The sequence below is a fragment of the Salvelinus alpinus genome, chromosome 32, assembly GCF_045679555.1.
Source record: "Salvelinus alpinus chromosome 32, SLU_Salpinus.1, whole genome shotgun sequence".
Classification (NCBI taxonomy): domain Eukaryota; kingdom Metazoa; phylum Chordata; class Actinopteri; order Salmoniformes; family Salmonidae; genus Salvelinus; species Salvelinus alpinus.
Genome location: NC_092117.1, coordinates 8249650 through 8384074, shown reverse-complemented (window position 1 = coordinate 8384074; position 134425 = coordinate 8249650). Strand labels below are relative to the sequence as shown.

General features: G+C 43.4%; 1 protein-coding gene and 1 long non-coding RNA gene across 3 annotated transcripts; both read left to right on the top strand.

Annotated features, from left to right (window-relative positions):
- Positions 1 to 36356: 36356 nt before the first annotated feature.
- On the top strand, positions 36357 to 43179 carry LOC139562096 (uncharacterized). Its single transcript, XR_011672299.1, has 3 exons — positions 36357 to 36674; positions 39570 to 39703; positions 40326 to 43179. It is a non-coding gene; the product is annotated as an uncharacterized lncRNA (long non-coding RNA).
- Positions 43180 to 55218: 12039 nt separating this feature from the next.
- On the top strand, positions 55219 to 123936 carry adgra1a (adhesion G protein-coupled receptor A1a). 2 transcript variants are annotated; one of them, XM_071379431.1, is made up of 8 exons: positions 55219 to 55771; positions 56241 to 56449; positions 84419 to 84546; positions 90417 to 90540; positions 94783 to 94928; positions 117536 to 117577; positions 117842 to 117937; positions 120017 to 123936. In XM_071379431.1, the coding sequence occupies exons 2-8, from the start codon at positions 56447 to 56449 to the stop codon at positions 121461 to 121463; spliced, it is 1986 nt and encodes a 661-aa protein (XP_071235532.1). In that variant the 5' UTR covers positions 55219 to 55771; positions 56241 to 56446; the 3' UTR covers positions 121464 to 123936. The 2 variants fall into 2 exon arrangements, with proteins under 2 accessions (XP_071235532.1, XP_071235531.1); XM_071379430.1 differs by lacking the exons at positions 55219 to 55771; positions 56241 to 56449 and adding an exon at positions 56588 to 57128.
- The last annotated feature ends 10489 nt before the right edge of the window (positions 123937 to 134425 follow it).

Here is a 134425-nt window from a genome sequence, read left to right as displayed (position 1 = left end):
AGAGGTATCGGCCAGTTAGGACAATATTTACCGGTCACTTCTCTCCCCCTTGCTCATTAAGCCCTAATTAATTAGAGAGGGCCTGTGGCTGAGCTAGTGGGATATGCTAACCTCTCTGTTTAGATAGCATTCCTGCTCCATAGAGCTTTAGTGCTTTTTAATTATGCTGCTGTTAGCTGTTAGCCGCTAAACAGTCACCATGCAGGTTAGAGCTGCTGCTACCTCATCTGGGGAACTGTTAGCGCTGGGAATACACAACCACAGGCAGGAAGACACAACCACCAAATATCTCATGCGACAAGTGCTCAGAGACAAATTTAACTGACACAACCTACTTTTTGAACACAGATGCAGTACTTCCCTGATAGTGATTTACAATATAATAATGAAATCCATTTAATATGCGCTTTTATCCAAAGCGACTTGTGAGTGCATACATTTAAGCATGTGACCCAGTGGAAATTGAACTCACAACCCTGGTATTGTTAGTGGCACGCTCTTATCAACTGAGCCAAACAGGACCACACAGCTTCTATGAATTCCACGTGTCTAAATATACTCTTAATCATTCCATCATAATGTAGATACAGACTAGGAGTGCTGTTGAGAATTCTGTGCACAAAGCAATGGAGGAATTAAGCCATTTAAGTGGGTATCGACAGAGTGAAGGCTATTCATTAGCACGTTGACCTGTATTCTTTTAGACGAGGGGAAGCACAGAGAGGAAATCATGCAAATTCCCTCGCCCGATTCATACCCGAATTGCTCAAGGTTAATCGTATGTGTGCCGAATGCCATGTTTATGGCATTAACATTCGTCCATTATTTTCATTGGTTTCACATTGCAGATACTTAGTGTGTGTGTGTGTGTGTGTGTGTGTGTGTGTGTGTGTGTGTGTGTGTGTGTGTGTGTGTGTGTGTGTGTGTGTGTGTGTGTGTGTGTGTGTGTGTGTGTGTGTGTGTGTGTGTGTGTGTGTGTGTGTGTGTGTGTGTGACCATACATATGAGGGCATTTGCATTTGTGCTCTGTTCTATAACTGCAAAAGCATACAACAACAACAATGTTCCCTCTAAGCATTGTATTTTTCCAGGAGTAGGTCTCCAAAAACAAATAGGCCTGTGATGCTGCAGTGAGATGTGCTGAATGCTAAACACTGTGGAAACCCTCTCTACTCCTCCTAATAAGAAGAGGGAGGGAGTGAGGTAGGGAGAAGGAGGAAGGGAAGGTGGGAGGGAAGGAGAAGAGTGAAGCAAAAAGAGAACTGGAATTTAGGAAGAATGAGAAAGAGGGAGAGACAGGGAAACGCGACAGATTAAGAGAAGGGATTGAAAATTCAGAAGCAGACAGGTAAAGAGACAGAGGGATATAGAAAGAGAGGGAGACAGAGGGATCTATTTTATTTTATAAATGTTTTATTTAACCTTTATTTAACTAGGCAAGTCATTTCAGAACAAATTCTTTTTTACAATGATGGCCTACCAAAAGGCAAAAGACCTCCTGCGGAGACGGTGGCCTGGGATAAAAATATAAACAATTTCATACAATATAAATATAGGACAAATCACAACGAGAGACACAACACTACATACTTCAACAGAACACAGCACTACTTCAATAGAGAAAGAGAGATTGAGAAAGATAAATAGTTCCATCGACGGATAGAGATAGCCAGTCACCGAGCATTTGGGGAGATCTGTCCATTTCCGCTGAACAGCCGAACAGGGGACAGAGGAAATTTGGTTCTCTTTGTGCCTTTGGAGCCTAGTCGCTCTAGCTGCCTGGGCTTTGTGCAGCAGAATGGCCCTGGCTGTCCTTTGTCACGCCTGCTTCCCTGAGAGGGTTGGATATGCACGCACACACACACACACACACACACACACACACACACACACACACACACACACACACACACACACACACACACACACACACACACAAACAAACACACCGTATACACACACAGACGCACACATCCTCCATTCCCATCCTGCTCTGCCGCAGTACAGCATTCACACTGTTTCATTAAGTGCCTCTGTTGCATTACCACGCTCATGTACTGGACTGCTGGCTGTACAATGCTGTATTGTGAAGCGAGCTCCTCCTAATCTGTTTGCTGCTGGCTGTCCTATGCTATGCAGACCGAGCGCTATGTTGCTGCATAATGATTTATATTAAACGTTGGACTCTGCTGCACTGCACTACACAATCGAGTTGTTGTTTGCCCCTGACAACTTTTCTTTGTGAATACAGTGCTTCAACATTTCTTACAGCACGGCATGCTTTTATTGTAGATTGAATTCCTTGAAATCCCCCCTCTGCTTATGGAGGGTGGGGTTGAGGTGAGGGCATTATCAGCGCGACACATCGTAGATATGTGACGTACAGCGATTGTTGATGCTCCCGGCTGGCACTCAGTCATAGATTGTTAACTTTGATGAAGAAACCTCAAACTTTTATTTCAGAGGCCGGGAAATGCAGCGTGCTCTCAGTTAGTTGTGTTATTAGGTCATATCGACTTAGTCACGAGTTGAGACTTTCCTCACTTGAAGCAACGGCGTGCCGTTCGTCATCATAAGTCCTCTTTGTGCTTATTTGACCTGTCACCTTGGTAATAGTCAAGCATACAGTCATTTAGCATTGGCGTTATTCCATTGCTATGACCAGTGGTAACCCTCAATATGTTATGATTCTGTCTCTCTCCCCCACTCTTTCACATTGTTTCTCTGTCTATCTTGTCTCTTTCCTGTAGCGCTAAAAGCACCAAGTAGGCCAATTGGCCGAGGGCTCCGTCCCCTGTTCTAGCTAATCTGTGCTGTCCGGCTTTATTTTTCACCTTTTGCTTCTGACCTACAAATCACAGCTCCAGTGACCCATATCGTCACCCCCAGTCCTTACAGCCTCCTTTAAACAGGGAGCAGCTGGGGAGCTGGTTTCAGTCTGTCTCTTTTGCTTTCTGTCTGTGTCTTTCTCCCTCCCTCCACTACCTCCCTCCCTCCATCCTTCCCTGCATGCTATTACAAGCTGCTTTCTCCCTTGTACATTCCTTTCCGGGCCATGTGGGGTAATTAAAGCTAAATTAACAAATAATTAAATATATGCTGTGAGGAACCGTCTGGATGAAGGTCACACAGAGTAGCACAAACACACACACACACACACGTGCGTGCAAGAGCATGCATACCCAGAGATGAGCACACAGTCAAACACACACACAGTCGAATGAATTAATACACAAATGCACATTCTGAATAGAGCAGTCATTTCTTTTGAAATTCCTCCCGAACTCTCATCAGGTCCATCAAAGTCTGATCTCAGAAGCATAGCTCCCGGCTTTGGAGTAGCAGCATTCCCTAAAGAACTAACCCTTATTGCTCTGCAGTGTGTTTGCGTGTGCACCATCTGTGAGCTTTTGCGGTTCCCTAAATGCAAATTCTTAGATTAATTAATTGGAATGTTCCTATCCTGGCTGTGTGCACAGCCTAGATTCTGGAGGCTGAGGTTCCACAGGCAGTATAATTACTGTAAAACCTTGTTGAGTTCTCGATGTGTGTGTGTGTGTGTGTGTGTGTGTGTCTGGGTCCATTACGAATTCCATACATCTCTACCCACTCTCTCCCTCTCTACCCAATCTCTCCCTCTCTACCCAATCTCTCCCTCTCTACCCACTATCTCCCTCTCCACCCACTCTCTCCCTCTCCGCCCACTCTCTCCCTCTCCGCCCACTCTCTCCCTCTCCGCCCACTCTCTCCCTCTCCACCTACTCTCTCCCTCTCCACCCACTCTCTCCCTCTCCACCCACTCTCTCCCTCTCCACCCACTCTCTCCCTCTCCGCCCACTCTCTCCCTCTCCGCCCACTCTCTCCCTCTCCGCCCACTCTCTCCCTCTCCGCCCACTCTCTCCCTCTCCGCCCACTCTCTCCCTCTCCACCTACTCTCTCCCTCTCCACCCACTCTCTCCCTCTCCACCCACTCTCTCCCTCTCCACCCACTCTCTCCCTCTCCGCCCACTCTCTCCCTCTCCACCCACTCTCTCTGTCCACCTTGTAGCAACTGATGATGTAATAAATTGACAATAATGTAATAAATATGCTGAACACATAACGCAATACAATTTTCTGCAACGTTATGAAGTGGGTAAAACAAACCATGAATAGTGTAATAACTTTAACCAATATTGTATTATTCACTCTTTTTTTTTCATGCATATCAGGTGTCATGCTTCAGTAATAGCTCACTACACAACAAACCACATTCCTAGCAGTAATATCAAGACAATTGACCCACCTCCCAATACATACCCACAACCCCAGTCAGTCAGTCAGTCTGTGTAAATGAGGGAGATAGAGAGTGTGTGTGTGTGTGTATGCTTGCTACATTTTTTGGGAAAACTAATACTAAAATCTCAACTGATATGCAAAGTTTTTTTATAGATATAACCCCGCAAACTAAAATTAGTTGTTAGGACATCCACAGAACGTCACGAAATGGTTGCCTGAAGTGGTAAGGACATTGTGTCATAGTCTCATGGAGGTGTCTAGTTCCCGGTTAGTTCCGGGGACATCCCCAAGGACATTTTTAGGATGTTCTTGGGACATTGTATCATGGTCCCCTGGAGGTTTTGTCTAGTTCCCGGTTTGTCCCGGGGCCGTTCCCTTAGAATGTTTTAGGACATTCATGGGACGTTGTTTCATGGTCCCCTGGAGGTTTTTGTCTAGTACCCGGTTTGTACCGGGGACGTCACCTGATGTTCGACACCCAATGGTCACAAAAGAACGTTGTCATTTCAGTGCAGATGGCACTTTGATAAGTGCAGAGATGTATTATACGTATGAATGTGTAGGTGACTTCTTAAATGCTACAGACTTTGTGGCACAGCAGAAAGATCAGCGTACCCCAAATCCAGATGTTGTGAGTTCAAATCCCAGTTTGGGTCGTATTGAAAAGTCAGTACTAAGTGATCATGTCATATGTAATCATATTGTCATTGATTTAAGATTTGACACTATTTTAGCTAAACGGCGTACCATGTACCTTAAAACCTATACCACTTAATTACATTACTTAAAATAGTTTGGCACACCTGGGACCATCAAGTGACAAAAACCTCCGGGGACCTTGACACAACGTCCCAAGAATGTCCTGAAAAGATCTTTGGGGATCTTCCCGGGACAAACCGGGAACTAGACAAAACCTCCAGGGAACCATGAGACAACTTCCCAGGAACTTCCTAAAAGTGTCCTCAGGGAGGTTCACAGGATAAACCGGGAACTAGACAAAACCTCCAGGGAACCATGAGACAACTTCCCAGGAACTTCCTAAAAGTGTCCTCAGGGAGGTTCCCAGGATAAACTGGGAACTAAACAAATCCTCCAGGGGACCATGACACAACGTCCTTACCACTTTAGGCGACCATTTTGTGACGTTCCGGTGACATCCTAACGACTAATTTCTGTTTGCAGGGATGTTCCCTTGGGACCATCGCCCATGTCCTAATGACTTACAAAGGCCCTGACATAGTCCTCAGTAACGTCCTGGTAACTTACAGGGAACTAGACAAAGGTCTCCCAAAGAACGTTCTCTTTGGACCATCACGCGACGTCTCCTTGACCATCATGAAACATCCCCTTGTGGTCATTGAATATCCCATGGATAACGTTCTATCAGAACCAAATATACACTTTTTCATAACGTTTCCTAATAGACATCAAAATACATTATTTTAACGTTATACTACGGCCAAACAGGGACCTGTAATGAACGTCTTCTTATGGTCCTGAGGTTAACGTCATGTTTTAATGTTCCTAGAATAGGATAACATCTCGACCTTATGGGAACCTCACATAATGTCATTAAGACGTCCCCTGTTTGCTGGGAACCCATTTGTAGACTGAACTGAACCATACCAGAGAGAGGGTAGAGAAGCAAGAGCCATATCTCTGCCCAAAATATGTCCACATCAAGCAGATCCTTAGTTATTAAGCAGGTGAGGTGTTTTTGTATGGACTCCGGAGATTCCAGAGGCTTTTTCGATGCCACCAAGGCGTTGTATGGACTCAGTTACCTCGGTCTAAACCCCTTTCGCTCCAAAGATGGTCAAAAGCTGCTGAAGAATGATAAATCAATTCAATGGGATTCCAGGTAGCAAAAGCAACCACTGTTACATGGCCTTTATAAATCCTGCCTTCTGACTCTGTGAACCGCCATGCTCTCTGGCTGATTCTGTCAAGAATCAGTTGCCAAAATACTGCTGCGTGACAACATGTCAGCTTTAGTACTCAGTAACAGTGGAGCTGAAACGGAATCCTTCAAGGTTGACACTGGAATTAAACAGGGCTGCACTATTGCACCCCCCCTGTTTTCTATTTTTCATCGCTGCAGTCCACCACCTCACAGGCCAAAATCTGCTGCAGGGATCCAGAATTCTGTACAGAACAGACGGCAAACTCTTCAACCTCACCAGATTCAAGGCCAAGGCTCCAGGGCCAAGGCTCCAGTATGCAGATGATAATTCCATCACTGCCCATTTAAGAAGAGGACATTAAGTGCATCCTGGAAGCTTTTGCAAAGGCATGCAAGCTTCTGGGTCTGGCCCTAAACCTAAAACATACCAAAATCCTCCACCAACCACACCCTGACAAAAATTCACCAGCCCCAGCTAAACATGTTGACAATACCACTCTTGAAAATGTGGACCACTTTCCCTACCTTGGCAGCCTTCTCTCCTCCAAAGCCAACATTGACACGGAAATGCACCACTGCCTAATCTGTGCCAGTGGAGCCTCCTTAAGATTGAGGAAAAGAGTCTACGAGGATTGTGACATCCAGGCCATGACTAAAATCTCCCCACCCTTCTGTATGGGTTAGAAACATGGACCACATACAGCAGGCACCTTAAAGCCTGGGAGTCGCACTATCAAAGATGCCTCTGCAACATGATGATCCTCAGCTGGGAAGACAGGTGCACCAACAACAGTGTCCTTGAGGAGGCAAACATCAGCAGCCTCCCCACCACCAACACCAGCTCTGATGGACTGGCCATGTTGTCAGGATGCCTAACTCTTGCCTCCCAAAACAGGTCCTGTGTTCACAACTAAATGCAGAACACCGGGCCCCTGGAAGACAAAAGAAGCCGTTAAAGGACAAGCTAAAGAATAACCTCAAAAAGTGCCACTTAAATATCTCCAGCTGGGAAGACACTGCAAAAGATAGGTCAACATAGAGGAAAACTGTCCATGAGAAAGTAACACGGTACGAAGAGGATCTCTGCCGTGCCACAGAGGACAAGCAGCAACTTCAAAAGGAGAGACTTTCCATCTAGAAGGCTTACCCACCACCACCACTCACCGCTGCCCACAGCGCACAAAAATATGTGGTTCGCGGAACGGTCTCTTCAGCCATCTGAAGATCCACAATTAGGACCCACCAAGAAGACAATCATACTTGACACCAAGTGATTGGCAATGATGATTCCACATGTAGCACCCTCTTCCCAAAACCAGCCATTACTCTTTCTAAGGAAGTGTTTGGTGAAAAGAGGAGAAGTACTGTATCTGTAATGAAATTATTCCTGCTCCTCCGTATAAGCTTGTTCTGAGAGCTCATCCATCTCTCACTGAAGTGTGCAACCTTTTCTTTGGCAGTAATCCAGTCTAGCTCCTATGTTTCTCTGAAGACAACCAACCGACCGACCGACCAGACCAGACCAGACCAGACCAGACAGACACCAACCGCCTGCCTGATCCAAATCCAAACCTGCATGGGGAGGTAATAATAGCACCTGGACATACATTATTACATGGCCAAAAGTACGTGTCGTCGAACATCTCATTCCAAAATCATGGGCATTAATATGGAGTTGGTGCTCCCTTTGCTGCTATTTGCTGCTACTCTTCTGGGAAGGCTTTCCACTAGATGTTGGAACATTGCTGCGGGGACTTGCTTCCATTCAGCCACAAGAGCACTAGTGAGGTTGAGCACTGATTTTGGGCGAATAGGCCTGGATCGCAGTCTGCTTTCCAATTCATCAAAAAGGTGTTCGATGGGGTTGAGGTCAGGACTCTGTACAGGCCAGTCAAGTTGTTCCACACTGATTTTGACAAATCATTTCTGTATGGACCTCACTTTGTGTACAGGGGCATTGTCATGCTGAAACAGGAAAGGGCTTTCCCCAAACTGTTGCCACAAAATTGAAAGCATAGAATCGTCTCTGGAATGTCATTGCATACTGTAGCGTTAAGATTTATCTTCCCTGGAACTAAAGGGCTGAGCCCGAACCATGAAACAGCACCAGACCATTATGCCTCATCCACCAAACTTTACAGTTTGCACTATGCGTTAAGGCAGTTAGCGTTTTCTTGGCATCCGACAAACCCAGATTTGTCATTCGGACTGCCAGATGGTGAAGTATGATTCATCAGTCCAGAGAACGCGTTTCCACTGCTCCAGAGTCCAATGGCGACGAGCTTTACACCACTCCAGCTGATGCTTGACATTGCGTGTGTTGATCTTAGGCTTGTGTATGGCTGCTCGGCCATTTAAATCCATTTCATGAAGCTCCTGACGAACAGTTATTGTGCTGACGTTGCTTCCAGAGGCAGTTTGGAACTCGGTAGTGAGTGTTGCAACCTAGGACAGACGATTTGCACGCACTACATGTTTCAGCTCTCGGCGGTCCCGTTCTGTGAGCTTGTGTGTTACCACTTTGCAGCTGAGCCGTTGTTGCTCCTAGACGTTTCCACTTCACAATAACATAATTCACAGTCGAGGCAGCTCTAGCATGGCAGACATTTGATGAGCTGACTTGTTGTAAAGATGGCATCCTATGACGGTGCCAGCTTGAATGTCACTGAGCTCTTCAGTACGGGCCTTTCTACTGCCAATGTTTGTCTATGGAGATTTTATACACCTGTCAGCAATGGGGGTGGCTGAAATAGACAAATCCACTCATTTGAAGGGGTGTCCACATACCTTTGGCAATGTAGTGTACTTCCAGCATCAGAAATCCTTAGACATGCAGTGCTATTTCTGCATTTTCAACACACCACTCTTAGGTATCACAAAACCTTTTCAGTTTTCCCAGTAGTAGAATTGAAAGAATGCGAAACAGTTGAATAATTTAAACACATACCATACCATTCCCTTACTTTTCATGTGTCGTTCTGTCAATATCAGATTTTCTAGCAGGTAATTGAAGTCAGAGAGCAGAGAAAGAATAGGAGAGAGAGAGATGCCGTTAAAGAAAGAAGCAAACAACAGAAAATAAGTTTAGAAAATGTGACAAAGCTAGCTCTGCCTTTGTCTGGTACAGTATTTCCTAAATCATATCACTTGCTGTGATATATAAGGCTTTCTTCCCACCAACTGACTGAGTGTCCCTGGCTCTGGCTCTGCTTCAGTGGTGATAGTGCCTGGGTGATCATTAAAGCTGTTTGCTCCTGGCGGCTGGAGTGGTCTCCGAACGGCTGTTTCCCGGCATTGAGCTGACAGCGCTGGTGGGTAAATCCCACAGGATTAGAGCCGGCGTGAGGCACAGTCCTTGTCTGATGATTGGTATATTGTTTCAAGGCAATTGGGCTCTGGCTGCCTGGCAGATTGAAGGAGAGGTAGGTAGTGAGAGAGGGAGAAACGGGTGAAAAGAGAGTGTGAAAGAGAGAGAGGGAGAGAGCAGGAGAGGGAGAGGACAGAGAAAGAGCGGAGAGAGAGAGAGATGAAAAGGCAGGTGAGTGCTTTGCTAAATAACACAGTGTTCTCTGTGATTGTACTTCCAGCAGTGTTAGAGGACACTTGACGTGATCTGGGTGATTATCCAAGGTGAGTTAGAGAGAGCTGCCATGATGGGGACAATGAATACTGAACAAAGATATAAACACAATAATGCAACAATTTCAAAGATTTACTGAGTTACAGTTCATATACTGAAATGAGTCAATGGAAATAAATAAATGAGGCCTTAATCTACCGATAGCAATGAATTACATATTTTCATTAAAATGTTATTTTGATAAGTAAATTCATAACATTTCATTCTTCCACCAGAAGATATAGTCCGGCCAAAAATCTGGTGGTTCGTTTTTGGTCATGTTGCTACAGAAGCGACCCGGTCGTTAAATATTTTGGCATAGTTGCTTCGCAAAAGAACTGGTCGTCCGTTCTAAACAAAATGGTTGCTATGCAGGCTGGATAACGTTCTTGTCACATGCTAGCTAGCTTCAGCTAACTCAGTAACGTCAAAGATTGCACTTGGAATGACAGTACATTAGTTGCATTTTTGTTTGTTTTAGATTTTTTTCTATTGACATTTACTTGGATATATCCATGATAATGACATTGATGTTTCATTTCGCCTGGCTCAGAATTTTTTTTGCCTGGCACAGTTCACTCTCTATGTACAGTATGGTACAGAGATCGAGACTGCTGTTTTTTAACGTTACGGCAAGGGTAATCACGCAAGACTTGGGTTGGCTACACTAGCTAGTTACTTCCCTCGCCGTACGGTTAACAGAACTGCGGGAAAGCAGTTCTCGGCTAGCGAGGATGGACTACACTATGTACTGGTGTTTCCTATCTAGCTATCAGCCTCCTTCTTCTTCGGTGGGTTTTTTCTCGCGGTTGGCATCCAATGTTGGTGCATTTCCGCCAACTACTGTGCTGGAGTGTGGTCCAGAGATGGCGCTAGCAGCCTCACACCCTGACTACACCACTCGTGTCGCGTCCGCGAGTGTTGCAAAATAAATTTAGAAATCTATATTATTCAATTATTGCACCCACACTGCTCGCGTGCGTCAACGAGCGTCTGCGTTTCCAAGGGCTAAAATAGAAGTCAGTTCTATTTGTGACGCAGGTCGCAGTACAAGTCCTGCCTCTCCCATCTCCTCATTGGTTTAATGAATCAGATACCCACGTGCCATCTCCTCATTGGTTATACCCACGTGGGTGATTGAAAGACGAACTGTGTTGTCGGTCGTCGTGGTAATACTATGAAAGTTTAGATGCCAATCACCATATAAGTTCAAAGAAGAAAAAGCCTGGAAGGAGGAGAGATGACTAGAATAGGATTCGGTTGACCGTTTTATGTGTGGATTAATTGTCAGAGTAGAGGACCTTGTGCATTTCAGGTAAAATAACAACTCAATGTTTATATCCCAGGACAAATTACCTAGCAACAGCAAGCTAGCTAAGTATGACAAATTAGCTAGCAAGTGCAAGCTAGCTAGCTAAATTGCCATAAATGTTTAATGCTTTCGACATGTCCCCACATTAATTTAATTGGTTCAGAGTTTGTTTTGATATTTTAACCTGTGTGTCGTGATCGCATTTGTTGTGGGTGGACAAAATAAATGTATGCATGATGGCGCACGCGCACAGCCGGTTTGGGTTCCATGTCAATGTCGTAACCGCAGTCTGCAGGAAGACATTATTGAATATAGCAAGGCGAGGAACCATGCTCGTCCAATCAGCATCAAAGATCCAAACAACCAGTTTTATAATTAGTAGAAATACCTGTAATGTGGCCCTTCATTATTATATCAAGAAAGATTTGACTGTATAAGTGCCCAATATGGCACACAATATATGGACATGTTCATATCCATTTGGTGACACTGATACCCTTATTCTTTCATTCCCTTGAAATATCCTGTCAAGTCACATTACATGCTGCAAGATTGTGAGCAGAATAGGGACTGACCGTCTCAAATGAATTTAGATGGAGTTATCCTGTCTGGGGCTCAACTTTAATATATTACATGTTAAGGTGATGGGGACTTCCCCTGTCATTCAGTTTTCATTCATACCTTCCACATCCCCCCTCTTTTTCTCTCTTACAAGCTTTCTCAATATTTAGTTTCAGACGGTTAAACCAGACTGAAAGCTATGCTCAAGTGAAAGACAGGTGAGCGGCTAAGTGCAGCATTCAGTCTGGTTTAACTAAGTGCAGCATTCAGTCTGGTTTAACTAAGTGCAGCATTCAGTCTGGTTTAACTAAGTGCAGCATTCAGTCTGGTTTAACTAAGTGCAGCATTCAGTCTGGTTTAACTAAGTGCAGCATTCAGTCTGGTTTAACTAAGTGCAGCATTCAGTCTGGTTTAACTACGTGTAGCATTCAGTCTGGTTTAACTACGTGTAGCATTCAGTCTGGTTTAACTAAGTGCAGCATTCAGTCTGGTTTAACTAAGTGCAGCATTCAGTCTGGTTTAACTAAGTGCAGCATTCAGTCTGGTTTAACTAAGTGCAGCATTCAGTCTGGTTTAACTAAGTGCAGCATTCAGTCTGGTTTAACTAAGTGCAGCATTCAGTCTGGTTTAACTAAGTGCAGCATTCAGTCTGGTTTAACCAGGCTTGTTTTGACTCCCTTGTTGTCCGTTTTCTCCAGGCTCAGATTTCATTCAAATACTCCTTTGATCAATGCCTGTTGTCTCTGTTGACATTAAAGAGTCTGTTAATGTAAATGTTAACGATACCAGAATTGCGGAGATTGAATAAGGTGTTTGGTCTGATTTGCCCTTGTCTTTTCTTCATTTTTTTTATCAAGCTGCACTGCAGAGCCCCGAAGCTACAGGGCAGTTAGCAGCTAGCGGTGGCGTGGAAATAAAAGGCTTAAATTGGGTTTGGCACTGGGCTTTAATGGTCCAATAAAAATGTGTTTCGGCCAATAGCAACTACTAGCCTGGCCACCAGCTAGTCCTCCACTCCACTAGTCTCTTTCCCTCCCATCCCACCGCACATCTGTGCGAGTGCACTTCAATCAGGCTCAATATGGTCTGCAGCTTTTTATAGCGCACGGCAGTCCGCACTCAAGATGGCTTTTCAATTAAGTAAATTGGCTCCCGATGATGTCTGTTTAGCTTGATTCAGCATTGATTGCCGGATCATCCTGTCCCTGAGGGGTTGACTACGATGCAAGCTAAATCTACTCAGGCTTTTCTAAAGTTAGCCAGCTTCAGTTAGCGTCACATTTCAGCTTGGGTTTCATCCGTGTTACGACGATGGATATTGCTCGTCCGCCTGCCGCTAAATCTAGCAGGTTTATAACTGCGCTTGTCGAGAGTGGCTAGTCGAACGCCAAACTCTTTATTGAGACAATGCTGAAGCATCAATCCATGGGCAAGTCAGTGCCACATTTTCATTTATGCAGAAATCAAAATGAAAGAAAGTTATCTTGGAAATTCAACAGGCTATGGTGTGAAATAGGCTTTTAGAAGTGCTTTTTTAAATTATATTACTTATCGTTAATGGCGTCTTTGGTGTGCTTATCAATGCACGAGCAGCTGTTTTCCCACTCCTATGGATAAAATAATTGTATTAAAGCTGCAATATGTAACTTTTTGGGCGACCTGACAAAATTCACATAGAAATGTCAGGTCTAGATCTGCCATTCTCATTGAAAGCAAGTATAAGAAGCGGTAGATATGTTCTATGTGCTCTATTTCTATGCTTCCCATTTTTCAGTTTTGTCTTTGGGATTTGTACAGCTGAAAATATAATATTTTTTGTTATGGAAAATATTGATAGATGATTCTCTACACTATACTTGCTTGTTTTGTCACATAAACTGAATTTAGGCAAACTATTTTAGTTTTAGAAACCAGAACATGGCGGAGCGATTTCTGAATAGTTTGCAAGTGTGTCCTTTGAGCATGTGTCGATACTAATAGGATCGAAAGAAAGGCAGCACTGATTTCTGATCAGCTTTCTCCATGAAAATAATAACATAATTATTCCACAATACTGATGACGGATCAGCTCCTAAAGAGATATTATCACCTAATGGCTGCAAATATTGCAGAGGTTTATTCAAATGCTTACCCTATAATAATGCACTCAATCACAGATTCATTTGGCACATCATTGCGCACAGCTTAGGCTACAAATATACTGAAACAAATCACAGACAGTAACCTACAAGTAGCAAAATAGAACTCAATTGATTTATTAACATGAACAATGATTAAAATAGGCCAATAGCCTACCCTACTGTTTCTATTTTAATACAGTCATCTGTTTTCATTTGAAGCATATTTTTATACGTTGCTTGTTTGTTTCAATTGGCAACTTTGAATTTGTAGTCAACTTTGTCAGAGAGATGGAGTAACCTTGTGATTCTATGTTTAGCAGAGATCTTCTGTGTAAAAAGTAACGTGGGAGGGCAAAAAAACTTCTAAACACGCACTTACAGTGCCTTCAGAAAGTAATCACACCCCTTGACTTTGTCCACATTTTGTTGTGTTGCAAAGTGTGTTTTAAATGGATTTAATTGTAATTTTTTGTCATTGATATCCACAAAATACGCTGTCAACGTGGAAGAAAAACATTTGTAAAAAATATATAAAACACTAATATATCTTGGGGCGGAAGGTTGTCTAGTGGTTAGAGCGTTGGGCCAGTAACCGAAAGTTTGCTAGATCGAATCCCCGAGCTGACAAGGTAAAAATCTGTTTTTCTGCACCTGAACAAGGCAGTTAACCCACTGTTCCTAGGCTATCATTGTAAATAAGAATTTGTTCTTAACTGACTTGCCTAGATAAATAAAGGTTAAATTAAAAAAAGAATTGTTAAGTATTCAACCCGCTGAGTCAATACATGTTAGAATCACCTTTCCACACCTGTATTGTGCAACATTTGCCCATTATTATTTTCTAAATTCTTCAAGCTCTGCCAGATTGGTTGTTGATCATTGCTAGACAAACATTTTCAGGACTTGCCATATATTTTCAAACAGATTTAAGGCAAAACTGTATCTCGGTTACTCAGGAACATTCTTGGTAAGAAACTCCAGTGTAGATTTGGCCTTGTGTTTTAGGTTATTGTCCTTGTCAGGGGGTGAGTGTAGCTGGTGCATAGAAGTCAGGCGCAGGAGAGCAGAGATGAGTGGACAAAGCACTTTACTAAGGCAATCATTTGCACAGAACGCAACCGCGTCACAAAACAAATGTCCAATGAACAAGTGAGGCAGCACAACGTACAAAAACACAAGTACAAAGTGCCACAAAGCACGAGTAATAAAACAAAACCCGGCGCAAACCAGCCGGAAGCGTGCCAACCTTGACAATAAACAATTTCACACACAGACATGGGGGGAACAGAGGGTTAAATACTCGACAAGTAATGAGGGAAATGTAAACCAGGTGTGTGGGAAAACAAGACAAAACAAATGGAAAATGAAAGGTGGATCGGCGATGGCTAGAAGACCGGTGACGTCGACCGCCGAACGCCGCCCGAACAAGGAGAGGAACCGACTTCGGCGGAAGTCGTGACAGTCCTGCTGAAAAGTGAATTCATCTCCCAGAGTCTGGTGGAAAGCAAACTGAACCAGGTTTTCCTCTAGGATTTTGCCTGAGCTTAGCTCCATTACGTTTCTTTTTTATCCTGAAAAACTCCCCAGTTCTTAACGATTACAAGGATAGCCATAACATGATGTAGCCACCACAATGCTTGAAAATATGGCGAGTTCAATACAAACATTTGGAAAATTTGGAAAAACAAAACAAAAACATAACCATTCCAAAAGATCTTTCAGCACCCCGATGGAGTTGACCTTAGACAAAAATGTGACAGAGGTCACGTTTTACGGAGTTGACAAGGTGCATATTTTTTTATTTTTAAGTGGTATACAAAATAGCAAAAAGTCATATTCTGTCTTAGTCTATAACGGAGATGGAGTTGACAGGTTATGGTTGTGGCCATGGTGATATCAATAATGTTTGTTTAAATCTATCAAAAGTAGAGGACCTTCAGGAACATGAATTGTCTTGTTGCACTCCATCGAATCAGGAGATCATTTCTGATACATTTTTGACAAATCTGACGGAGTTGACTAAAACTCAGGACACATTTTTTAGGAATTACAGTTTTGAGAGAAATATGACTTAAAGTCAGTTAATATTCATTTTATCCAGTTTTTAGAATTGTAAACACTTTTATGGAGAGTGTGAAATTGTAATCCTTTGCTCTAGACAAGGGCATTTCCTCACACACAGCAGACATGGAAATGAATAACATAACAACTATTTAGAAAATGTAAATAATATAGATATTTTTCATTAGTCATTTTTAAGCTCAAATAATGAAAGAACACATACAGTATTTGTTTTTATTATAAAGATTAAGTTTCCTTGCCAGACAAGGATTGCCCGATTTTCAAGAATTCCTGATAGTATACAGTAGTATTACTAAACTGGTCTGCCACTGCGAGGACGATCAGCTGTCCGTCTCGTCTCCCTGTAGCGCTGCCTTAGGCATTTCACAGTATGGACATAGCAATTTATTGCCCTGGCCACATCTGCAGTCCTCATGCCTCCTTGCAGCATGCCTAAGGCACATTCATGCAGATGAGCAGGGACCCTGGGCATCTTTCTTTTGGTGCTTTTCAGAGTCAGTAGAAAGGCCTCTTTAGTGTCCTAAGTTTTCATAACTATGACCTTAATTGCCTACCGTCTGTAAGCTGTTAGTGTCTTAACGACCGTTCCACGGGTGCATGTTCATTAATTGTTTATGGTTCATTGAACAAGCATGGGAAACCGTGTTGAAGTTATTTGGATCTTTAAGAATTATCTTTGAAAGACATGGTCCTGAAAAAGGGACGTTTCTTTGTTTGCATTTATATTTAGAGTTTATATTGATATACTATAGTATTCACTGTAGGGTTTTTACTTTTACGCAAGACACTATAGTGAATACTGTAGTATTTACTGCAGTGTTTTTGCGGACATGACTGTAGTATTTACTATAGTGTTTTTGCAGACATTACTCTAGCATACTGTAGTATTTACTGCAGTGTTTTTATTTTATTATCTTTTAAATTATATTTTTTAGATACTTATATTTTGTAGGCTTTCTCCTTGAGGAACCTGTAGGCAGGCAGGCTGGCAGGCCTGAATGGTTAGGTTCAGAGACTCTGCTCTTTTCTGTAACCTGTAGGGACCACAATATATGGTCTATACTTAGCATGCATGTTTTTCAGTCATGGGTGGCACAAATTGGGATATGGGGGAGGGGAATTGGTGGGTCATACACAAACTAAATATTATCATATCAATACAGTGTATAGTATAGTATTCTACAGTACTACACAATTCTATAGTAAGCGCTACACTGCCAAGGGATACTACAGTATGTAGTGTAGTATTCTACAGTATGCTACAACATTCTATAGTACTGTAAGTACTACACATGATCAAGGGATTCTACAGTTTACGACAATATACTATATAATTCTATAGTAAGTAGTACAATAGTATTCTATAGTAAACTGTAGTATTTTCTATGTGGGTAATGACCAAGTGAATGAATTACATGACTGTCCTACATAAAAAGTTGTTTAGAGAGCAAATAAAGTAGGACTCGTAAACCGTTATTTTTTTACTTATTTCAACCTCTTTACCTCCTGGAGATGGTTGGTCCCTCAGGTACCAATGAACACTTAATTTATTCATTAAATGCCATTATCAGATTATCTCAATTAATCAGAGTGTTCTGTTTCAGTAAATAGAGTCGGAAGATGACAGGGACTCACCTGAATGCGTTTCAACTCCTCACCCCTGCTGTCGAGAAGCAAGCTGCCAAATGGGGTTGTTGAATGAAGGGTTCTGATTAAGAATGGATGATGTTGGTACAAGGGGAAGCTAAACAAAACAAGCAGGTGCTGAAACAAGGGCCCAGGCTTATCTCAGAGCATGAATAATGTACAGGTGGAAAGCACTAACATTCTGTTAGCACCGTTAGCTGTAAACAGACAATTAACATAGTATGAGAACTGCCTAGTAGTGGCCTACCTGAGGTATTTCCTTGTCCTTAGGAGAAGAGGGAGGGGTCATGGATTAGGGCCACACACACACAAATGCACACACATGCACACATTGCCACACACACACGCCCTGGAATATAATCTTTATTTATTTATCCTTTATTTAAATAGGGAGTCACATTAAGATTAAAAATATATTTTACAAGAGAGCCCTGTACACACAACAATAAAAACAGAATATTAAAACAACATACACATACACTACCCATCAAAAGTTTTAGAACACCTATTCATTCAAGGGTTTTTCCTTATTTTTACTATTTTCTACATTGTAGAATACTAGTGAAGACATCAAAACTATGAAAGAACACATATGGAATCATGTAGTAACCAAAAAAGTGTTAAACAAATTAAAATATATTTGAGATTTGAGATTCTTCAAATAGCCACCCTTTGCATTGATTACAGCTTTGCACACTCTTGGTATTCTCTCAACCAGCTTCACCTGGAATACTTTCCAGTCTTGAAGGAGTTCCCACATATGCTGAGCACGGACTGTTTTTCCTTCACTCTTTTGTCCGACTCATCCCAAACCATCTCAATTGGGTTGAGGTCTGGGGATTGTGGAGGCCAGGTCATTTGATGCAGCACTCCATCCGCTCTCCTTCTTGGTAAAATAGCCCTTACACAGCTTGGAGGTGTGTTGAGTCATTGTCCTGTTGAAAAACAAATGATAGTCCCACTAAGCCCAAACCAGATGGCGTATCGCTGCAGAAGGCTGTGGTAGCCATGCTGGTTAAGTGTGCCTTGAATTCTAAATACATCCCAGACAGTGTCACCAGCAAAGCACCCCCACACAATAACACCTCCTCCTCCATGCTTTATGGTGGGAAATACACATGCAGAGATAAACCGTTCACCCACAATGCGTCTTACAAAAACACATTGCGGTTGGAACCAAGAATCTCCAATTTGGACTCCAGATCAAAGGACACATTTCCACCGGTCTAATGTCCATTGCTCGTGTTTCTTGGCCCCAGCAAGTCTCTTCTTCTTATTGGTGTCCTTTAGTAATGTTTTCTTTGCAGAAATTCGACCATGAAGGCCTGATTCACACAGTCTCCTCTGAACAGTTGATGTTCAAATGTGTCTGGTACTTGAACTGCAATTTCTGAAGCTGGTAACTCTAACAAACTTATCCTCTGCAGCAGAGATAACTCTGGGCCTTCCATTCATGTGGCGGTCCTCATGAGAGCTAGTTTCATCATAGCGCTTGATAGTTTTTGCGAGTGTACTTGAAGAATCTTTCAAATTTTCAAACTTTTAAATTTTCCGTATTGACTGACCACTGACTTCATGTCTTAAATGAATGATGGACTGTCGTTTCTCTTTGCTTATTTGAGGTATTTTTGCCATAATTTGTACTTGGTCTATTACCAAATAGGGCTATATTCTGTATACTCCTCTACCTTGTCACAACACAACTGATTGTCTCAAATGCATTAAGAAGCAAAGAAATTCCACAAATTAACTTTTAAGAAGAGACACCTGTTAATTGAAATACATTCAAATCAAATCAAATTTTATTTGTCACATACACATGGTTAGCAGATGTTAATGCGAGTGTAGCGAAATGCTTGTGCTTCTAGTTCCGACAATGCAGTAATAACCAACAAGTAATCTAACCTAACAATTCCACAACTACTACCTTATACACACAAGTGTAACGGGATAAAGAATATGTACATAAAGATATATGAATGATGGTACAGATGGTACAGAACGGCATAGGCAAGATGCAGTAGACGGTATAGTGTACAGTCTATACATATGAGATGAGTAATGTAGGGTATGTAAACATAAAGTGGCATAGTTTAAAGTGGCTAGTGATACATGTATTACATAAAGATGGCAAGATGCAGTAGATGATATAGAGTACAGTATATACATATACATATGAGATGAGTAATGTAGGATATGTAAACATTATATTAAGTGGCATTGTTTAAAGTGGCTAGTGATACATTTTTACATAATTTCCATCAATTCCCATTATTAAAGTGGCTGGAGTTGAGTCAGTATGTTGGCAGCGGCCACTAAATGTTAGTGGTGGCTGTTTAACAGTCCGATGGCCTTGAGATAGAAGCTGTTTTTCAGTCTCTCGGTCCCCCCTTTGATGCACCTGTACTGACCTCGCCTTCTGGATGATAGCGGGGTGAACAGGCAGTGGCTCGGGTGGTTGTTGTCCTTGATGATCTTTATTGCCTTCCTGTGACATCGGGTGGTGTAGGTGTCCTGGAGGGCAGGTAGTTTTCCCCCGGTGATGCGTTGTGCAGACCTCACTACCCTCTGGAGAGCCTTACGGTTGTGGGCGGAGCAGTTGCCGTACTAGGCGGTGATACAGCCCGACAGGATGCTCTCAATTGTGCATCTGTAGAAGTTTGTGAGTGCTTTTGGTGACAAGCCGAATTTCTTCAGCCTCCTGAGGTTGATGAGGCGCTGCTGCGCCTTCTTCACAACGCTGTCTGTGTGGGTGGACCAATTCAGTTTGTCCGTGATGTGTACACCGAGGAACTTAAAACTTTCCACCTTCTCCACTACTGTCCCGTCGATGTGGATAGGGGGGTGCTCCCTCTGCTGTTTCCTGAAGTCCACAATCATCTCCTTTGTTTTGTTGACGTTGAGTGTGAGGTTATTTTCCTGACACCACACTCCGAGGGCCCTCACCTCCTCCCTGTAGGCCGTCTCGTCGTTCTTGGTAATCAAGCCTACCACTGTAGTGTCGTCCGCAAACTTGATGATTGAGTTGGAGGAGTACAGGAGAGGGCTCAGAACGCACCCTTGTAGGGCCCCAGTGTTGAGGATCAGCGGGGTGGAGATGTTGTTACCTACCCTCACCACCTGGGGGCGGCCCGTCAGGAAGTCCAGGACCCAGTTGCACAGGGTGGGGTCGAGACCCAGGGTCTCGAGCTTGATGACGAGTTTGGAGGGTACTATGGTGTTAAATGCTGAGCTGTAGTCGATGAACAGCATTCTCACATAGGTATTCCTCTTGTCCAGATGGGTTAGGGCAGTGTGCAGTGTGGTTGCGATCGCGTCGTCTGTGGACCTATTGGGTCGGTAAGCAAATTGGAGTGGGTCTAGGGTGTCAGGTAGGGTGGAGGTGATATGGTCCTTGACTAGTCTCTCAAAGCACTTCATGATGACGGAAGTGAGTGCTACGGGGCGGTAGTCGTTTAGCTCAGTTACCTTAGCTTTCTTGGGAACAGGAACAATGGTGGCCCTCTTGAAGCATGTGGGAACAGCAGACTGGGATAAGGATTGATTGAATATGTCCGTAAACACATCAGCCAGCTGGTCTGCGCATGCTCTGAGGACGCGGCTGGGAATGCCGTCTGGGCCTGCAGCCTTGCGAGGGTTAACACGTTTAAATGTTTTACTCACCTCGGCTGCAGTGAAGGAGAGCCCGCAGGTTTTGGTAGTGGGCCGTGTCAGTCGCACTGTATTGTCCTCAAAGCGAGCAAAAAAGTTATTTAGTCTGTCTGGGAGCAAGACATCCTGGTCCGCGACGGGGCTGGTTTTCTTTTTGTAATCCGTGATTGACTGTAGACCCTGCCACATACCTCTTGTGTCTGAGCTGTTGAATTGCGACTCTACTTGTCTCTATACTGGGACTTAGCTTGTTTGATTGCCTTGCGGAGGGAATAGCTACACTGTTTGTATTCGGTCATGTTTCCGGTCACCTTGCCCTGGTTAAAAGCAGTGGTTCGCGCTTTCAGTTTCACGCGAATGCTGCCATCAATCCACGGTTTCTGGTTTGGGAATGTTTTAATCGTTGCTGTGGGTACGACATCGTCAATGCACTTTCTAATGAACTCGCTCACCGAATCAGCGTATTCGTCAATGTTGTTTTTGGACGCAATGCGGAACATATCCCAATCCATGTGATCGAAGCAGTCTTGAAGCGTGGAATCAGATTGGTCGGACCAGCGTTGAACAGACCTGAGCGCGGGAGCTTGCTGTTTTAGTTTCTGTTTGTAGGCTGGAAGCAACAAAATGGAGTCGTGGTCAGCTTTTCCGAAAGGAGGGCGGGGGAGGGCCTTATATGCGTCGCGGAAGTTAGTATAACAATGATCCAAGGTTTTACCAGCCCTGGTAGCACAATCGATATGCTGATAGAATTTAGGGAGTTTTGTTTTCAGATTAGCCTTGTTAAAATCCCTAGCTACGATGAATGCAGCCTCAGGGTGTGTGGTTTCCAGTTTCCAAAGAGTCAGATAAAGTTCATTCAGGGCCATCGATGTGTCTGCTTGGTGGGGGATATATACGGCTGTGATTATAATCGAAGAGAATTCCCTTGGTAGATAATGCGGTCGACATTTGATTGTGAGGAATTCTAGATCAGGTGAACAGAATGACTTGAGTTCCTGTATGTTGTTATGATCACACCACGTCTCGTTAATCATAAGGCATACACCCCCGCCCCTCTTCTTACCAGAAAGATGTTTGTTTCTGTTGGCGCGATGCGTAAAGAAACCAGCTGGCTGCACCGACTCCGTTAGCGTCTCTCGAGTAAGCCATGTTTCCGTGAAGCAAAGAACGTTGCAGTCTCTGATATCTCTCTGGAAAGCTACCCTTGCTCGGATTTCATCAACCTTATTGTCAAGAGACTGGACATTGGCGAGTAGTATGCTAGGGAGTGGAGCGCGATGTGCCCGTCTGCGAAGCCTGACCAGGAGACCGCTTCATTTGCCCCTTTTACGGCGTCGTTGTTTAGTGTCGCCGGCTGGGTTTAGATCCATTGTATTGGGTGGAAGGCAAAACACAGGACCCGCTTCGGGAGAGTCATATTCCTGGTTGTAACGATGGTGAGTTGACGTTGCTCTTATATTCAGTAGTTCCTCCCGACTGTATGTAATGAAACCTAAGATTACCTGGGGTACCAATGTAAGGAATAACACATAAAAAAACAAAATACTGCATATTTTCCTAGGAACGCGAAGCGAGGCGGCCATCTCGGTCGGCGCCGGAAGTGGACGTTCCAGGTGACTACCTCACAAAGCTGGTTGAGAGAATGCTAAGAGTGTGCAAAGCTGTCATCAAGGCAAAGGGTGGCTATTTGAAGAATCTCAAATATATTTTCATTTGTTTAACACTTTTTTTGTTACTACATGATTCCATATGTGTTATTTCATAGTTTTGACATCTTCACTATTATTCTACAATGTAGAAAATAGTAAAAATAAAGAAAAACCCTTGAATGAGTAGATGTTCTAAAACTTTTGACCGGTAGTATAAATTAATTAGACCCTACTCTATGGATTTCACATGAGTGGTCACAGATACCTTAATAAAAAGGTAGGGGCGTGGATCAGAAAACCAGTCAGTATCTGGTGTGACCACCATTTCCCTCATGCAGCGCGCGACACATCTCCTTCACATAGAGTTGATCTGTTGATTGTGGCCTGTGAAATGTTCCTCTTCATTGGCTGTGCGAAGTAGCTGAATATTGGTGGGAACTGGAACACGCTGCCATACACGTCGATCCAGTATGGGCGACATCTCTGGTGACATGTCTGCCGTTACTGTAATCTTTGCTGTATCTCCCATTTTATAAGCCCTAATGAATGTGACCTAGTACTTGTGGTAACTATATGGAAGTAATCTGGTGTTAGTGGCATTGTTACTAAGGGGTAGTTCATTAGAACGTTAACCCATTTCCAGGACTAGAACTGGGGCAGGTGCAGCATCTCCCAACAGTAGAAGGTCTGTTGGCTCTTGTTCACAGTGTGAAACCTCCTGTCCTCACTAGTGATTCTTCCGCTCATTCAGGGTCAAGCACATTGAAGATTAATGAGTCCTCTTGAAACAATATTAAACTGTTAAAAGCTTCAGAAGGTAATGGCCCCCTTTCATAATGCCAGCTGAGGTTGGTGTTGGTATGATACTTAAGATCACAACAGTGTGATGGTATCACGGTATATCTGCCTCCACTTCCCATCATGTCCTCCTCTTTGATCCTGTGTAGATCAGTTCGTAGAGCATGGCACTTGCAATACCAGGATTGTGTGTTTCGATTCCTGCTGGGGTCACCATTATGAAAATGTATTCACTCACTACTGTACGTAGCTAAACGTGTCTGCTTGATGGCATGTATTATATATTTACCCAGAACCAGTTCTTACCCCAGACTGACAACAGTAACAGTTATACTGCCTTGTCTCCTGTTTGCACTCCACAACAACTCCACTTTTTCCAGGAAGAAGGAGTCTTTGGTGAGAGAAAAGCAGAGCGTAAAGCTCCCACATTCAAACTAATATCTGGTTTTGTTCTCGAGTTCTTTTGCATCTATTTAACCCTCTTTGAATTTGATTCAATTCTAGTTCGATCTTGGATCTTGCTCGGTTAACTGATGGTGTGCTGCAGGCTTCGTATACAGCTGGTACAGTAATCTACATGTATCAATCAGTACAGAATAATGCATCCACCAGTCTCTTGAAGTTCAAAGAAGAGGGGTGGCTGGGAGTCCGTGTTCACTGGCAGAGCCCCAAGCCTCTATCTGCCGCTCTGTCAGGAAGGCCTTGTGAACATTGTCCTGTTAGCAACGACGACAGCAGCTTATTAGCATTGGCCTCACCTTTCCTGGGAAACACTTTGTGTGTGGCAACTCATAAATAGCACAACAGCCAAATGAAAAAAGAGCTTTCAAGTAGTTAAACAGTTACTAATGAGAGAAAGCGTCCGGGATAGTGACCATTCAAGTCCCACTCTGTGATTGGAGCAGTTTTTGATTATTTAAGTTATACACCCATTTATTTTTTGAAGAACATCAACCAGTCAATGGGAAGATAGAGATATGTTTACGGGCCTTTGGCGTTGAACTGGCTCCCTCCCTCCAGAGGACCTTGATTGACTGAATATGTTTACATGCTGTGATCTGTGGACTGTAGCACTTATCAGGGACTCAGGGCCCCAGGAGTGAGCTGGAAGCTTAGAGAGAGACTTGGTTGTGAAAGGAATGAGTTTGTGATATTTACAGACCTGAAATACTACATGAGGTAGAAGATGTTTGATTTTAGTCAGACGTTTTTTTCTAGCCTGGTCCTAGATCTGTATGTGTTGTAGCCAGACTGTGTGTGCTGTAAATGCATGTGCTAAACTAAAGCAAATAGCTATAGACCAGGCTACATTTCCACTGAAATATGCCTGTTCTTAGACCTTTTTTATCCAGGTTTATCTCATTGAGATACAATCTATTTTTCAACCAACAAACCAACACAGCAGCAGGGGGGAACAAAGTTTGAGACAAATATCATACTGTAACAACTGACTGAAATCAACACCCCATGAAAAAAAATTGACATAGAAACACATACATTTCAATTACAGAAACATACAAGCATCGTAGATAAAAAAAAAAAAAAAAAAAAAAAATCCATCATATGTAGCACACCCTTTGAAGGTCGGTCGTGGTGTACTGTGAGGCGAAGCATGCCACACTGGCTTATCCCAACCTCTCTCTCTCTGGTCCATGGGATTGAGGTATGGAGGTCTGCCAGTGGAAGGTCAGGGAGATAAGGTGGAATGGCGTTCAGCCAGGAAGATAGGGAGCTGCCGCAATTACCGCCACGTCGATGAAAAGGCCTTTAAATATCTGTCGTCCGCCCCCTGTGATGCAGGCGGGGACACCTCCCCCTCCCCGCGTTCTCTGTTCCCGAGTGAAGGCCAGTACCAACCCTGGCTGGAACACACACCATGTACTGTAGATGCAAACTCACATCATTATAGGCACTGAAACTATCTGCTCTCACTCTCACTCAGTCACACACACACACACACAACCCTGAGTGAAGGCCAGCTCCAACCCGGAACCCTCACATACTTGTAGACACACTAGTCTTTAGCTCTTTCTCTCTCCCCGTTCCCGAGTGAAGGCCAGTGCCAATCCTGGAACACAGTGTAGATGCATACTCAAATGTAAACACATTGATACCCTTATCACTGTCTGTCTGTCACACACACGCACCAGTCTCACACCTTAATCTGTGATCCAAGGGGAGGAGATGCCTCAAGCGGTTTACTGGGTGAAATTTACATTTATACTGACATGGGAAAGCAGGTCTACCCCTGGAGCGTAACTAAAGCTAGGTTGGCGCTAGCCTCTCTGAAATAGGCAATTTCATGCAGATAGCAAATCCTGGGAGGCTGCAGTTTTGCAGCCACACTTTTCTGTCTTTGAGCTTCTTGTTTGAGGAAGATGTGCCACTCCCATTGCCTCAGCGAGTGGTTTTCTCTCCCCTCTTTTCTGTTTTCTCTGTCTGTAAGTGGATGTGACTTGTTGTAGTACAAATGCTGCATTGGCTCTTTTGCTCTTGTCTTGGTGTCTGCTTTGAATCTGTCAGATGAGATCGCATTATGTGGCGTCCCAATTAGAATCTACATGTGCACGATGTTTTGATTCACCCTTGAATAAGGAGCTCTGTCCTCTGTCTCTAGCGCTGACTCACACACGTTTTCCCTGTTCTGTCACATTCTCTCTCCCTCTCTCCATTTCTCTCTATCTCTCTCTGTATCTCTCTCTCTCTCTTTCTGCGTGTTTCGCCGTCCCTTCGCTTTGAGCAAAAACTCTGATGAGAGAATGCCATTAAAACTTGCCCCCGTCAATATTTAATCCAAACTGCTTTTGAAGCATTTTTCCGTTGATGATAAATTCGGCATTCTAATGTAAATTGATGTAAAATGAGAAATATGCTCACTGGAGCATGGCCTAAGTCTTCCCTGTTTAGGATGAACACATTCCTCTGGCACCTCATTTGTTTTGCCAGCGCTCACATGCTTAGTGGGAGGCGTACATAGCATGAACTCTCCCTCTAATGATTTACTTATCTATTAAACATTCTCCGGGGAAATGTTATGTCTCAGACAGCTATAGGCGAGAGGGGGAGGGGTCTCCCCAACACCAACATCATATGCTAATAAAAACAGTTAGTAATTAGTTGTATACCCATTCTAAGGGGCTATGGGAAAATCCAGATGGCAGCTAAATGTAAAAAGATGGGCATATATCTGGAAATTCTCAAGGCATTTGGTTTAGTGTGGTGAGATGAGCATTTTGGTGCATGTGACATACATGTACTGTAGAAGCCATAAGGGGTCAGAATTGGGCACAAACAGCAATGTAATGCAGCCCGATGGGTATAAAAGGGCCTTAGCTAATGTAGTCAGATCAGCTGTTGAGTGGATGGTGCTTAGAGGTTCCAGCAGAGCAAGGTACCATCTTTCCAGCATAGAGACTCGAACACAGAGATGGCACTCAGCCCTGGAAGTGACCAATTACACCATACATCAGGTGGCTGATGCAACTCCCATCGCTGTGACATTAAAAAAAGGACATTAGTGGTGCATCACAGGCCCATTTCCTCTGGGAGAGAGAGAGAGAGAGATGGTCGGGGCTTGGATTAGACTGGCAGCAGGAGTTCAGAGCAACACTGGCAGAGGAGAGATAGTGTCAGTCTCCTGATGGAAAGGAATGTGTGTGTGTGTGTGTGTGTGTGTGTGTGTGTGTGTGTGTGTGTGTGTGTGTGTGTGTGTGTGTGTGTGTGTGTGTGTGTGTGTGTGTGTGTGTGTGTGTGTGTGTGTGTGTGTGTGTGTGTGTGTGTGTGTGTGTGTGTGTGTGGAGAATAGAGACGATAATATAAATCACTCCCCGAGGCTCGAAACACGTGATACTCATCTAGCCCCCTCTGAATCTAAACTAGCATTTAGCAGCCGTTAAACAGGATAAGAGTGGCAAGAGTCAAGGAGCTCTGGGCCTTAATGCTGCCATCCTTCTTGACTCAATCCCCATGGCATGCAGTGAGGATCATAGCGACTGAGTTGGGTCTTTTCAAACACTATGCTGATGCTCTAGTAGTACATCAGTGGTAGGTATTGAAATGGGTACAGCAATGGGATGTATTGTAATGGGTACAGCGATGGTTGGTATTGTAATGGGTACAGCAATGGGAGGTATTGTAATGGGTACAGCAATGGGAGGTATTGTAATGGGTACAGCAATGGGATGTATTGTAATGGGTACAGCAATGGGATGTATTGTAATGGGTACAGCGATGGTTGGTTTTGTAATGGGTACAGCAATGGGAGGTATTGTAATGGGTACAGCAATGGGATGTATTGTAATGGGTACAGCAATGGGAGGTATTGTAATGGGTACAGCAATGGGATGTATTGTAATGGGTACAGCGATGGTTGGTATTGTAATGGGTACAGCAATGGGAGGTATTGTAATGGGTACAGCAATGGGATGTATTGTAATGGGTACAGCGATGGTTGGTATTGTAATGGGTACAGCAATGGGAGGTATTGCAATGGAAGGTACAGCAATGGGTAAAGGTGATTATTTATGCAAGCGAACAGGACCTAAGCTATGTCAGAGAGCTAAATCTTTGATTGCTTGGGCCAACAGGAACAAGCAGGAAAATCAATCAACAACAGTCATTGGCACCAAACCCCTGATCTTTTCTATCTTCATAAAAAGTAGTTGTGATTCTTCCGATGTTTGCTAACAGTCGGTAAATGCACCAATTCAACAGAGGTCTGTGGGGTTTTCTCCATCTTTATCTGTCTGCTTTGAAGGACAATGAAAACAAATGATTAGTGAAAAGGCTTTCTCCCCCTCTGTGCATTCATGTACAGTAAATGGCCTTGTTAATACTTCACCAGTGGTTTACTAGGTTGGCCCCATGCCAACCTTTCTGAAAATGGGAGGACTCAAAGTGTGCCCTCTCCTCTGAGGCTAATCTAGGCCATGTGGAGGCTGTGCAGCAGCAGGGCAGAGATGAAATAGAGCCGTAGGTAACAGGGCTGGCTAAGGAGTGGAATGACAGCAGCTGGTTTAGGTTAGGGCTGTCAGATCATACACCTCTTAGAACCTCCAGTACCTGTCATCATCATCATCATCATCATCGCTATCCCTCTACCTGACCTTGAACTATGACATCAGCATAGACATGAACAGGTCTCTCTTGCAAAAGAGATGTTATCTCAATAGGAATAACCAATATAAGTCAAGGTTAAAAGGCTGCGACGTTTGCGACAGCGTCGCTTTTTCACAATGCTGCCACAGCGTCAAGGCTTGAATAGCATTTACATAGTTGTGATAAGGGACGTAGAATTGATTACTGCTTACAGCGTTTAACTGTCATTTTCAGGTGCTAAACAGATCAGGCATCCATATATTGAGTCCAGGACAGGTCCTTCGGGAATACCATTCTTCTTCCTCTTCGTGTTCTCCATTATCGGCGGCATCAATTTAGCTGTCATTCAAAGAGAAAATGGCACCTATTTTATGATCCTTTATATGAAGCACATACAGTGCTGCTGTTGGAGTGGGGTTGGCCACGGGACACATGTTGATCAGGAGGGGAGGGGGAAGGGCAGGAGGAGTGCGGATGAATGAGCAGGGGCCATTGTAATGCTTCACCAGATCGATTAAAGAGATGTGCATTTGCGCCATAGGAGCACACCAATAAATTCCCTATCCCAACTGGTCCCTATAGACCTTTTAATGGATTTTTGAGGAGGAGGCGGAAGTGAACCCTGGAACCCCAAATAACTTCTAGTGTGTTTGTAAACAACAGCTGTTCCATTGCAGCTGTAAACCGCTAGCTAGCTAAGCTAGCTAACTTAGTAGAGTTGTTTTAGTATTCACGGGTGGGATGGTCCTCACGACCGGAAACAAATCAGTTTTTTTTTTTTTAAGATGATAGATTTCCCAAAGAAGCATCGCAGCGTGCTGTATTGCTTGCATGGATAATAACGTTCGTTAGCAGCAGGAGGTGGTGGCGCCAGGATCATGTGTAACACACGGGTAAGTTGTTTATCAAGTTAACCATCTATTCTAGGTAACGTCAGCTGGCTAGCTAACTACAGTCGTGGCCAAAAGTTTTGAGAATGACACAAATATTAATTTCCACAAAGTTTGCTGCTTCAGTGTCTTCAGATATTTTTGTCAGATGTTACTATGGAATACTGAAGTATAATTACAAGAATTTCATAAGTGTCAAAGGCTTTTATTGACAATTACATGAAGTTGATGTCATGCCCTGACCTTGGAGAGCCTTTTTATTTCTCTATTTGGTTAGGTCAGGTTGTGATTTGGGTGGGCATTCTAGTTTTCTATCTCTTTGTTGGCCGGGTATACGGTTCCCAATCAGAGGCAGCTGTCTATAGTTGTCTCTGATTGGGAATCATACTTAGGCAGCCTGTTTTTCCACCCTAAGTTGTTTTTGCACAGTAGCTGAGAGCCCTGCAGAACTTTACGTTAGTATATATTGTTTTGTTGGTGTTTCATTATTAAATTATCATGAACACTTTCCACGCTGCGCTTTGGTCCACTCCTTTCGACGAGAGCCGTAACAGTTGATGAAAAGACTCAATATTTGCAGTGTTGACCATTCTTTTTCAAGACCTCTGCAATCCGCCCTGGCATACTGTCAATTAACTTCTGGGACACATCCTGACTGATGGCAGCCCATTCTTGCATAATCAATGGTTGGAGTTTGTCAGAATTTGTGGGTTTTTGTTTGTCCACCCGCCTCTTGAGGATTGACCACAAGTTCTCAATGGGATTAAGGTCTGGGGAGTTTCCTGGCCATGGACCCAAAATATTGATGTTTTGTTCCCCGAGCCACTTACTTATCACTTTTGCCTTATGGCAAGGTGCTCCATCATGCTGGAAAAGGCATTGTTTGTCACCAAACTGTTCCTGGATGGTTGGGAGAAGTTGCTCTCGGAGGATGTGTTGGTACCATTCTTTATTCATGGCTGTGTTCTTAGGCAAAATTGGCTGAGAAGCAACCCCACACATGAATAGTCTCAGGATGCTTTACTGTTGGCATGACACAGGACTGATGGTAGCGCTTCCCTTGTCTTCTCCGGATAAGCTTTTTTTCCAGATGCCCCAAACAATCGGAAAGGGGATTCATCAGAGAAAATGACTTTACCCCAGTCCTCAGCAGTCCAATCCCTGTACCTTTTTCAGAATATCAGTCTGTCCTTGATGTTTTTCCTGGAGAGAAGTGGCTTCTTTGCTGCCCTTCTTGACACCAGGCCATCCTCCAAAAGTCTTCGCCTCACTGTGCATGCAGATGCAGTCACACCTGCCTGCTGCCATTCCTGAGCAAGCTCTGTACTGGTGGTGCCCCGATCCCGCAGCTGAATCAACTTTAGGAGACGGTCCTGACGCTTGCTGGACTTTCTTGGGCGCCCTGAAGCTTTCTTCACAACAATTGAACCGCTCTTGATGATCAGATAAATGGTTGATTTAGGTGCAATCTTACTGGCAGCAATATCCTTGCCTGTGAAGCCCTTTTTGTGCAAAGCGATGATGACGGCACGTGTTTCCTTGCAGGTAACCATGTTTGACAGAGCAAGAACAATGATTCCAAGCACCACCCTCCTTTTGAAGCTTCCAGTCTGTTATTCGAACTCAATCAGCATGACAGAGTGATCTCCAGCCTTGTCTTCGTCAACACGCACACCTGTGTTAAGGAGAGAATCACTGACATGATGTCAGCTGGTCCTTTTGTGGGAGGGCTGAAATGCAGTGGAAATGTTTTTGGGGGATTCAGTTCATTTGCATGGCAAAGAGGGACTTTGCAATGAATTGCAATTCATCTGATCACTCTTCATAACATTCTGGAGTACATTTACATTTACATTTAAGTCATTTAGCAGACGCTCTTATCCAGAGCGACTTACAAATTGGTGCATTCACCTTATGATATCCAGTGGAACAACCACTTTACAATAGTACATCTAACTCTTTTAAGGGGGGGGGGGGGGTTAGAAGGATTACTTTATCCTATCCTAGGTATTCCTTAAAGAGGTGGGGTTTCAGGTGTCTCCGGAAGGTGGTGATTGACTCCGCTGACCTGGCGTTGTGAGGGAGTTTGTTCCACCATTGGGGTGCCAGAGCAGCGAACAGTTTTGACTGGGCTGAGCGGGAACTGTACTTCCTCAGAGGTAGGGAGGCGAGCAGGCCAGAGGTGGATGAACGCAGTGCCCTTGTTTGGGTGTAGGGCCTGATCAGAGCCTGAAGGTACGGAGGTGCCGTTCCCCTCACAGCTCCGTAGGCAAGCACCATGGTCTTGTAGCGGATGCGAGCTTCAACTGGAAGCCAGTGGAGAGAGCGGAGGAGCGGGGTGACGTGAGAGAACTTGGGAAAGTTGAACACCAGACGGGCTGCGGCGTTCTGGATGAGTTGTAGGGGTTTAATGGCACAGGCAGGGAGCCCAGCCAACAGCGAGTTGCAGTAATCCAGACGGGAGATGACAAGTGCCTGGATTAGGACCTGCGCCGCTTCCTGCGTGAGGCAGGGTCGTACTCTGTGAATGTTGTAGAGCATGAACCTACAGGAACGGGTCACCGCCTTGATGTTAGTTGAGAACGACAGGGTGTTGTCCAGGATCACGCCAAGGTTCTTAGCACTCTGGGAGGAGGACACAATGGAGTTGTCAACCGTGATGGCGAGATCATGGAACGGGCAGTCCTTCCCCGGGAGGAAGAGCAGCTCCGTCTTGCCGAGGTTCAGCTTGAGGTGGTGATCCGTCATCCACACTGATATGTCTGCCAGACATGCAGAGATGCGATTCACCACCTGGTTATCAGAGGGGGGAAAGGAGAAGATTAATTGTGTGTCGTCTGCATAGCAATGATAGGAGAGACCATGTGAGGATATGACAGAGCCAAGTGACTTGGTGTATAGCGAGAATAGGAGAGGGCCTAGAACAGAGCCCTGGGGGACACCAGTGGTGAGAGCACGTGGTGCGGAGACAGATTCTCGCCACGCCACCTGGTAGGAGCGACCTGTCAGGTAGGACGCAATCCAAGCGTGGGCCGCGCCGGAGATGCCCAGCTCGGAGAGGGTGGAGAGGAGGATCTGATGGTTCACAGTATCAAAGGCAGCCGATAGGTCTAGAAGGATGAGAGCAGAGGAGAGAGAGTTAGCTTTAGCAGTGCGGAGCGCCTCCGTGACACAGAGAAGAGCAGTCTCAGTTGAATGACTAGTCTTGAAACCTGACTGATTTGGATCAAGAAGGTCATTCTGAGAGAGATAGCAGGAGAGCTGGCCAAGGACGGCACGTTCAAGAGTTTTGGAGAGAAAAGAAAGAAGGGATACTGGTCTGTAGTTGTTGACATCGGAGGGATCGAGTGTAGGTTTTTTCAGAAGGGGTGCAACTCTCGCTCTCTTGAAGACGGAAGGGACGTAGCCAGCGGTCAAGGATGAGTTGATGAGCGAGGTGAGGTAAGGGAGAAGGTCTCCGGAAATGGTCTGGAGAAGAGAGGAGGGGATAGGGTCAAGCGGGCAGGTTGTTATATGCATATGAGTATATGCAAATTGCCATTATACAAACAAACTGAGGCAGCAGACTTTGTGAAAATTAATATTTGTGTCATTCTCAAAACTTTTGGCCACGACTGTACATATAAATAGGATAGACAGCCATCCAATAATTGTTATTTTAATGACACAAATATTAGCTTGATCTGCAAAAAACAACTATGTTGGCTATCTAGTTAGTAGCTAAGCTAGCTATCTAAAGAACAGATTTCCAGACCCAAAGAGAGAACTATGGCAATACAAAAATATAATTGCAATGAAATATCAAATGTCATAACACTTAAGAATAATGAAGCAAGTCCTGGTCTAATTTCTAATACAGAGACCTGTGAAAGCTGCTAAACCCTGTCTGCGAATGAAGGTCCCAAAGAAAGTCCTTGAGAGACTCAAGGATATATCTCTCCAATGGGTTATAGGTAGCCTGTATGCTATTGTTTAACTTTTAGAATTGGTTGTAGGACTACAAAAATACTGTTTAAAGTAACAATGCATACACCTAGAACATGCATGCTCAACTTTGCTCATAGAACTACTGGCTGTGCAGGTTTCTGTTCCAGCCCAGCCCTGACATTCTGCTTATTATTGGTATTAGACACTATTCATTTAACTATTCAATCATCTCCTGTATGACATGAAATAAAGTGTTGATTCTTTTAATTATGTATAGTGTCTTTTTTGGTCATTAAACATTACCTGTTTGTCTGTTTTATTTGGTTGTCACTCACTCTCATATCAAATCAAATTGTGTTGGCCACATACACATATTTAGCAGATGTTATTGCAGGTGTAGTGAAATGCTCCAACAGTGCAGTAATATTGTCTTATGATATTGCACAGATTTGCAGCTGAAGCTGATGTCCTTGATCATTGGTGTGGGTCTAACAATCTCTGTATGGCTGACGTAGAATGCAACCCCTGTCCACAACAGCACTTCATACCCACAAAGCAGCATCCATTATCCAACCAAAACTATTATCTTGGTTTGGCTAGGGTAACAGTACTTAGGTCTCAGGGCGGGTGACATCACCACAAGATGGCTACTAGGGCTTTGTCTCAATTTGTCTTTCCTGAATTGCTCGCATCCTATCTCCTCACTTGTATTGTATCACAACTGTATTGGAGGAGAAGATGCAAGGTCCCTCCCCTCTGACCTTCTCCAATGGGTTATGGGTTTTGAAAAGGAGGCGATGAGAGGAAGCGAGGAAGAATTCAGAGCACTCACCTGTCAACTAGCTCCAATGTGTTACACACTCACCCCTCTGCTACACTCACTGACCTCCTTCTCTGCAGACTGTGAACTCAGTCACTCTAGCACCCGCATAATTAATTTGGTGGGTGTTTAATTCTGCTACATTGACTCAAATCATACAGTCGTCAGCTGAGTTAAAGTCAGTGAGGTAGGAGGAGGAGAAAGGGGTGTGACAGTAGCAGAATTTGCTACAGGTGAGTTCTAGTACCCACCGTGATGTGATGTCATCCCCCTAAAACTTGAAGTAGTGTCTCCTCCTGTCTATCGTTAATATCTATATTTTAATACTGTAAGCATCTCCGGTGCGGGAGGATCTCCTCCTGCAGAGCCTTTACTGTGGGCACTCTCCAGGGTATTTTTCTTTTGCCTCCACTATCCATGCTCTACCCTTTTGGTTACAGTGGATGAGAGATTATTTATGGCATGCCTGCCTAATGTAGACATATGATGGGATTAGTATTGGCCTCATGGGCATGTCCAATGCACTTGTACATATGGTTTGTCATTTCTATACTGAAACAAGATTAGCAAATCATCACACATTGTTTGCATTTTGTTGAGATATTTTCTCCATTTGAAAGTATACTATTAGAAAAATAGGAAAAGCACTCACACATCTGAGATTACTTGTGTGTTGGAATCATTTGCTAATAACTTGAAATAAAAGAAAAGGCTGATACTGGCACTTTTCCTTTTTCATTATACAATTAATGAGGATAACCATGTTGAAGGATACCAGATTTAACTTCTACAGCTACTGTACATGCTGTCATGAAATGGATTAGTGCAAGCCCTACCCTTATACAGACCTTAAGGATGACATGCACAGAAGCAGGAGACAAAGGGCTGTGAGACATGGGTTTAATTCTGGACACATGAAAAGTGGGATGTATATGGAGGGTACTGGGCAACAGAAGACGAACAGCAGAGGGGGAAAGGGACGATAAATGGGGGTGATAGTTTGCAGGACTCTATCCGGAGGGGCAGATCCGGAGTGGACAGCCATATCCTCTGCCCAAGACGGTAGCGGGGAGCAGGGGTCCGGTGGCAGTCCGCCTGTCGTTGGTACCTGGAGGTGGTCTTGAGAAGAGTGGCCCGGGCTCTCTTCCAGGTACGGCGACAGCGATGGACGAACACCTGGGCAGAAGGCATATTCCACCCACACGAGTTGCTGGCTCCATGTGGTGGGATTAGTGGAGACGAGGCAGCAAAGAGTTGTCTCCAGGTCCTGATTGGCTCGCTCCGACTGTCCATTGGACTGGGGATGAAAACCAGAGGACAGGCTGGCCGACGACCCATTAAGGATGCAGAACGCCTTCCAGAACCGGGACGAGAACTGGGGACCGCGATCAGAGACCAGATCGAACGGCAGTCCATGGATCCGGAAGACGTGCTGCACCATGAGATGGGCCGTCTCTTTAGCTGAAGGCAACTTAGGAAGGGGAATAAAATGGACGGCTTTGGAAAACCGGTCTATCACCGTAAGGATGGTGGTGTTGCCATCATCCTAAATTCATCAGCTACATTTAGTTTAGTTATATTGTTGGCTGCCGTAAGGGAAATCGATCTATCTATCTGGCTAACAAGGTAAGCTGATCGTTCTCTACCTTCACATAATGCTAGCTCTGTGGTTATTTGCTGTGCTAAAATAGCCAAATGTAGCTAACACCAGCACCTGAGCAAACGGGAAATAAATGTTGTCTGATGATTTTGTTTAGTGGATCTAGTAGCAATAATTCAATTTGTGTATATAACTTGTTTGTTCAGTTTTTTGGTTGGATCAAGAAATATAAACTTGTAATTTTGTGCTAGCTAGACAACTAACTAGCTAGCTAGCTACCAACTTTGGCATGCTGCAGCGCCAGATCTGACTGCCTATGGAATCTGACTGACCGTCGTGCCGATCTGCATCACGGACAAACATTTTGGAAGTTGATTCGCTGCTTCTCTCCCATAACTCCACCCCATAGTTACTGTTGCTATGACGAATCCGTGCGCGAGAAGGTGTCGCGGGAGAAGGGTCAGATCGGGCAAGGTGCTGCAAGCTAGCTGATGGCTAGTACACCCAGCTAGGTTAGATAACTAGCTCGCTGGATATGGTGAGAGGCAACAGTGTGCTCTGCTAACTAGCCAGCAACCCGTTTTTTATTGTATAAATGAGCTTGATTTGGTTTGTATTTATTTTACTTTTCCATTTTGAATAAAGAAGACTCAGTGGCTACTGGCTCCTAGACTAGGTAACTACATTAACAACAAAGAAGACATCAACGAACACTCCTAGGTAAGTGTCTTTTGTGTCTTGTAATTTCACATTTGGGAGGTGCATTGAAACAATCAGCTAGTTAACTAGATACCATGGTTATATATATATATATATATATATATATATTTTATCACAGCAAGCTAGTAAGTTATGATGCACGAAAGTTAGGTACAATAATATGTTAATTGTGTATATAATCCTCTAAGAAATCCAGTGGTCCAAACCTCCGTCTCTGTTCAAAATGTATTGGACTTTTTACCCTTGTATGATGGTCAAAATTAAGGTGACTAAATCAATGGAGGCCAGAGAAAAATGTGGCCATAAATCAGGAAAATAGCATCATGTCTGCTAGGCTGGATGCTGTGTGCGAGAATTAAGGCTACCGGACAGGTTTACCGTTGAACTCGTCATCTTTCTTTTCAAATCCGTGTGACATAAAACAATATATAAGTAAAGGTGATATCGATTTTGAGACATGACATGTAGTATTTTCATATTTTAGTATATGCTGTTCATATTAATGGGGAGTTCCTGTTCTTAAAAAAAGAAAAAAAACTAGATAATATCGCGGAAATGTTTACGGAGCACTAAGTGTACTCCCAAATGTTTTCTTTTCAAAGCCTTTTACATTAATTCAGCTTGTGTCATGCTAATCTTGCTAGTTGCGACCCACAGAAACAACTTGGATGACACGACCACAAATGTAAAATCCTCAAAAGTTTTGGCGATAAAGCTGCTCTGTCAACAGAGCTCGGGGCTTAATTATCTGATGTACAGTATTCGGTTATGAAATACGACTTTTTGGATATAATGTTAATGATATGTTAGAGAAAGACCCCACTAAGATTCAGAAGAATCATATTTGTCTTGGTAAAATGTATTTTATGTCATCACTAAAGCATGTCATCACCAAAGCACGTTTTCATCTACTGTGGTCAGAGTGGGCTCACACCCTACTAGAGGGGATAACTATGGTAAGGGCATTGTTTGAAATGTCATCATGCTATATAATGTACATGTACAATAGAACATTTTGTTTTACATTTGTTTATTCCCCCCCCCCCAGCTCTCACAGTGAGTTAGTGTATGTGTGTGTCCTGTCTGTCCGTCTGCTTGCCTGTCTGTCTTTCTGTTTGTTTAGGAGTTTCAAACAACACTTGAGGGCATGTTCACTGAGCAATGAGCAGATGTAGGAGCTCATCCTCATGAAGTTAATCTACAGTATAACAGGTTTAGGTATCCCATATTAGCAGTGGTGTAAAGTACTTAGGTAAAATAATTTAAAATAATACTTAAGTAGTTTTTGTGGGTATCTTTACTATTTATATTTTTGACTACTTTTACTTTACTACATTCCTAAAGAAAATGATGTACTTTTTACTCCATACATTTTCCCTGACACCCAAAAGTACTTGTTACATTTTGAATGCTTAGCAGAACAGGAAAATGGGCCAATTCACAGATTTATCAAGATAATACGTGGTCATCCCTACTGACTCTGATCTAGCAGACTCACTAAACACACATGCATCTTTAGTAAATGATGTTGGAGTGTGCCCCTGGCCATTTGTACATTTTTTAAACAAAAAATGGTGCTGTCTGCTTTGCTTAATATAACACATTTGAAATGATATATACTTGTACTTTTGATACTTAAGTATATTTTAGCAATTACATTTACTTTTGATACTAAAGTATATTTAAAATCAAATACTTTTAGACTTTTACTCAAGTGGTATTTTACTGGATGACTTTCACTTTTACTTGAGCAACTTTCTATTCAGGTATCTATCTACACTTTTACTCAAATATGACAATTGGGTACTTGTTCCACCACTGCATATTAGGTACTACTGATTGGATGGATAGATAGGTGGAGGGATTGCAAGCATACAGGTAGATACTGTACTGTATCTAACTCTATGTTTCCAAGTCAATGCAAGTCATTACTTGGCACTAATTATGCAACCCAAAGACGCATCATGTGTCACACACTGTGAACAGACTGTGTTTGAAGTACCCTTTCTCCTCATAAGCAGTACTCAAATGAGTTGGACTTAAAAGTCATATTGCTGAGTTGCGTCCCGATTCTCTTCCTTCTGCCAAAGTGTATACTTGTATACTTTTTTGCATGGATTTACCATGGAAATGCCCTTCTTTCCATGCTTACACCAACCCTATGCTTTTAAATTCATGATGAGAAGTGCACACTTAGGGAGAAGGGTAGAGAATTGAGACATACTTCAGCCCTTGTGTGCTCTCTCAACCACCTCTACGCCCAGTACTATACTAAAGGCTACAGCAATATTACAAGATAAGGGCTGTCTACGGCATTAAATAAAATTGAATTATACTCATATCATAGTCCCATCGTCCCCCACTGAGGTTTTCTGTGACATTTTGTTTGTTGCAAGTCAAGCTTTTGTTGTCCCTCACGGTGAAATCGGAGAGGGGAATGTGGAACTGTCTCCGTCCGTTCATACGTTCGTCACACGCAATATCTCAGACAGCACTGTCCCGATTTAATGATGCGTCTTACCATAGCTATCCGGAATTTACAAAATGACACTAATTGACCCAAGGCGGGAGCTGTAGTAATTAACTGAAATTTGTTAGTCACACGCAAAATCTCAATTGGTGGAGGGGAGGCTGCATTATTTGTGGCGGATTGCATGCTTACTGTTGCCTTCTTTCCGTACCACTAAATATTGTCAATTGTCAACAGTTGGGACAGTACCAGACACTCTGAAAAGTGGCTGATCTATGATATGGACTGGAATTAGTTTGATTCAGTCTCATTTTCCTATTGCTATATTTGAAGGCTACAAAAGTTATTTTTGTATAGAAGTGAATTTGCTCCAGACCTGACAAGTGTGCCTTTCCAACTAATCTATGTTGTGTTCAAACCATCAGGAAACTCTGAGAAAGTAGTGGTTCCGTTGAACAATGGCATTGCTGTGTGTGGACAACCCCAATAGCTCCTCCAGCAGATGCTGCCCCCTCCTGTCTTCCAGATGCCGCTGACCAAGCTGCCCACCATCAAACAGGTGAGGATCCTCTCCCATAGGAAGCAAGGGCTGGGGTGGCAATAAAATGGCCATTCCTGACACCACCAGTCCATTCTTTTTAAGCCCATGAGGGTGATTGTATGAGTGCTTCCTTTGACTCGGTGGTAAAGGGTAGGCTTGTGTCCTGATTGTACACTCTTCTCCCAAAGTGTGCACTGTCATGGATTTGACAACAATGGAAACTCCCTCCATTGCCAATGACAACACCAATCCAATGTTTATAAATCTATGGTGGGGGAGAAGGGTGGTGAATCGGGATGCAGATAGTCTCATTCCCTCACTTCATTTGCCTTTGACCACCTTAGTGCATTAGACTGACTTCTTCTGGAATAGCTGTGACAATAGTGTTTCGTCTAGTTCACTGTTCCTCATTCTTTGTCTGATGGGCAATAGTGTGTTGTCATCCCTACCTGTGCTGTAACTACTCAATAAGATCATACTTGGGTAAATTTAGTGAATTAATGGTTGGAGCGTACAGTGAACAATAAAAAAGAGGTAGGGTATTTAAATTGTAGTGCAATTGCCTGAGTTGTACATTGGTAATCTGTTTTAGGTTTCCACACATGCTAACCATTGCATAATTTCTGCTCCTTTTTCACAGGTGGTTCCTGGCTGATGATCTGTCTCCATAGCTCAGAGAAACCGAGGAGGAATATCACTTTGTCTCCAATACTACAGTCGTAGCCAAAAGTGTTTAGAATGACACAAAAAGTTTGCTGCTTCAATGTCTTTAGATATTTTTGTCAGATGTTACTATGGAATACTGAAGTATAATTACAAGCATTTCATAAGTGTCAAACGGCTTTTATTGACAATTACATGAAGTTGATGCAAAGAGTCAATATTTGCAGTGTTGACCCTTCTTTTACAAGACCTCTGCAATCCGCCCTGGCATACTGTCCATTAACTTCTGGGACACATCCTAACTGATGGCAGCCCATTCTTGCATAATCAATGGTTGGAGTTTGTCAGAATTTGTGGGGTTTTGTTTGTCTACCCGCCTCTTGAGAATTGACCACAAGTTCTCAATGCGATTAAGGTCTGGGGAGTTTCCTGGCCATGGACCCAAAATATAGATATGTTGTTCCCCGAGCCACTTAGTTATCACTTTTGCATTATGTCAAGCGGCTCCATCATGCTGGAAAAGGCATTGTTCGTCACCAAACTGTTCCTGGATGGTTGGGAGAAGTTGCTCTTGGAGGATGTGTTGGTACCATTCTTTATTCATGGCTGTGTTCTTAGGCAAAATTGGCTGAGAAGCAACCCCACACATGAATGGTCTCAGGATGCTTTACTGTTGGCATGACACAGGACTGATGGTAGCGCTCACCTTGTCTTCTCCGGACAAGCTTTTTTCCAGATGCCCCAAACAATCGGAAAGGGGATTCATCAGAGAAAATGACTTTACCCCAGTCCTCAGCAGTCCAATCCCTGTACCTTTTGCAGAATATCAGTCTGTCCTTGATGTTTTTCTGGAGAGAAGTGGCTTCTTTGCTGCCCTTCTTGACACCAGGCCATCCTCCAAAAGTCTTCGCCTCACTGTGCATGCAGATGCACTCACACCTGCCTGCTGCCATTCCTGAGCAAGCTTTGTACTGGTGGTGCCCCGATCCCGCAGCTGAATCAACTTTAGGAGACGGTCCTGGCGCTTGCTGGACTTTCTTGGGCGCCCTGAAGCTTTCTTCACAACAATTAAACCGATCACCTTGAAGTTCTTGATGATAAATGGTTGGTTTAGGTGCAATCTTACTGGCAGCAATATCTTTCCCTGTGAAGCCCTTTTTGTGCAAAGCAATGATGACGGAACGTGTTTCCTTGCAGGTAACCAAGGTTGACAGAGGAAGAACAATGATTCCAAGCACCACCCTCCTTTTGAAGCTTCCTGTCTGTTTTTCGAACTCAATCAGCATGACAGAGTGATCTCCAGCCTTGTCCTCGTCAACACGCACACCTGTGTTAACGAGAGAATCACTGGCACGATGTCAGCTGGTCCTTTTGTGGCAGGGCTAAAATGCAGTGGAAATGTTTTTGGGGGATTCATTTGCTTGGCAAAGAGGGACTTTGCAATTAATTGCAATTCATCTGATCACTCTTCATAACATTCTGGAGTATATGCAAATTGCCATCATACAAACTGAGGCAGCAGACTTTGTGAAAATTTATATTTGTGTTATTCTCAAAAATGTTGGCCACGAATGTACTACTAATGTTTGTATGATGAGGAAGAAGAGGACGTATTTATCCATTGTTACTAAACTGTTCAGTCAAATTTATAGTGCCACTTTGTTACCAGAAAATGTTTTATTTATTTATTTAACCTTTATTTAACTAGGCAAGTCAGTTAAGAACAAATTCTTATTTACAATGACGGCCTACCAAAGGCCTCCTACGGGGGTTGGGATTAAAAATAAATGAAATAAAAATATAGAACACAACACACATCACGACAAGTGAGACAACACAACATAAAGAGAGACCTAAGACAACAACATAGCATGGCAGCAACACATGACAACACAGCATGGTAGCAACACAACATGAGAACAACATGGTAGCAACACAACATGGCAGCAGCACAAAATGGTAGCAACACATGACAACACAGCATGGTAGCAACACAACATGACAACAGCACAAAACAGGGTACAGACAACAGCACAAAGGGCAAGAAGGTAGAGACAGCAATACATCTACGATGTTCAATAAGGTATTCTGCAAATAGAATTACAATACTAAAAATGTCTTATTCAGTGAAGTTCTTCTGCACATCGTATGTTGGAAACCATTACAAGAAAACCTAGTTGTTTCTTGAACACTAGTGATTTTAAGGACAAGAATAACTGTTACCTGTAGGACCATGTATCTATCACAGGTCACTAATAACCTAATTTGTTAGTTGTGCAAACTAATTGGTATAACGTGGGCATGACAAATCAATCAACTAATTAAACAGTGTTATTGGCTATTATGTCAATCAATTTCCAGTCGACATTCTCAAGGAAAAAGTCAATATTCATTATAGCTATACTAGCAGCTTTGACAGTATTAAGTCAAGAAACAGCTTTACTGTTTCAGAAAATATGGTGCCGCAGAGCAGGCAGGTGGGCTTCCCATCTCCTGATAACCTGAGGATGCACACTGGCAGAGATGACAACCAGCAGTATTTGTAAAGACTCTCTCACCAATCACCAAAGACAAACTCAGAATGTGTTTGACCAGAATGATTGCAGTAGGTTATGTCCATCTACTTAAAACGGTGACAATTACACACAACTTGATACTTTCCATATATGCATAGCCATTGATGTATTTAAAAGGTTGTAAATGGCTTTGATGTATTTAAAAGGTTGTAAATGGCTTTGGTTATGTTGTATTGCAGCTATCTAGCTAAATTACTACACTATTTGCTAGCTAGCTTATTAGCCTGGTAGCTAACAGAGCAAGATACTGAAGCTATTAGTTCAGAGGATACAATCAACTACTATTTTATACAGTAACAAACAAGTTGATACTGTCGCTAGTAAGCTAGCTACATATATAGCCACGGAATTCGCTGCTAGCCTGTTGGCTAACGTTAATTTGCAGCACCTCTCCCAATCTGTCTTTCCCAATCTGTCTTTCCCTTTCCAGCAAACTGCTTGCACGCGTTGACTGGTCATAGCAACATTAACAACTTCCAAAATGTTTATGAGGCAAATCGGCGCGACGGTCAGTCAGATTCAGTAGGCAGTCAGATCTGTCACTGACACGGGATGTTTACTGGGTAACCTCTTTCCCGTGCATATAGAACGTGTTATTGTTTTGGCAGTTGAAAAGATCAATAGAGGTCTGGACTTATGAATGTGGCCAAGACACCGAGGGGTGCCTAACGGCATGCCAAACAGCTGCTCTGGATCTAGGGTGGCCTAAAAGTGAAAAAGAATGGGATGCGACTAAGTACAGATGAACCCAGTGCTTGACTTGGCAGGAGCTAAGAACCAGGATCTCAAATGTTCTACTGCTTGTTCCTCTTATATAATATTAGCTCAAAAGTATTGTGGAGGTCCCGCGCCTAAATATAAAACTGTACCCACACCTATTTCTGTCCAAGTCAGGCACTGGCTGAACCTATTCAGTGTTTGAGGATAAGAGCCTACATCATTTGAAGAATCACGCCCATTTCATTTAGCACACGTATTGGCAAATCCAAATCTAAAATTCTTGTAAAATATTATTTCTCAATTGACTTTTCTTTCCTACTGGTTGGAAATGTGTATCTTCCCTATCTCTTCCTCCCCATTCTGCTCTCACATAAAGAATCTGCATGTGGTTCAAGGCAGAGCATAATTCAGTGACGCACTCTCAGACTGTGGGCACGCATGATGAATGCCCCCCCTGGGCTGCTAAGGAAGTTAGTTTGTCATTGTTGCCAGTTAGTTCATCATCAGAGTGATGAACAGTTGTATTTGGTGCAGCCAAAGATTTAGAGGGAAATAATTAATATATGGTAACAGGAGGCTGTAACTATAAAGCACTTTTATCTCGCTCCAAGTCTCTTAATTCTCTAGATCTGTTCAATTCAACCTGGCAAACAGTCGTTAAGGAGCATAAGGTAAATACAAATTAAAGAGCACACCATTAGACACAACAGCTGTGTGAAGGTAATGTTTATGGTAGCTTCGCTTTCTATTGTTCTGCTACTCTGAAACAGTGATAGGGAGAGATACAGTACTACAGTTTTTTCTTGATATTCATTGGTTAATGTTGATATTCATTGGCTGCCTAACTCAAATGATTACCTTCATCTGGTTAACAAAATCAATATTCTATGATGGGATAGCCATTATGAGTTTACATTTGCATCCATTAACTTCACACTGTGGACACCACATACATATTTGACAGTGCTGTGTGTGTGCCTATGTGTATGTCAGTACTTGTGTGTGTTTGTCTGGGTCTCAATGCACGTGCGTGCCTGTGTGTGGACTCATTCCTCCTCTCTGCTGACGGGCTGACTGCTGCATGCCAGGGTTCAGCTGGAATCAGTCAGCTTGTAGGATCATCAAACACCGTGATGAAATCGCAGAACCCCCATTATGCCGTTTAGAAGTACGATGGGAGATGATTCATCTCGGAAGCTTTGTTCTGGGGCCTCATTATTATGTTCCTTAGCTATGTAGACAGCCGTATTCCTCTGCCTTTCTGACATATCATTTATTGACATGTTCTAGGTGTGTAGGTGGAAAGTGAGGGATGTATTTATCTTGGCCAGGTCGCAGTTGTAAATGAGAACTTGTTCTCAACTGGCCTACCTGGTTAAATAAAGGTGAAATAAAATGTATGACTTGCTGTGTCCCAAATGGCACCCTATTTATTTACATATGCTCTAGGTGTGTAGGTACAAAAGTAATACACTATATAGGGAATAGGGTCCCATTTGTGACTTAACCTTGGTCTGCTGCTCAAAGGCACAACATCGGAGAGCCCCATGTGGCGCCATTGCGTCGGTGGCATTATATGTGCATAATAACCACTTATTACAACCTTAAAAACGGTATACTCTGCGTTATAAACCTGTCTTCAAAACACATCCCGCTTTGACTTGCTTGTAATTCTAACCTGATATTATAATGATGATTGCTATAATCCTGTATATTTCAAATGATTACATCATTTGACTTCTACTGCAGATATAAAAGTTTCCTCCCACACTGGCCCTCGCAGAGTTCCACTGTCAACCAGTATGCTATTGAATTAGACTTTCATTTAGCTGATGAATGATCAAACCCCCCAATCTCCAACATGAATATTCATGTTTCTACACTTTGATGTAATGGTACATTGTCAGTTATGAGACGTTACCAGTTGCTCCCTTAACTCCCGCTCTGGTGCCCTGCAATGAAATTGTTAAGTCAGCCAGCTTCATAACCAGGTTACCATGGATACACTCGAAACGGTGTAGCTATACCTCCTCTTTGCTGCTGTGTCATAAATTGGGAAAGGCACTATGAGCCAACATCTCTCAATGGTTATTGCTATAAACGAATATGGCCCATACTTCATGGAAATGTGAGAAAGATGGATAATACTGATCTGTAAAGAGGTGTTTTTGTGTGAGTGTGTGTGCCTGTGCATGTCATCTTCGAAACTCCTGAGATGAATGTATTACCTTTAGAGAAGTGGAGTCACAATCTATGATATGTGCTGTGCTGATAATTACAACGATGTGTCAATTTCAGGCTGTTGTGAATTCAGTGTATGCAAATGGGTGGTACTTAAAACACTACACTCACTGAAATTACAGCCCTTTCAGTGGACTGACCACAATTGAGGGGATTGTCGTAAAGACGACACACAAAAAAATCAAAATGTGGTAGTAGCTGGAAAGGTAATTGAATGAGTAGATGTGTAGAGTACACCCCAGGTTACACACTCATTCCACCTCCGAGCCAAATCTTAAATTACAATCTGCACGGCCACAAAGTAGCGACTATTGTTTTAGTGTAAATCACATTGTTCTAGAGCAATACGCTATCTGATAGTGATACTATCGCAATATTATTGTTGATGATATTAGATTAGATTCTCTGACTCCCCCAAAAAATAAAAAATAAACGAACAAATTATCGGTTTTAAAATTCCATGTGAATTTACAATGCAGCCGCGCGCTGCTGCCAGCAACGGTTTGGGTCTCAAAGTGCGTCCCATTCAGATGGTTAATAATCATTGGACCTGTACTACCATTACTGTACTTCAATTCCACCTCGCAAAGTTTGTATTGCCATACAGAATTTTGCTTCTATCGCTCGCCTTGCCTTGCCATATTTCCAACTGTTGAAGACGATGACGTGGTGGTGGAGAGTCTACTCCAAAATAAGTGATTCCTCGACTCCCTGCATGTCTACTCCCGGTGTCGAGATTCGATTCCGCTTGGAACAGAGGCGACTGATTAGTTGCGGTACTTTCGAGAACACAAACACACATCTTTCATAGCGAGCTAACAAAGGAACAGATAGAGATGGGAGGGGCACAGTGTAGGCAGATCGGCCACCAGGCAGACAGTCAGAACCGTGCATTAGGCCTATCTATTGGCAATCAAAAGCTGTATCTCGCAATGTCTCACAACTTCAGTGAAGCACGGCCTATCATCATTGAATAGGATACGATATTGATATGAGCGAGATGCAGCGCTTCGCTCTCACACAGTCACACACAGTATATGCGCATGCGCGCGTGTTAGCTTCACACTGTTCACAGCGTGGTAGCCAGGGCACCAAAACAGCAGAGAAGTTGAGCTTCAACGCTCTTGGTTGCGGAAATTGACCCACTACTATGCTGTTTACTTTCTGCATCTACTTGAGATCACTGGGTCCACTTTTAAATTACACAACTTTCCCCAGGCCTTTATAGTCTATTGTCTAGTTAGGCTATAACACGGAAAATAATATGTTTTGTGATATCTGCACTGTGATTTAAATTGTGTGGTTATCTAAGGGATTTTTCTGAACGTTAAGGATCCCAATTTTGTTTAAACATTTTAATGTTGAAAAGTTCTCTCAGCCCTAGTGTCTGTTTGCAATACATATAGAATAGTGATACATATAGAATCGCAATGCATACCAAATCGGCACCTATATCGCATCGTGAGATTCCTGGCATTTCCGAGCCATGTTATCTAGGGAGATTGCTATTTAGTGTTAACTCTGACAGATGCTGCTAAAGATGCACAAGTTGGTAGTAGTGACAAATATTAAATGCCCTCTGTTTTACTATTTCTGGCAACATAGACCCTCTTTATGTCTGAAACAATACTGTCTCTTTTTCGATTGGCAGAAAAAGGAGGATCTGTACCTAAATCAGGGACCAGTAGCATGTGCTTTATTGTACCGTTATCTTGTTGTCTTTTTGCCCCACAGCCTCCTCGGTGAAAATTATGAAGGTTAAAACCAACCGTAGAGTAATGGAATGCAGAGATCGGGACTGAATGGAAGAAAAAAAAATTGGGAATAGTTTGGAATAAATCCACACGGCCATGTACAGTGGGGCAAAAAAGTATTTAGTCAGCCACCAATTGTGCAAGTTCTCCCACTTAAAAAGATGAGAGAGGCCTGTAATTTTCATCATAGGTACACTTCAACTATGACAGACAAAATTAGAAAGAAAAATCCAGAAAATCACATTGTAGGATTTTTTATGAATTTATTTGCAAATTATGGTGGAAAATAAGTATTTGGTCAATAACAAAAGTTTATCTCAATACTTTGTTATATACCCTTTGTTGGCAATGACAGAGGTCAAACGTTTTCTGTAAGTCTTCACAAGGTTTTCACACACTGTTGCTGGTATTTTGGCCCATTCCTCCATGCAGATCTCCTCTAGAGCAGTGATGTTTTGGGGCTGTTGCTGGGCAACACGGACTTTCAACTCCCTCCAAAGATTTTCTATGGGGTTGAGATCTGGAGACTGGCTAGGCCACTCCAGGACCTTGAAATGCTTCTTACGAAGCCACTCCTTCGTTGCCCAGGCGGTGTGTTTGGGATCATTGTCATGCTGAAAGACCCAGCCACGTTTCATCTTCAATGCCCTTGCTGATGGAAGGAGGTTTTCACTCAAAATCTCACGATACATGGCCCCATTCATTCTTTCCTTTACACGGATCAGTCGTCCTGGTCCCTTTGCAGAAAAACAGCCCCAAAGCATGATGTTTCCACCCCCATGCTTCACAGTAGGTATGGTGTTCTTTGGATGCAACTCAGCATTCTTTGTCCTCCAAACACGACGAGTTGAGTTTTTACCAAAAAGTTCTATATTGGTTTCATCTGACTATATGACATTCTCCCAATCTTCTTCTGGATCATCCAAATGCTCTCTAGCAAACTTCAGACGGGCCTGGACATGTACTGGCTTAAGCAGGGGGACACGTCTGGCACTGCAGGATTTGAGTCCCTGGCGGCATAGTGTGTTACTGATGGTAGGCTTTGTTACTTTGATCCCAGCTCTCTGCAGGTCATTCACTAGGTCCCCCCGTGTGGTTCTGGGATTTTTGCTCACCGTTCTTGTGATCATTTTGACCCCACGGGGTGAGATCTTGCGTGGAGCCCCAGATCGAGGGAGATTATCAGTGGTCTTGTATGTCTTCCATTTCCTAATAATTGCTCCCACAGTTGATTTATTCAAACCAAGCTGCTTACCTATTGCAGATTCAGTCTTCCCAGCCTGGTGCAGGTCTACAATTTTGTTTCTGGTGTCCTTTGACAGCTCTTTGGTCTTGGCCATAGTGGAGTTTGGAGTGTGACTGTTTGAGGTTGTGGAGAGGTGTCTTTTATACTGATAACAAGTTCAAACAGGTGCCATTAATACAGGTAACGAGTGGAGGACAGAGGAGCCTCTTAAAGAAGAAGTTACAGGTCTGTGAGAGCCAGAAATCTTGCTTGTTTGTAGGTGACCAAATACTTATTTTCCACCATAATTGGCAAATAAATTCATTAAAAATCCTACAATGTGATTTTCTGGATTTTCTTTTCTCATTTTGTCTGTCATAGTTGAAGTGTACCTATGATGAAAATTACAGGCCTCTCTCATCTTTTTAAGTGGGAGAACTTGCACAATTGGTGGCTGACTAAATACTTTTTTGCCCCACTGTATGTGGGCAAAATCATCATGTGAGCCACAAAAAAAAAGGCTTTTGGGCTGGATCCTAGCTTCATGGTAACCATTCATATAGAGTGTTTCCGAAAATGATGGATTGCAAGTCATTCAGTTTAATAAGGTGGACTGCCACTCAAGTCATTCAGCTCTATTGTGAGCGAATGCATCATGTACTGAATGAACAGGTATTGAGTGGTTTAGGGAATGAAATTAATGACTGAATGAATAACTTACATCTGAAATTTCACTATTAGATGACAGCCTTTGTCATCCTTTCAGGCACTCAATATGCCTTTCACTCCCTTTGATTTAAAATGAATATGGAGTGTTTTAATGCATCACAACATTTACAGGGCTAGTACAGCCTCTTCTTCCTTGCGACATTCAAGAAGCATGTCTTTGTTCTGCTAAGATCTATCTCAGTACTGCAGTGCAGTCTTTAAGAGAAATGCTCCCGGGGCAAACAGCTCTGTCACCCCAGCTGTTTAATTTACTAGGAAGAATTATATAAATACAGGCACAGCATATTCTATGTACCCACAGAAGCCTTCATTTCTAACAGTTTGTCTTCGGATGAACCAAACAAATCAAATGTTTATCGACTAGGAATGATTGTCAAACCAGCCACAGCATAGCTCTATGTACTTAGGCTCTTAATAATTTATAACAGTTTGTCTTAGCTCCTTTGTAACTAAGTTGGTAAAGCATGGCACTTGTAACGCCAGGTTAGTGGGTTCAATTCCCGGGACCACCCAGACGTAAAGTGTATGAACGCATGACTGTACGTCCCTTTGTATAAAAGTGTCTGCTAAATGGCATATTATTAATGCAACAATATGATATTTGCCTCATATTTCAATATGTGGAGAGATTGGTTCATAGTGTATTTCTCTCAAAAGTGAAAGAAAAATAGTGGAAGACAGTTCAGAATTGGGTAAGACTGTGTAAGAAGAGAAATCTGTTTCCAAGACATAGCAGTCACAGTGTTCTGTCTCCACAGAGCCTGTTGTGTTTCCTGCCTCACTCCAATCTGCTCTCAATCCAAACCTTGTCTGGGGGAAGCAGCTCGTTGGCATAGCAACCATGTAGTCTGTTTAAATTTCTCTCACTATGTGAGTGAGTAATGCTAACAACACACCACTGAACAGAACTATAATGCTCAAGAGAGATGGGCCATTTAAGCTTCAAACATGACAATCATTTTGAGAGAATTATGTCTTTTTGATGTGGAGTCGTCATATTAAATTGTGCTAGAGCCTAACAATTGCTCGAAAGAACTTCTAAAAAGGAATTCCCATGTTCTCATTATGCTTAGTGTGAGCAAATGATGTTACTTATCACTAGACAGTGCGTGACAGTAGTCTTTCAGAAACACATGCTTGCGCGCACACACAAACAAATAAACACGCGAACAAACACAAGGATTCATTTTCTCTGACTCGCATTTACCTAAGATTTGGCTCGAAAAAGTGTCCTGTTCATTTTTACAGCTGAGAGATATTAATTTTCATGGCACTTTAGCTTGACATTAATTTGAGTGATCTGATTACATGGCAACAGAGCTCATACGGACAGACTGACTCTCTCCTATTGCTCTTCCCTTGACATCAACACAACCGAGTTGTGTTTTGCTTGAAAAACATTTACGGGAGTAATTGTTTGTTGGACCTCTCGGTGTAAACATCTTCTGTCTGCCGGTTATCAGAGATGGCCCATAATCCATTGTGGACCTGAGGACGGAGCCAGTGTTAAGCGTGGGCACACTCTGAGCTTCCGATTCACTGTTTGCCCTGGGGCAGGTCTGTGGCTGAGTTTGCCCTGTAGGCCTAGCTGATGGCATGTATGGCCTTGCATCAAGGAGCAAGAAGGGGGAGTAGAGTCAGTGAGTTTGTGTGTGTGTGTGTGTGTGTGTGTGTGTGTGTGTGTGTGTGTGTGTGTGTGTGTGTGTGTGTGTGTGTGTGTGTGTGTGTGTGTGTGTGTGTGTGTGTGTGTGTGTGTGTGTGTGTGTGTGTGTGTGTGTGTGTATCACCTATATCCATGTAGGCAGCTCACCGCCGACAGCCAACCTTGAGGGAAATGAGAAGTGACTCCTGGCATTCGCCTGGATGACCTCTGTGTGAAATGTGAAAACAACAAGAACTAAAAGAAGCATGTGCTCTCTGAGGTATCGGCTATAGAGAGGCTACAGCATGCCACGTCTCAGGAAGGGGAGGGGATCAGGGAAGGTCACACGGTGGCGCCGCGCCCAGTGAAATAACTCTGAAGTGTGAAGTCCCCAGTGAGTTCCTCAGGCGAATGTAGCCTAACTACCTTCTTAGGTCGTTCCCGGAAGGACTTAGAGCGTTTGTTAAAGCAAAGCCTTGTGCATGCCATAGACAGCACATCCCCAGGGCTATAAATCCCTTTGAAATGTCTGGTAAAAAGGATGAAAAGATGCAGCGAGAAGATGGGCTTGTGAGATAAGATTTCCATGCAGTGTTGTGGTATTTGAAACGATCTGTGTTACGAGGTGAGGTCATCTGTCATTCCTTACCGTTTGAGATCTGTGCCCATCATCAAATGTCTCGGACTATGACTGCTGATCTAGGATCAATTTAGTCTTTTAGATCATAATGAATAAGATTATACATGGACAGGGAGGAACTGATCCTAGATCAGCACTCTTACTCTGAGACCCTTTGTGAATATGAATCCACATCCTTGAGCCACCCCTTCAACGATTCCACTATCCTTCACCTGTCCCTGACGACGTCACAGATCAAATCCACTTTGACGCAGCCTGGGGTGCCTTTTATCCCAGAGCTTTTTAGATATAGACTGCTTGCTTAAGCCTTTCTGGAGGAAACCCATATAACCTAAATGGTATCTCTCTATGCAGGATGAAAATCTAAAGATTCATCTATCTCTGCAGGGTTTGAATCAATAGCCTTTCAAGTGTGAGTAAATGCAGAAACTAATAACTAACAAACCCTTAAAACCTCTTGGGCTAGGGGGCAGTATTTTGACGTCTGGATGACAAGCTTGCCCGAAGTTTGGACACAAACTTTTGACTGGTACTGTATATACAGTGCATTCAAAAGGACTCAGACCCCTTGACTTTTTTCACATTTTATTACTTTGCAGCCTTATTCTAAAATTGATTAAATTGTTTTTTTCCCTCATCAATCTACACACAATACCTCATAATGACAAAGCAAAAACTGTTTTTAGAACTTTAGAAATATCACATTTACATAAGTATTCAGACCCTTTACTAAGTACTTTGTTGACACACCTTTGCTAGCGATTACAGCCTCGAGTCTTCTTGGGTATGACGCTGCAAGCTTGGCACACCAGTATTTGGGGATTTTCTCCCATTCTTCTCTGCAGATCCTCTCAAGCTCTGTCAGGTTGGATGGGGAGCGTTTCTGCACAGCTATTTTAAGGTCTCTAGAGTTCACAGCTATTTTAAGTTCGATCGGGTTCAAGTCCGGGCTCTGGCTGGGCCTCTCAAGGACATTCAGAGACTTGTCCCGAAGCCACTCCTGTGTTGTCTTGGCTATGTGCTTAGGGTCGTTGTCTTGTTGGAAGCTGAACCTTCGCCCCAGTCTGAGCTCCTGAGCTCTCTGGAGCAGGCTTTCGTCAAGGATTTTTCTGTACTTTGCTCCCTTCATCTTTCCCTCAATCCTGAGTAGTCTCCCAGTCCCAGCTGCTGTAAAACATCCCCACAGCATGATGCTGCCACCACCACGCTTCACCGTAGGGATGGTGTTGGCCAGGTGATGAGTGGTGCTGGTTTCCTCCAGACATGACGCTTTGCATTCAGGCCAGAGGATCTTGTTTCTCATGGTCTGAGAGTCTTTTAGGTGCCTTTTGGCAAACTCCAAGCAGGCTGTCATGTGCCTTTTACTGAGGATTGGCTTCCATCTGGCCACTCTACCATAAAGGCCTGATTGGTGGAGTGCTGCCGAGATGGTTGTCCTTCTGGAAGGTTCTCCCATCTCCACAGAGTAACTCTGGAGCTCTGTCAGAGTGACCATCGGGTTCTTGGTCACCTCCCTGACCAAGGCCCTTCCCCCTGATTGCTCAGTTTGGCCCGGGCGGCCAGCTCTAGGAAGAGTCTTGGTGGTTCCAAACTTATTCCATTTAATAATGATGGTGGCCACTGTGTTCTTGGGGACCTTCAATGCTGCAGAAATGTTTTGGTACCCTTCCCCAGATCTGTGCTTCGACACAATCCTGTCTCGGTGCTCTAAGGACAATTCCTTCGACCTCATGTCTTGGTTTTTGCTCTGACACGCACTGTCAACTGTGGGACCTTATATAGAAAGGGATGTGCCTTTCCAAATCATGTCCAATCAATTGAATTTACCACAGGTGGACTCCAATCAAGTTGCAGAAACATCTCAAGGTTGGTCAATGGAAACAGGATGCACCTGAGCTCAATTTCTAGTCTCATAGCAAAGGGTCTGAATACTTATGTAAATAAGGTACTTTTTAAAAATTAATTTTGTATACATTTACTAAAATATCAAAAAAACGTGGTTTCACTTGATAATTATGGTGTATTGTGTGTAGATTGATGAGGATTTATTTTTTATTTAATCCATTTTAGAATAAGGCTGTAACGTAACAAAATGTGGAATATGACAAGGGGTCTGAATACTTTCCAAATGCACTGTCTACATGTATTATTGTTATTTGTTTTTAGTTTGCTCCACTGCTCAGCTGGCCAAGCGGACACAAGGCTGAACACAGGACTGAAACGACCCATTAACCATAATATATGTGAGGGAAATAGCAATAATATATGCCATTTTTGCAGCCACTTCTATCCAAAGTGATTTACAGTCATGCCTGCATACACTTTTTATTTATGGGTGGTCCCGGGAATTGAGCACACTATCCTGGCATTGCAAAACCAACTGAGCTACAGAGGACTACTATAACAAGGGGGATGGGATGAGAATAGATAATAAGGAAGAAAATGTTCATCTCTCGCCATGTTTCAGCACAAGGGACAGTTCCAGTCCTTCTCTTTCCTCACCCAACTCTTTCCCCTTCCCTTGGTACTAGCTGGTGTCAGGCTTCTTTGACGTCACACACATCCACAACCACAACAGACCTCATGCACCTATAGAAGTTTTGAATGCTTTTTTTTATTATGTTGTTGAATCATGGTTTCACCCAACACTGTTTCTCTGTTGATCATTCTCCCTGAATATCCGCAATGGTAAATGGTAGGTGTCCAAATAAATGGATGGATAGAAACACATCACTAGGTAGGTATATCTTGCTGTGTTGGAGTGGAAAGATGCAATTATGTTGTCGTAATAATGTATAATATCTATTATTAAACATTTATCAGCTAAACATGAATCAGATCACATTAATTATGTGTAGGTTGCATTCTCATATGCCCCTAAGCTGATGACTGTAGCACTTTGGGATCCTTTTATATGATTAGACTTGAACTCAGATATGTTAGGAATGCTTACTCTGGGTAGGGTCCTCCTAAGCGCACTCAATCCATCCGGACCCAACGCACAATGTAATGCCTGCCGCTGCTCTTTTTGGAAACGCTGTATCCCTCCCAAAGCTCACAAAGGGCAATGTTAGGGGATTCCATGGTGTTTAAAGGCTGTGAGTGGAAGATCAATTGAGTCCGGTTGTCTCTTTAAATCAACGCTGCAGAGCTGAGACGGTAAAGTCTTGATCACACCTACAGTGATATTGCGCAAAAAATGGAACGCAGCATCATCTTGATATGCATGCAACAAAAAAAATCAGGATTCACCTTCTGCTACTATTTCTGTCAAGCTGTCTAAGCATATCATTTGATGCATATGTTCTATAAATCGAACGTATGCACCACACAGAAAGCACAGCAACTGCCTCTGCAATGTAATGTTGTAAGGAAAACGCAGCGTTCAATTGGAAATGAATGTACTTCTGGTGTACCAAAACGCAAATCACTGTCGGTGTGATCGAGGCGTAAGAACAATTTCCACCTCTGCGGCAGGGAGCCTGACCAAATAGGCGCACGAGAGCGCTTCAGACATAGCCTACTGAGTGAAACCCATTCCCATGGTTACTTGTGCTCTTTGATCGCTTCCAATCTTGGAGAGGGAGGCAAATTGTCAATCTTACTATACTGGAGTGATAAATTTCAGCGCGTCTCTAGCGAATGGTTTATTTAATTTAAATGTTGTCCTTTTTTATTCCATCCGCAGAACTCGGTGGCAGTCGCCTCAATCCATTTACCGCTGGCTGGTACGCCTAACCCCTCTGCGTTGCAATCTGTTGATAACTCGACTTGCAAGCTGCAGTTTATTGTCTTTCGAAATGGGAAACTCTTTCCTTGCACAGGGAATTCGTCAAATCTTGCAGATGATGGAAAACGTAGGAGCGTTTCGACACCAGTTGCTTTCACCAAATTAGGTAAGAGGAAACGCATGCATTTTATCATCATGGCTCTGATGTCAACGCTGTCTACAACTATGATCTGTCGACAAACACAGGAACACGCACATGCATACAAAACGGAAAAGAGTGCGCAGCTTGTAGAGATTTCATCCATATTACATGTATTTGTAAGTTAAACGCATAGCCTAATTCGCACCACATTTGATTTATTTGTATATGCGTGTTATTTCCGTTACCACCCTCTTGATGATTTCTGTGCCAGATGTTTAATAACTTTTCAACTTTTAACATAAACATATCAATGAAAGATGAATACAAATAATGAAAGAAGGCAGAATGAATCATAACTGATGGCTTGTCTGACAACTGTAACACCACTGCGTGCGTGTGTGTTTGTGTGTTCGTTTGTGCCCATGCGTCTTGGATGTTGCACTTAAAGACTTTCCACTTGGTTTCCCGAATTTAATGTTTTGCTTTCTTGCAGATAGGTGTACCCTCGGGAGCGCGGTGCACTCCGTTACCATCGCTCTCAGGCACTTCGCGCTGGGTGTAGACCCCACGGCAGCCTATTGGGATTTTGACCTGCTAGATGGGCACGGTGGCTGGCGGGCAGAGGGGTGCCACATAACAGACTCCCTGGGCAGCACGACCACCATCCATTGCACTCATCACAATAACTTTGCGGTGCTAATGGTGAGTACAGAAGTGACCTTATTACAATCCTCTCACAGGACACATTGTCCCCGGCTCTCGCGGGTTGTTGCTTAGAAGGAATCAAACACATGATTGTGCACGAATCAGTAGAGCCACGTGCTTTATCAAGCACGTCGTGATGTTAAGGGACCTTTCCAAATGTTGCTTTATTGTTTGTTGTAGCCTAATCCTGCGGAGGAAATGAGGAAAATGTAATGGGGAGATGCACAATGGAACCATGGCTGAGGATGGTATTACTCGTTATTTGGAAACACGAAGTTGGTTCTCTTGTCTGCTACCTCTGCTAAACGGAGTACGGCAGCTCAAATCGAAACCGTGCTCAATAGAACGAGCGCCTTGTCAGTATTCGCCTGCAAGCGCAAGTGGTGTAGCCTACTAATTATTTGCAACCTTCTTCCACCGAAATGTTCGATTGTAAAGCAAGCCACCTTTAAATCTCTCTCGCTCAAGTTGGTCATGGTGTTGTCGCTGTGTGTATTTCTGAATACCTTCTCCTGTCGACGTCTCCTATGAAAATAGATTTCATGAGGATAACACCGACAGCGCAATGTCATCGCATCGCTCAGTCGTTCCATAGTGCCTCTGCGCCTAGTCCGCGTTTGGACAGACAGGAATTCTCCGGATGTTTACCGAAGAGTGGGATTCGCTAGATTGGGAGGTTAGTCCTTATAGTGCACGAAAGTGGTGTTTTGTGGAATGTCGGTGTTGTCCAGAGTTGCTTTAATCTGCACATTTTATGAGGCTGTTCAATTTCGTTATTTTTCCTATGAAATAAACCGGGTTTGAAAAGCAGAAATTGAAGAGTTGGTGTGTGAGACAGGGGAGAAAAAGCGGCATAGTGAGAGCAAGGGATGGTGTGCATGGAATACCAAGCTGTTGTCAAGTAGAGAGCGCAGATGTCAGATTGTCATTGCGTGGGGCTGTGGCAATGTAGGCTATCAATTTAATATACAACCTGGGCTAGGGGAGATGCTTTTCACTGCATGCACTTGACGGCACGCCTTTATTGGGTATGTAGTGGCTGTCAGCGCACGAGCAAAGTGAGGTCGCGAGACAATTTAGTGAATAGACCTGACAGCAGATTAATGATTTGAACGTCAGGGCCCGTCAAATGGAAGTGTTGGCCGTGTTGGGTGGGTGTAGCTGTTGCAGTCTGGTCTCTCTAAGGAGAAGATATTATGTTTTTTTATTCGGGTGTTTGTGCCAGAGACCCTGCGCGCCTTACTATTGCAATCACCACACCCGCGGTAGTCTCTGCAGTGCCCGAGAAAAGGACCCATATTTACAGACTCGTGACATCACTCTCTTTTCGACGCTATCTCTGTTGCAGTAGGATTTTCTCGCTCCTGTTTGGCTCTGAACCTGTTGCATGATCTCCTCGTGTCAAGCTGGAACTGTTCTGGTAATGTGTTTGATATATCACCATATAATATATCGTTGCCTGTTTGTTAACTGGTGTTAGGGACTATGGTCATTGATGCAGGTTTGGACCACCCAAATAAACCTGACACAGCTGCCTTGATGCAGAATGACAACAACTGTGTTAATGCAAATCTAGTGACCTCAACAAGTTGTAAACTCTACCCAAACTTGTATTCTGGTCTCTAATTCTAATGCTGAATAGATGCACTGTTAATATCAGAACGAGCAAGCACTTATTTCACAAAATGTTCCTAGTGTATGTAGCTGTGGTGTTATCATCGCAGATGTTCAGCGTGGACAGTTCTGCAGCACAGTGTGATTGGATGATACAGTATTCACCTCTGAGGTGAACCACTGCCAGGACTGCAAAGAAGTAGAGCAAACATGACACTTCTGTTCTCAAATGTCCTCAAATGAGTGGGCCACAGTCACAGCTGGGTACAACACAAGAAACCATTAGAGGATACATCTACAACTTTTAACAGAATGACAGTGGGTCAAACAATGAAAGACAGCTCTGGGAGATAGCAAAGTGAGAAAACCATCATCTCGTCTGAAAGGCACACTAGCAATCTCCAGCTCTAATAATGTAGGCAGTTCTCATTCAGCACTTTGGGGCTTGTGTGGAGATGATTAGTCTACAAATAGCGTGACAGACCAATACAATTGTCCCTGGGGATTGGTATCCAGTTATGGTTTGTTATTTAAAAGCAATTTAATGAGATGCTTTTGACTTGGCTTAGGAAAATTAAATGCTCGTGTCTCGAGTACACCTGTGACCAGAATGCTAAATGAAAGGGAGAAGGAGAATTTTATTGCAGGTGCTCTTTGTCGTCCTTGTCTTTCGGATTAGCCCCTGGATATGAAGAGGATTAGCCCCTAGATATGAATATTAATATAGATGTGAAAACTTTGGGTCTTGGAATAGACAGCAGGTAAATTGTTAATAGCACCTGTTTCATTATAGTTTGTGAATACCAAATTCAATTATATGACAGAAGTTGGTATTGGGCTCATTAAAGAAGAGACGGGGAGCTCCCTTGCTGTGTTGACTGTTGAGTCATAAATTGGAAAATCAAAGAGATTGGAGAAATAGCATCATGCCATTCAGGTTTCAGCACCAGGGACAGTTTCAATCACATGCTATTGAATACACCTTCATGTTTGTATTTGAGTACTCCTGAGATATAGAAGACACATACAGTAGAATGCTGCTCTCCTGGTTTCAGCACCATGGACAGTCCCCCCCCCCCCCCCTAGCATCCTTATGAATCCCACAGTTCTATGTAAGATATGTTTGTTTTTGGACCTAAATGAAATTGTAAGTATATGTTGTGGCATGCTGGGCCCCATGTTTCAGCATCTTGGACAGTTCCAGTTATGCCGTTGTCTTTCTAAATATGAGTCTACTCCTCTACGTAATGTTCTATTCTATATCTTCTATGAGATGTTTGTTTTTTTAGTAACTGAAAGAGATGGTAGTGCGTGCAGCCCAGTACATCACTGGGGCCAAGCTTCCTGCCATCCAGAACCTCTATACCAGGCGGTGTCAGAGGAAGATCCTAAAAATTGTCAAAGACTCCAGCCGGCCTAGTCATAGACTGTTCTTTCTGATACCGCACGGCAAGCGGTACCGGAGCGCCAAGTGTAGGTCCAAGAGGCTCTTAAATAGCTTCTACCCCCAAGCCATAAGACTGCTGAAGATCTAATCAAATGGCAACCCAATTTATTTGCCCCCCCCCCCGGAATGCCGTTGCTTCTTTCTGTTATTATTTATGCATAGTCACTTTAATAACTCTACCTACATGTACATATTACCTCAATTACCTCCACACCGGTGCCCCCGCACATTGACTCTGTACCGGTACCCCCTGTATATAGCCCCGCTATTGTTATTTACTGTTGTTCTTTAATCAATTGTTATTCTTATCTCTTTTTTTTTTTTTTGGTATTTAAAAAAAAACTGCATTGTTGATTAAGGGCTTGTAAGTAAGCATTTCACTGTATGGTCTACACCTGTTGTATTTGGCGCATGTGACAAATACAATTTGATTTGATTTTGACTGCCCAGGTTTCAGAACCATGGACAGATACAGTGAGGGAAAAAAGTATTTGATCCCCTGCTGATTTTGTACGTTTGCCCACTGACAAAGAAATGATCAGTCTATAATTTTAATGGTAGGTTTATTTGAACAGTGAGAGACAGAATATCAACAAAAAAATCCAGAAAAACGCATGTCAAAAATGTTATGAATTGATTTGCATTTTAATGAGGGAAATAAGTATTTGACCCCTCTGCAAAACATGACTTAGTACTTGGTGGAAAAACCCTTGTTGGCAATCACAGAGGTCAGACGTTTCTTGTAGTTGGCCACCAGGTTTGCACACATCTCAGGAGGGATTTTGTCCCACTCCTCTTTGCAGATCTTCTTCAAGTCATTAATGTTTCGAGGCTGACGTTTGGCAACTCGAACCTTCAGCTCCCTCCACAGATTTTCTATGGGATTAAGGTCTGGAGACTGGCTAGGCCACTCCGGGACCTTAATGTGCTTCTTCTTGAGCCACTCCTTTGTTGCCTTGGCCGTGTGTTTTGGGTCATTGTCATGCTGGAGTAACCATCCACGACCCATTTTCAATACCCTGGCTGAGGGAAGGAGGTTTTCACCCAAGATTTGACGGTACATGGCCCCGTCCATCGTCCCTTTGATGCGGTGAAGTTGTCCTGTCCCCTAAGCAGAAAAACACCCCCAAAGCATAATGTTTCCACCTCCATGTTTGACGGTGGGGATGGTGTTCTTGGGGTCATAGGCAGCATTCCTCCTCCTCCAAACACGGCAAGTTGAGTTGATGCCAAAGAACTCCATTTTGGTCTCATCTGACCACAACACGTTCACCCAGTTGTCCTCTGAATCATTCAGATGTTCATTGGCAAACTTCAGACGGGCATGTATATGTGCTTTCTTGAGCAGGGGGACCTTGCGGACGCTGCAGGATTTCAGTCCTTCACGGCGTAGTGTGTTACCAATTGTTTTCTTGATGACTATGGTCCCAGCTGCCTTGAGATCATTGACAAGATCCTCCTGTGTAGTTCTGGGCTGATTCCTCACCGTTCTCATGATCATTGCAACTCCACGAGGTGAGATCTTGCATCGAGCCCCAGGCTGAGGGAGATTGACAGTTCTTTTGTGTTTCTTCCATTTGCGAATAATCGCAGAAACTGTTGTCACCTTCTCACCAAGCTGCTTGGCGATGGTCTTGTAGCCCATTCCAGCCTTGTGTAGGTCTACAATCTTGTCCCTGACATCCTTGGAGAGCTCTTTGGTCTTGGCCATGGTGGAGAGTTTGGAATCTGATTGATTGATTGCTTCTGTGGACAGGTATCTTTTATACAGGTAAGAAACTGAGATTAGGAGCACTCCCTTTAAGAGTGTGCTCCTAATCTCAGCTCGTTACCTGTATGAAAGACACCTGGGAGCCAGAAATCTTTCTGATTGAGAGGGGGTCAAATACTTATTTCCCTCATTAAAATGCAAATCAATTTATAACATTTTTGATATGCGTTTTTCTGGATATTTTTGTTGTTATTCTGTCTCTCACTGTTCAAATAAACCTACCATTAAAATTATAGACTGATCATTTCTTTGTCAGTGGGCAAACGTACAAAATCAGCAGGGGATCAAATACTTTTTTCCCTCACTGTAGATCCAGACACCCCTGCTCGCTGTAGCCTTCTTTGGGAATGCCAAATGATATAGTAAAATAAATGAACATTCTATTTGGATTGAAATTGCATGCGTGCTCTAGGTTTCAGCACCATGGCCAGCTCCAGCTGTAGCCCTTCCCTAGCCCAGTCCCTCCTCTCTGTGTGTGTTCTGTAGCCCACTAGGCCTGTGTCTGTAGGGCGGGCAAGGGCTCATTCATTAATTTACAGCATTGCAGCCTGATCGTTCATCTTCATCAGTGACAGTCTTTTTTCCTCTTAACCTGTGTGTATGTTTTTCACCGTCAAACATGCAGGCATTTTTAGATTGGTCTAAACATGAGGTGAAGACGGGGAGGCATGTTTTCTCCACGTGATTGCTCCAGTGCTCCAGCCTGTTTAATATGCAAGGACAGACCTTTACAGAGAGCAGAATGCAGGGAAAAGCTGGATTTGTCAGTATCCAATCATTACAAAGGCTCAAAAGTCGTAAGCCAATGGAAGAGGGTCTATTCAGAGATCTATTTCTATAGTCTGTAGGGCAGGCTGACTGTGTAATGCTGAGTGGACACACAGGGGAAAATAGACTTGGTTCAGCATTGCAATTAATACTAACTGGGCTCTGTGTGGGAATGAAGCAAAGCAGGTGAGCCGTCCACTTTTAATTCCTAGAATACACTTTTTACCATGTGGTGTATCTAATAACTAAAACATGGAAATGAATCAACTATGCATACTGTAAATAAAGGAAATATTTTGCGAGTGGATTGTAATCTGTATTGAGAGTATACTAATGGCAAGCAGGAGAGACAGTGTACACGTACTCCCTTTGTCTCATTCTTCTTATCGGTTGGCATCATTGTGGTGGAATTATGCATGCGCACGCACACACATGCACTGCACACAAACCCCCACCCCCCCTCCCCGCTGTGTGATAACGATGAGGGTTAGGGCAGAGCCGACGATTTGTGAGCCACTTACCCGTGCTTACCTCTGACCCCTAGCTCTCACCCACTCTTGTTTTAAAGATGGGTGCGTATGGAGAGGACATTTCCATGTATGCGTAGGCGATCGGAATCACTACGCCTTCTGGTTTCTGACTGAGAGTCTAGGCTCATTCAGTCTGCTGCGCGGGAACATAGAATCAATTCCCCTTTCATATTGTCTGAGAGGAGATTTCCAAAGAGTTTTTGAGCTACTTAAGGACACCTGGGGATAGATTATCCTTTTAATTTGAAAGTGCCACAGTTGCTCACTCAGTTGAACGCTATTATAACGTTTAGACTATTACGAAAATCGAATTAATACACAGGTTAATTGTTTTCCTTTTCCCACATATTCAGATGCCATTCTGTTGGTATGATAGGCAGTCATTTTTTTTTTCACACGAAGCTGTTGGGTGGATGAAGAATCAGGCCATCTGTGTTATCTGCGGTTGTATGACAGTACCATTGAAGTTTTGATGACTGAAGTGTGTTGAAAGGGTGTCATTCTTTGCTCTGTGATACACAAGGGCCAGGAGTGTTTCCTTACCATGCGACACGATCAAGAACATTTAGGGGACAGAGTTTTCCCTGGCCAGGTCAAATAGTCAGGAAAAATGTCTGGCCCCAAATGGATCCTGATAATCGATGAGGTCACTTTTCTGATCTGGGACCAGTTTTAATAGTCACTATACGTCTAGGGAGGTCTAGCAGAGTCAGTAATCATCACTTCCATAACAGATTCCAACTTGCCAATAATTTGGCATGTGATGCAGATTGATTTCACCATGAATAATGAGTTTCAACTGCACGGCATGCCATTCATTTGAACGTCAACAGTTTTGCTGGGGCTTTGCTGTAGTCAGCCAATACTCAGTGTTGGGGCTTATTTTTCACTGACACAACATATTGGATGGGAAAACCTCCCTCGTATTTGATCCTCCCCTTCTTTTGGTTACAAATGGCATTACTTTAACCTATTGTTATTCAAATGACTGTTGCTGTCCTCGGCTAAGTATATGAAAGATTATAATAGTTCTGCTCCTAGCAAGAAGGATGTTTCAAATTAATATGTCTGGGTACACAATCCTAGTTGGAGCGATCCAAAGGAAGTTAATAGGCTATTCAATGGTTTCACAGTTTTAATGTTGTTTCTAGAAAGCGACTGATTCATTGGCAGCTAAGCAGCGACAGGCTTTTATGGACAGCACCATTGCGTTACACTTCAATTGTAAAACTGTCCATGCTGATGAACGCTGTTTATAAATGATAATGGTGTTGTTGAAATTACATTTTTATTCTGATGTGATGTGTTACGCATAACTTTAACAGTGCTACATTTCAGTTGGCTAGGACATATGTTTTTACATGGGAAAGGGTTGAATAAGAGGAACCATTTAGTATAGATGTCTCATATGGAACCACACACACACACACACACACACACACACACACACACACACACACACACACACACACACACACACACACACACACACACACACACACACACACACACACACACACACACACACATGAAGAACATCTTTCTAATATTGAGTTGCACCCCCAACCCTTTTTGCCCTCAGAACAGCCTCAATTCGTTGGGGCATGGACTCTACAAGGTGTCGAAAGCGTTCCACAGGGATGCTGGCCCAATGCTTCCCACTGTTGTGTCCAGTTGGCTGGATGTTTTTTGGGTGGTGGACCATTCTTGATACACACGGGAAACTGTTGAGCATGAAAAACCCAGCAGTATTTCAGTTCTTGACATAAACCGATGCACTTGGCACCTAAATCTTTTGTCTTGCCAATTCACCCTCTGAATGGCAGACACAATCCATGTCTCAATAAAAAAATCCTTCTTTAACATGTCACTTTCCCTTCATCTACACTGATTGAAGGGATCATAGCTTTCACCTCGATTTGCCTGGTCAGTTTATGTCATGGAAAGACCAGGTGTTCTTAATGTTTTGTACACTCAGTGTATGTGTAAGTTATCATTTTGATTAAAGTTACTTGTAACCTTCAGACACAATTAATATAATCCCACAGTAGCAGTGAAGAGTATAAATAATACATCAAATAATCCCATATTAGCAGATTCCAGCCATGTTAAGAGGAGGAATAGGGACTCTCTCCCAACAACTGTTCCCCACCAGCAGCCCTCCTAGCCATGGCCACTTCACTGTTTTTCCACCCCAAGAACTGCCCCTGTCGAAATGAGGACAGGATATTTTTTTGTATCGCCAAGGGCGACAGCTCTTCCTGGTGTACCACACATAACGAAAAATGCATTACAGACCAAATATTTTACAATTGACATACATTTAAAAAACACTAACATGGACGTTACAAGTAGGTCAGATAGGGGAGAGGCGTTGTGTTGCGAGGTGTTGTTTTACTTGTTTTTTAAACATATTTTTGCTGTTTCCTTGAGTCATTTGAGATGGAAGGGGGTTCCATGTGATCATAGGTCTACATAATACTGTGCGTTGCCTTGAATTCGTTCTGGATTTGGGGAGTGTAAAGAGGCATGTCTGGTTGGGTAACTATGTCTGTCAGAGCTATATGTAACGGTTCCAATGGTGAATGAAGGAGTCAGGCGCAGAGAGCAGGGTAGTTCCGAGCAAGTGGATATTTTAATATTCCAACAAGAATATAAATGAGACGGCTACGCCACACAACAAAAGGGCGCGTCAAGATACAGTCCAAAAATAACTAGGACAAAATCCACACTATAACAAACACCACAAAACAGAATAACAAGCCCGCACAAAAGTCGGCGGGCCAACTGGGTTTAAATAGCTCACTAACCCTAAACACAAAACAGGTGCAACCAATTAGACAAAACTAAATGAAAACAGAAAAAGGGGATTGGTGGCAGCTAGTAGGCCGGAGACGACGACCGCCGAGCGCCGCCCGAACGGGAAGAGGCACCATCCTCGGCGGGATTCGTAACACTATATGCAAGTTGATTATACAGACAATTTGAACATTTCAACGCAATAATATTTCTCACAAAAGCAAGAATTGATGCAGTGAATCTCTCGTCAACCCTCAACCAGGAAGGACTGGCATGTTGTTGATGTTAGTTCTGTATGTGCAGTTAAGGGCAAGGCGTGCTGCTCTGTTTTCAACCAGCTGCAGCTTTGCTAGGTCTTTCTTTGCTGCACTTGACCATATTACCGGACGGTAATCAAAATGGGACAAGGCCAGAGGCTGAACAACAAGTACAGTTGATTTTTGGGTTAACAACACAGAACATCTTTTAGAGCAGACATACCACTCCCCATCTTAACAACAACTTTGTCAATATGACTTGACCATGACAAAGAAAAGCAACATTACATGATATACCTAGGAGTTTAGCTTCCACAACTTTCTCATACACAACTCCAGTTAAGGTTTATGTCTTAGATAATGTTTTGAACCAAATACAATCCTTTTAGTTGTTTCTTTATTGAAGACCAGTTTAAGACCAGTTTATTATTAACCACTGACTGTAGCTCCTTATTTAGAATTTCAATGAGCTCACAGGCTTTGGGTGCTGACATGTAGAGTGGCAAATCATTTGTAAATATAGAGAAGAGTAATGGCCCAAGGCTCTAACAGTTCTCACAGTTCATTTCTTAAGAGGTGCATGCTTGTCAACAATTGGCATAAATCATTTTACAAACTTCCAGTGCTGCATCTGGATTTACTTCCTCATACACATCAGACCAACATACATTTTATTCATCAACAAAAGAGTCCCGAGAGAACATTTTGTATGATCTCTTATAAATGACTTTAGGCCCAACATTTGGCACTTTGGCTTTCCTTGTTATTGCCACAATGTTATGGTCACTACAGCCAATGGGAACTGATATTGCTTCGGAGAAAAGCTCTGTAGCATTAGTGAAGATATGATCAATACAAGTGGATGTCACAGATCCAACACTATTGGTATGCACTCCAGTTGGTTGAGTGATAGCCTGGGTCATAGTAGAGGCATTAGTCACAGTTAGAAGCTTCCTCTTGAGAGGACAGCTAGTTGCTAACAGTCAATGTTCAGGTCACCCCACACACACTATCAAGCATTTCACAAACATGATCTAGATACTGACGGTTATCACTTGGTGGCCTGTAGCAACACCCCCAAATAATAGGCGTTTAGATTAGTCCGTTGAACCTGCAATGGCAACACTTCAATAACACTTGACGTGAGATCTTCTCTAAGCATTACAGGAATAAGGCTCTGAATATATACAGCACCACCTCCCCCATAGGCATTCCTGTTTCTTCTGTAGATGTTATATCCTTGTATTGCTACTGCTGTATATTCAAAATAATGAAGTGTCTCAGAAATGGCTAATATATGAATCTTATCTGATGTTTGCAAGTTATTGATTTCATTAAGCTTATTTCTAAAGGCTACACATATTTATATGGGCTACTTTTCGCCCTTTCCTGTGTAGCTTATCAGAGATAGACATAATAGGGAAAAGAATAAACAAACCAACAGAAATAAAAGTATTCAGCAGTCCATTAACTAGTTGGTGTGTGCGTGTGCTGCGGGGTTGAAGCTATGAACCCACAGGCTTGGCTCTCTCATCCCTTCCAGGCTTTTGGGAGGGAGTGTGGACAATGAGCCTGTCATAGTGGATGTAAGCAATGTCTCCACGCACTCTGGCAGCTTTCATGGCTGAGATAAGTTCTCTGCTTTTCTGGTGCACAGCTTCAGGATAGTCCTCTTCGAAGAAGATGTACGCTCCTCTCAAGTTCTTGGCTCTGTTCAGAACAACTACCTTGTCCTTGAACCTCAGGAACTTGACCAGTATCAGCCTGGGCCTGTCACCTGGGCCGGTTCTCCAGTCCTGTGGGCTCGCTCCACCTCAGTCTTCCTGTGGTCCGTCTTCAGTTTCTCAGTGATTATTTCCCTCACTTTGTCCTCAGACTCCGTCCAGATCTCATGTGGCGATTCTGCAATTCCGTCCACAACACTGTCGTTCCGCCTTGATTGGCCTGTTTAAACTCATCGAGCTGACCCTTGGATTACTGCAAACTATTCTTCGGGTTCAGGACTTTTCTGGTCAAATCGTCCATTATATTTTTAGTTGACTCCACCAGTATTTGGACACAACACTTGAAGCTATGTTATTGCTGTTGTAACAATTGCTTGTAGAACAATTTGTTTGCCTAAAATAACCTTGTCCTCAATGGTACTTCCACCGGCTTTGGTCTTTGTCATGGTAGCATGGTATGCTAACACTGGAAATTCCAGCCAGCACAGCTTGCAGGACCAATGGAAATAGCAACAAACAGCAGGGATTTAAACAGCCATAAGCCCGGGAATATCCGCGGTCCTAGCCATAAGGGCTAACCACGTCGTGGGCTGTGTTCAAACTGTCAAGGAAACCTCGCTAGGCGCTAAGCAGCAGCTCTTCAGACTTTAGGGTTTGGCAGTATCCCTGGACAGATAGTAGCGGCCCCAGCAAATGAGGCTAACCACATCGCGGGATCCAAATTAAACTAGGTAGGCTAGTTTCGATTGGAGGAGGGCTTGGGCATGGCTCTTGCTATTGTGTATTGCTTTAACCGAAACAGACAGCACATTATTTACACATGCTGGCTGGTCTAGACAAACACATTTCGAGCTTACTTTGCGTCCATTAGGGCCATGTACAGTGTGATCCAGCTCAGCACTGGCTGGCTGGCTGCAGGTCTGCCTCAAGGAGCCAGGGTTCCGGTCTAGAAGCACAGTTTTGACTGCTCCTACAGTCTTGCTTCGGTACTGCAGTTTAACTGACGCCCGACCCATAGACAGCCACATAGAGAAGTCAGAATAGAAAATTCCTAATAAGACAAAACTTGCACTGAATTTAAAAAATTGTTTCTGTGACAGATTTTTTTCTGTCACTCACAGCCAAAGATATTAACAATTTATATTCATCCAGTGTCTGCCATCTTTTTGGATAAAGTGATGACATCGTCGCTGCTCGCGCTGCTCACTGTGCGCACTGAGTGCTAGTGCGCATGTGAAGTTGGGCCGTGTAAACCAGATGCAACCTGGTTATAGATGGTTCATGAATCGGCTAATGCGAACGTGAGTGGATTACATTGAAAACAAAGGTCAGACATTTTGGACACAGTCTCTAGTTCTTTTATACCTCAATGGTCTGCCTGTCTCATCAGCCAATACACTGTTTCCCAGAATTTCCCCCCTCCTGGGGTGGGCTGGTTGCAGCTGCTCCCAGGCCCCGAGCAGAGGATATCACCACAGACAGTATCACATCAAGGCTGGGGTTGAAAGGACATGGCTATTGTACTGTGGGGAGGGATGGGTGGGGCTACCCAGACTCATTGCTCCAGCCAAACGGTTGTTTCTTCTCCACAATGAGTCTGGATTTGACTCCCTCCCCGACCCTTCTAGAATGTGAACACATTCAAACCGTCTGATTGGTCCCAGAAACCGATGGGTTGGGCCAGAGCCAGAACAAACGTGGGTAAAGCAAAGTTTAGAAAATTCACCATTGGCTTTGATACTCTTGTCCAGTCGCTGATGATTTTGTTTTGTACAACGGCCATCGTCACCAGAAATGATTTCAAAGATGACAGATTCAGACTAAAGTATGTAGCGATCGATAGAGCAGCAGAAATAATCGTCAGCTAGACTATTAGAGTAAACGAAAACCAAAATAAAAACAGCATTTTGAAAAACAATTAAGTAAACTGAAATAAAAAAATGAAATGAAAAACATTTAAAAAACTAAAACTATCTTTGACTACAAACCTAACAATTTTTTTATAAAAACCATCCTAAATTATGGTAATTTCTTCCCTAAACTTTAAGCAAAAATCAAATGGGGTTTTCAAGCTTTTTTCCCGAATGGGTTTTTCGAGCTTCTGAATCTGGTGGGTAAAAGCTGGCAATAGATGCCGATGTTTCAAATAAGCCTAGCTTGTGCATCATTATCACTAGCTATCACTAACTAACAGGAAAGAAATCTGAGGGCGAGCACGGTGCGTGACTGGGCCAAGCTTGACCAACTTGTGAAGTTGGCCCACACCGACCAGATTCAAACTGAAAGCCAGTCGCTGTCTGATGTGGTGCCATGCCTTCTCAACCTTGAGGCGCACTTGCAGTCAACTACTGTTGCAAAACAGTTGGCACAGGTCCTCCTGAAGTCACTGTGTGAGAGCTTCGCATGCATACTGAATCCTCTGGCAGCCAACTTTGATCCAACCCCTGCAGCAGTTTGCCTGATGGACCCAAATATGTCTCTGGCACTTTGCTAAACAGAGATGGAGCCACTGATGAGTCTTTTGCTTTACTTCAACAAATCAGAGAGTACAGCAGCGGAGCAGCAGGACACCAGGAAGATGCCAGCACGATGAATTCAGCAAGCATCTCGACCACAGCGCTTCAGAAATATAGCTTCCTTGCGTTGAAGATTGTGTCTGAGGTCACTGTCCAGCTGGAGGGTCAATCTGACAGGGCATTAAGTGCACTGTGTGATCTGTGGAAATACTTGGAAGAGGTAAAGAGGGGCATGTTTACAGAGTCACCTCTCCAGCTCTGGCAGGCAAGGAAGGTTGTTTATCCTAAGCTTCACCCTGTGGCACTGGATCTGGTTTCTGCCCATGTATCCCAGGTGTTCGTGGAGAGAATATTCTCTGTCTGTGGTCAACTGTCATCAGGCATGAGAAACTGAATGACCACCTCTCTGGAACCCAGAGTCTTATTGAAGAGAAACCAGAAAATCTTGTTGGGTTGAACAGAAACACACACACACACACACACACACACACACACACACACACACACACACACACACACACACACACACACACACACACACACAAGCTGGCTATGAACTGATAGATTTGTGTAGCAGTGTTGTATTGCTTATATTTTTGCTGTTGCAGCTGTTTTCATGAACCCTATTTGAAGGGGTTAGTCGGTGATACATGTTTAATATTACATAAACATAACATGTCAAATGTGCCATGACTTAATTTTTTCTGTCAGATAAAGGCAAAGGTATTTGATTCTTCTTACATCTACTACTAAAGTTTAAAAAAGTGTTGGATTGGTGTAAACATTGGCAGGAGAGTTTCCTTCCGCCATATTTCTTGCACCAGTCTAGGTGCTTATCCTTTAAATCCAAGTCACATTAGGATTGATTTATAATTTAAACCTAACTAAACCTATGCCCTGGCCATGGATTTGTATGGAGTCCTGTAGTGACCAAAACCCAGTGTCAGCATGGGCAGCGCCATTGAGGACTTTCGCCGCTTTGATTTAGTCAACTGGGTAGCATGACCGGGTTGGCATGACCTGATGACTCAGTTGGAGTCGTGACAGCCGGGTCATCAGGAGGGATCAGCCAATACATTTTACTTGTGAAGAGGAAAATTGACTTTCAAGATGGAGATGGCCTCGATGACGCTGCCCATGCTCTCACAGACGCCATCATGGCACAGATACAGAGATGTTAAGTCTATCAAAGTCTATGATCCTGGCCCATCACCTTATGTACAGTTGAAGTCGGAAGTTTACATACACCTTAGCCAAATACATTTAAACTCAGTTTTTCACAATTCCAAACATTTAATCCAAGTAAAAATGGCATGTCTTAGGTCCGTTAGGATCACCACTTTATTTTAAGAATGTGAAATGTCATAATAATAGTGGAGAGAATGATTTATTTCAGCTTTTATTTCTTTCATCACATTCCCAGTAGGTCAGAAGTTTAAATACACTCAATTAGTATTTGGTAGCATTGCCTTTAAATTGTTTAACTTGGGTCAAACGTTTCAGGTAGCCTTCCACAAGCTTCCCAAAATAAGTTGGGTGAATTTTGGCCCATTCCTCCTGACAGAGCTGGTGTAACTGAGTCAGGTTTGTAGGCCTCCTTGCTCGCACACGCTTTTTCAGTTCTGCCCACATATTTTCTATAGGATTGAGGTCAGGGCTTTGTGATGGCCTCTCCAATACCTTGACTTTGTTGTCCTTAAGCAATTTTGCCACAACTTTGGAAGTATGCTTGGGGTCATTGTCCATTTGGAAGACCCATTTGCAACCAAGCTTTAATTTCCTGACTGATGTCTTGAGATGTTGTTTCAATATATCCACATAATTTTCCTCCCTCATGATGCCATCTATTTTGTGAAGTGCAGCAGTCCTTCCTGCAGCAAAGCACCCCCACAACATAATGATGCCACCCCCGTTCTTCACGATTGGGAATTCTTCACGATTCCCCCTCCAAACATAACAACAGTTCTATTTTTGTTTCATCAGACCAGAGGACATTTCTCCAAAAAGTACGATCTTTGTCCCCTTGTGCAGTTGCAAACCGTAGTCTGGCTTTTTTATGGCGGTTTTGGAGCAGTGGCTTCTTCCTTGCTGAGTGGCCTTTCCGGTTATGTCGATATCGGACTCATTTTACTGTGGATATAGATACTTTTGTACCTGTTTCCTCCAGCATCTTCACAAGGTCCTTTGCTGTTGTTCTGGGATTGATTTGCACTTTTCGCACCAAAGTATGTTCATCTCTAGGAGACAGAACGCGTCTCCTTCCTGAGCGGTATGACCGCTGCGTGGTCCCATGGTGTTTATACTTGCGTACTATTGTTTGTACAGATGAACTTGGGACCTTCAGGCATTTGGAAATTGCTCCCAAGGATGAACCAGACTTGTGGAGGTCTACAATTTTTTTCTGAGGTCTTGGCTGATTTCTTTTGATTTTCCCATGATGTCAAGCAAAGAGGCACTGAGTTTGAAAGTAGGCCTTGAAATACATCCACAGTTAACCTCCAATTGACTCAAATTATGTCAATAAGCCTATCAGAAGCTTCTAAATCCATGACATAATTTTCGGGAATTTTCCAAGCTGTTTAAAGGCACAGTCAACTTACTGTATGTAAACTTCTGACCCACTGCAATTGTGATACAGTGAATTATAAGTGAAATAATCTGTCTGTAAACAATTGCATGCACAAAGTAGATGTCCTAACCGCCTTGCCAGAACTATAGTTTGTTAACAAGAAATTCGTGGAGTGGTTGAAAAACGAGTTTTAATGACTCCAACCTAAGTGTATGTAAACCTCCGACTTCAACTTTATTACTGTCCCCCAGTGGCAAGAAGTGACATCCCCAAAAAACTATAGGCCTACAATACATAAATGGTTCCTAGCCTCCCTAAGACTAGAACTGAAACTAAATAATATAACATTTTAAGGTTTTATCAAACTGAAACTAAATAAAAATAGTCAATCAAGTTGGAAAACTAACTGAAACTAAACTGAATTTCAAATACAAATCTAAAAACTTGTAGAAATACAACCTATTATTAAACAGCAAAACTATTATAACCTTGGTCGTCAGGCAAGGGGATTTGAGCTCCTGACCGCCTGTGTGTGATGTGGATAGTGAAAATGTAAGAGTAGGTCTACAGCACAACCCCCAACTCCTCTCCAGTATACATGAATCTGATTGAACCAGGAATCACAATACCATTCACAGAGCAGTGGGACTAAACCGTTCCACAGCAACCACATCAGCGTGACCTGTGCTCTTTGTGAATGCCTTCTGTGCAGCAGGCAAGGCCAAGACTGTGCTCTGCGCTTATTAATATGTAATAATATATATAATATAATAATACACTTTTATCCAAAACAACTTACAGTCATGCGAGCACACATTTTACGTATGGACGGCCCCTGGAATTGAACCCAGAATCCTGGCATTTCAAGCACCATTCTCTACCAACTGAGCCATACGGGACCACATTTCTCCCCTGGAACACTTGGGCAACGTTGGGCCAATGCTTGGACAACGTTGGGAGGAGGCATTGACAGCTGGATGCTGCCTTGTAATTAGAGCCTGTGTATTGATGTGACGTCACCCCATGCACTCTTCAGGAAATGAGACTTGTATAATTTGAAGGGAGAGAGATAAGGGGAGGGGTGTATCTTTGGCTAGGTCCATTAAGCACCATTTGAATGTCTTATCACTCAGCAAGAATTCAAATATAAAAAATTTATTGTGGCGTGTTTGTGTCTGCCTGTATGTACATTTTGTGTGTGTCTCACCGTACTTCAGAAGTGTCAGAGGTGAGGCTTGCTCTGGAGATATCATTTGCCGTGGCTGTTTTTATATAGTTAAAGCCGTTCAAAACAATGAATGGATGTGAACAAATGATGTTTGCTCTCAAATAATGTAGAGTTGAAGTCGGAAGTTTACATACACTTAGGTTGGAGTCATTAAAACTCTTTTTTCAACCATTTCTTGTTAACAAACTATAGTTTTGGCAAGTCGGTGAGGACATTTACTTTGTGCATGACACAAATAATTTTCCCAACAATTGTTTACAGACAGATTATTTCACTTATAATTCACTGTATCACAATTCCAGTGGGTCAGAAGTGTACATACACTAAGTTGACTGTGCCTTTAAACAGCTTGGGAAATTCCAGAAAATGATGTCATGGCTTTATATCATTTGAGTCAATTGGAGGTGTAACTGTGGATGTATTTCAAGGCCTACCTTCAAACTCAGTGCCTCTTTGCTTTACTTCATGGGAAAATTCAAAGAAATCAGCCAAGACCTTAGAAAAGCAATTGTAGACTTCCACAAGTCTGGTTCATCCTTGGGAGCAATTTCCAAACACCTGAAGGTACCACGTTCATCTGTACAAACAATAGTACGCAAGTTTAAAACCCATGGGCCCACGCAGCCGTCATACCTGTCACGATCGTTAGAATAACTGGACCAAAGCGCAGCGTGATCTGGGTTCCACATCTTTTTATTACTAGGTGAAACTCACAGCAAAACAAAACAGTAAATAGCCAAACGAAACGTGAAGCTGCTATAGTGCTCACAGGCAACTATACATAGTCAAGACCCCACAAAGCACAATGGGGAAATGGCTACCTAAATATGATCTCCAATCAGAGACGACGATAAACAGCTGCCTCTGATTGGGAACTATACCAGGCCAACATAGATATCTAATTCCCCTAGATAACCCACCCTTAATCACACCCCGACCTAACCAACATAGAGAATAAACAGCTCTCTATGGTCAGGGCGTGACAATACCGCTCAGGAAGGAGACGCATTCTGTCTCCTAGAGATGAACATACTTTGGTGAGAAAAGTGCAAATCAATTACAGAACAACAGCAAAGGACCTTGTGAAGATGCTGGAGGAAACAGGTACAAAAGTATCTACAGTGGGGAGAACAAGTATTTGATACACTGCCGATTTTGCAGGTTTTCCTACTTACAAAGCATGTAGAGGTCTGTAATTTTTATCATAGGTACACTTCAACTGTGAGAGACGGAATCTAAAACAAAAATCCAGAAAATCACATTGTATGATTTTTAAGTAATTAATTTGCATTTTATTGCATGACATAAGTATTTGATCACCTACCAACCAGTAAGAATTCCGGCTCTCACAGACCTGTTCGTTTTTCTTTAAGAAGCCCTCCTGTTCTCCACTCATTACCTGTATTAACTGCACCTGTTTGAACTCGTTACCTGTATAAAAGACACCTGTCCACACACTCAATCAAACAGACTCCAACCTCTCCACAATGGCCAAGACCAGAGAGCTGTGTAAGGACATCAGGGATAAATTGTAGACCTGTACAAGGCTGGGATGGGCTACAGGACAATAGCCAAGCAGCTTGGTGAGAAGGCAACAACTGTTGGCACAATTATTAGAAAATGGAAGAAGTTCAAGATGACGGTCAATCACCCTCGGTCTGGGGCTCCATGCAAGATCTCACCTCGTGGGGCATCAATGATCATGAGGAATGTGAGGGATCAGCCCAGAACTACACGGCAGGACCTGGTCAATGACCTGAAGAGAGCTGGGACCACAGTCTCAAAGAAAACCATTAGTAACACACTACGCCGTCATGGATTAAAATCCTGCAGCGCACGCAAGGTCCCCCTGCTCAAGCCAGCGCATGTCCAGGCCCGTCTGAAGTTTGCCAATGACCATCTGGATGATCCAGAGGAGGAATGGGAGAAGGTCATGTGGTCTGATGAGACAAAAATAGAGCTTTTTGCTCTAAACTCCACTCGCCGTGTTTGGAGGAATAGAAGGATGAGTACAACCCCAAGAACACCATCCCAACCGTGAAGCATGGAGGTGGAAACATCATTCTTTGGGGATGCTTTTCTGCAAAGGGGACAGGACGACTGCACCGTATTGAGGGGAGGATGGATGGGGCCATGTATCGCGAGATCTTGACCAACAACCTCCTTCCCTCAGTAAGAGCATTGAAGATGGGTCGTGGCTGGGTCTTCCAGCATGACAACGACCCGAAACACACAGCCAGGGCAACTAAGGAGTGGCTCCGTAAGAAGCATCTCAAGGTCCTGGAGTGGCCTAGCCAGTCTCCAGACCTGAACCCAATAGAAAATCTTTGGAGGGAGCCGAAAGTCCGTATTGCCCAGCGACAGCCCCGAAACCTGAAGGATCTGGAGAAGGTCTGTATGGAGGAGTGGGCCAAAATCCCTGCTGCAGTGTGTGCAAACCTGGTCAAGAACTACAGGAAACGTATGATCTCTGTAATTGCAAACTAAGGTTTCTGTACCAAATATTCAGTTCTGCTTTTCTGATGTATCAAATACTTATGTCATGCAATAAAATGCAAATTAATTACTTAAAAATCATACAATGTGATTTTCTGGATTTTTGTTTTAGATTCCTTCTCTCACAGTTGAAGTGTACCTATGATAAAAATTACAGACCTCTACATGCTTTGTAAGTAGGAAAACCTGCAAAATTGTCAGTGTATCAAATACTTGTTCTCCCCACTGTATATCCACAGTAAAATGAGTCCGATATCGACATAACCGGAAAGGCCACTCAGCAAGGAAGAAGCCACTGCTCCAAAACTGCTCCAAAACTCTCTACTATTATTCTGACATTTCACATTCTAAAAATAAAGTGGTGAGCCTAACTGACCTAAAACATGGAATTTTTACTTGGATTAAATGTCAGGAATTGTGAAAAACTGAGTTTAAATGTATTTGGCTAAGGTGTCTGAAAACTTCTGACTTCAAATGTATGTACAGTATTTTTTATGAGAAGGGTTGCCGAGGCAAGGCATAGTTATTTGAGTTGACGCGGGTAGCTCATCTTGGGTCAAACACAGCAAGTGATGGGATATGAGTAAATTAGCCAGACAGACCTACTATCTTAATATGCGTGGACTTACGTTCCATATGGTCATAATTATGGCAATATATTTTTATGTTCATTGACCTGACAGTAATAGTTTACATGAATGAAGAGAGCATGGCTGTGCATGGAAGAAAAGTGGATCATAATCACGTGTTTTTCAGGAATATTTTTGTAAAATGCTGAGAGATTATGTTTCTTTGATTTTAACAGCTCTCGTACCATTTCTTCGGTGTGCGTGCGTGTGTGTTTGTTCTTGTGTCTCGCTGAGAGAGGGGGGCCGTTTGTGTGTGCGAAGTACGGATGTGTGTGTAGTCATGTGTGTGTGAGTCATGTTTCACATTAGTATTTCTCCGGAGGTCAGGTTAGGCGTTGCACCTCCACGGTTTAACTTCAAAGTTCACTCAATTCTCCCCCCCACCCCGCATCCCATTCCACTGGGTGAGCGATACGCTCCCGTATCAAAGGTGAAAACTAATCTGGCCAGTGAAATTCCTCTTTTCGCATCCAAACACTATGTGGCGGCCTGCCTGTCTGCCTGCCTTATGTCATAATGAGACCCAAACATGTAAATGGGAGCAGGATGAGATGGAGCGGCCACTTAGGCCTAAATGGCTGCAGGTAGCAGAGCTGTCAGGGTGTGAAATGGGATTGGCCTTGTTGTCATGCAATCCATAATCAAAAAATGGAGGAGAAGATTGCAGAGGAAGGGAGGGAGGGTGGGAAATGGGAAAGCATAGGGGATCGGAAGGTGTGAGGCAGAAGTTTCTCAGCCATGAACGTACACTCCCATAGTCTACACACGCACACTGTAAATACACATGGACATGCTGCACGTAGGCATATGCAATAAGCACAGAAACACTTTTTTTGTCTTTCCCTGCTCTCTTTTCTCTTCCAGACCTATCAAGTTGTGTATTGCTGCCACACATCATTGTAGGCTAGTTATGGTCTGGCCCTGATGGGGATTCAGAAGTGTCTAGTCTTTGACAAGCCCTTCATCCGCACTCGGAAATTTCAGTCTGAAGTGTTTTGGAAACAATGTGGTTTTTATGATGATCGTAATAGAGTCATCAGAGCTCCAACATTACATTACAGTGCTTTTTTATGGGCCGGCGGCACTCGGATGCCATCGGAGGCCTCTGTTGGTTCAGGAAACCGAGAAACAAATGTGTTGAACAGGAATAGACAAGAGGAAGTCTCTCTGGTGAGCTTTCTGATTGCACTAGCTGAGTTATTGTTAAAGGGACATTTGAGCACTTTTAACTTTTTAACATCATATTCATTATCTCCAGCAGCATACCAGTCTTCGAATGTGAAAATGCCACCTCCCTGGCTGGAAACTCATTGTAGTTTTTGAAAATCAGTTTAAAAAAAGCATTCCTCCCAATGACATCATAGCGACAGATTTTCTAAATACCTTTTCCTCATTTCCTTTTCAGTGTAGAACATAGAGATGTGCAGTGATGTATGGGCGTGGTAAACATTGGTTGTACCTCCGTCACTCGGTCGCGTCGTTGCCATTGTTATCAACATTCTACAAATGCCGCAGCATATTGATGTCTGACTGATCGTAAAATGCCAAGTCTTTTCTAAACGGCGGCTAATGACTATATCGTCAAATTTACACTAGTGGCCTAGAAATACATTGCTACAGTAGACAAACAACTTGTCGAAAACAACTTTGACGTCATTATGATGTTGTCAAGTTTACAAAGTAGAAAATTTGAATTAGTTGCCAGAATCTTGCAGTATCCCTTTAACCTGTGGAGTGTTATTGTTATTCTTTGTTGGGCACTTTAGAAGAAAATTGCAGTTTTGTGTACAGTGTATCAACCAGTGAGGGAGGAGATTGATGTTGTCCATATTCTCTCTAAGTGTTGAGCAGCATGTGGTCTCAGAAGGCGTAAGGAACGTGTGTGTGTGTGTGTGTGTGTGTGTGTGTGTGTGTGTGTGTGTGTGTGTGTGTGTGTGTGTGTGTGTGTGTGTGTGTGTGTGTGTGTGTGTGTGTGTGTGTGTGTGTGTGCGTGTGTGTGCAGAGAGCATACAGAGCTAGCTCCATTGAGACTGCTGTGTAGTAAAGAGGGGATGAGGCACCCTCCTCTCACTCTCAGCCCCAGACAGCGCCCACCAGCCAGCTCTCCACCGGGTAGGCCACCATGTGAATATGTCAATAGATTATCCTCTTAGAAAAGCACTGCATTTTTCAAGTATAGATGTTATCATAGTCTGACAAGGTATTCAACAGATAATGTGGGTTCTATGTACATGTATGTAGGTTGAGAGCCAAGCTTGGTTAGGGAAATGTGGAGGTCATCTTATTTCGTCATTCAGACGTGTTTCAGGTTGTTTCATTTGTTCATTTAGGAACTCTCAGCCTACAGTCATTCCTTCAACATCCTTTCCTTGTAATCATGGTTGAGTAACTTTATGTAATGCTGAACAGTGAGTGGGATCCGCCGCAGACGCGCGCACACACACACACACACGCACACACGCACACACACACAGGGGCCAAGGTCACTCCACAGATCACTTAGTATAGGTCACTTAAGCTCATAGCTTCAAGTCTATTAAGAAAAGAGACTGCAGTAACTAGAGTGATACAGTATACACTAAGTGTACAAAACATTCCTAATACCTTCCTAGGATTGAGTTGCGCCCCCTTTTGCCCTCAGAACCGCCTCAATTCGTCGGGGCATGGACTTTACAAGGTGTCAAAAGGCATTCCACAGGTTTGCTGGCCCATGTTGACTCCAATGCTTCCTACAGTTGTGCCAAGTTGGCTGGATGTCCTTAAGGTGGTGGACCATTCTTGATGCACACGGGAAACTATTGAGCGTGAAAACCCCAAGCAGCGTTGCAGTTCTTGACACACTCAAACCTGTGCGCCTGGCACCTTCTACTATACCCCTTTCAAAGGCACTTCAATATTTTAATATCACCCTCTGAATGGCACACACACAATCCATGTCTCAATTGTCTCAAGGCTTACAAATCCTTCTTTAACCTGTCTCCTCCCCTTCATCTACGCTGAATGAAGTGGATTTAACAAGTGACACCAATAAGGGATCATAGCTTTCGCCTGGTCAGTCTATATCTCAGAGCTGTTCGTAATGTTTTGTACACTCGGCGTAATTCAGATACACAGCAAATGTTACTTCCTTTTAATCTAAGGCAGAGGAAGAGACTCTGGGGACTTGATGTTAACCGTATCCTTAGATGTGTAAGTAGAGGAATAAAGCCCAAATTATACACAGGACCCTTAAATAACGATGTCTGGAGGGACGTTTCACCGTATTCCAAACGAGATACATCATCTCATAATGGTCCATAATATGACGTGTTTTTGTATTTGATTGAACTTGACGTCATTACACAAACAACAGTGTGCTTCACGTGCATGTCTCTGTCAACAGCTCGATCCTATCTGTCTTATTCCCGTCTCCGAGGTTATACGAGCATTCGGGCTCACATCCCATAGTGAAACGTTGTAGAAATACATGTTGCGTAATGGTTTTCGGGAACATCGCCTGCTAGTCACCTTTCACCTTTCACTGAAGCACGTGACAAATAAAAAGTGATTTGTCCAGGGAGGGAGTTTGACTGGCCTGCTCCCCTGAGTGTTATTGGGTGGTTATAGATGGGTTTGATTCGCACACTCTCCAGTTCCGTTCCAGAACGGCTGCTCAGGGATGATAAAGCATGGTGCTGGATGGAGCCGGGAGCCCTTCGGGCAGTCCGCCAAGGGACGTTAAATGTGTGTGTGTTCCTGTAAGTCTCCGCATTTTTTCGTCGTATGCATGTGTGAGGGGGGAAAAGAACAAGGGAGAGATATTGAGCGCATGCGCTTCAGTTTGACCGTAATCCTTAAATCTTCATGAAAATAAATATTGGTATACAGACACCATCTTAGCACAGCACCTCCCAGACCCCACTGACTCCATGATCTCTCAAATGTTCAATGTAACTGGGATCTTTTGAGATTATGGATTATTGGATTGGGCCTGGTTTAATTAACACTAGTAATCTGATTTTCGGGGATGGTGGGGGAGAGCGCGTGTCGTGTGGATTAAATGTGTAGCGACAACACAGACACGGGATAAAGAGGCTGTTTGGCTGCAGAGGGGAAAGGGACAATGGAGCGTGCTTAGACGGAACATGGCGGCTAATCCAGAATAGGCTTAGCCGGCCTGGGCACGGTAATACTGTGGCTCAGTCTGTAGTGAATTGTGCTGTCAGGGCCGGGACAGGGGCCCCGCTAAACACACTAATAATGTCCACACAGCCAGCCAGGCAACACTCACTGATGTAATACGATAGTAATAATGATAATAATAGCTGTGAGTGGTCTGGATGGAAGAATCCTATTGGAAACTGTCTGGCTGCTGTTCTTATCTGACGCTGGGAGTAGGGCTGGGTTGGGAAGAATAAGTGAGGAATGGGAATTCTTCAGAGCCTGGTGCTACAAGGTATTGCAAGGAGACATCACTCAGTATCACTGCTATATGAACAATTAGGGATATACTGTATTTTTTTGTTCCCCCTACAGGCAAACTATGATGGTTATGGATATTGCATTATGTGTCTGTTAAGCAACGACACTCTTAGAAAAAAAGAGAAAAGGGTTTCAAAAGGGTTTGTCGGCTGTCTCCATAGGAGAACCCTTTTTGGTTCAAGGTAGAACCCTTTTTGGTCGAGGTAGAACCCTTTTGGGTTCCATGTAGAACTCTGTAGAAAGGGTTCTACGTGGAACCAAAAAGGGTTCTTCAAAAGGTTATCCTATGGGGACAGCCGACTATCTATCTGAGGTTTTTCTAAGAGTGTCGAGACAATACCAGCGATGATAATGATAAACGGATGTTTTGCAATTGGGAGAATATGCAGGTATTTTTCTCCATTTCCTGGGACGTTGATTTTCAACCAATGGGATCATTCGGTTGTGAGATCAAGTTGATGTGCCAGTATTTGGCATCAATCACCCTGCAGTCTTTGTTCTCCTGTCCACTGTATGAGAGGTCTGTCTCTCCCTGCATCTCCCCAGGTGTTTTACCACTGGGACTGGCAACGCTGAGAACTATTTGTTCAAAGCAGGCAGTCATGCACCCTGCAGTGTGATTCACAATTTTTCTCGGTCTGGTGAAAGTGACATCTCCCTCCTCCCCCACTCCTCCTCCATCTTGCCCTTCTTCTTTACTTCTAACCCTCCATACATTGCACCTTTTTCCTATCCTCTCTTCCACCTCTACATGCTCTTTTTTCTTCTCTTCATTACCCTCCTCCCCCCCTTCCCTTTCCTCCCCTCCCCTTTCCCCTCCTCTCCTCTGAGCCCCTTCCTACCGTTTGACCCGAGCCAGTCGGATGACTGTTAGTGTTCCTCCAGTCACCTCACCCCACAGCAGTAAATCCAGTCCTGGGCAGCCACGTGAGCTAAAGTCCCCTGTAACGGTTCTCGTCGAAAGGACCAGTGTTCATGATTTTTATTATCAAAAAAACACTCAAACAAAATAACAAAACGAAAGTGAACAGTTCTGTCAGGTAACAGACACTAAACAGAAAACAACATCCCAAAAGAAAAAATGACAACTTATATATGATCCCCAATCAGGGACAACGATAGACAGCTGCCCCTGATTGGGAATCAACCACACCAACATCGAAATAAGGAAACTAGAATGCCCACCCTAGTCACACCCTGACCTAACCAAAATAGAGAATAAAAACCTCTCTACGGCCAGGGCGTGACATCCCCTCCTGCAGCGCCATTTCTCAGATACTAGGACTGCTCCTGGAGTTATGGGGATACTCTCAGCAGGCTATATATGGATAGGGTATAAAGATTTAGCTGGGTATATATGGATTTTACTTAGCAGGAGGCTCCTTGAATCCAATATGAGGGCATTTGATGAGTAGTTTTGATTGGTTCAGTCAGTCAAGTGGTAAATGGTTGAATATGGTGTAAAGGCTCAGGGGCTAAGAGGCAGAGCTTCAGTAGTCTCAGTTACCATTATCGCCTCAGTGATGATGATGATCTGGTGATGTTGATATGTCCCATGAGACACTTTGACCCCGGGAACTTGCCCTTCGCTGTACTTTTAACCACTCTGGACGGATAAAAAAAGGTCCTGTCATTTCAGATTGTCATTACTATAGCTGAGAATTGTACTTGGCAATCAGCCCTCCCTCTCCTTTTGCCTCATTCCCTCTCTTTTCCTTGCCCTCTCACGCTCTCTCCCCCTCCTTCCACGTACAAATTCTCTCTCTCGCTCTCTATTTCACCCTCATCTTCTCTCTCCCTCTCTTCAGCTTCCTCTCCCTCTTTCTCTCTCTCACTCGCTTTCCCTGCCATCCCCCTGCCTCTCTCAGTTCAGGCTCCATTGAACTGACTGGTGATGTTCTGAGTGGTCGTCTCTCTCTGTCACACTGTCATATATCTGTAAGAGATCCAGATCCGCCTCTGGCCATAGCCCTCTTACCCTCCAGCCCTGACTATTAGTGCTCGGCACACAGGACAGCAGGGTCACGGGCCCCCACAGGCCTCTATCGGCCCCTACCGGTCCCTGTGTGAGCCTGTGTGTTAGCTGGTCAGGGAAGTGGTGATAGAGAAGGACAGCTGTGTAGAATACAGTCACGGCCATGAACACAGACGGGGTATCATAGAGATACAGAGCTACGGGGCCAACCCTGTTCACTCCCATACCATGTCTCTCCTATCTGTACCTCAGTAGTGGTGCCCATTCAGTTTTACGGCTGCGTAGTGGTGCCCATTCAGTTCAATGCAGCCAAATCAATGGCGCTAACTTTCATGTGTCCTGATGGAAGGGATGTGAAAACATTGGTCCTATCCTCCTATTCACCTCACTACTGGTTTCAACTGCCCCATGCAGTTTTACCAATGGTCACAGTACAGCCAAATCAATTGGAGCTAGGCTAGCTTTCTTATTTCTTGATGGATATGATGTGGAAGAACATCTGTTTACCCAACCCTGAAAGAGGAGCAAACCATTCCCAGAGAACGATGTACATAGTTGTCACGCTGATGTGTGTGTGTTCTCAGTGTGACGTGACAGCATAGTAACGCTTCTGTGTGAGCCCTGTAAAGGGCAATATATGCTTCCAGATGTGTAGCGCAGATGCAGCGGGATGTTGAAGTTTTCCTAATGAGCGTCTGCTACTCTAGTAGTATGACATTAAGAGAGAGAGAGAGAGTCATGCTGATTCTCTCGCTCCCCGGGAGCGCTATGTGTGTTTTGCAAATTCGGAGAATGGTTTGCACGACATAACGGTTTTTGTGGACCATTGTTCATGTGGTAATGAGCATTGTGCGAGTGTGTTTTGTATTCGGTTGCCCAGCTACAGCATACACATGAGGTCCACTTCCTTTTCTATGCACTTCGACTGTCATATACAGTACATTGTTTGTTTGTCGACGTAGTATGTGAAATACCATACCATATGTCGTGTCTGACCCTGGTCTCTCTCTCTCTCTATCTTCACCCCCCCCCCTCTCTCTCTGCCCCCCTCCGCCACTCTCTCCCCCACTGTCTCGTTGTCTCTCTTCTCCCATGTCCATTTCTCTCTCAATTCAAAGCATTGAGTACAATTGCATAATCGTATATATCCTTTCTCTCTCTCTCTCTCTCTTTCTCCCGTAGGATCTGAAGAAGGTGCTTTCTTTCCCCCCGTACCCTGGGGAGTTTCTGCACCCGGTCGTGTATGCCTGCACGGCTGTTATGTTGCTCTGCCTCTTCGCCTCCATCATCACCTATATCGTGCACCACAGGTAAAACCCCTTGGAATACTGTGTGTGTGGTGGTGGGCGGGAAAGGGAGGGGGGATGTGTCTGTCTGCGTGGATGTGTACAGTATGTGTGTGTCTGTTTGTTTCAGTTCCGTGTTGAAAGGATTTGAAGTGAGTTCTCATCTTTAGTTAACCAACCACGCTTGGTAAAAACACACACACATCCAGGTCATGTATCCATCACAACACACAACACACCGCCTCTCCTTTTTGTGATTTTTCTTTCTTCATTTTCCTCCGTCACGCTCCTGGGTTGTGAGTCAGCCGCTGTGGGCCGAACTCAGACGTCTGAACTGGAGGATTGATGTGTGTGCGCGCGCGTGTGTCTCAGTGCCGTTTAGAGGGATGTGTGTGCGCGTGCGTGAGCCAAACTACCCCTACTCCATAATGCCGAGACCACCTCAGTCACCTCTCTCCGTATAGTCTTTGAATCCCTGAGGGCTGTGCTATATGTCAGTTCGTCTCGTCGTCCTCTACTGATGATCCAGTGTGGTCTCCAGGCAACCTGGATAGCTTGTTATTTGTTCGGGCCTCATTTTCCCCTTTTGAGTCTTTGTTAGTCACTCACGAGCAATGGAGTAAGCGACTGAATGTGACGAGCATTCATTCCTTCTGTACTTTCACTGTGCTGAGGAATAAAAGACCGAAAATAAAATTGTTCCATGTCTCTGAAACGACAGATGAAGTAAACAAAACCTTTTTGGTTCCGATGGGAAGTAGATAGGTGTAATGGGTCACGAAGGTCTATGAGCAAATGTAAGGTTGGGAGTATGAGGCAACTCTGAGAAAGAGGGAAAAGAGATATTGACAAAATGAAGGGCTATAGACGGGTTGGTTGTTCAGCAATAAAACCGACGCGTGCGTAACTATGGGGCAACAGACGGGGTTGGTTTAGACTGTTGACAACATGCAAACTATATTTCGTCTCCAATGTTTATCGAAAACATAAATACATTTGTACAATGAGCACTTGTTGTCTCTCAAATACATTGTTACAGTTGTTGGTTAACTAGCTAGCGAATTTTTTTGTCATATTAGCATTGACATAAAATCAGTCAAAACACCTCAAAACAAGACATGGTATTAAGAACAAGATGAAACGAGTCACTTACAATTCCCCACATTGGCAGTTTCTTGTCATTGTTGGTAGCTATCTGTGCGCGTCGTTTTCATGACGTTGTCACCTAACCCGATCTAGAAGGGTAGATGGATGATGAAGACAGGTAACTGCAGTCTGGGAGGAGTGATGTCGTCGGCGGCTCCACGACTGCAGTCGGGAGACACCCTGATCTCTGAGGGAACGAGCCATCGTCTCACAGCTGCAGCAGGAGTACAACACGACAACACCTCGCCTCCCTCCATGTCCAAAGGCATAACAACATAGCCACGCCGTGTCTTCCTTACTGTAGAAATGCTCTAAGGGCGACATTCTGAATTGAGATCCTTGCACACCAGTCTCCCATTGATGTCAGTGAACGATTTACGCGAAAGCCTTGAGTTTTGAACGCAGATCTCAAATCAGAAAAATGTCCTAAATGTGTAGAAATAACTTCACTGACTGTCATAACGTTAGTGTATTTCAAACAAACGGAGTGTGTATTGACTGAATAGTGACGCTGGTGAGCCTATTATCAAGGGTTTATTCCATTCGGACTCCAAGTTCACCCTTGAGAATATCCGCTCGGGCCAAGGAGAACAAGTGAGAGGTCAGTTTAGCCACATGCTCTCCCGGGGGAACGAGGAAGTGGAGGGGTTCCAGGTGAATGCACTTGACCCAATAACATTTAACATTTAAGTCATTTAGCAGACGCTCTTATCCAGAGCGACTTACAAATTGGTGCATTCACCTAATGACATCCAGTGGAACAGCCACTTTACAATAGTGCATCTAAATCTTTTAAGGGGGGGGGGGGGCAGAAGGATTGCTTTATCCTAGGTATTCCTTGAAGAGGTGGGGTTTCAGGTGTCTCCGGAAGGTGGTGATTGACTCCGCTGTCCTGGCGTCGTGAGGGAGTTTGTTCCACCATTGGGGTGCCAGAGCAGCGAACAGTTTTGACTGGGCTGAGCGGGAACTGTACTTCCTCAGTGGTAGGGAGGCGAGCAGGCCAGAGGTGGATGAACGCAGAGCCCTTGTTTGGGTGTAGGGCCTGATCAGAGCCTGAAGGTACTGAGGTGCCGTTCCCCTCACAGCTCCGTAGGCAAGCACCATGGTCTTGTAGCGGATGCGAGCTTCAACTGGAAGCCAGTGGAGAGAGCGGAGGAGCGGGGTGACGTGAGAGAACTTGGGAAGGTTGAACACCAGACGGGCTGCGGCGTTCTGGATGAGTTGTAGGGGTTTGATGGCACAGGCAGGGAGCCCAGCCAACAGCGAGTTGCAGTAATCCAGACGGGAGATGACAAGTGCCTGGATTAGGACCTGCGCCGCTTCCTGTGTGAGGCAGGGTCGTACTCTGCGGATGTTGTAGAGCATGAACCTACAGGAACGGGCCACCGCCTTGATGTTAGTTGAGAACGACAGGGTGTTGTCCAGGATCACGCCAAGGTTCTTAGCGCTCTGGGAGGAGGACACAATGGAGTTGTCAACCGTGATGGCGAGATCATGGAACGGGCAGTCCTTCCCCGGGAGGAAGAGCAGCTCCGTCTTGCCGAGGTTCAGCTTGAGGTGGTGATCCGTCATCCACACTGATATGTCTGCCAGACATGCAGAGATGCGATTCGCCACCTGGTCATCAGAAGGGGGAAAGGAGAAGATTAATTGTGTGTCGTCTGCATAGCAGTGATAGGAGAGACCATGTGAGGTTATGACAGAGCCAAGTGACTTGGTGTATAGCGAGAATAGGAGAGGGCCTAGAACAGAGCCCTGGGGGACACCAGTGGTGAGAGCGCGTGGTGAGGAGACAGATTCTCGCCACGCCACCTGGTAGGAGCGACCTGTCAGGTAGGACGCAATCCAAGCGTGGGCCGCGCCGGAGATGCCCAACTCGGAGAGGGTGGAGAGGAGGATCTGATGGTTCACAGTATCGAAGGCAGCCGATAGGTCTAGAAGGATGAGAGCAGAGGAGAGAGAGTTAGCTTTAGCAGTGCGGAGCGCCTCCGTGATACAGAGAAGAGCAGTCTCAGTTGAGTGACTAGTCTTGAAACCTGACTGATTTGGATCAAGAAGGTCATTCTGAGAGAGATAGCAGGAGAGCTGGCCAAGGACGGCACGTTCAAGAGTTTTGGAGAGAAAAGAAAGAAGGGATACTGGTCTGTAGTTGTTGACATCGGAGGGATCGAGTGTAGGTTTTTTCAGAAGGGGTGCAACTCTCGCTCTCTTGAAGACGGAAGGGACGTAGCCAGCGGTCAAGGATGAGTTGATGAGCGAGGTGAGGTAAGGGAGAAGGTCTCCGGAAATGGTCTGGAGAAGAGCCCATAGCCAATAAGAGCCCATAGCCAAGCCCATGACAAGCACTGGGAGGCAGGCAGAGGCTGCAGTGATTTATGGCCCTCTCCTGGAGCCTCCCGGTTGTAGTTTAGCACCTAAAAAGCAGCTCTTCCTCTCCTCTTTGGCACATAACACTGCACACTAACTCAGACACGCCTCACAGGATACTGCTGCTCTCTCTCTTTCTCGATCTCCCTCTCTCTCTGTCTGTATGTCTCTCTCATTATCACTTGTTTTCACTAATGCTCTCTCTCTGGTCTCTCTCTCTCTGGTCTCTGGTCTCCCTCTTCCTGTGGTCTCTCTTACGCTCTCTCTTTCAGTCTTGCGCTCTCCCTCTCTTTCTCTCGACAGAGGTTGCTTTCCTATACATGTCTTCCCCCTGGTGTATAATGGCACTGGTGAAAATGATGAGGATAATGCTGATTTAGGATACTGGATAGATAGTTTATTTGACCTGGATACCACATCCGGATTGGCTAACCCACATATTCTTAGTATTTTTTTCCAACAGCTGGACACAGAGTGGCAATATAGGTTAAGTGCCATGCCTAAGGGTCTCTCTCTCTCTCTTTCTTCAGAATGGCATGGCTCCCAAAGTTGTTATATTTATTCTTGGTAATACTAATTAACCCCCTCAAAGACATTCTTTAAAAAAAGTATACTCGGTCATAACACACTTTATATGGACAAATAAAACACTTTGAATGAAAAGGAAGGTTTTACAACTTCCTGAGTCTGAGGGTGGTTTTCACCTTATATCAACTCACCACCCAAATCCAATCCAATTTTATTGCGGGTGAAGTGAAATGCTTGTGATCCTAGCTCCACCAGTGCAGTAGTATCTAACAGTGCAGTAGTATCTAAAAACGATTCACAACCATACACACAAATCTAGAAATATATAAATATTAGGACGAGCAATGTCGGAGTGGCATTGACTAAAATACAGTAGAATAGAATACAGTATATACATATGAAATGAGTGAAGCAGTATGTAAACATTATTAAAGTGACTAGTGTTCCATCATGGGCTTTTAACTTACGACACATAGTTAAAGGCCGTAAAGAGGAACAATGGGTACATATTTAAGATGCACATGCTCATCCCCAGAATCTTTCTACGTGACTATTTTCAAAGGATAAAGCTAAGAACATGAACAACTTCATAGTTAAGAACACGATAACAATTTGGCAGAAAATGAAACGTATTCTACAAGAACCAATATCACACCCTAAAAACACAACCTTATGGAAAAATCCTTGGATAGTTTTTCAGAATTCACCAATAAATTGGTCCACATGGAAAACTAAAGGCATAGAGTACTTGGTAATAGGAAATACATGTATTTCCATGACAGAATTTTAAAAAGCAGTTCTGGAGGAACCAATGTATATTTTCACATGCATTGCAAGTTTCATATGAAGAAATGTCTATTTGAAATATTTTGGATGTCAGAGGAAGTTGAGGAAATTCCTATTTGAGTCAGAAAAGGATATTCATATGACAGGTTAAGATATACAAAACCTTGCAGAGAGCCTATCCAACTGACAACTATTGGAACCAAGACTTAGAAATAACTGATATTGGCACACGATGGAGGGAATGTTGGAACATAACTAACGTAGCATAACATAACTACAGTTAACAAAAATGTACGATTAATCCAGTATAAACGAATGTATAGAATGTATTACACGAGACAAAACATTTTTTTTTTTTTACAGCAGTCATGTCTTAAGTGTAAAACTAACAATGACTCAATAATTCATGCCTTCTGGGAATGCTTTAAAGTCCAAACGTCATGGTCGGAGTTAGAAAGTTGGCTGTCAGAAGTATTACAATGTAAATGTACTTTTAATCCATCTGTCTGCGTATTTATTTCAAGACATGGCAAATGAGGGTGCAGAGATACCCGACGGGTTGGAGAACACTTTTCTCGTCAATCATCATAAAGAACGTATAGTTACTGCAAATCAAACAATCCTCCATTGTTAACACAATGTAAAGGGAAAGTGGTTTATTGTCTAAATGTTGAAAGTGCGTGGGCGACGGAGAGAAACAAAATGGTGCAGTTTGAGGCCATGTGGCAGAGAGTGACTTTCATCTCATCCCGTTATTTCTATTTTCTCATCCATCTATTTTCTGTACTTCCCTGTATATGATCTGAACGATGAATTGTATGACATGTCTGTGCTTTAAAATCTGTATATTAATTTAGGGGATATGTACATTGCATTTCACCAGATTTTCACCTCATCCCCATATTTCTCATCCCCTTATATCCGAATAAATTACCAGAATGATGAAGTGGGTATTTTGAAAACTCTAAAATGTTCAACATCCTCTCCATCAATCTGTAATCCATTCCCCTGATTTTCTGTGCTATTCATATTTATTTGACTGACTGTGTGGGTTTTTCTTTTGGCAGCACAATCCGCATCAGTCGGAAGGGATGGCACATGCTCCTCAACTTCTGTTTCCACACGGCTCTGACCTTCACTGTGTTTGCCGGAGGCATCAATCGAATCAAATACCCCATCATCTGCCAAGCAGTAAGTGCACTGCCTTTTCATTTCCGCCCTCTCAAAGCTCTCCGGTGGAAATGATTATGAATGTCTATTGAGGTGCTCTGAGTGCACAGTGCAGTACGTATAGCTCTCTCTCTCTCTCTCTCTCTCTCTCTCTCTCTCTCTCTCTCTCTCTCTCTCTCTCTCTCTCTCTCTCTCTCTCTCTCTCTCTCTCTCTCTCTCTCTCTCTCTCTCTCTCTCTCTCTCTCTCTCTCTCTCTCTCTACAGTGTTAGACAGTACTCTCTCTCTACAGTGTTAGACAGTACAGTACAGTCCATCCAGCTTAATTTGCCTACCCTACAGTAGATGAATGAATGCTTTATCCAGCTAGCTGTCTTCCTGTGTGTTTCCTATTGACATATTGGCTGGCAGTACATATCCTGTGATGAAAGCCAGGTTGCCTGTCCCTCCAGGGGTTTCCCGACCCGGCCCCCAGGGGCTTTTTACCCGGTTTGTTGTCCTTATGAGGGTGTTGTTTTGCCGTCGTCTCAAGGGGAGTAGGAGTATGGCTGCCGTTACTGATGTTGCCTCTCTTCCTCTTCTCTCTTCCTCCGTAGGTGGCACCTCCGTCTCTTAGCCTGAGGCTGTGAACGAGAAGGAGAAATACAGAGAGAGAGAGAGAGAAAGGGAAAGAGAACGAGAGAGCGAGTGAGGGAGAGAGAAAGGTGAAGAGAGAGCGAGACACAGGCACCAGTAAGCGCTGCGGGACGTGGCTGGTTACGAGGCCTGTATGCCGGTGTGGGTTAGCTAACGGGTCACAGGAGTGCTTTCTTTCCTGCTGGGAGCATTAACGCTTAGCTCTGAGATGTTAGAAAATAGAAGAGATCAGGGGAGATCTGTCAATGTGAGAGGATCCTGCCACACGTACTGTTTTTAGGGCAGAGCCTGGAGGCAGCGAGGGGAAGGATAGCGTCGGGGTGGCTAATTGGGGGTGCATGTCAAGACCTGAGGTGTATCCTGAGTCCTTACTTAAAGATAAAGCAGCTGGTTGGAGACATCAGGTAAGAGATGTTTCATTTTTTAAATAGAGGTGCTTACCTCTTAGTCAATCATTGGCTTAACTGATACTGTAGGGGAGTTTTGATTTCAGGGTTAGCGATAGACTCAATCTTGTCTTGACAATATAAGGAGTACGAAAACCAGACTCGGGTATGCATGCCCATTGTTGTTTTGGGGAGATTGATAGGAAGATGTTACGAAGATGGGTAATGTGGAGTTAAAACGTCCGCGTTTGCGATGGACTCAATCGTGTCTTGACAAAATAAGGAGCATGAAGACCAGGCACATGGCTACATTTTGAGAGATTGACAGCTAGATGATACTGTGGGTTTTAAAGAGAGTTTGATACGTCCGTTTGAACACGTCGTCTTGCCTCTGCGATCTCTCCTCGGCACGGGGGCATTTAGCTAGCTTTTCTCTCTTTCTACCTTTCAGTTGAGCCTTCGAAGGGTTCAAACTCATCCTCTATTTCTATCGACAAGGCTCTTCTGTTCTGTTCAGAACCAAGTCCGTCAGTGCACCCGGGACACCCGGGCTGCTGCCTCGTCCTCCTGTCACCAACAGTTTAGACATCTTCTTGTTCTAAAACACAATGAGTCCACCTCAGTGTGGAGCTAGACACATCGATCACTGTAGCTCACTGTAGCTCATGGAAGCCAACAGTGCCTGGCATGCCTTGGCTGCCTGTCAGGAGGCTCGGCTCGACAGAGAGACGGCTAGCTAGGCTAGGCGCCTCCGGTTCATGCCGCGCCCGTCAAGCGAGCGTCGACGACTACATTGTGACACAGTTCAGCCGGTGTCGCGGCATGAAACTCCACCCCCCTATCGACCCACCTGCTCCCCCGCTGCGTAATGGCACATGATTAAGGCCCAATTAGCATATTCCCAGTCAGATCTTCCGTCCACATGGACGCACTAGCAACATGTGTTCTGAGTGACATGCAGACATCTTGCCGAGATGCCACAGCTTGAGAGATGCCCGTATAAAGCATAGGAAATCTTGATTGTACTCACACATGTGTAGATATTACCCCTCTCTCAATGTCATTATCACCGCAGGTGTGTTCTGCACAGTGTCTCTGGTGCTCCTTACCACTGGCTATTTATCTGATTGAATCACGTTGCCTAATGTAGAAGCACTGCATTTTTAATGCGTAACTCGGCATTGCTGTGGGATTATTTGGGCCCGGTTTGTCTCCCCTCCTCTCAATGGGTTTGAGGCTGTTCCCCTGTTCCCAGCAGTGGGGACAGTGTCTGGGATGATTACATGGCTGATTGCTAGAGGAGCTGGTAGTAAGGATATGTGTGATCACAAACACCTCTCCACCCTCCGCCCTGCCTGCAGATGGATCCCGCTCAGGCCCAGCATGGTGCCACCTCCCCGGGGGAGCTGTTACACACCACCCCCTCTGACAGGCAAACTTCAAGGAGCTCTGGAACCGTCTCTGGCAGCCTCTCTCGGCACTTCAAGCACTTGCAAACCCCCTTCCTCTGCAAACCTCCCCCCATCTCTCGCTCTCTCTCTCCCTCTACAGCTCCTTCTCCTCTCTCGTTTCCTTCCTCCAACCCACTCCTCACTGTCACTTTGCATTCTCTAATGTTAGTGATCTTTTACTTTTAAGCCACACTGCGACAGTAATACTGACCCTAAACCAGACTCACTCAATTATACTCCACACTGACAGACCCAATCATTCGTCTGTGATTCAAACATACCACACTTTCATACCACTCCTTCTGACATACAGTAGCTAAAGACTATACTACTGCAAAGTTATACTGGGTCACTCTCCCTCCCTCCCCTGACCATTCCACGCTGTGTGCATCAGTCTACTCTGTGTGTGTGTGTGTGTGTGTGTGTGTGTGTGTGTGTGTGTGTGTGTGTGTGTGTGTGTGTGTGTGTGTGTGTGTGTGTGTGTGTGTGTGTGTCAGTGGAGGCTCCGCAGAGGAGGAAGGGGAGGACCATCCTACTCAGTGAATTTCATAAAAATAAATATAGTGAAACATTAAACGTATCTATTTATATGTGATCTGAATGTTATCCAGTTATATATTCACATGTCACCAAATAACTGATTAAAACACATCGTTTTTTGTGAGTGTGTGTGTGTACGAGAGATTGATTTGATCCCTTTTGAGTTTTCTGCAGCTGATATTGCTTGTCGTGAATGTGCTGCTCATATCTTCTTGAGGTCAAGGACTAGTTCAGTGTGTGGCAATACGACTCACCCCCTGAAGAGCTTTTTACTTGGGTTCCATTTCATCCTACATTAGTGGTTGTTTGTCCAGTCAGCCAGCGTTCCTTTCAGTCCAAAGGATGTGGGTTAGAGCTACACTCTTAGAAAAAAAGGAGCTATCTAGAACCTAAAAGGGTTATTCAGCTGTCCCCATAGGAGAACCCTTTTTGGTTCCAGGTAGAACCCTTTTGGGTTGAATGTAGAACCCTTTTCACAGAGTGTAATCATTGATTGGTTGAATCACAGACCACCACCTACTCACTGGGAGCTTCTTCCACCGTTAACCAGTCTCAAGGTTATTTCAAATCAGTGTCATATCTGACTCCTGTATGGTTCCTTCAGTCCCTGTAGAGTTGGTTAAGCCTAGCAGACTGGAGCCAGTTATTTGATTGGATGCCTCTTAGTTTTGGGCCCTCTGAGCGAACTGAGGAGTGTGTTTGTGGAAAGAAGACACAATGCATTTCTAATTCTGTCTTTCCTCTATTCTTGCTCTCTTTCTCCCTCGTAGCTGTCTTTCTGTCTCCTGATAAAGCCTTAAAACAATGGCAGATTCCCATTCAAGCATAATTCATGAATATTAGAACAAGAGAGGATGGGATACAATGTCTGTCAGCATTGTAGACGTGACTGACATTTATATTGTGGTTTATTGTTGACGGCTCAAGGTTACTGTCCTGAGTCCTCTAATGTTATTGATGGCGGATGTGGGTGCGTGTGTGTGCGCGCGTACATGTGCGCGCGTGCTTGCGTGCACTAATGAAAAGGTCACAGTCTCCTGCTCCCGCTGCAATTGATCTTGATGTTAGTGACGTTGTGAATAGCGACTTTGATGACATGCTTGTTGTGTCTGGAAAAGAAACTCTCTGTGAGTCAACTGGGTGTGAAGAAGTGGACGTGAGAGGGACATGAAGAATGTGAAGACGAGAGCGGGACATGACGCGAAGATACATACAGCGAGTGACCCATGTCTGTCTGTGTCCCCTGGTGCAGGTTGGCATGGTGCTACACTACTCGTCCCTCTCCACCACGCTGTGGCTGGGGGTGATAGCCCGGAACATTTACAAACAGGTGACCAAAAAGCCGCTGCCGCCCCAGGACGGTGACCCGCCTGCCAACACCAAACAGCCCATGCTAAAGTAAGCGCAATCCCCCCCTCTGTGTGTGTGCTCGTGAGTGTGTGCACACGTGAGTATGCATGCCTCCGTGTCTAATCGTGCATCTGTGTGTGTATTTGAATTGTATGTAGCTGATCGTGCTTGTTGTGAATGTGCTATTGTGATCTTTTTTTTTAGGTCAAGGACTAGTTCAGTGCACAATTCTATGCTTTCTTATTTCATTTCTCTCCCTACCATACTGTATGCCTTGTGTGGCCTAGAGATGCTTGTAGAAATCGGTACACAATAGCATTGGCCTGCTCTCCCGTTAGTACTTATTACATCGTCATTCTCACTAAATCCGAGCCCTGGTATCCTGCTTCTCTGTTTTTATAGGCTGTGGATGTGTACCTTTTGGTCTTAACCTTTCTGTAATGTACTGTTTCTGAAACGCTGTCAGCCACAGAGAGAAAGATCATTGGGCTTGTAGTTTAGTAGGTTCCTTGAAAGAGAGGATATTGTAAGCAAGTCTTGGTGGATTCTGTATAAACCTTAGTCGTGTGTGTTTGTTTTCTTCTTCTCTAAAAGCACGATTACCTTGGGAGAGTTATCGGATCATTTATCAAAAAGAAGCATACATAGCGAGATTACATTCCTCACACTCCAAGCCCGATATTGTAATATTACTGTCACTGCCCCCGAATGTATACAGATTGGCTTTTCAATAGCTAGTGCTTCTCTTACACTTACTCTTGTCAAGAAATTACATTTTGAACTTGAGTCACTCTCTGCCGTCAGGGAACAACTTTTAGTTTGAATAATTTGACTCACATCATTTGGAATTTACTCAGATAAATACCCTAGATTGCTGGGAGCCGAGGATATTCTTTATAATCAAACACATTTCAGAAAAGGGACCTATTCAAATTTTAGAGACCCATGTTAGTGCGGGAGAGGTGACGCTCAACAAGCTGCCTGCTGCTTAGCAAACAGCTTTAAGCAGGGAGGTACAGTGCCTTCAGAAAGTATACCACCACAATGACAAAGTGAAAACGTGTTTTTCCGAAATTGTCAACTGTGAGACCTTATATAGACAGGTGTGTGTCTTTCTAAATCGTTTCCAAAATATTGAATTTGCCAGAGGTGGACTCCAATCAAGCGACATCTCAATTTGAAGTGTCATAGCAAAGGGGTGTGAATACTCACAGTAGCAGTCAAAAGTTTGGAAACACCTACTCATTCAAGGGTCTTTCTTTATTTTTACTATTTTCTACATTGTAGAATAATAGCGAAGACAACAAAACGATGAAATAACACATTTGGAATCATGTAGTAACCAAAAAAAAGTGTTAAACAAATCAAAATAGATTTTAGATTTTAGATTCTTTAAAGTAACCACCCTTTGCCTTGATGACAGCTTTGCACACTCTTGGCATTCTCTCAACAAGTTTCACCTGGAATACTTTTCCAACAGTCTTGAAGGAGTTCCCACATATGCTGAGCACTTGTTGGCTTCTTTTCCTTCCCTCTGCGGTCCATCTCATCCCAAACCATCACAATTGGGTTGAGGTTGAGTGATTGTGGAGGCCAGGTCATCTGATGCAGCACTCTGTCACTCTTCTCCTTGGTCAAATAGCCCATAAACAGCCTGAAGATGTGTTGGGTCATTGTCCTGTTAAAAAACAAATGATAGTCCCACTAAGCGCAAACCAGATGGGATGGCGTATTGCTGCAGAATGCTGTGGTATCCATGCTGGTTATGTGTGTCTTGAATTCTAAATAAATCACAACAGTGTCACCAGCAAAGCACCATCACACCTCCTCCTCTATGCTTCACCGTTGGAACCACACACGCGGAGATCATCCGTTCACCTACTCTGCGTCTCACAAAGACACGGCGGTTGGAACCAAAAATCTCCACATTTGGACTCAAGCAAGTCTCTTCTTATTATTGGTGTCCTTTAGTAGTGGTTTCTTTGCAGAAATTCGACCATGAAGGCCTGATTCACAGTCTCCCCTGAACAGTTGATGTTGAGATGTGTCTGTCACTTGAACTCTGTGAATAATTTATTTGGGCTGCAATCTGAGGGGCAGTTAACTCTAATGAACTTATCCTCTGCAGCAGAGGTAACTCTGGGTCTTCCTTTCCTGTGGCGGTCCTCAAGACAGCCAGTTTCATCATAGCGCTTGATGGTTTTTGCGACTGCACTTCAAAGTTCTTGAAATTTTCTGGATTGACTGACCTTCATGTCTTAAAGTAATGATAGACTGCCATTTCTCTTTGCTTATTTGAGCTGTTCTTGCCATAATATGGACTTGGTCTCTTACCAAATAGGGCTATCTTCTGTAAATGACCCCTACCTTGTCACAACACAACTGATTGGCTCAAATGCATTAAGACGGAAAGAAATTCCACAAATTAACTTTTTACAAGGCACACCTGTTAATTGAAATGCATTCGAGGTGATGGGTGAGAAACCCCCCCCCCCCCAATTTAATCCATTTTGAATTCAGACTGTAGCACAACAAAATGTGGAATAAGTCAAGGGGTATGAATCATTTCTGAAGGCACTGTAGGGATGGAGAAGATACCTACTGACGTCTGTCCAGGGAGCATGTTGTTATTAATATCATCATAGGCATCGTCATGGTCATTATCACCTTTATGATAATTACTCAGCAACTTGTCATCAATATTACCTTAGAAAATGAAGGCGAAGCCACGGTGGAAATTGTATTTCACAGGGACTTGTTGGTTCATTGGTAGGATAACAAATCACAGTGACTGTGCGAGGCTGGTTTGCAAACTGACATGTTAAACATTTGACAGTCATATATTTATTTATATTCCAAACTCAACTATAGGGAGAGAGTCTGAGAGTCTGTGCCAAGTAGTAGGTTGCTGGTGCATTAGAGTAAAAACTATAGCGGTACTCATACTCACCCTCCCTGTTTTTGCCACTTTTTGAGTCTAAGTACCTATTGAAGACGCCCGCTCTCTCTCGCCTTTGCGCTAGACAGAGGGAGTTGTTTGGTTTCCATGGTGATAAATGGGTTTGGTTTGTGTGTTGGTTGAGTCCTCTAGCTGAGACTGCTTTGCTGGGAGAGAGTGGGGGAGGGAAGAGCGATAGAGGAGAGAAAGAAGAGGAAATAGTGTCTGTGCTGCTGAAGAAGAATGAGGAGACTTAAACAATTACCTGTTACCATAGTGCCCACCCAAGGCTCTAGTTACCTCAATGACCTGTGAGCCTGCATTGAATATCAGCTTTTAGGGATATTGGTATTTTTTGTACCTTCATTTTACCAGGGAAGACGTATTGAGACCTAAGTCTCTTTTTCAAGTGTGCCCTGCGCAATAAAACACAAATATACACATTACACATAATATACATATACATTACCAGTCAAAAGTCTGGACACACCTACTCATTCCAGGGTTTTTACTATTTTCTACATTTAGAATAATTGTGAAGACGTCAAAACTATGAAATAACACATGGAATCATGTAGTAACCAAAAAAGTGTTAAACAGATAAAAATATATTTTATATTTGAGATCCTTTAAAGAAGCCACCCTTTGCCTTGATGACAGCTTTGCAAACTCTTGGCATTCTCTCAACCAGCTTCATGAGGTACTGTAGTCACCTGGAATGCATTTCAATAAACAGGTGTGTCTAATGCATTTGAGCTAGTTTGATCAGTTGTGTTGTGACAAGGTATGGGTGGTATACAGAAGATAGTAAAAGACCAAGTTCATATTATGGCAAGAACAGCTCAAATAAGCAAAGAGAAGCGACAGTCCATCATTACTTTAAGACATGAAGGTCAGTCAATCCGTACATTTAAGAACTTTGAAAGTTTCTTTAAGTGCAATCGCACTTAAAGCTAAAGCGCAGCTGGGTCATGCAGCAAGACAATGATCCAAAACTGTCACGGATGTTTAAAGGAGTGGACCAAGGCACAGCGTGATTAGAATCCATTCCTCTATTTATTTAAACAAAGAACACTTTAACAAACTCACAAACCGTGCCGCCAACGTAGTGCTCACAGGTAACTAAACAAGGACAACTACCCACAAAACCAACTTGGAAAATGGCAACCTAAATAGGCTCCCCAATCAGAGACAACAATAAACAGCTGTCTCTGATTGGGAACCCATCCAGGCCACCATCAACCTAATTACCCCTACAAAATCCCCATAGATAACAAAAACCCTAGACAAGACAAAAACACATAGACAATACAAAAACTAAACAAACCACCCTTGTCACACCCTGACCTAACCAAATAATAAAGAAACCAAATATAACTAAAGTCAGGGCGTGACAAAAACACACAATCAGGTCTACATGAAAATGGCTAAAAAGCAACACATTTGAATTTTTGGAACGGCCTAGTCAAAGTCCAGACCTAATCCTAATTGAGGTGTTGTGGCAGGACTTGAAACGAGCAGTTCATGCTTGAAACAACACAAATGTCGCTGAGTTAAAGAAGAATTCCAAAATTCCTCCACAGCGATGTGAGTGACTGATCAACAGCTACAGGAAGCATGTGGTTGCAGTCATTGCAGCTAAAGGTGACACAACCAGTTATTGTGTGTAAGGGGGCAATTACTTTTTCACACAGGGGAATTGGGTGTTGCATAACATTGTTAATTAAATAAATCAAATAATGATAAAAAAAAAAAAAAAGATATATTTGTAAACTCAGATTCCCTTTATCTAATATTAGGTTTTGGTTGAAGATCTTTTCGGCATCAAAAGTTTTAAGAGTAGCAGCAGCTGCACTTTGATAAGTAACCAAGAACATATGAAAAAGGTTGACTGAATACTTTTCTTCCTCCTGCTTAGAGAAAGGCGAGATCTGTTTCTGTAGAAAAAGCCAACTTTAAATCTTAGCTTCTTAACCAGCTCATCTATATCTTTTTTAACCGTCAAATCCACATCAATCCAAATGCCTAAGTATTTATATGCGGGACACGTTCGATTGGAGAACCATCTAATGAGTGAACATGTAGTTCATCTGTAACATTCTGTATTTTGTTTTTCCCGTATTAAGTTTTAAATCAGCGAGGGATTCCTGCATAGCTATAAAATCGGACTGTAGTTTTCACACAGCCAGATCAACAGTCAGGGCAATAGTATACGTAATAGTATCATCCGCATATAGATGAAGTTACCATTTTTAACAGATTGACCAATGGTGTTTATATAACTAGTGAAGAGAACAGGTCCCAAAATGGACCCCTGTGGTACAGCTTTATGCACTTCAAGAAATTCTGACTTAAACTTGGTTCTTTGGGGACATTCTAGTCTCTGATATTAATATTGAGGGTTATAATACGTTCAGAGCTGACAGAGGGTAGAGGTGGTGAAGTGGCCATTCTTATAGATATTTATCTGTCTTTATTGAACTCCATTTCCCTTGCCCAAAAATCTGAGCTACTATCTTTAAGCCTTTGTCTGGGGGAAAATGTATCCATAACTATTATAGGGGTCGGAGTTAACTGTTATAGGGGTCGGAGTTAACTCGTTTGTCGTCTTCTTTTACTCAATCAGTAGTTATTATCCTGGGTGACCTAAATTATGATTGGGAAATGTAGGCTTCAGACAATCTAAAAGACATGAGTAATGATCTAAACCTAACACAGCTGGTGACTAAGCCTATATGGCCCAACCCTAAAGATCCTTCAAGGTCAACTCTGAATGATCTTATTCTAACGAATACACAATAAAAAATATGTTTCTACTAATGTGTCCGCCCAAGATATTAGTGACCATTGCCCAGTTGTTTGTGTTAGAGATGTAAGAATACAAAAATCGAAGTCTTGTGTCATCCCAAAGAGGAACTTTAAAAACTACAGTGAACAGGCTCTTTTACATGGTCTTTATTTCAGTGACCTTGATTGTATTTCTTTCTGCAGATGTCTTCAATACTATTGTGAATAATCATGCTCCCTTCAAAAAACGAAGGGTTAAAGGTAGGTCGAATGCCTGGTACACTACGGAATTATCAGAAGTAATTCATAAAAGAGATAATGCTTGGGTTAAGGCTAGGAACACAGGCATAGGCCCGGTACTGGCAAGCTTTTAAGCAATTGAGGAATCATTGTGTAAGACAAACTAGAAAGGCTAAATCTGATTATTATGTAACCAGTCTTTCGGATTGTAATGGGAACCCGGCTAAATTCTGGAAAATTGTCAAATCCCTGAAGGGTTCTACTTCCGCCTTTCTGCCACAACAAATTAATTCAGACACTGGCCTCAATAAGGGGAAAAATGCCATCGTTGATGCATTTAATTACCATTTTATTTTAGCGGGCTGTCTCTTTGAAATCACTTTTAAGCCTATTCACAATGATACTGGTCTGGATGCTGATCGCGGAAACTTGCTGAATGATCAGGAAAATGGTATTACGCTATTGACAGATAAATAAGTCCTGGATGCTTTGCTAGCAATAGACAACAAGAAATACACAGGGACTGACCAATTGGATCCTGGTCTGCTTAAGTGTGCAGTGCCCATCACTGTTGGCTCAATACCCCACATTTTGTATTTAACATTGTTATCAGGAAAAGTATGGAAATCAGCTCTTGTACTGCCAATCCATAAGGGCGGGGGTAGTAGTGATCTTAATCATTATCACCCCATTTCAAGGCTTTCTTGTCTAGCTAAGCTTCTTGAATCCTTGGTAAATGTACAACTTTGCTATTTTTTTTTATTTGAGAAATGTGTTTTTGAATGTAAACCAATCAGGGTTTAGGCCTGGGCATAGTGCTATTACAGCAACCACTTTAGTTGTTAATGATCTTGTCAACGCTTTAGACACTAAAATGAAATGTGCCGCTTTGTTTGTGGACCTGTCAAAAGCTTTTGATGCTGTTGATCATGCTATTTTATTGAATACGTTGTCCTCGATAGGCCTGAGCTCTGACACCTGTTCATGGTTTCCTGATTCTCTTAGTGACAGAACTCAGGCCATCGTGACTGATGGGGTTAAGTCAATAGCAGAATGTACATATTCGTCTGCGTAGCCCAGATCTTGATGTAATCCAGTTTAGGAAGTAAGCTCCTAATGTTCAGATGCATCAACGATTTTTAAAGTCACATGGAGTCTCCAACTCAAACAAGCTATGTTCAATAGGCAGTTGCAGGCCCTGTCTGAGGGTCTATCCCTATTTGTAATAGAGGAGAGAGTAGAAATTGGAATTACTTTTCCAAGGTTGGCACAATAGGGCCTGAGGCCGCAGCCAATGTCAGTATGAGGAACTCTCAGAGTAACTAATGATGGAAGGTTCTAAACTGACCTACATGGTCTTTGGTTGCCGAAGCCCTCTGTGATTTGAAAACCAAGGGGTATTCAAGTTTATGGAATTCACATTTGTACTAATAGTGCTGGGTGAGCAGACCACAGTGGGCTTCCCTTTTGAGCTAACAATAGCAGATCTAAGAGTAGAGTTCAAACAAATGGGTAAAATATTACAACTGATAACACCCCTGGCAGTATAGACAACAGTACAACGACAATGCTTAGAAAGGCATTTCCTGAGCGGGGTTTGGTTTGTTTCCGAGTCAAAATATTAACGCAGCCTTGACATAATGAAAAGAGGGTATAGGCTCCTATACGGTTTGGGTGGAGTCCACAATCTCTGTAGAGCATATTTTGTTTCCAAAAAGTGTCAACATTGTCAATAAAAGTTAAGCCAACAGAGTGGCAGTGGTCTTTAAGCCAGATACTTGCCTACTTAAATAAAGGTTCAATGTAAAAAAGTATAATAATAATACAAATATGAAGTGCTAAGACCCTTGCTGCAGCCAATGAGGAACTCTCAGAGTAACCAATGATGGAATGTTATAAACTGACCTACATGGTCTTTGGTTGCCCATGCCCTCTGTGATTTGAAAACCAAAGGGGTATTCAAGTTTATGGAATTCACATTTGTACTAATAGTGCTGGGTGAGCAGACCACAGTGGGCTTCCCTTTTGAACCTTTTACAGCCGCGACCCAGCGACGGCAGAGATAATAGGCTGCTTTTCAGAGCCTTTCAGGGTGTTGATCAGCTCAATAAAATCATGTTTCAATTGCTCTGATTTACCCTTTTTAATATCATTTGATCCCACATGCACTACGACCGCAACAGCTCTTGGCTGCTGATGTAGGACGGACGGAATAAATCCTGTGATATCCTTCACTGCAGCCCCCTGGTAGCACAGGTCTTTGCTCCAAGAACCGAGATGTGCCTCACCATGGAGCTACCATTGATGATGGCTGGAGGAAGGTGAATGGCCGTGGATGTCTGGCCTTGGCTGTGCCTCCATGGGGACTGACGGGAGAGGGAGGTCTCACATAATCAAGAGAAGCCCCCCGAGCAGGTTGGGGGGCTGGAGCCTGAGACACCCTCAAGGCCTGATGTGAGAGGGAGCCCGGGGGGTACAGGCCTGTGGTAGAAACCCCCTGAGCTGGAGCCTCATGAGACAGGGTAGAGGATGAAGGAGCAGGAATCTCTGGAAGCAGGTGGGCAAAACTGTTGGTCAGCTGGATGGGATCCCCAAAGCCATTTCTGCCCCGTTCACCAAAGACCGCTCCCATTAGCTGTTGCGTGTGGACCCCCTTTTCCTGGGGTCCACACAAAACATGATACAGAACATTAATAGACAAGAACAGCTCAAAGTCAGAACTACATAAATATAAAATAGCCTACATATCAGTACATACACACAAAATAGCTAAGTCAAATAGAGGAGAGGCGTTGTGTTGCTTTGTCTGTTATTTTTGTTCAAACCAGGTTTGCTGTTCACTTGAGCAATCTGAGATGGAAGGGAGTTCCATGCAATCCTGGCTCTATTAATACTGTATGTTTTCTTGAATTTGTTCTGGATCTGCGGACTGTGAAAAGACCCCTGGTGGCATGTCTGGTGGGATAAGTGTGTGTGTCAGAGATGTGGGTAAGTTGACTATGCAAACAATTTGGAAATTTTAACACAATGTTTCTCATACAAATAAGTAGTGATGCAGTCAGTCTCTCCTCTACTTTTAGCCAAGAGAGACTGGCATGCATAGCATCAATATTAGCCCTCTGATTACAGTGAAGAACGTGCCGTTCTGTTCTGGGCAAGCTGCAGTTTCTCTAGGTCCTCTGCAACACCTGACCATATGACTGGGCAATAATCAAGATAAGATAAAACTAGAGCCTGCAGGACCTGCTTTGTGGATTGTGGTGTAAAAAAAATATTGGACAGACCTCTCCCAATCTTTACAACCATTCAATCAATATGTTTTGACCATGACAGTTTACAATCCCAGGAAACACCAAGTCATTTAGTCTCCTCAATCATCTAATTTGCCACATTATTCGTGATCAGATTCACCCATTCTAAAACTGACTGCAAGTCTTTGTTTAGGGTTGTAGTGATTTCACTAGCTGTGGTTGCTGACGCATTTAGGGTTGAATCATCAGCATACAGTGCTGTGAAAAAGTATTTTCCCCCTTTCTAATGTTCTCTACTTTTGCATTTTTTTGATACTGAATGTTATCAGATCTTCAACCAAAACCGAATATTAGATAAAGGGAATCTGAGTGAAAAAAAAACACAACAATGACACAACAACAAAGTAATTGCCCCCCATTACACTCAAAAACTGGTTGTGCCACCTTTAGCTGCAATGACTCACATTTTGTATTTAACATTGTTATCAGGAAAAGTATGGAAATCAGCTCTTCTTCCTGCCCACTCTTCCATGCAGAACTGCTTTAACCCGGAGATCTTTGTGGGTTTTCAAGCATGACCTGCTTGTTTCAAGTCCTGCCACAACACCTCAATTGGAATTAGGCCGGGACTTTGACTAGGCCATTCCAAAATTTCTCATTTGTTTCCATTTTCATGTAGACTTGATTGTGTGTTTTGGATCATTGTCATGCTGCATGACCCAGCTGCACATCAGCTTCCGCTCACAGACGGAAGGCCTGACATTCTCCTGTAGAATTCTCTGATACAGAGCAGAATTCATGGTGCCTTCTATTAAGGGAAGTCGTCCAGCTCCTGAGGCAGCAAAGCATCCCCAAACCATCACACTACCACCACCATGCTTGACCGGTTCTTAATGTAGATTGCATTGTTTGTTAGCACTGTATGGGTTTCAACTGATGGCTGTTCTAAATGCGTGTACCACGTGCAACAAAAAGATGCCCTCATCACACCCACCAATTGGGCTATGTTTGCAAACGTTTCGTTGTCTGATTGAGGGGAATGCCGTAAATCGAGAGGAGTCGATGTGCTCTGAAAGATGGGACGCATCAATGTTTATGATCGCTATGTTTGGTGTATAGTCACAAGGATGACATGCGTCTTACCCCGAGTTGGCCTGAACAGAATGAGAATATCTGTCGTATTGTGAAGAAAATTAGTTGTGGAACACGCACTTGAATGCACTCGGGATCCCGTTCCATGTGCAGCAAAATGACAGTCTGAAGTGCCTTGTGAAAGCCTAACACTGTAAGATCATATTCTAAAACAGCTACTAATGTTGGCAATAGAATAAGCTTTCAAATGAAGTGTGCTTGCGTCCGTTTCTCAACGGCAAAGATAGCAGAGCTAAAAAAAAAGCACCTCATAGTTGAAGGCACTTTCCTCGATTCATTAAAGTGCATTGAAATGACTTAGGAGCTGTGCACAGTTTGAAAGGTGTGTGGCCACTTGGAGTTAGACCTACAGTTGAAGACGGAAGTTTACATACACTTAGGTTGGAGTCATTAAAACACGTTTTTCAACCACTCAACAAATTTCCTGTTAACAAACTATAGTTTTGGCAAGTCGGTTAGGACATCTACTTTGTGTACGACACAAGTAATTTTTCCAGCAATTGTTTACAGACTGATTATTTCACTTATAATTCACTGTATCACAATTCCAGTGGGTCAGAAGTTTACATACACTAAGTTGACTGTGCCTTTAAACAGCTTGGAAAATTCCAGAAAATTATGTCAAGGCTTTAGAAGCTTCTGATAGGCTAATTGACATAATTTGAGTCAATTGGAGGTTTACCTGTGAATGTATTTCAAGGCCTACCTTCAAACTCAGTTCTTCTTTGCTTGACATCATGGGAAAATCAAAAGAAGTCAGCCAAGACCTTAGGAAAAAAATTGTAGACCTTCACAAGTCTGGTTCATCCTTGGGAGCAATTTCCAAACGCCTGAAGGTACCACGTTCATCTGTACAAACGATAGTATGCAAGTATAAACACTATGGGACCACGCAGCCGTTATACCACTCAGGAAGGAGACGCCTTCTGTCTCCTAGAGATGAACATACTTTGGTGTGAAAAGTGCAAGTCAATCCCAGAACAACAGCAAAGGACCTTGTAAAGATGCTGGAGGAAACATGTACAATCTATATCCACAGTAAAATGAGTCTGATATCGACATAACCTGAAAGGCCGCTCAGCAAGGAAGAAGCCACTGCTCCAAAACCGCCATAAAAAAGCCAGACTACGGTTTGCAACTGCACATAGGGACAAAGATCATACTTTTTGGAGAAATGTCCTCTGGTCTGATGAAACAAAAATAGAACTGTTTGGCTATAATGACCATTGTTTCGTTTGGAGGAAAAAGGGGGATGCTTGCAAGCCGAAGAACACCATCCCAATCGTGAAGAACGGGGGTGGCAGCATCATGTTATGGGGGTGCTTTTCTGCAGGAGGGACTGGTGCACTTCAAAAAATAGAAATCATCATGAGGTAGGACACTTATGTGGATATATTGAAGCAACATCTCAAGACAGTCAGTCAGGAAGTTAAAGCTTGGTCGCAAGTGGGTCTTCCAAATGGACAATGACCCCGAGCATACTTCCAAAGTTGTGGCAAAATGCCTTAAGGACAACAAAGTCAAGGTATTGGAGTGGCCATCACAAAGCCCTGACCTCAATCCTATAGAAAATGTGTGGGCAGAACTGAAAATGCATGTGTGAGCAAGGAGGCCTACAAACCTGACTCAGTAACACCAGCTCTGTCAGGAGGAATGGGCCAAAATTCTCCCAACTTTTTGTGGGAAGCTTGTGGAAGGCTACCCGAAACCTTTGACCCGAGTTAAACAATTTAAAGGCAATGCTACCAATTACTAATTGAGTGTTTGTAAACTTCTGACCCACTGGGAATGTGATGCAAGAAATAAAAGCTGAAATAAATCATTCTCTCTGAGATTTCACACTCTTAAAATAAAGTGGTGATACTAACTGACCTAAGACAGGGAATTTTTACTACGATTAAATGTCAGGAATTGTGAAAAACTGAGTTTAAATGTATTTTGCTAAGGTGTATGTAAACTTCCGACTTCAGCTGTATACAGTGAGGGAAAAAAGTATTTGATCCCCTGCTGATTTTGTACGTTTGCCCACTGACAAAGAAATTATCAGTCTATAATTTTAATGGTAGGTTTATTTGAGCAGTGAGAGACAGAATAACAACAAAAATATCCAGAAAAATGCATGTCAAAAATGTTATAAATTGATTTGCATTTTAATGAGGGAAATAAGTATTTGACCCCTTCTCAATCAAAAAGATTTCTGGCTCCCAGGTGTCTTTCATACAGGTAACGAACGGAGATTAGGAGCACACTCTTAAAGGGAGTGCTCCTAATCTCAGTTTCTTACCTATATAAAAGACACTTGTCCACAGAAGCAATCAATCAATCAGATTCCAAACTCTCCACCATGGCCAAGACCAAAGAGCTCTCCAAGGATGTCAGGGACAAGATTGTAGACCTACACAAGGCTGGAATGGGCTACAAGACCATCGCCAAGCAGCTTGGTGAGAAGGTGACAACAGTTTCTGTGATTATTCGCAAATGGAAGAAACACAAAAGAACTGTCAATCTCCCTCAGCCTGGGGCTCCATGCAAGATCTCACCTCGTGGAGTTGCAATGATCATGAGAACGGTGAGGAATCAGCCCAGAACTACACAGGAGGATCTTGTCAATGATCTCAAGGCAGCTGGGACCATAGTCATCAAGAAAACAATTGGTAACACACTATGCCGTGAAGGACTGAAATCCTGCAGCGCCCGCAAGGTCCCCCTGCTCAAGAAAGCACATATACATGCCCGTCTGAAGTTTGCCAATGAACATCTGAATGATTCAGAGGACAACTGGGTGAACGTGTTGTGGTCAGATGAGACCAAAATGGAGTTCTTTGGCATCAACCCAACTTGCCGTGTTTGGAGGAGGAGGAATGCTGCCTATGACCCCAAGAAACCATCCCCACCGTCAAACATGGAGGTGGAAACATTATGCTTTGGGGGTGTTTTTCTGCTAAAGGGACAGGACAACTTCACCGCATCAAAGGGACGATGGACGGGGCCATGTACCGTCAAATCTTGGGTGAAAACCTCCTTCCCTCAGCCAGGGTATTGAAAATGGGTCGTGGATGGGTATTCCAGCATGACAATGACCCAAAACACACGGCCAAGGCAACAAAGGAGTGGCTCAAGAAGAAGCACATTAAGGTCCTGGAGTGGCCTAGCCAGTCTCCAGACCTTAATCCCATAGAAAATCTGTGGAGGGAGCTGAAGGTTCGAGTTGCCAAACGTCAGCCTCGAAACCTTAATGACTTGAAGAAGATCTGCAAAGAGGAGTGGGACAAAATCCCTCCTGAGATGTGTGCAAACCTGGTGGCCAACTACAAGAAACGTCTGACCTCTGTGATTGCCAACAAGGGTTTTGCCACCAAGTACTAAGTCATGTTTTGCAGAGGGGTCAAATACTTATTTCCCTCATTAAAATGCAAATCAATTCATAACATTTTTGACATGCGTTTTTCTGGATTTTTTTGTTGATATTCTGTCTCTCACTGTTCAAATAAACCTACCATTAAAATTATAGACTGATAATTTCTTTGTCAGTGGGCAAACGTACAAAATCAGCAGGGGATCAAATACTTTTTTCCCTCACTGTATATATATATACAGTATATTGCACCTACCCCAACATTTTCATGAATATTGTTATTTTACTGATTGAAGCAAGAGTATTTTCAGATTTCGTTATTGACAAATGTTGTGAAAAGTACAGTAAATGTAAAATGCACATACAATCAACAGTGTAATGTTTGGATTCAGTCTTATGTCAGGTGAACTGTCCTCACCTTTGGTCTGATAATTTCCCTATATTCTCCAAAGGGTTGTCTTTCAATAGCTACCATGGCCATGCACATGCCTTTTATATCTTATTTTGGGCCCTATCCATATAACCCCCTTTCCACGAATGTAAAGGGTTAATTCATATTCGCTTAGATTCCCACATCAGGTTTAACGTCGCTTCCGGTGTTCTTTTTATTTATATATTTATTTACATTTCTGCTTACTCACCGTGTTTGGCACATTTAAGAGGATCAGCTTCGAGACAGAGAGAGACAGACACTCTTCGCTCGATGGAGAAAGGTACTGTGTATGTGCTGTGTAACTCAATTTGAGCAAATCCCACAGGAAAGCCTGTTTGACTAAGAGAGGTTGACACACGTGCCGATGGAGACAGACAGACAGATAGCACACCAACACCAGGTTTACCGTAAAATCTCAATGTCATTGTATGTTTAAGATCTGTTTGCCTCAGGCTCTGACACTTTGCTCAAGAGCACTTTTGAATATTCAAAGTCACAAAATAATGAATAAACATAGAAAAGTAATAAATGGCAAGTGCTGAAGTAACTTCCCAGCTAGCACATTAAGTTCCCTGGATGTTCTTGGCGCGTCTGTTTATGGTATCAGTTTGGTGTTGGGATTACACCCTCCTGTAAGGTATTGTATAGTGCAGTATAGTAATTACAGGTAGCCTGTAATATAAACATTATTCAGTGAACATTCCTCCATGAACCATAGCAGCTGGATGCCAGTGAAAGTCATTGAGGACAAAGACCTTGCTGGATAAGGACCCTCAGCCTCTCTTCACACTCTCCACACAGGCAGATCCTCAACCACCTGCACTGCACAGAGGGGGGGCTTTATGGAATATCCTGGAGGCTGCTGTCTGTCATCCTAGTGCTATTAGAGAATGAGATAATGTGACGGAGCAGATTGGGCCCCTATTCCCAGAATGCTAACAAAATTAGCATAGACATGTCGACACTGTTAGCTAAATGCTAATGAGCGAAAACAAACAAACAAATTGCAAAGTCTGGCAAATCCAGCTCATAAAGTTATAAAAGCATAGCTAGTACCTACCGAATGTCATTTTCGGTGAGTGTGGACAATTTTTCGAGTGAAAGTGAACAAGAGAAATTGTGCAAATGAACAAAGTTGTGATCCATGCTGTTCTGGCATCTGTACAGATAACTCATCCAGAGCTCTGTGACTTCTGGCAGAAAGCCATTATGAGATATCTGATGGCAAACATTTAGTAGTGAATTGTATACAAGTGCAACTTCATCACAGAGACTCGCCGATAGATATACAATGCTATGGACTCCTGCTTTCTCCCGTTGTGCTATTTACAAACGGACAAGTGATGGCTCAACTGTTCTGGGGAACTATGGTAAGCTTCATAATGTGAAATAGTATGACAGGTGAAATGAAGAATGCAGTCTACTTCATCTCCTAACGTATTGCACACGTTGACTGCAGGTATTAACTTAAAAAGTAGCTACAAATCTTCAAATGTATTGAAAAACTTCAAAGAATAGTTTTGAAAAACCATCCCGTGGCTTTTTCCAAATACCCCGGTATGCGGTATATACGCTATACCGCCGAAGTCTAATTGCCACACACTATAGAGAAGAAAGGGTACTCACTGAAACCTGACTTTAATTTGTTAAAAATAGCCGTGGAACTGGCTAATATATATATTTTTGCAATACAGTAATACTTTTAGTTGTGACGCATCTGTAATATACTACATTACCAAAAGTATGTGGACACCTGCTCGTCGACCATCTCATTCCAAAATCATGAGCATTAATATGGAGTTGGTCCCCCCTTTGCTGCTATAACAGCCTCCACTCTTCTGGGAAGACTTTCCACTAGATGTTGGAACGTTGCTGCGGGGACTTGCTTCCATTCAGCCACAAGAGCACTAGTGAGATCGGGCACTAGTGAGGTTGGGCAATGATGTTGGGCGATTAAGCCTGGTTTGCTGTCGGCGTTTCAATGGGGTTGAGGTCAGGGCTCTGTGCAAGCCAGCACAGTCCTTCCACACCGATCTCGACAAACCATTTCTGTATGGACCTCACTTTGTGCACAGGGACATTATCATGCTGAAACAGGAAAGGGCCTTCCCCAAACTGTTGCCACAAAGTTGGAAGCACAGAATAATCTAGAATGTCATTGTATGCTTTAGTGTTAATATTTCCCTTTACTGGAAATATATATGCCTATCCCAAACCATGAAAAACAGCCTCAGACCATTATTCCTCCTCCACCAAACTTTACAGTTGGCACTATGCATTGGGGCAGGTAGTGTTATCCTGGCATCCGGCAAACCCAGATTTGTCTGTTGGACTGTCAGATGGGGAAGCATGATTCATCACACCAGAGAACGCATTTCCACTGCTCCAGAGTCCAATGGCAGCGAGCTCTACACCACTTCAGCCCACGCTTGACATTGTGCATGGTGATCTTAGGCTTGTGTGCAGCTGCTCGGCCATGGAAGCCCCTGTCGTGAAGCTCCCGACGAACAGTTCTTGTGCTGACGTTGCTTCCAGAGGCAGTTTGGAATTCGGTAGTGAGTGTTGCAACCAAGGACAGACGATTTTTATGCGGGACGCGTTGCAGCACTCGGTGGTCCTGTTCTGTGAGCTTTTGTGGCCTATCACTTCGCGGCTGAGCTGTTGTGGCTCCTAGACGTTTCCACTTCACAATAACAGCACTTACATTTGACCGGGCAGCTCTAGCAGCGCAGATATTTTTGACGAACTGACTTGTTGGAAAGGTGGCTTCTTATGACGGTGCCACGTTGAAAGTCACTGAGCTCTTCAGAAAGGCCATTCTACTGTCAATGTTTGTCTTTGGAGATTGCATGGCTGTGTGCTCAATTTTATACACCTGTCAGCAACGGGTGTGGCTGAAATAGCTGAATCCACTAAGGGGTGTCCACATACTTTTGTATATATAGTAAACTTTTAGTGGTGCGCGCTTTCACCAGAGTGGGTGAAAATGCACTTTGGCAATGAAATTTCCCTTCCTTACGTTATTAAATACATTTTACCAAGACAAATATGATTATTCATTTTCTGAAACGTTCAGTGGGGTCTTTCTCGAACATATTGTATCATCAAGATTATATCCAAAAAGTCTGATTTTGTAACCTAATACATCCGATAATAAGCACCGAGCTCAGTTGACATAGCGGGGCAGGTTTCTCGTAACAACTTTTGAAGATAAAACATTTTGTGGTCGTAGTCTTCAAAGTTGTTTCCGCGGGTCGCAAAAAGTAAAATTAGCATGACATGAACTGAATTACATGTCAAAGGATTTTGAAAATGAAAAGCTTGGTTCAGCCTCAGTACGCCATTGACATCTTCGAAAAAGAACCGGAATTTTGAATGAATATGAAAAGAGTACATTAAAATATGAAAATATTATGGTTGAAATTACAAAATTGCTATCCATCTTACCTCTGTATGGTTTTATGTCCTGCGGGATTGGAGAAGAAAGATGACGAGTTCAATGGGAAAGTGAGTCTGTCAGGTAGCCAGTTGCATTCATTCTTGCACAGAATCCAGCCTAGCTGATGCGATTTTCCTCAGTTTTGACCACTTTTTTGATCTGGTCTCCATTGATTTAGTCACTCGAATTCCAGCCATCCTACAAGGGTAAAACTTCCAATAACTTTTGAACGGATTATGAGACACGATGTTTGGACGTCTGGTTTTCTTGGAGGATTATCTGCACAATTAACATTATTTTACCAATTGGTCAAAATATGTGTTTTTGATTGGACACCTTACAGTATATATTCATCAATATTATGTCTCCAAAAATAGAGTGCGTCACAGTAAGCAGCACAACAACCACACAATGCAGCTGTTTCTCCACCAGTTTACTCCATCAACAGTAAATGTCACAACATGTGGACAGGCCTGAGTACTCCACTCCCCATAGTATATCCAGGGCCAGACGAAGAGAGAGAGAGAGGATGGCACATAGTCAGAGGAGAGAGGGAGGAGGCACTTCTCGCTCCAGGGGCTTTGGCTGTCTATTTATATCAGTTGATGATTGCTGCTGCTTCCCAAAACTTAACTCAAAAGTGCCCGCCCTCTGCACTGTCTGCCATTTTGTTTTAAAGATGGAGTCCGCAGTAGAGAAAACAGCGCCACTGTCTGCCCCACGGCCATTATTGTTTTTGTTTTGTTGAGAAAGCGGAGGTGAGGAGCGTTGCCCAACGTGGTCAAATTTTGGGGGGTGTTTGTTGTTCATAGTAACTTCTTTGTTGTTTTAATATCGCAAATGGACGTGGCAATTGTACCAATGAAGGATTCCGACATTAAAGGAGAGCACTGCAAAATGAGAGAGAGAGAGAGAGAGAGCGTAAGAAGGACAGAGTGAGTGAGAGCATTCGCGAGAGAGAGAGAGAGACCTACCTGGGAATATATTCCTCTGTGTACCGGCATGGTTAGCCTGGCCGGGTTGTAGATAGAGAGGGGGAATAGGGGTCATAAAGCACTCGGCTTTAACATCCACTAGTCCTCTCGTCTTTATGCTTATCTCCTTGACATGTGTGTAAATGACTTTCCGTTGGAAGAGTGTCCTGAGGGAATCACTCCACCCAGACACTGACAGCCCCGGTAATGCCCCCGCTTCCACCTGCCCACACACACACATTGATTGTAATTGAATTTTGGGATGGGTGCAGTATAAGGGGAGAGGGAGGGAGGTGGGGAGAGAAGGGGTGGGGTAAAGGGTAGAGATGGAGAGAGAGCAAGACAGACAGAGGGAAAGAGGATGGGGACTGCAGGTTCTTGCTATTGTGTTTTTATCCAGAGCTGAAGCAGTGAAAGGAAAATCTCTCAAGCAGTACGGTTCTCATCGGGCCTGAAAATCAGAGTCTGGTCCGACCCAAGCCGGAAGCCCAGGCCCAGTCCAACACCACAGAAATTAAATGAGCCCGAACCCCACCCCCCAAAAAGGCAGATTTCTAGAAAACTGTATATTGATTTAAACTGGTGTTGAGAACAATGCGGCAAAGGTGGGCAGCAGCGGTGTGAGGAAACGAGGAAACAGCCGATGGGCCTAGAAAAAGCTCAGAGAGAGGAAGACATACCTTAGTTATGATCAACTGAATGACGAAAATGTTTGAATAAAGTAGGCTAATGCCATTGAAGGCATGTATGAAATTCTTGCTTATAATGAAACTCCCAATGTCTTACATTGAGACATGTCACCCATTGAGCATGTTTGGGATGCTCTGGATCGACGTATACGACAGCGTGTTAAAGTTCCTGCCAATATCCAGCAACTTCGCACAGCCATTGAAGAGGAGTGGGACAACATTCCACAGGTCACAATCAACAGCCTGATCAACTCTATGAGAAGCAGATGTGTCACGCTGCATGAGGCAAATGGTGGCCACACCAGACACTTACTGGTTTTCTGATCCACACCCCTACCATTTTTTTAAGGAATCTGTAACCAACAGATGCATATCTGTATTCCCAGTCATGTGAATTCCATAGATTAGGGCCTAATGAATTTTATTTAAATTGACTGATTTCCTCATATGAACTGTAACTTAGTAAAATCTTTTAGATTGTTGCATGTTGCGTTTACATTTTTGTTCAGTATAGTTTGCTCATATACAGTGCACTCAAAATATTCAGACCCCTTGACTTTTTCCACATGTTGTTACGTTACAGCCTTATTCTAAAATGCGTTAAATAAAAAAAATCTTCAGCAATCTACACAAAATACCCCATAATGATAAAGCGAAAAACAGGTTTTTAGAAATATTTGCAAATGTATAAAAATAAAATAAAAAAAATACCTTATTTACATAAGTATTCAGACCCTTTGCTATGAGACTCGAAATTGAGCTCGTGTGCATCCTGTTTCCATTGAGCATCCTTGAGATGTTTCTACAACTTGATTGGAGTCCACCTGTGATAAATTCAATTGATTGGACATGATTTGAAAAAGCACACAGCTATCTATAAAAGGTCTCAGCAAAAACCAAGCCATAAGGTCAAAGGAATTGTCTGTAGCGCTCCGGGACAGGATTGTGTCGAGGCTCAGATCTGGGAAAGGGTACAAACATTATACAGCATTGAACGTAGCCAAGAACACAGTGGCCTCCATAATTCATAAATGGAAGACGTTTGGAACCACCAAGACTCTTCCTAAAGCTGGTTCTTGGTCAGGGAGGTGACCAAGAACCCGATGGTCACTCTAACAGAGCTCCAGAGTTCCTCTGTGGAGATGGGAGAACCTTCCAGAAGGACAACCATCTCTCCATCTCCACCAATCAGGCCTTTATGGTAGAGGAAAAGGCACATGACAGCCCGCTTGAAGTTTGCGAAAAGGCACCTAAAGATTCTCAGACCATGAGAAACAAGATTCCCTGGTCTAATTGTCATGTCTGGAGGAAACCTGGAACCAAGATTGAACTCTTTGGCCTGAATGCCAAGCGTCATGTCTGGAGGAAACCTGGCACCATCCCTACGGTGAAGTATGGTTGTGGGAGCATCATGCTGTGTGGATGTTTTTCAGCTGCAGGGACTTGGAGACTTGTCAGGATCGAGGGAAAGATGAACGGCGTAAAGTACAGAAAGATCATTGATGAAAACCTGTCCAGAGCACTCAGGACCTCAGACTGGGGCGAAGGTTTACCTTCCAACAGGACAATGACCCTAAGCACACAGCCAAGACACCGCAAGAGTGGCTTCGGGACAAGTCTCTGAATGTCCTTGAGTGTCCAAGCCAGATCCCGGACTTGAACCCAATCGAACATCTCTGGAGAGACTATAGCTGTGCAGCGACGCTCCCCATCCAACCTGACAAAGCTTGAGAGCATCTGCAGAGAAGAATGGGAGAAACGCCCAGCTTGTGTGCCGAGCTTGTAGCGTCATACCCAAGAAGACTCAAGGCTTTAATCGCTGCCAAAGGTGCTTCAACAAAGTACTGAGTAAAGCGTCTGAATACATGTAAATGTGATACTTCAGTTTAGATTTTTTTATAAATGAACAAACTTTTTTTTTTTTTACTGTTTTTGCTTTGTCAGTATGGGGTATTGTGTGTACAGTAGATTGAGGAATCAAAAAAATATTTTTTAGAATAAGGCAGTAAGAAAATGTGGAAAAATTCAAGGGGTCTGAATACTTTCCGAAGGCACTGTATTAGCTGATCAGAACATGTTGCTAGCATGTTATGTAGATTAACAAGTTAGTTTTGCTCTTCACTCGCATAGTAGACGGTCCTACTCCTGACCAAAAGCCTGTGACTTGTCTGATAATCAATCAATGTGATAATGTTCCACTGAATCTCTGTCTGTACATTTTGTTCATTGATTAATCTGGTTGGACAAGTGGAAGTGGTAGCTCCTTTGTTCGTTTGCTCATCTTTCACTGACCACAAACATTTAGCATGCGATAATGTAGCCTAAATCAAGTGTATTATTTTGCTCTTATAATATAATCTAAGTCTAATATAATCTATCCATCATCGAGCTGTGAGAGCACATCCTGTTTTATGTCTTAATGTAACCCACTTCAGCATAACCAATAAATCATTCATTCGTGTCATTACAAAGCATACGAGTCATTCATGCCTTTAAATACAATCAAGCATTTAAAAAAAAAAAAAAAATGAAATAACAAAACGATCCTTGAATAATTAAACAATAAATAAATAACTCAATTTTCTGCCAAACGTACATTTGAATAATCACTTAAAAGCCCCGTGTTTTTGAATGCATGTTTAATTAGGAAAACATTTGGATCAGTTTTGGGGCTTCATTTGATAGTTACCAGGTCCAGAAAGGCACATGAGCAGGGCAGTCATAGGGTGTATGTTGTTAGGATGTATCTGCGTTAAGATGCCACTGGAACATGGGCTTCTCCTGATACTGCGATGCACTGCCTGTCGTGGTCTTGTGGATCATCATTCTCCCGAGGGCACTCAAGCCTACTTGTATCGCAATTTGAAACATTTCAATCATCAGAAAAACAAGTTGAATCACGGACATACATTTCTCTGGCCCAGCCAATATTGGAATCGTGGCGGCGCTAGTGTCTGCAGCTGCTGCGGCTGAGAGATAGATGTAGTAGGCTAAAAGGTACTCGGACACGCATAGTTTTTACTTTCTTAACGCGGCACGGCATGCCCAAAACCCGCCTGGCCAGAGTCAATTCACTGAATTTGAGGCCCGGCCCAGTATAAGACCGGGCCCCGTCGGGTTCGGGCTAAGAATGAGAACTCTATAATAGAGACATCTCCTATTTGAGGAGAAGTGGATGTACCAATCTGTGTGAACATGCTCCAGCACAAATACATCTGTTTGACTACTGGTCATGGGGTATACTGTGCCTCAGAACTGTTTTCATGTTGAAGACCGGTAGATGTTTTTTATGCTGCGCAGGAGAGAAGAGGAGAGGAGGAGGTCAATTTTACCTCTCTCTTAATAAGCTGTCTCTCATTTTCTCTCCCTCTCCTTTTCTCTTTCTCTCCATCTCCAGTCTACAACCCAGGCTGGCACACAGAGAGAAGCACATCCTCAGGTCTCACTCTTTCTTTTTGTCTCTCTCTCTCTCTCTCTCTCTCTCTCTCTCTCTCTCTCTCTCTCTCTCTCTCTCTCTCTCTCTCTCTCTCTCTCTCTCTCTCCCTCTCTCTCTCTCTCTCTCTCTCTCTCTCTAACTCTCTCTCTAACTCTCTCTCTCCTCTCTCTCACTCAATACTATTGATTACTAAATTACAAGCAGGAAAATAGAGGATATTGGTGTTGCAACATTTATTTTTATGTCACTCTTTCTCTCTCCCCTCAGGTTTTATTTAGTCAGTGGCGGAGTGCCCTTCATCATCTGTGGAATCACAGCAGCCATCAATATTGACAACTATGGCAGTGGGGAGGCGGCACCCTAGTAAGTCACCCAGCAGTCTCCTTTTCTCAAGGTCACAGTTTGAAACTGTTTTACACACACACACACACACACACACACACACACACACACACACACACACACACACACACACACACACACACACACACACACACACACACACACACACACTGCCTTGCAAAAGTATTCATCCCCCTTGGCGTTTTTCCTATTTTGTTGCATTACAACCTGTAATTTAAATAGATTTTTATTTGGATTTCATGTAATGGACATACACAAAATAGTCAAAATTGGTGAAGTGAAATGAAAAAAATTACTTTAAATTAAAAACGTAAAAGTGGTGCGTGCACATGTATTCACCCCCTTTGCTATGAAGCCCCGAAATAAGATCTGGTGCAACCAATTACCTTCAGAAGTCACATAATTAGTTAAATAAAGTCCACCTGTGTGCAATCTATGTGTCACATGATCTGTCACATGATCTCAGTATATATACACCTGTTCTGAAAGGCCCCAGAGTCTGCAACACCACAAAGCAAGGGGCACCACCAAGCAAGCGGCACCATGAAGACCAAGGAGCTCTCCAAACAGGTCAGGGACAAAGTTGTGGAGAAGTACAGATCAGTTTTGGGTTATAAAAAAATATCTGAAACTTTGAACGTCCCACGGAGCACCATTTAAATCCATTATTAAAAAATGGAAAGAATATGGCACCACAATAAACCTGCCGAGAGAGGGCCGCCCACCAAAACTCACGGACCAGACAAGGAGGGCATTAATCAGAGAGGCAACAAAGAGACCAAAGATAACCCTGAAGGAGCTGCAAAGCTCCACAGCGGAGATTGGAGTATCTGTCCATAGGACCACTTTAAGCCGTACACTCCACAGAGCTGGGCTTTATGGAAGAGTGGCCAGAAAAAAGCCATTGCTTAAAGAAAAAAATAAGCAAACACATTTGGTGTTTGCCAAAAAACATGTGGGAGACTCCCCAAACATATGGAAGATGGTACTCTTGTCAGATGAGACTAAAATTTAGCTTTTTGGCCATCAAGGAAAACGATGTTTTTCCATCGGCAGGGACTAGGAAACTGGTCAGAATTGAAGAAATTATGGATGGCGCTAAATACAGGGAAATTCTTGTGGGAAACCGGTTTCAGTCTTACAGAGATTTGAGACTGGGATGGAGGTTCACCTTCCAGCAGGACAATGACCCTAAGCATACTGCTAAAGCAACACTCGAGTGGTTTAAGGGGAAACATTTAAATATCTTGGAATGGCCTAGTCAAAGCCCAGACCTCAATCCAATTGAGAATCTGTGGTATGACTTAAAGATTGCTGTACACAAGCGGAACCCATCCGACTTGAAGGAGCTGGAGCAGTTTTTGCCTTGAAGAATGGGCAAAAATCCCAGTGGCTAGATGTGCCAAGCTTATAGAGACATACCCCAAGAGACTTGCAGCTGTAATTGCTGCAAAAGGTGGCTCTACAAAGTATTGAGGTTGCTTGGGTGAATAGTTATGCACGCTCAAGTTTTCATCTGCAGTTTGCATCTGCAAAATGGTAGGCATATTGTGTAAATCAAATTATACCAACCCCCCGAAAATCCATTTTAATTCCAGGTTCTAAGGCAACAAAATAGGAAAAATGGGGGGGGGGGGGGGTGAATACTTTCGCAAGCCACTGTACACACCTTCTCAACGGCTCAGTGTCTAGACTCCATGCACTGATATCCTGCAACGACTATTTACCTCATTAACACTCCAAAATAGATGAGATACTGATAGATCTGATGATATGAGTCACACTTCAGTGTATGTTGCTCACCCCCCCCCACCCCCCCTTAATGTTCTTGTCACCCAAAGAAATGTATCACTTCAAGAGACCTATGTCGCTACTCTGTGTGAGTTTTTCAGTGTTTATTAAGGAAACACACTCATACTGTAATATTAATGTAGCCTACTGTGTGTGTGTGTGTGTGTGTGTGTGTGTGTGTGTGTGTGTGTGTGTGTGTGTGTGTGTGTGTGTGTGTGTGTGTGTGTGTGTGTGTGTGTGTGTGTGTGTGTGTGTGTGTGTGTGTGTGTGTGTGTGTGTGTGTTGCAGCTGCTGGATGGCGTGGGAGCCCAGCCTTGGAGCCTTCTACGGCCCCGTGGCGTTCATCGTCCTGGTCACCTGCGTCTACTTCCTGTGTACCTTCATTCAGCTGAGGCGCCACCCCGATAGGAAGTACGAGCTGAAAGCCCTGACTGAGGAGCAGCAGAGGCTGGCATCCATCACCGACGTGGGTAGGCATTGCCATCAAGGGGAAGGGGAGCCCGGAGCCCTGCCACCACCGCCCAATGGAGGGCAGTGCCACGCGGGCTGCCACTCGTCCACTGCCATCAACCCCTCTATGCTGGCCAACGAGCATTCGTTCAAGGCCCAGCTGAGGACGGCGGCCTTCACCCTCTTCTTGTTCGTGGCCACGTGGGCCTTCGGGGCGCTGGCTGTTTCACAGGGCCACTTCCTGGACATGATCTTCAGCTGCCTGTATGGTGCCTTCTCCGTCACGCTGGGCCTCTTCGTGCTCATCCACCACTGTGCCAAGCGGGACGATGTGTGGCACTGCTGGTGCGCCTGCTGCCCCGGGAGACACGCCAACCACGGTTGCCACGGCCATGGTCACGGCCACACTCGTCCAAAGGTTAATGTCAATGGGGATGCCTTAGGGCATGGGCACGGGCATGGGCACTGCCACCTGGATTCGCCGTGCCCAGGTAAGGCCCTGTTAGGAGGACACACCCACAGTGGCACATTGGGTCACTGTAAGCATGGCAGCCTGGCGTCGTCGCAGAACCATGTGACGTGCCTGCCCGCCGTGGTGCCGTGCTGCGCCGCCCTGCACAGCCAGCAGCTGATGGAGGAGGAGCCTCCCGCACACGTGCTGCTACACGCTGACCCAGAGGGCTACCGGCCAGACATCCACCTGCATCGATGCCTGAAGGGCAGCACTAGGACTAAGCCTCGCCACTTCAGCCGTCACCGGCAGGCTGGCACAGGAGGGGGAGGAGGGGTGGGAGAGAGGGAGTACGCCTATCACATCCCTACTAGTGTAGACGGAGGCTCTATCCACAGCTCCCACACAGACAGCCCTCACAGTACGCATGAGCGTCACGGACACATCTGCCACCTAGCTGCTGCCCCCAATGAAGTAGGCCACCACACTTGCCAAGCGGCAACGGCTCACGAGGCGGCGCTGGCATGCCACGCCCCCTGCCACCGGCACGTGCCTTGCTGTGCCAAGGCGGACCTGTTCCCCACTCTGTGCCAGGTGGAGGCAGGCGACACAGGCACCTTTCTGTGCGGCTGTGGCAAAATAGCCAATGAGGAGGACGTGATCATGCCTCATCACCACCTGGAGATGCACCCGCGCAGGCAATCCTACCCCCAGAACCCGCCGCCCAATCAGAATGGCATCCTTAAAGGTGGCCTGCACGAGGGTTTCCTGTACGCATCAGACAGCACAGGGAATATACGCACTGGACCCTGGAAAAATGAAACTACTGTGTAGTCTAAAGATGGGGGGAAGATATCGGCATCCATTCCCGCCCCAGCCTCCGTCCCTCCAATCCTCAACTCACTCCTCCTTTCCTTTCTAGGAACTACGACAACAAAAATGATTTCGCAACTCTAACATCGCGACTTTTACTTTATATTCTTTGTTTGTTTTCATGTGTTCCATTTCACTCGACAGATTATCTGACATTGTCGTTTAAGCTCCCCAATGACCAGCCATACAGTACACAGAACACATTTTTCTCCTTCATAGAGGAATGTGAGTCCCACGCTGCGAGATACAGTACCTTTTGTCGAAGGTATTTTTAGTATGTTATTATTATTACAGATCTATCGAAGATGGAGATTACGGATGTGTGTGTGTGTGGATGTGTGTGTGTGTGTGTGTGTGTGTGTGTGTGTGTGTGTGTGTGTGTGTGAACAGAACATTTGTGTCTATTCTCGCTCAAAGCAAATGAGATTGCGTTCTCTTTTGTGAGTCCCTAAAATCCTCCGACTACTCTCTGATTTGTGTACCTGCAGTACTTCAAGAGGCTCAGTACCAGTGTTTTAGGCAAACACACCAGCAATTTAGAGTCATTGGTATTTTCGCCATTTTGAACAAAAAGCATACTTACTATAATATACTGTGAATATCAGTTAGAGATTTCTTAGTAATATACAAAGATGTCTGCTCTCGTCAGAGTTCCGTGGATGCCGATGTGTTGTGAAAGTGTAAAAAAAAAGAAAACACACATTGAAAAACCGAAACCACATTGAGTATTCTGTTACAGGTTGATATTGAATGTTCTTGTCTGTATGATGTCTTACTGTTGTGTTTTTTTAGAGCGAAGTGTACAACAACAATCACATTGTCATTGTGTATATTTGCGGTGTTGGCGCGATAGTGACATTCATGTCATCACATGCCATGACCAAGCAGCAGCCGTTCCAGGATCAACCCTTTCCTCTTGTCCCGTTTGATATACAGTAAAACCCAAGCCAACATTTTCCATCTCTGGCAAGGCATCACAAAATGGTTGGAGGTTCATTCAATGGGTCATGTCCGAAATCAATGCTTAAACACAATATTTCATTTCTTTATAGGAAACGGAGCATGCAAGCCTTGTATGTCGCTTTGTGCTGTGTTTTTGCTTTGTATATCAATGCACATTTCCTGAAAAACGCCATCACTTTTGTCTATGGAGCAGATCAAGCTGTGTTTCGCTTTAACATGCCGTGAAACAAACAATTATATTTTTACACGATTTTTAGTATCATTATGCCATTATTATGGATGCTCCTGAAACCATGTTCTGTTAAGGGACAGAGAACAGTGCAGAGATTCCGTGTTGAATATTTAACCTTATACAGGTGGTGTTATGTATGGTGGCCCTAAGAGTCAATTCATGCTTGATTCAAAAAATGTGATGGGAGGCGCTGTATGGATGGTGTGACGCAATTGCGGAGCCTCTGGAGGCACGCAGAGGCCAAATTGAGCTCCGTACCACATCGCCGTGCGCTCCATATAGCTCCGCACTGACATGATTGGTTGACGGTAGGTGAGGTCTTAAGGTCCTGTATAAACACAAGCTATCTTCCTTCACAACAGCTCTGCTTTGCGAAGCGCAAGAAGTATGAATGCCCCTGACTTCTGCAGAGGCCATATCACCGTAAATGCTGCGCGGCTAGTGCAGCCGTCAGATTGACCACGCAGCGCCTTTTAAGTGGCAAAGTAATTTAAGAAAATCAAATTTGCCCCTTAGGGCCACCGTAGTTATGTTCGGTATGGAAACCAGTCATTCCCGAGTGAGAGAGAACTGACAAGGTTAATAGAGAAACAAATCACTACCTACCAGAACACAGCAACTCCTGCCTGGCCAAAACCCCCTTGGCATGCCACACCATCCATCCATCTTGTGCACTCTTGTCTATGTACATATAATTGGTTCTGATGAATTATTTTATACAAGATTTAAAATGTTAAAGAGTAAATAAATATATATGTAATGAAAATGTATGGGAAAGACCTCTTAATGTTAATGCTCAGTATCTGAGTTTAGAAATGTAATTTGTTCTTGGTGCATTCTTCTGTTTGCTTGTATTTTCTGCTCTGATCTTTCATAAGGTATGCGGACTGGCCATATATTTTGTTATATTTGACACATAAATGCACTAACCGCTATGGGATGCCAGGACTTAATGTCACACACGTCAACTGTGATTCAATTGTGATCTGACTTCAACAAGGGACTTGATTTTAGAAAGAAATGTTAGAATTTCTGAAAACGAGACCATTTTTAGATGTACATACGTAAAAGGAATATTTCTGATTTTGGAAGACAAAGACTGACCAGTAGCAAAATGAGCCGCCATGAGACTTCAAGACTATATCAGATGAATATTGATGCTGTGTAACAGTTTCACTAAAAACACCTAACATCCTTGGTATTCTTAAATCATCCCGCATTAAACATGTCTATGAGAGACTACATTGTTTTGGTCTAATTCCTATACCTCTTGGACATCGACATGTCTTAAAGGCAAAAAGAGCTTTCCAAGTGTGTGAACTTCAGTGTTTGATACCATAGGCCGCTAGCTACCACCTGTCTCATCATTCAGCAGTAGTACTGCCAATTCAGCCAGCTGGATAGCTTGTCAGATCTCTGCCAGTATACACTTGTGGTACTGTAACAAAACCCAAAGCCAGTCTTCACCTTTTTCTACATCAACAACACGGATACCAATACATGTATTTTTGCGTGTCCGTGCGTGCGCATGTTTTGTTTCTCTTAGTTATTTTGCAGTATTCATACCTTCTGACAGCAGCGGTGGAGATGGAGATGTCTTAAGGACTCACCACAGGGGAGGAATTCGAATGATAGCAGGCTTGACTGGCAGTGTGTGTGTTGTGCGCGCTTGCATGTGTGCTCACACGCCTGCCGGCGTGGGTGTGTGTTTGTGTGTGCGTGCGTGCCTGATCGCCGTGCACTTGTTCGTGACCTGAGTTGCGTGTGTTAGTGTGTTCGCATGCGCGCGTGTGTATGTGTACAGTATGTGAGGGAGTGTGAGTAAACGAGACTGTGTCTTTTGTGCATCACAAATCAGGCCAGGGCTGACAGGCCATGAAATGAGGACATTTAATATGCAGCTGGCCACACGACACTCAGCCCCCTCCCAGCCATCAGATTATTCCTTTAACTTCGAGCAAATAAAAACCCAGGCCCTGCCTTTAAATTGAGCCCTGAAGACAGACTTTGTCAAAGATCTCTGTTTGACCTTGTGGAATGCTTTTAAGGTCAGTCACTGGTGTATATGGTGTCTTATCTAGAGAGGTGATCTGATTTTGGAAGGATATACAGCACTGTAAATATTTGTTGTGCGATGTTGATGATGGTGGTGCGTGTGCGTACGTGTGTGTGTGTGTGTGTATATGTGTTGATGACAGGGTGGTAAGCGGTTCACTGCCAGATGAGTCCAAGTGTTGATGACTGTGGTGATAATGAATGCAGGGCATGAGGGGGAGGGGATTCATTAGATATGGTGTTTCTGAGCCAATGATTTTAATCCTGGATCTTCTTTTGGTGGAATCTCAGATTGCAGTACCCTATTCCCTCAGTCTAAGATGGAGAACAACAGGCAGAGAGGAAAGAGGATGCCAGGAAAACCTGGAGGTCAGGAGCCGTGGTGCGCCTCCACTCCGAGACATTTCCTTCTGTTTAATTCATTTTTCAAATCTGTATTAAACAAGACAAATGTAATGTTTATGACACAATTTAGGCATGTTGTATTTTCCTGGTTTGGCATTGGCTCCCGATGAATGCTGACAAGTGCTCACCGACAATAGCCAGCTTTATGTACTGTATCTTCACATCTCACTGTAACTGCCAGGGTTGGGGAGTAACAGATTACATGTCATCAGTTACATGTAATCTGATTACAAAAAACCCTGATCGGTTACGTTACCAGCAAAAACATTCTAATCAGATTACAGATTATTTAGAAAAACTAGATCATTACTTTTTGGATTAGTTTTCAATTCAGAAACGATGTTTGCGGAAAAAAATACTCTGACACCTTTCTGTTTTCTCAATGACCTTCAATTCACAATTGATGAAAGGCATTTATTATGTTTGTTCCACCTGAGCGAGTCTGACCACAAGTCAGAGACCACTACGATGACACACCAAATGTGTTGGATGGATCCTTTTTGTCTTCTAATGCCTCTTAACGGGAAAGTAATCCAAAACTAACGGAAAGTAATCCAAAAATTGCATAACTGATAAACATTTTGGACAGGTAACTGGTAACTGTAACGGATTACATTTAGAAAGTAACCTACCCAACCCTGTAACTGCTGCATTACTTCTCAGATATCCATCCACAGTGATTTGGCGTCACGTACACTCAAAGCATCATTTTTGAGTCTCTTTGTAGGTATATGTCATGATACTACAGACATGTTTCTGAAAGACTCTTGACAGTACACTGTGATCACCATGCTTATGTCATCCTTGACTCAAATAACGTACACACACCTCAAAGGGAGGGAGGCGGGAAATGTAGAAGTATTTTGAAGTAGGATGAGAGAGAATAGTGATGGAAAGACTTCATTCTGTGTGTGAGAGAGAGAGAGAGAGAGAGAGAGAGAGAGCGAGAGAGAGAGAGAGAGAGAGAGAGAGAGAGAGAGAGAGACTTTGCTCACATCAGCTCCACAGAGTGACAGTGAAGCTTGGGAGAAAACCCAGCATGTGTGACTGCCTTTGTGTGTGTAGCATATCTCGCAGTGTCTGCATGTGTGTGCATATGAACGATCATTAATGCCGGGGTCTGACTGTGTTTGTACTGCTCTTGCCGCTCTGCTAATGATGATAGTAATAAGCGGCAGGCACATTTCTGTGTCATGCTATTTCATGCTTTCGTGCTTCCTACAGATTTGAGAGGAAATGGGTTGTTTATTTTCTCCACTGAGCTGTACAGTACAGTAGCTATCTGCCTGCGGGAGGTTGGAGGATTGGAGACTGTGTTGTGTGTGAATGTAACACACAGGGGCCACGACCATGAAAACAAAGGAGGAATGTATTGGTTTATTTTCTTGTCCTTGTTCTACTTCACTCCCCAGTATTTCTTCTTTCGCAGCTGTCGCCTCCCAGCTAGTCTCTCTCCCTGCCTTCCCCTGAGAAGACCTTAGTAGAGAGAGATACTCCCTCAGTGAACACAAGGAACGAACCAAATTCGGGGAATTCTACCAAACCTATTTTACATTGCTGGCTCACACTTCACTGTTGTGCCAGATTTGACTCCGTTACTGTGGCTGTATTACTCTATGGCATAACAATGGGAGTTTTGTTGCAGCGGAGTTTGGTGTCTCGATAAGTAACAAGTTCAAACGTTCTCTCTCTCATCGTTGTAGTCCTGACAGAGCTTTTGGTGCCTCCTACTGTGCTGTTGTATTGCCTTAGACAGACAGTTAGTGTATCAAATCCTCTGTGAATACTGATATATAAATGTTATGTAAGCCAAAGCTTATATGCACATGAAAATACTGCTATGTAACCCTATGCAAATGCATGCACAATACTCTAACCCAAAGCCTGTGTTCATGTGAGCAGAGTTACCGCTGAGCCAATCGTCTGCCAGTCTCAGTCTCTGCTGCACTGTCTGAGCCTCAGCCCCCCCCCCCCCCCCCCCTCATCTCTACCCATGTTATTTATAGCTGTGTGGTGATGCAACACATGGTACAACTGGAATGGAGAAAGGAATCATGCGGTGGGTTTTAATACACAATACTAATATCAAGTGGATTATAGAGCCTAAGAGGCTGCTGTCTGTGACAGCAGGACCAGCCAGGGCCACCTCACTGAGGGGACAGCTGGGGAGCTGGTGACCGTGTGGTGGGGTGGTGGGGGGACGGCATGATTACTACTCTAGTGTGTTAGCAGTGCTGAGAAAATCTGGCAGCATTGCAATGGACAGTTGTCCATTCTCTCTCTCTCTCTCTCTCTCTCTCTCTCTCTTTCTACCCATTTCTCTTTGACTGACTGTCAACCTATCTCTCTTTTTTTCTTTCTTTATCTCTCTTTCCTTCACTCTCACTCTTACTGGTTATAAACGTTGTACATACTATAGGTCATGTTAACACAGCTGTAAGGAGATCTCCTTACAGCTGTGTTAACATGACCTACAGTATTGTACAACCTTTATAACCAGTAAGAGTGAGAGTCGGTCTCATTGAGTTTCATACAGAAGTACTATTTCATTAAGTACATTTACGGAGATGAGGATGGGCGAAGAAACTAATATCCCTTTGGTCTGTTCCTTCATAATAACCATAGTACAAACACAGACTCTGATTCATATTATCAGTACAGACGTGATGAAAGTACAGACAATGATGATTCAACATGATGTAACTAAGCAAAGATTGGTGTTGAATGGTTCCAGAGTCAAACACATTGCAGATAAATCCTGCCTATTGGGCGAAGCATCAGTTAGCGTGAACACTGTGAAGTGCTGCTCTCTGCTGGTTAAGATGCGCAACAACACACCGGTACAGTACAGTACTGAGGCTGCTCTCAAGGGGGGTGTCGTTGGATACTGCATCTGTGGTCACTTTTGATGTTTTACAGAATCTGTGGCCGCTTATCCAATTCATCAGCAGCAGCTGATTAGCTGTGCGTTTGTCTGTGTGTCTAGGTCCATGCAAACATGTATGTCTGCATGCATGGAAGATGCAGGCACACATTTTCTTTCCTTGCCATGCTCTGGAAGAAACTTTACAAGTTGGATATTTATCAGAGCCCACAGCACTGCTCTCACTTCACAGTATAGTGTGTAAAACCTTATGGTGCCTCAAGCCTTTGGCTGCAGTGCAAGATCCCAGCACAGGGCTAGCTGTACACAGAGCTGTACACAGGGCTAGCTGTACAGAGAGCTGTACACAGGGCTAGCTGTACAGAGAGCTGTACACAGGGCTAGCTGTACAGAGAGCTGTACACAGGGCTAGCTGTACAGAGAGCTGTACACAGGGCTAGCTGTACAGAGAGCTGTACACAGGGCTAGCTGTACAGAGAGCAGAACGGCTGTTAATTCACTTTATCCTTGTTCACATAAACCAGATGTTTAATTTGTGGACTAGATCACGTGTCCTAACTCACAGCACATATTTTCAAGGAGAGGAAATGGTGTTAGTTCTGGTCTGGATGCCACGAGCATTCAACTGTTTTAATACTGTTCAGCTGTGTTGAACTCTTCTTCGAGTTCAATAGATGTCTGTTTCAATACTCCATAGCCTTAACTTTCCCACGGCCTATATAACAATCGTCTCAAAGGAGAGGGTGATTTGTTACACTAGGCGGTGATGGATCCAAACCCTCTCAGTTCAACCTGAACTTGGGGTCGAAGTAATAAAGTAAATGTACATTTGTGTCCCGCTGCTTAGACATGTTACGTTTTGTAGGATATGTATTAATTTGTGGATGTTTATCATCCATTTTGCATAGTATGTCCAATTTATATGATATGTTACGAATTCCAATTCATACAATATTTTGGAATGTCTTGCTTTCTCTACCATCTCTCCTAATACCGCTCGATCTCACTAATCACGTTGTATCATGACAGACGGTACCATTTCTGTTTACGTAGTCTGTCCACGAGAGGTTAGGGGAAGGATTAGCTAACTTAAGTAGTTGCATACTAGTACAAAAATTGTTAGTAATTACAAAGTTGCTAAAATACTAAAGTTGTCAGTGATGTGATTTGAACACTCAACCTTCGGGTTGCTAGACGCTTGCATTATATGCCCACCCGACCTACCCGACCAGCCTTCCTCCTTTTTGCTTCTGCCTTGAGTAACGTGTCTCATGCAACTATACCAAACGTAAAATGTCATACTAATTTGACAGACCCAAATTTAAGTTTACTATGTTACGTCGAGTTGGAGCGGCAAGGCTGCTCAGTTACAGTATGCATCATCTTTGGCTTGTCCACACTGGGGACTTTGACACCTCAGAACTGCTTGTCTGCTGGTTGTCACAATCCCCTCAGGGCGGATGACTGTGCATGCTTGATCGGCCTCATGCCACTGTTGTATAACAGTACTGTCCAGATGGCCCAGGTCAACCTGACTGGCCACATACATGCATTCCCGTGTATTACCCTGTGTCTATTAGAGGTCGACCGATTATGATTTTTCAACGCCGATAACGATACCGATTTCTTGGAGGACCAAAGAAAGCCGATACCGATTAATCGGCCGATTTTAATATATTTGTAATAATGACAATTACACCAATACTGAATGAACAATGAACCCTTTTTATTTTAAATTAAAATAATACATAAATAAAATCTATTTAGTCTCAAATAAATAATGAAACATGTTCAATTTGGTTTAAATAATGTTGTTGGAGAAGAAAGTAAAAGCGCATTATGTGCCATGTAAAAAAGCTAACGTTTAAGTTCCTTGCTCAGAACATGTGAACATATGAAAGCTGGTGGTAAAATATTCCCAGTTAAGAAGTTATAGGTTGTAGTTATTAGTATTTCATATACCTTTGACTATTGGATGTTCTTATAGGCACTTTAGTATTGCCAGCCTAATCTCGGGAGTTGATAGGCTTGAAGTCATAAACAGCGCTGTGCTTCAAGCACTGCAAAGAGCTGCTGGCAAACACAGGAAAGTGCTGTTTGAATGAATGCTTACGTGCCTGCTGCTGCCTACCACCGATCTGTCAGACTGCTCTATCAAATATCAAATCATGGACTTAATTATAATAAACACACAGAAATACGAGCCTTTGGTCATTAATATGGTCAAATCCGGAAACTATCATTTCGAAAACAAAACATTTCTTCTTTCAGTGAAATTCGGAAACATTACGTATTTTGTCGAACGGGTGGCAACCCTAAGTCTAAATATTGCTGTTACATTGCACAACCTTCAATGTTATGTCATAATTATGTAAAATTCTGGCAAATTAATTACGGTCTTTGTTAGTAAGAAACACAGTTCGCAACGAGCCAGGCGGCCCAAACTGCTGCATATACCCTGACTCTGCTTGCACTGAACGAAAGAGAAGTGACATAATTTCCCTAGTTAATATTGCATGCTAACATGCATTTATTTTAACTAAATATGCAGGTTTAAAAAAATATACTTCTATGTATTTATTTCAAGAAAGGCATTGTTATTTATGGTTAGGTACATTTCTGCAACGAATGTGCTTTTTTTTGCGAATGCGCTTCTGTTAAATCATCACCTGTTTGGCGAAGTTGAAGTAGGCTGTGATGCGGTGATAAATTAACAGGCACCGCATTGACTATATGCAACGCAGGACAAGCTAGTAAACCTAGTCATATCATCAACCATGTTTAGTTAACTAGTGATTACGTGAAGATTGATTGTTTTTTATAAGATAAGTTTAATGCTAGCTAGCAACTTACCTTGGCTCCTTGCAGCCACAATGTCCTTTTGATGCTGCACTCGCGTAACAGGTGGTCTCCTCGTGGATTTCAATGTAATTGGCCATAATCGACATCCAAAAAGGCAGATTACCGATTGTTAGGAAAACTTGAAATCGGCCCTAATTAATCGGCCATGCCTAATATTTAATATCTAATATTTGAAGAAATGTGTAAAGTATAGTTTTGGGAATAAAATATATTTCCTAGGATGTATATCTGTTCAAATGAAAGCTATCCAGTCATATGCTAGCTATGGGATTCATTAGTCCATAAAAAATCTAAATTGTGCAAACCGAAACAGTCACAACCAAAACAATTTACACCATAGCGATATATAGTGGTCTCATCTTTGTATCTGGGCCATTATGGCGTCTGTGACCGCACAGGCAGCGCCATTGAGGCTATCTCTATTTTAAAGTTGCAAGTGTCATGGTCTATCAGCTGAGCTACAGAGAACGACCGTGTGGGTAGTGGACAAGTGCACACTTTAGGGAAAAGCGTAGAGTATTGAGATGCATAGCCAGTAGGGGGCTCCAACCCTCCAAGAGCCTAAACATTTACATCTATTTGGCCCAAACATAGAAGACTATATTGTTCTGTACTGTGTTGTATTGTACTGTTTAAAAAAAAAGGGAACAGAAAGGGGATAACTAGTCAGTTACACAATTCACAATTCAGGGCAATATTTCAAATATGTGAGACGTAGATATGTCTAGATATGTCTATGTAACATACTGTATGTTGTAAGAGATGTGTGCTGAAAGTTTGGTAAAAATAGGATATTAATTTTTTTAATTCAACCCCCCAATTTTCACCACTTCTGTAGAATCACCTATACACACTGAGTATAAAAAATATTAAGAACACCTGCTATTTCCATGACATAGACTGACCAGGTGAAAGCTAAGATCCCTTAATGATGTCACTTGTTAAATCCACTTCAATCAGTGTAGATGAAGGGGAGGAGACAGGTTAAAGAAGGATGTTTAAGCCTTCAGACATTTGAGACATGGATTGTGTATGTGTGCCATTCAGAGGGTGAATGGGCAAGACAAAAGATTTTAAGTGCCTTTGTTGAATGAGTTACGGTAGTAGGTGCCAGGTGCACTGGTTTAAGTGTGTCAAGAACTGCAACGCTGCTGGGGTTTTCCACACTCAACAGTTTCCCATGTGTATCACGAATGGTCCACCACCCAAAGAACATCCAGCCAACTTGACACAACTGTGGGAGGCAATAGGAGTCAACATAAGCCAGAATCCCTGTGGAATGCTTTTGACACCTTGTGTTGTCCATGCCCCAGTGAATTGAGGATGCAACTCAATATTATAAAGGTGTTCCTAATGTTTGGTATACTCATTGTTCGACTGGTTATGATATCAGGTAGGTCACCTTAGTCTGCCTCAGTGTTATCAGATGACAGCAGCTGCCATTGTTGAGCGCACACCTGCCAAATATGGGCTCATTTGTATACTGTGGATGCATCTCCCAAAGGGAAGCAGAGCAGCTGAAGCATTACCTGGGTTCGCAGCCACAATCCGGTTGTCGTTAGTTACCACAACAACAAAGTAAAAATATGGCTAACGTAAACTCACTCACTTATTTTAGCGCCCAAAAAAACGTAATACTTCCAGAACAACTGTAATGTCAATACCATTGTAAGGCACACGTTCTCCCCTTTCCAACAAAATAAATGACATGACCCTAAACGCTGCCCGTTTCTGCATGATTCAAGAAGGCAATGAGCCCCGTCGGGTCTTTTTAAAAATGGCGGGTGGGGAAGCGAAACTAATGTGTGATAGTGAGAAGGAGAGATGTTGTGTGGGAAAATTGCTTTTTTTCTCCACTCGATCTGTCCAACTTATCACCTTATCGCCTCTAAAATGTAAATAAAACACTATAAAGAGTTTATATAATGTGTGATTACATACCTATTTGAAGGTTTGTGTCGAATTTGAATCGGGTTTTTAGGACGGTGCTAAACTGATCTTCAGAAGTAAACTGTTTTTTTGAGAGTCGTGATCGCTTGCAGTGACGACGCAAAATATGACTAGGTATCCCCCCCTTACCCCGTCACTGTCCATTTCTTGTTTTTAAACGATGAAAGAAGTGCTACACCTGGTGGAGAGAGAATGTAAGACAGAAATAGTAGCTTTATGCGTGCTGTACGTTACGGCATGACATGTCATGATGTAACGGAGGGTCCGTTTTTTCAACTTTTCTCCAATACTGTAGAGCCATTACCGATCAACGCTTGAGTAGAAATGTAGTACATACCCCAGATTCTGAAGTCAACACAGTCGCTACAGTCCCATTAGTTTTCTTTGCAGCCTCGTTTGAATGTCACGGTTGTGCACATTTGTACGGAATGGGGTGAGTTTACGTTATATTGTATGAATTCATTCAAACAAAAACATTTTTTTTTTTTTATTTAAGGTTAGCGTTAGACATAAGGTTAGCAGGGTGGTTAAGGTTAGGGTCAGGTCTAAAATCTGATTTTAAGAAAATTAATTGTAGAAATAGGGGTTTAGCCATAATTATGACTTTGTGGCTGTGGTAACGACCCCATATCGACCCCATATTCCCTGAGGAAATATTTTGTGAATATGCGACTGTGTTTTTCTGCTACGGGGGTGCCAGCTATGCTAAAATATAAATTACCCAGTTAGTGTAATGCTATAGCCATTGTGCGGATGTGTGTGTTCCCCATTCATTATCTGGCTAACCTCGTAAAAAGTGTTGCCCCAATATCTCAACACCACAGACTGCTGAACAGTCAGCAAATGAATAGTTTCGTTTCAAAACGCCATATATACACATTTTTCACATTTGTGTTTTTTTCATCTGAAATCATTGCTTCTGGGTACCTTCATGTGTGTGTAAAATGTAAATTTTTTCAGATTGTTAATTCACAGATTTTCGATGTGTATTAAAATGTGTTTTGTTACAAAAAAAGCTATATATCAATTGTCTAGCTGGAATGGAATGCTCGTATCCAGACTGTGATATGTGCTTGTCTCACCTATGTATGTGATATGTGATATGATATGTGTAAACCTAATCCTAAACTCAATGCACTCTGAATAAGAGCTTCTGCTAAATGACTAAAATGTCATATAACTTTATTGATAAAAAAAAAAGAATACATGTCACGTGTACAATTCCTTATAAAAAATGCAGTTATTTGTCACATTTGTCTTTGTAAAAACTAGTAGTACTGCTTATTTCTCTGAGAGTGAGGCGGGTATATAGCGTTTTGCAACAAAACTTTTATTTGTCTCTCTGAAATGAAACCATCAAGTGATAGATTTCAAACAAATACATTACACAAATACACTATCATTGAACAATCCCATCCCATGAAAAGAAAATCCACATCTATTTCATAAGTTCTTTAAACAATAAAAGCTCATTTACCAACATTTCTGAAAATGGATATATAGCGTTTTGGAAAGAAACTCTTTGAATCTAATAGTCTTTACCCCAGTCCAGCCAGGGCAGACCTCTACATC

Excerpts from the sequence above, each read along its gene's own strand:
- adgra1a (XM_071379430.1), top strand. The coding sequence starts at position 57,093 with ATGTTTACCGAAGAGTGGGATTCGCTAGATTGGGAG. Across the intron at positions 94,929-117,535 it reads ACCAAACAGCCCATGCTAAA|TCTACAACCCAGGCTGGCAC; the intron begins GTAAGCGCAATC and ends CTCCATCTCCAG. Across the intron at positions 117,938-120,016 it reads AGTGGGGAGGCGGCACCCTA|CTGCTGGATGGCGTGGGAGC; the intron begins GTAAGTCACCCA and ends TGTGTGTTGCAG.